The sequence below is a fragment of the Rhinolophus sinicus genome, linkage group LG10 (assembly GCF_036562045.2).
Source record: "Rhinolophus sinicus isolate RSC01 linkage group LG10, ASM3656204v1, whole genome shotgun sequence".
Taxonomy (NCBI): Eukaryota; Metazoa; Chordata; class Mammalia; order Chiroptera; family Rhinolophidae; genus Rhinolophus; species Rhinolophus sinicus.
In genome coordinates, this window is record NC_133759.1 from 111,036,675 (window position 1) to 111,168,632 (window position 131,958).

General features: G+C 55.5%; 2 protein-coding genes across 3 annotated transcripts; one reads left to right on the forward strand and one right to left on the reverse strand.

The window, feature by feature from the left end:
• Positions 1–806: 806 nt before the first annotated feature.
• On the reverse strand, positions 807–32,158 carry DNAAF5 (dynein axonemal assembly factor 5). The gene is made up of 13 exons (XM_074314065.1): positions 31,523–32,158; positions 29,403–29,587; positions 24,736–24,860; positions 24,270–24,388; positions 18,991–19,223; positions 18,145–18,357; positions 14,479–14,622; positions 12,997–13,165; positions 9,743–9,890; positions 6,880–7,030; positions 5,965–6,121; positions 4,632–4,823; positions 807–1,848 (listed from the first exon to the last, which is right to left on the reverse strand). The coding sequence occupies exons 1-13, from the start codon at positions 32,139–32,141 to the stop codon at positions 1,712–1,714; spliced, it is 2,592 nt and encodes an 863-aa protein (XP_074170166.1). The 5' UTR covers positions 32,142–32,158; the 3' UTR covers positions 807–1,711.
• A 7,088-nt stretch (positions 32,159–39,246) lies between these two features.
• Positions 39,247–121,102, forward strand: PRKAR1B (protein kinase cAMP-dependent type I regulatory subunit beta). Of its 2 annotated transcripts, none has more exons than XM_019747486.2 (11): positions 39,247–39,378; positions 40,209–40,405; positions 53,835–54,002; positions 54,585–54,676; positions 84,403–84,464; positions 84,940–84,986; positions 93,770–93,928; positions 99,686–99,746; positions 105,105–105,226; positions 119,314–119,395; positions 119,742–121,102. In XM_019747486.2, the coding sequence occupies exons 2-11, from the start codon at positions 40,229–40,231 to the stop codon at positions 119,912–119,914; spliced, it is 1,143 nt and encodes a 380-aa protein (XP_019603045.1). In that variant the 5' UTR covers positions 39,247–39,378; positions 40,209–40,228; the 3' UTR covers positions 119,915–121,102. The 2 variants fall into 2 exon arrangements, with proteins under 2 accessions (XP_019603045.1, XP_019603046.1); XM_019747487.2 differs by having other exon boundaries at positions 39,333–39,497.
• The last annotated feature ends 10,856 nt before the right edge of the window (positions 121,103–131,958 follow it).

Genomic DNA, 131,958 nt, shown 5'->3' on the forward strand with positions numbered 1-131,958 from the left:
AGGCCTGCGGACACTGTGCCAGGGGCCCCGGTCACCGCCAGGTGGCCTCCGAACGCCGTGCGCTGAGACGCACAGAAGCGGGTGTTTCTATGGCGTGTTTCTATGGTGATCGGCTGGCGGCCGTCGGGTTAGCGTCGTGCTCTCAGCCAAGCTCTGCCATTTATTGTAGGTTCTGGGCACCCTAACAGGTGACCGAGATAGGAGATGGGGCTCAGGGCAGGCATCCCCACACATTAGGGGCGTCACCGTCCCCGGTGGCCGACCACTGGGCCCCTCCAGGTCCGATTCCGTAGCGCGGGGCTGCGGCCTGAGAACACATTTCTAACAGGTTTCCCGCGAATCGGCGGAAGAAACAGGCAGAGGGTGCCGAGGCCAAAGGGCAGCTCGGGGCGGGAGCCTGCGCAGGGCGTAGCTGAGGGCTCCCTCAGGCCCCGCACCCGTCCATCACCGACGCTGGGCTCCGAGGGCAGCCCCGGCGTCAGAGGCTCCCAAGCGGATGCGCCCCCGGGGGCCTGGGCCCACACCTCACCCCTGGCCGGGCCGCGGGCCCCGGCCCACCCCCAGCCTGTCCCAAGGTAAGCCCCAGGCAGGTAGCCTTGCTGCCGCCGGCCCATGTGGTCGGCGGTGGGGGCTCGTGCCACCTGCTGCCCAGAGAGGACACTACTGCCAGCTGGGGGCCGCCCGAAGTGCAGAGGCCAGGACTCTGAGGCTGGGTTCACCATGAGGTGAAATCTAGGGAAAAAACGAGCAGTTTCTAAAAATGGCAATTAATTATCAACTCACATAAAGACAAGCATACAAAATAATTATAATAAATACTTTTAATGAAATTTCGAACACCAAGGCATAAATGTTAATATTTGATTGTTGGAAAATACACACAGCAGCCCCCCTTCTGTTAGCGTGTGTGTATGTTTGGCTTCTGGAAATAATCACCACTGAAAATGAAATCTTTTAGGCACTTGGGTGTAGGAAGTGCTACAGAATAAAATACAATTTTACTTTACTGCTACTTACAAAAGAGCAACGAGAATTGTATCTTATTAAATATTCTATTTCAACACTGTTAGCATTACTGACCTAAAAAAAATACTGTGACCGAATATATCCACATATCATTTTAAGTTCCAGTACATTTTAAATGGGAAAAATTTCACTGATGATAGTTCTTAAGATTTCAAATTCCATTTAGTCTGTTCACTGAGACATTAAGTTTCAGTAGTCAGAATCTAAAGAAAGAATGGCATTTCTTTTTAATCCCTTTGGCTTTAAAAAAAATGGTCGGGAACTTTCTTGGTGGACACTTAAGCCAGACAGACCCACCAATCCATGAACCTAGCAGTGGCCTTAAGAAGAGAGCACGTGAGAGCTGATGTGGCCGCCAGTGTGCACAGCTGACAGTTTTCATTTCAAATTAGCTGTAGCTCTTTGGCGGACCTCTCAAGGAACTGTATTAAAAAACATGAAAATATAGAGCCACTCAGTGAATGTTACTTCATAAACTGCTGAGTTTGAAAAAGGGTCCCAGGAGAAAACTGAGCACTTTTCTTAGGAAATACATTCTTCTCGCTGTCAGTTTTCTGGTAAGTGTCCTAGGCTGCTGACAAGAAGGTGCCCTGCTAGGAGGTTCAAAGGCCACAAATCCCAAGGGAGTGAGGAGGAGGTCTGGTGTCCGTGTCCCCCACGCCAGCTGTAGCCTTGCAGGCTCCAGTCACTGCACAGGCGGCGTGGTCTGTATGTGCTGCAGGAGACGCTCACAGTAGGCAGGTGAGCGATGCTTGTGCATGACAGCCTCCGTCTCTGTCACCAGCAGGTCAGGGAACAGGACACTGCCTTCTTTGAGGACCTCTGTAAAAGAGCAACACCCTTAAGATGACAGAAATAAGTATTAAACCAACACAAGGCTATAGTCACCAGAACAGCATGGTCGTGGCATAAAAGCAGACACATGGATCAATGGAACAGACTGGAGAGCCCAGAAATTAACCCATACCTAGTATATGGTCACTTAACCTAAGACAAAGGAGGCAGGAATATACAATGACGTAAAGACAGTCTATTCAATAAATGGTGCTGGGAAAACCAGACAGATACATGCAAGAAAAATCATACCACTTTCTTATACCACATATAAGAATAAACTCAAAATAGATTAAAGACTTAAATGTAAGACCTGAAACCATAAAACTGGAAAAAAAAAAAAAACAGAGGCAGTAAACGACATCACTTCGCAATATCCATTTGGGTATGTCTCCTCGGGTAAGGGCAACAAACAAAAAACAAATTGGACTACCTCAAATTAAAAAGTTTTTGCTCAGCAAAGGGAAACCATCAACAAAACAAAAATACAACCTACTGAATGGGAGAAGATACTCACAAATGATACATCCAATAAGGGGTTAATGTCCAAAATATATAAGGAACTCACATGCAATGTAACACCAAAAAGAACCAAACAATCTGATTAAAAAAATGGGCAGAATATTAACCAATGTCACCCCAATAAATTTAATTTTTAAGAAATGGGCAGAGGACTTGAACAGACAATTCTCCAAAGAGGACATACAGATGGCCAATAGACATATGAAAAGATGCTCAACGTCATCATCAGAGAAATGCAAATTAAATCCACAATAAGGTGTCACCTCACAGCTGTCACAATGGCCATCATCAATAAATCAACAACTATTGGTGGGGATGTGGAGAAAAGGGAACTCTCGTGCACTTGTTGGTGGGATTGGTGCAGCCACTACGGAAAACAGTACGGAGGTGCCTCAAAAAATTAAAAACAGGACTACCTTATGACCCAGCAATTCCACTCCTGGGTATTTATCAGAACAAATCCAAAACACTAACGAAAAGATACCTGCAGCACGTTCACTGCAGCATTCCTCACAATAGTGAAGACATGGAAGCAACCTGGGTGCCCATCAATAGACGACTGGATAAAGAAGAGGTGGTACATTTATACAATGGAGTATTGCTCGGCCACAAAAAGAATGAAATCTTGCCATTTGTGACAACATGGATGGAGCTAGAGGGTATTGTGCTCAGTGAAATAGGTCAGAGCAAAACAAATACCATATGATCTCATTTATCTGTGGAATATAAAGAACAAAATAAACGACCAAACAAAACAGAACCAGACTCATAAATAACAGAAAACAAACTGATGGTTGCCAGCTGGGTGGGGGGTTAGGGGGCTGGGTGAAAAAGGCGAAGGGATTAGAAGGTACAACTGGCAATTACAAAATAGTCATGGGGATGTAAGCACAGCTTAGAGAATACAGTCAGTGATATTGTGCTAACGAAACATGGTGCCCGGTGGGTACCAGAGTTATGGGGGGGTCACTCTGTAAGTTATATAAAGGTCTAACCACTATGCTGTACACCTGGAACTGATATAACATTGAATGTCAGCTGGGATTGAAAACTAAAAAGTGACACCCACTGGGATTGCTGCCGTGTTGGACCTGGCTTACTATCTGTTTCCTGTTTGTCCCTGTTTCTGTCTCCTCTTCCTTCTTTCTTGATTTCTGGGTTATTTGACTATTTTTAGAATTCCACTCTCATTAAAATCTACTTACTGGCATTTTCATTACACTTTGCATCACTCTCAGTGGTGTCTCCAGGGCTTTCTACAGATACACCATACTTTTCGGTGTCCACTGAGCCCGACCTATAAACACTGTGAGGAAGGGGAGCTCGGCGTGGTGAGCAGGGGACACAGTCATGAGGAGGGGGCGTGGCATGGTGAGGCAGAGCTGCTGCCGAGACAGAAACACCACATCTATTCCAAAGAACAACCAAGTGACAAAGGACTGACCAACTCGGGTATCCAGACTTGGGAACTCGGCCGAACATATTCTCGAAAATGAGTGAAGTGACAGTATTTGTGGCCAGTGATAACATTTAAGCTTTCAAGCAGAAATTACAACCACAGAAAGCTCATTTCTGCCATCATAAGCCTTCCAGCTTCCCAAAGCATTTCTTCCCTTTTCTAAGCTTGATGCTAACAAATGTGACACGTCAACACTCAGAAGAGCTGCACAATTCAATGGTGACACTTTCCGAGTGGCCAGAGCAGGGTGTTACCAAAGCACACATGCAAGTGACACAGTGGCCTCAGAGTCAACCCTCTGAGTGAGTGGCCAGTCCAGTATCGGAGAATCCCCCCTGCTCCGAAATGGCCAGGAAATGCTTCTCTCCACATCCATCTGTGAGGCCCGATTTTTCCATGCACTTCAACCAAAACAACACCTATGACAATCTCGCTGCCTTCTATCAGGCTAGACATACATTAGAGATCTGTAAACGTCTACAACAGTGACACCCTTCTTGCTCATTATTCTGTTTTGGAAAATGTATGTTTGAAAGACACACCTTCTTTATGTTAATACGGAAGGGGCTTCCCGTTTTAAACGCAGAAATCAGTATGTTAAGCCTGCTGCTTTAGTTCTGTTACGGCAAGCATCACGGCTGTACCCCACAAAGGTCACGCCCTCGGGATGTCCCGGGCCTGGGCCCACAGGGTCCCCACCACCCCGCCTGCAGGTCCCATGCGGCTGGCTGTGGGGATGGGGATGGCACTGACACAGGCACACGCGTGTCAGTCAGAGCGTGACACTCACCCAAGACCGCATCCTGGACGGTGCCCTCGGCGTCATCCAGGTACACGAGCAGCTCCCTGTACAGGTACTGAATGTCACTCTGGGATGGAGACTTCCCGGTGTCCTTTGTGATACACTGCAGCCAGGTGACCAAGGCAGAGGCAGCCGCTAGCCTCACAACATTGGAAACGTCATCCAGGCGTTTTAAGAGTTCTGGAAGGAGGGGCAGGACGGCAGTGAGGCAGAAGGGCCAGTGCAGTGCTCCCCAGGTCCCAGGAGCCCACATCCGGTCCCCGCTCTGGCCGAAGGGTGGACGCCGTGGACAGAGTGTAGGAGTGACCAGCCCCGAGCTCCTCCACACCTTCCCGCACCCTCAAGGTGGCCCCATGACGGTCCATTCAAAGCCCGTCATCCACGGGCCTCACGCCGGGCCGCCCCACCCTCCCTGAGAGCAGACAGCACAGGAGGGACGTCTGCTGACCCGGCTCTCCGTGGGCTCTGGGGACAGACCTGAGGCCCGGTGACATGACATGCCACCAGCTGTGTCAGTTCTGTTTCTGTTGAGCCTCCAGAACCAGACCATTCTGCTGCTGAAAACAGAATAATCATCTTCCCCAATGGGTACAAACTCTTATGTTAATGGTAAGACTTTATCAAATGTCGGCTTTTCTCACATAATCTCCAAGAAATCTCTGGCCCCCACAAGTCTTCTGGAGCCTCAGCAGCGCGCGCTGGGCCCCCGAGTGCGGTGGGAGGCGACATCTCCGTTCGCGGCTTGTGCCCCAGCCATGTTGGCATCAGCTCATCCAGGGCACCGAGTTTTAAATTTCAGTAACCACCAGCCACGTCCAGGAGCTCTTAAAACTGTCTTTTAAAATGACTGAGTATCACTCCAGCGCTGGGTAGCTGCTACCCTCCTCCAGGCCGGTTTGCCGTGCATAGGAACCTGTGTTCGCAGTCCGCCCGCACTCGCCGTTCCCCACGGCGGGGGTGAGCACCGGCTTCTGCACGGGACGTTTGGTGCTTGGGCTCCAGAGGCAGTGACACCGGGGGTCCCCAGGCCTGGGCTCACGGTACGCTCACGGGTACACACTCCAGCTGCCCCCTGGCTGCTGGGAACCTAAGCTCCTGCCCTGCTCCTGGGGTCCCCACATCCCCCAATTCTTGTCTGCAAGATCGGTCTTGCTCCTCGTGCTCTGTCGACTACTCAGTGATGCTTTATCTGTCGGTGTCATGTTTGGACTCAGAGTACCAACTTAACCAGAAGTCAAAGTAGCATTTTCTATTTTTTGAATAAAAGAAACACTTTTCAAACAAATATACACATATGCTTTGGAAAAGGAAAATGTCCTACCGGGGTAAATCTTGATGAATTTATCTGGATCAGTCGCACCACCAGAGGTTTTTAAAAATACGCTAATGATTCGGCATGAGGTCAGTCGAGCCGTCTGCGAGTCTTCCTCCAGGGCGGCCAGAACTGCGGGCATCAGTGTCCGCTGCACGTCCTGTACCTGCAATCAGCACAAACGGGGCGTGAGGCACCCTGTGCATATGCTCAGTCAGTGACGACAGACTGGGTTTTGGTACAAACACCATGGAGCCGGGAAGGCTATTCTGAAAACTGTACATAAGAAGTGGACTTGAACCTCGATTTTACAGTCTAGATAATTTAAACAATTTTTGTTTAACGCAGTCAGTTGGATTTTAAGAAGTCCATTACTCACGAAGTGTGACTGAGGCACAAACCCTACACAGCTGCTACTTTACTTACTCGTGTGCCTGTGTCCTGTGTCCAGAAAATCTGGGGGACATTTAACTTAAATCACCATTCGGGGTAGCAGGAGGTGCGGCTCACACAGGAGGTGGGCACCTGGTGAGGTATTTTCACAACGTGAAGGCACAAGCACAGGAACACAACGTTTTAAAACTCTTGTCTCTATTGTTCCCTTAATTTGTTAGCTGGAGAGAGGAATGAAAATAACGCAGGGAGCTCACACCAGTCAAGTTAGTTAGGCTCCTGTGATTAAATTCTTTGTCTTGTAAACAGTAACATTCAATCTGTAAACCTCAGAAACCCCCCAAGATGATCAAAGGAAACTCTCCATCAGACTCGGCTTCCCATCGACTCATCTGGCCAGGCTCTGCCTTTGGGTCCCCAGGCTCCCTTTCCTCTATTTGTTCTAGAAAGTGGCTTTGGGCTTTGAGAGGGGCCGGCAGCCGGGTGCAGCCCATCCTACCCTGCATGGGCCCCGGACGCCGGGCCCCTCACCTGTGTGGCCGACAGGACCTCACTGCTCAGGAGTGCCCAGAGGCAAGACACGGCTGCCGTGCGGATGGCTGCAGCTGTCCTCCCCGCGTGCCACTGCAGATTGGGGGCCAAGATGTCCTTTATCACAGTGTCAAGGTAGCTGTGAAACTGCCTGGAAAGGAAGCATGAGAAAGGTGAGGAGGGCAGACTAGGGAAAAGGCCAAATAGAAAAACAAGCAGAAATGAGACTGGAAGTGGACCCCCAACGAGACAGCCCCCTGCTTCCCTGGGGGAGGTGGCCGCTCCTGCGGGCCTCTCCGGGACCAGCCATGGGTCAATCCTGAGCTCCAGGGAACCCCAGGGGCCCAAGAGTATATTTCTGGCCTCCTTCCCACTGTGCTGAGGAGGGGCTTTCCCTGTCATTCCTCCAGCTCTGAGCACACGTCACCAAGCACCCGTCACAGGAGCAGCAACCAGGCCAGTAGTCACCCCCACAGGTGTGACTTAGAGAGACAGGCCTCACAGGCCCCCCGACACACTCCTGTCCACTTCGGCAACAGCACCACAGGTCTGCCGCCGCTAACTCTCAGCTCAGTGCTCAGCAACCACGTTGATGTGCCATCAAGACAAAAATCTAAACCAAACCAGAACCCCGGCTGTCACATCTCCACTTGCTGGAGGCTTGGTACTGCAGGGTCCCATACTGGGCACCCACTAAATGCTGCCCAGAGACGAGCCTCTGCGTTCCTGCCAAATCCCACCGCACCCAAAGGCATCTGCTCACAGATGAAAACATATTTTCTGGAATGATTAATCCACTGGTTGATTTCCAGCATTACAACAAACGATCCCAAAGGAGGCTGGGGGCGCAGACAGCAGCTGCTTCTCACCGGTTCCGGGGCGCCCTGCAGGTGTGCGGGTGCGGTGTCCAGCAGGGGGCGCCCCAGAGCCCACCTGGAAAGTGCATTCGGTTCAGGATGATTTGCACATCCTCAATTAGGTTCTGGAGGTGCTTTTATTTTCAAGTAAAGAGCTGTTGTTTCCTGCAAAGTGATTTACAAGAGGCCCCTCTGGAAAGAGCCCTGCGTCCTGTGGTCCGAGCCGGCCTTGCGATGCAGGCGGGGGCTGCGTCCTGCATCCAACGCAAGAATGCACTGCCCTCTGAGGCATCAGCATGCGGGAGAGTAAAAGCACTAGATTTTCAAAAAACGAACTGCCGAGCGTGCGGTGCAGGAAGAGGCAGCCCGTGCACAGCTCCTCGGCTGCTAAGATGAGGAAGCAGGCGGTGCTGGCCCTCAGGCTGCAGAGAACAGCCCGCAGGGGCCTTGCTCTGACCTGAGACACGCGGAGGACAAGGGCAGGACAGGAGAGTGTCCCTGCAGAGGGTCAGGCATCCGTCCTCTTATTGGGTCCTCACAGCAGGGTCGGGATCGCAGGTGCTATTGCTCAGAGCTCTCATTCTGGGGTGCTCCGCTGAAGGAACACCCCGTTCATAAAGAGAACCCTCCCCACCTAGGGGGCGGTCCTCCAGAAAGGGCCATCCTCAAACTCAGACCCTCATCGTCCTCGCTGCCTCTTCAGAGCTGCTGGTATATAAACGAGGCATGGGAGCCTTCACAGCGCCTGTGTCCAAGGGGGAAACTCCCAGCGGCGGAAGCCAGGCCCTCCCGCCCACCCTCAGAGCAGGACCCACAAACCACGTGGGTGCCTGAAAATGCCCACCCAGTGGATGGATCCCCTTTCCACTGTTCCTGTCTCAGCAGTCACTGACGTATTTCATATCCTACCGTTTGATAACCCTAAAACTCAGAACCAGGCAGATGCTATTAATATTTTGGTTAATTTTCCCTGTCTGTAAAAACAGCTAATACTTCCACCTAAGTAACTGTAAATCGAACACCTTTCTTCTCCCGATCCTGAGTGCTTTCCAGGAGAAGCCTCCAAGCGCAGGTTCTTTTGGGAACTTGGTCCCAACTCGGACGCTGTGTTGACGGGGTTACTGTCTGCAGGGACACGGCTGAGCCAGACTCGGGGGGGATGGACGGCCTGGACGGCGTTCACAGACGGGAGGATCTGCCTACTGCTGGGCTGATTGCTAGGGCTGACTCAGCATCTGTTCATGTCCCTTCGAAGCCCGGAAGCTTCTGCAGCCTGGCAGGGATTTCCTGCCATGTGTTGTCTGGCTAGAGGCGCAACAGCAGAGGGATCAGCGCAACATTCAGAGACGAGAAGTCTGAACAACCCAATTATTTCCATAGGAGACAGTCACCGCAGGCCAACAACCAAGCAGGACTTCGGATAGACCTGTTCCCTCGGGGGGACAGGTCCCCAGACAGCTCACAGCATCCCACAGAAAGACCAGAGCCACTCAGGCTGGCGGCTGCTGCGGGCGGTGTGTCCCCAGGGCTCTGGACCCTCCGCATTTACCTCAGGTCGCTTGCTCCCTTTTCCTTGACTTTAAAACCATCTAGTCCGAGGCCCTTAGTGTTGGAATGCTACCTAAAAGCACTTTCTACGGCTTTAACGATCAGTGGTAATTCAATCAATTCTGTTAGGTTTGAAAGGTACCAAAAGGCTTTTAAAACTCAGAACAGCTAATATATAAGCCATTAATAGTTAATGTTCCCTAAAACGTTTTCCTTCAGTGGAATTTTAATGGCCACACTAAAGGGACTTTGATTTAGTGTCTCTGCGCAGTGTGCTCACTACCGTGACCCCGCTGTTCACCAGGGGGGAAACGAAGCTGCAGGCAGCAAGGACCACCCCAGTTCTCACCTGAGACCTCCGAGTGGGGACAGTGGGGACGCCCCGCCCCCAGCACAGCGCGGGGGGGAGGGGCGTGGGCGGGGCGAGGTGTGGGCGGGGCGTGGGCGGGCCCACCTACCCTTGGGAGTCCAGGGTCTCCTTGGCTCTCAGCAGCACGCGCGACAGGGCGGAGAAGAGCTTTAGGCGCATCTGCGGGTCTCTGGCCGGCTGCAGGCAGCTGCTGAGGATGGGGACGAGCTGTGGCAGCGCTGTTCCGAGGGCGGGGCCTGGAACACAGAAGCAGCCTGGTTCCTGCTGGGTCCGACTGGGTCCGGCTCCTGTCTTAGCGCCTCCGCAGGGGCTCGCGAGCCCTGGACGCCATGAGCGCACTTAACCCCCCAAATCACTCTGATTATTCAATACGTAAACTTTCTATTTCCTTATCTTTTTCCAAATTCTTAAAAAATTCACAGTCAAGCAATGTGTTAAACCAACGAAAGTCAGTTTTTCAGAATATGTTGTCTAATATTGGCCCTTAAACTTGGCAGCCATGATTCTTTTTCAAACTTGTTACTTGATGAAGGAATGGCCACAATTCTCCCCATGCCGTTAAAGGATTTCAAACACAAATGTTGGTATGCAGCATCTGGAAACTCACTGAATCGTGCCTGGGGTGTAGACAAGAGCTGCGATTCACAATGACCGCCCCCCACCCCCAGGCCCCATGCCAGCAGACAGGAGTTTGCTTTCTGGACCAAGAAAGGTCACTGTGAAACCACACAGTCTGCTGCCTCTGCAATAACTCAGAGAGCAAGCCAAGCAACTTAGATCTTGTTAAAGAGGTGCGGTGTGGAACCTGCGACGGGAGAAAGCACGGCCAGAGGGTGTCAGCTCATCAGCCTGGAGCTGTGTGTGGGTCTGAGGAGGAAGAAACAAAGCAAACCAGAGACACGCCCCCAGGACGGTGAGGCCTCCACAGCAGTCTGTGCCACCCTGCACATCGTCCACTCACGACGCGTGTGCTCAGCTGCCTGCACTTTGGCTGTGCCTCACGTCACCGCAGGCGTGTCCCCATGCTGCTCCAGAGGCTGACACCGTGGTGGCCGAAGGGCATGTTTTCTTCAGAGCATCATCATATAGGAGCTTCCTGTATGGTATTTGGGCCACTTCTGCTACTCAGTTGCGCCCGTGGAGTATTTCTGGCCTCCTGGCTTGCTCCATAATCAGCGTATTTCCTCGGGACGGTTCTCACACAGGCGATTGCTGGAGGCAAGGTCTGAACACGCTGAACTCTAGAAGCACGAACTCAGGCTGCTTCCACAAGAGCCACACTTACAGCTCCGCCAGCACGAGGCTCCCATTCGACACCACCAAGGATGCGTTTAAGTTGGGGGCCTAATTTGATAGATGAAACCGGCATCCCAATTTCAAGTCCACATTTCCCCGTGCACGCTGCACCTGCCCACCCTCATCACCAGCTGGACTAACTCTTCACACAGCCCGGCGCTGCCCAGAGTCGGGGCTCAGCTCGCGCACCCGTCCGGGGCCCTGCTCCCGGCTTACTGGATGTGCCCCCCAGGCTCCCCTCCTTGACCCCTGGCTTCACACGTGGACAGTCCCACCTGCTTCTCTCTTGCGCAGTCCTCCCACCTTCTCAAGATTTAGGAAGTTCTGTTTCTCTATGTTTAAATGTAGAATTAAATGAAAAACGTCATCTTCTTACAGAACTTGTGTAAATAAGGGACTGAAGGATTTTAACTAAGTATTTAATTCCTTTTGTTTGGCTTGTTACAGCCACACATGCTGACTACAGAAAACTTGGGAAATACAGAAAAATAAATAAAGCGGAAAGCAAAAGCCACTCAGAGCACAGCTGGGAACGCTGCTATACTTCCTTTGCAATTTTACAAATATACACACACGCACACCTCATACACACAGATGCACGCACACGCACAGTCATGCGTGCACACGTGCACACATACATGCACAAACCTTGCATACACTTGCACATGCTCACACAGACGTACTCACAGGAAACGTGGTTGGGATTACTGAATTGTAGTTTTAAAACCTGCTTTTTCGCTTCACGTTACCCTGCCAGCATTTTCCTGAGCACGACATGGGCACCATGGGCACCTTCTGAGGTGCCCATCAGCTACACTACCATGGAAGAGATTCTTTTTAAAGCTGCACGGAAACAGATTTTTGGAGACCACGGCAGGGGCGGCACGCTCCTGAACCCTGGCTGTCCTGCTAAGGACGCAAGGCTCGTCTCCCAGGGTGCACTCGCCCAGTGTCCCCATCTGTGACGTGAACACTGGAGCAATTTGATTTGTGAAATTGGGCAACATTTAGTGAAACACGAGAAACTGATACACTAGGCCCCCACCTTTGGGCCCGGGTCACACCCCAGCCTGCCAGCTGTGTGACCCTGGGCTGTCTGCCTCAGTCTCCTCCACCATGAAATGGGGGTGGCAATTCCTCCCACACAGAGTACCTATGAGGACACGAGCGGCTGAGGTTGTAATGCAGCAGAACAGCACCTGCCACGGGTGGTTAGTACTGCTGGAGATTAGCTCTATTTTCTTTTCATATTTAAAAACGTGGTTTTGCAAACAACTGACAGAACAATTTGGTTTTTTTTTCCAGTGGTCACAGCCCGTGGGCCGCGAGATGAACCACTGTTCTCTAGGGACAATGCACAGAAGTCTGTCACAGCAGGGACCCTTCTGGATCCAGAGCAGTCACAGCGTCTCTGCACCCAGAGGTGGCGGGACGCTTGCCACTTCCTTCCAGGGAAACAGGATTGTCATCAATTAGATGAAGACAAACTGACCTGCTCGACACGTTATGCCCACCTGAAGTACAGCATATCTGTAACGAACTGCTATCGTTTCGCTAATGAACACCTAACTAGGATTCTGAGGTGTCATTCCACACCTGAGAGAGCATCACAAGCGACGGTGCTTGTCTCAGGAAAATGCCTGAGTCTGGAGGCTCAGGAGAACCGATGGGGCACAGCATTCCTGCCGCCTCCCACACCAGCAGCTGCTTAGATGTGCTGAGCTCTGCACACACTGACACGTCTGCAGGACACAGGTCACAAAAGGGACCACGAAAAGCCACAGCTTCAAGGTTCGCCCTAAAGAGGTGTGCCGGGCAGACTGGGAGAGCTGCACCAGTCTCCAGCATAACCTCTGCACTTCAGACATGAAGGTTTGTCCCTTAACATGTGTCCTTCAGAGGTGACAGTGACTAGCAGTCACGAGGAAAAGCAAGCTCAGTTCAGCACAGCTCAGCCTGCCAGCACTCTGGTTCACACCGAAAACTCCCAGCTGGGGGTGGCAAAGCCCTGCACCCAGCCGTGCACGAGCCATTTCGGGGGCTCACCTGTGTGGGTGAGCAGCACGTTAAGCTGCAGCAGCTCTGCAGAGTAGACGGTCCAGTCGTGGTGGGAGCCGGCCAGCCACTCCAGGAGAGGGCCCACGTGCTCTCGGTAGAGGTCCTGGCTGTCACCACCATTCTCCTCCACGGCCAGCATGGCCATGGTCTCCTGAACCTGGAAGGTGTGAGTCACAGGCTGGGACAAGCCCGTTCCACAGCTCAGGCCCCCACTGGAGACCCGTCATCATCACCTGAGACCCTGAGAGCCACTCAGGAACGCGACCGGCTGGAATAGCAGGTCAACCACAGGCATTTCCCCAGTGACGGTGATGAGGATGACACGATGGAAACCTGCGAAGTCGTGCCGGGAGCCCGGACTGCAGACACCGGGTTCAGCTCCCATTTCCACTCATGTCATGTCAACGCCGCCTGCACCACAAGCGGTAAAACAGACGAAGTGCCTCCCTCTCCGAGCCCCTCGAGCCCCTGGGTCTGAGGCCTTCCCTGCCCGTCGTCCTCTCGCTCCTGCAGAGCGGGAGCTGGGCTGCCAGCGGGCTCAGTCCGTGAGGGAGAAGGGGAGCAGCTGGCTTCAGGAAACTAAACTGAACAGACGTCAGCGATGTTTGCAGAGCCCCCCTGTGTCCTTCCTCAGCTCAGCACTCGGCCCAGCAGACCTGCGGGTGCAGGTGACAGGAACACTGCGGCGCTGGGGATGGAGGGAGAAGGAACACAAAGCGCCAAGGCCACGGCCGCCCTGCTGCTTCTCCTCGGGGCTGGGACACCAGGCAGGTCCTGGCCATGCAGCTGCCGGGGGCCAGCCTGGCCTGAGGCGCTGTAAGCCAACGGCTGCTGCCAGTAGCCACAAGCCACCGCTAAGACACAAGCCTCTGGGAAGGAGGTTTTTAAAGGGAGAAATAAATGCAGCAGAGTTTAAAGAGGCCCCAAGAAAGGAGGAGGGCGGGAGCCTCCTCAGTGTTGGCGTCGCGGCCCCCGTCCCGCACTCAGCGCCCAGAGACCTGCCTGAGGGCCCTGGAGAGACGCGGAGGGAAACTGAGTCCCAGCTCTGGGAGAAGCGGCAGGACACCTGGGCTGGCGGGGAATGGACGTCAGAGGGCTGTAAGCCTACGTGCAGAGCCCATGGGGCAGTGCAGCTGGCCTGCGATGAAACAGGAACGTTGTGCTGCTCTCCCGCCTGCAGACCTCCGCAGGCACGTCGCGTGTTAGCCACACGCTCTGCACAGGTGTGAGTGAGGACGCCTCGTCCCGTGCCTCCAGGGGGACTCCAAGATGAGTCATCCGCACTGACACACTACACGGCGGTTGGAAGGGACCTAGATGTCCGTGTACCCTGAGGCCAGCTCATGAGAGGCTCATCCCAAATGTCAGCTGCAGTCGGGCAGCCTGAGGCTGGGGGTCAAGGGCAGAGGTTTACAGCAGTGAGCATCGTCACGTGGACGGCAAAGCGGCAGATTGCCCCACCAGGCTCACCTCGTCACCAAGGCCCGTGGCATCCGCGAACGCCAGGATGGTCAGCAACACCTCCATGAGCTGCAGGCTGCACCCTCTGCAGGCGTCACGGCCCACGGCCACGAGAGCCCGCACGCAGAGCAGCAAGTTCTCCCCGTATGCACGCTGGGGACAGAGCGGGGGCACCGTTAGCTGCGCGCTGCGCGTGGGCCGCCGCCCACCTCCCACCCTGCCCGAGGGCTGACAGGAAGCCATGGCCTGCCCCTCGCGAGGTAGCGCCACAGAGCCCACAGCAAATAAACACAGCACCACTGGGGCTTTTTTAGACAATGGGGAACTGAACACAGACTGGAAACTAAGGAATTCATATTCATTTTGTTAACTGCTCGACAGTATTTCAGTTGTTTAAAAAATGTCCTTATGTGTCAGCAACATTAACTAGTAATGTAGACTTTACAAGTGAAATGACTGGGTGTCTGAGGTTTGTTTCACAAAACCCCAGCTCTCCCCGCCCACTGCCCAAAGTTCTGGAAAAAGGTGAAGGAAGGAGGACAAGATGAGAAAACGCAAGAGTCGGTCACTGCTGAGGCAGGAGGATGGGTACGCGGAGGTTCATTCTGCTTTCTCTCTACTTCAGTGCATTTTTTAATGTAGCTACAACACTAAGTTTTAACAAAAATAAGTAAAATTCTATGGTTCAAAAAATGCTTCCTGATAGAGGGGACAAGGTGACAGCTTGATTGGGTGGGTCCAGCCGCTCACATCCCAGCTTCAGCCTCGTCAACTGTAAAACAGAGCCTGGAATGGGCAAGCAGGGGAGGCAGAAGTGACGCTTCTGCTAGTGTTCACTTCAGAACGCCGTGTTTCATAAAGGACGGAACACTGGTCATGAATGTAATTCACAAACGTGATTCGTGAATAAATAAGTATGTGTATATTGGAATGGAAGCTTAAATGTTTACTAACGGGGGTGTGAGTTCAAATAAGTTGGCAATTATTTGGCTACATAACGGATTGGCTCTGGATCCTGAGTGAGTCAGATCTGTAACTCCACGGCTCAGTCACAAGTGACATAAACTTAAACAGCAAACTCACACTGGATCACAGGACAGTTTGGTCCATGCACCTCCAGACCCACCCGTCCTCACGCACTGGAGACCCGTGTGCACGGAGCAACACCTCTGCCTGCAGGAGCTGGACACGCGCCCACCCCAGCGACACAGCCGGGACCACCGGATGCCCTAACGCCTGTGAGAAGCCACAGATTGGTGTTTTATTCGAATCCTGACTCTTCCCAAAGCCCAGTGTCTTTTAGGCCTGGATTGATGGTTTTCTGAAAATATGATTTTCGCTACCTTCTAAATTGACCTAGAATACACATTTAAGGAGCAAGCATTTTTTCAATTAAAATGAAAAGGAATTCAGCTTTTAGACACTGTCGGCTTTTGCTGGGCTGCGCTGTGATGCCCCGGACGGTGGGGTCCGTGCAGAGCCACGTGTCCCGACAAGCATCGCGCTGCTGTGCACACACAGCATTTTCCTCTCGGAGGAAAGCAGGCCTCTGCGTGTATAGGCTTCTCAGCACTTAACCAGAGGGCCTCAGCATCGACCTGCACATGCACAGAACGAAAATGACCCCAGTGGTTTTGCTCCTGAAACCAGGTCAGCTGAGCTGCCTGCGCTGCACTGGGAAAGGGGGACTCGTGTCAGCGACAGCAATGGCACACCCTGCCCTCCCGGTGCTGTTTAGCCACGCAGGAAAAGGTAGCTGTCCTGAGCTACAGTCGCCTGACGACAGTTACTGTTACCAAACATGCACGTCAAAGAGAATCACGTTCCCTCCACTACTCAGTTTCAGTTTGCTCTCAAAACACATTCGTGGCCTGTTCTTACAGCTACTGGAGATGATTATGGGGGACATGTGCCCCTTCCCGAGGATGCACGCATGCAGACACACGCATGTATGCACACATACATGTGCGCGCACACACATGTGCGCACACACATGCACATTCACACATGTGCGCACACATGCGCACTCACACATGCACATGAGCGTGAGCTGCCCTCCCTGCCACAGAAGGGGGCACAGCTGGGAACAGGGACGCCTCTGCCCACACCCTAGGCACTGCACGTTCCAGTGTGTCACGAAAGGAGCACAGTGCATGTTCTGGGTTCCGTCCTGGCTGGTTCCCTGGCCCGGCCCCAGGGATGGAACACATCCAGAAAGTCACTACTGGGCTTTGTTAGAAAGAGGCGTCTTTCTTCAAAAGATCATCAAAACTTTCCTTGGAAAAACTGGGAGATGAGGAGCCAAACACAATATGAACCCAAAGGGTTAAGGGATTCAAGTTTTCTGTAACCTACACTACACGTGAAATTACATTTTCTTGGCTATAAGATGTGTGAAGTATGTATTTGAACACCAATACAAATTCACAAGTTATACCTCCCTAGAAGAAAAATGCTTCTGGATTGCAAATCTGCAGAGAGGGATCAAAATCCTCCTTAGAACCCCTCGGGAGTGAAAATGCAGAATGCACATGAACGTGACCATCGTGTTGCCGACAGTGTGGGGACAAGCTGGAGCGCAGTTAACAACACCCAGGGCACACGAGGCAGCCCACCGACATCCGCTCTCCAAGCTTCGTCCTCGCTCCCCCTCTCTGCTCTAGACACTGCCTGGCAGGTTTAACACGGCTCACAACACGATTGTGAGCGGTGCCCTCCTCACTCGGAAGCCAGAGAAAGGGCCGTGACCAAGGACTAGACAGTGAGGAAGCAGAGCGAGCCCCTCCAGTCCCTTCCAGCCTGGCTTTGTGGCCACAGCAGCCATGGTCATGTACAGAGTTGGAGCGTGCCAGCTTCTCCCGGCGTTGGGGGCGGCACTGCACGCTGACCCCACCTGAGGTGACTCCGGTTTCTCTACAGAGAGATCCGAGAGCCACGTCCAGGGCGGGGTTTACAGGGCTTAAGCCTCTCCCAGCCAAGCAAAAACAAAGTCATTATTTTTTCTCAATTGCAAACAATTATAAATTATTTCAAATGGTTAAGCCTAAGTACCTACATGGTCTCAGCTGCAGACATGACGGATTTATTGCTCAATTTAAAACAAAACAAATTTGGGCCAGCCATGCTCAGATCCCAACAACGGCTCACCAAACCGCCAGGTGTCTTGTTTTACATGCATTATCAGAAAACCAACTGATGGGGCCCAGCTCACGGCACTAGTGGAAGGTGCACATGGCACTGAGTGCTGTGTGGACCCATAGGTGGGGTGGGCGCCAGGCAAGTTCGTCTCAGGGTGGAGGGAGGAGACTGCCACCGTGCCCCCTCTCTTGGCCCAAGATCACCCACAGCAGCGCTGTCCAGCAAGGCTGTCCTCGAGGGACGTGCCCCGTCCTGCACTGGCCACCACGGGAGTGTCGGCCACGCGTGGCCACCAGGCACAGGGAACGTGGTCAGTGTTACTGGAAAAGTGCCTTTAACTTGTATAATGTTACTTTTAGTGGCCGCCGTGCTGGACAGAGCAGAGTGAGACAAGAAGCAAGGTGCTCCAACAACAGGCCCCAGGCCAGGTTTATTAGCAACGGTCACGAGTGCTGCTTCCACAGTGACTGGCCAGGGACTGCCCACCACACCACATGCAGTACTGTCTGCATCCTACCTACTCATTCCCACGCTTACCTTCTCAGCCCCTTGACAGATGTGCGCCTGGGCCAGCTCCGTGGCAATGGCCTTCAGGTGTGGCTGGAGGGCTTCCCTCGGGCAGCCCCGGATGACAGAAGCGAGGACCAGGAGGCCGGGGGCAGAGGGTGACTTCTTCAGCAGGGGCCACATCAACCTCAGGAAGACGTCTGGGCTGACGAATGCCCCAATCAGCTCTGCGGACCTGGCACACTGCGGGAGGAACCACAGACAGCTGGGGCTGCCAATGCCTAGGGTCCGGCTGCCATGACCACCAGGTAGACCTACAGGAATCTCTCTTGGCATCCGTTGCTCAGACACTGGTGCAAAGAGGCCCTGGTGACCCTTGGGACATCCCTGGGAAGGTTCCCGCCATCTAGCTTTCAAGGCAGATGTGAATGGCTGGCAGGAGGGCTGCGTCTTGGCGGGTTTCCCGCCCCACGCTGGTCTGTCTGCTCCCAGCAACCTACACCCCTGCCTGCAGCTCAAATGTGCTGCGCCCCACAAGTGGGGCAGGGGGTCCAGTCAAGGAGGGGCTATGAGTGTATCCATGGGTGGGCCTCAGGGCATCAAGGTGAGGGAAAATGCCAGTCCCCAAACACGCAGTACAGTTCCATTTGCACAGGCCCTCAAGAAGGCAGGTTACAGGGACAGAGCACATCAGCGGTGGTGGGGGCTGGGCGTGGGGTGGGGGCCCGGGGGCAACAGGAACTCTAGAGCTCAGCTGCGGTGGTGGTTCCACGACTGCTTAGGTTTGTCAAAATTCGCAGATCTGTACATCTAAAAGCAGTGGGTTTCACACCGGCAAGTTACGGCTCGATAACCGTGGCTGGAAAGGCTACTCACACTGCTGACCACGGCCCCCTCGTCGTCGGCACAAGCGCGGAGCAGCGTTCTGAGCAGGAGCTCCAGGTGCTGCGTGATGTGGTCCTCTGCGTGTCGTAGCAGCTCCGCCAGCAGCTGCGCAGACTTCACCCTGGTCCCCACCACCCAGTCGGTGATGTCGTGACAGACGGCAGGAAGGATCTTGGACAGGTTTCTGAAGACGAGCTCCCGGCAGCCCAACCCCGGGCGGGTCTCTGCGTTAAAAAGATCAAAAGGAAACGTGAAATTCACAAAACCCCCACGGTCCTTCAGAAAGTAATCTGTTGTACACTCCTATTTAAGGTAAACCCACCAGTTTTATTTTGAGGTCTTAAAAATTCAAACCAACTCTCAGGACAGAAATGAAGACAAACTTGGAAGCATTTCACCGCTTTGCTGGGGTGTGGGCGACGTGCAACAGGGCACACCTCCACGTGCCAAACTCGGCAAGTGCTGACATCTGGACACACCTGCGAGCCGTCACTGCAGTCAGCAGTAGATGCATCCCTCACCCAGTTCCCCATGCCTCTCGTGACGCCCCCAGCCCGCCCCACCCCGCCCAGGCAACCACGGATCTGCTTCGTGTCATGACAGCTCAACAGCATGTTCTAGAATCTTCTGTAGTGGAACTGGACAGTGTATACTTTTTTGTCAGGCTCCTCTTTACTCTGTGAGGTCACTCAGCCCCCTCCATGGGCTGCTGTGCACTCCCACCTGACTGCCCAGCAGCGTCCCGAGGCAGGGAGACAGCAAGTGTGTCCGGACACTGCTGGTGGACGGCCCCTGAGCTCTGTACAGCACTGATGCTGTGGAGAACACACACGTGCAGGGTTGGGTGGGCCTGTTGTCACCTCCTGGAAGGTTCCCAGCAGCGTGGTGGCTGGGTCACAGGGCAGCTGCCCAGTAACATTTAGGAAACTGCCACAAGCTTCAAATGCTTTCTGAAAGGGCCAAACCAGCATGAGAGTTCCCATCCCACTGAGTATGCACCACACACGTGTGCACCACGCCCGAGCATGCACCATGCACGTGTGCACCACGCCCGAGTGCATCACGCCGGAGCGTGTACCACACACAGAGGACAACTGCCTTGGAGCACTTAGAGCACGGCTCTGAGGGCACGAGGGCCCGCTGAGCACCTGCTCGCCTCTTGGTGGCCACACAGCCTCTCAGGTCTTGTGCTTGCTTGGCTGTAATAGGCGACAAGAACGTGACCTCACAGGGTCCAGCACCAATCAGAGACACAGTGTGTAGTGCCTAGCACACTTACGAGCACACTAAGTGCTGACTTCTGCCCCCACCTTGTACCCTGGTGTAGGGGTGTGTGATTCTGCTGTGTGGAGAGAGATGGTTGACCTGTTTTTCTACCTCATTTTTACAGCTACTAAACAATTTACTTCTCGTCCGAAAGTCACTTTCCGAGCAGCTGAGTTGGGGCTTTACTGCAGATCTGCGTGGGCACCCAGGAAGTCAGCCCCAGCGCCCAGAGCTCGCACAGCCCCCACTGCCGTCAGGAGCGGCACAAACCTCAGGTGCAGGGTCAGAGGCCTCCGACGAGTTCGAGGAGGCCTTGGTGGCCATCACTTGGGCTTCTGTATTTGTAAACACACCTCTCCCTGCCTCTTAAATCAGGGAGGTCAGCAGACAACCCTGACAGGCGCGTCAGAAACATGTGGAGCGTGAACTCAGTTTATTTTTGCGGTTAGGCTAAGTGTAATTTAACCTCAGGCAGAAAAACAGACCATCCATTTCTCAACGTATTTATCGGAGTCCCATAGCAGGTCTGCCTGGCACTGTGATTTATAAACCATCACAAACAGGCTGGATAGAGAGGCAGAGGTCCGAGCAGCTATGAGACGCTGACCTTCCTGCAGAAGCGGACACTCCTGAGTGTGTGGTCGAGGGTCAGCCGACACGACGTTAGGGAAAGCCACGGGAGCCACTCGTGCCCAGACCTGAGACCCGGGTCAATGAGGTGTGGTCCTCACTGCTGCCTGGGCACCAGCTGCCTAGCTCCTGGGGCGTCACTCCTGTCGGTCTGAGAGGGAGAACGGCGTCTGTGACAAGTAGACCGGGCGCCACGGCAGCTGCCAGACGGTGTAGGCCCTGCCCTTCCCTCCTGCCGCTAACAGGGTCACACTTCTTCCTCACACTCAGAGCGGGCTCGGCACGGTCACTGTCCACCCAGGGACCCTCGCTCACTTGGCCTCTCCTGCTTCCTCTGCACAATGTAACAGTTCTGACAACTTCTTCTATTCAGGTGTCTTTCCTGATACTGGCCAACACTTGGCTGAAACACAAGCCCGGTTTGGGCTCTCAGGCAGAACATGAAAACACAGAGGGTATTATGGACAGAGCAATTCACAGGACAATGGCATCTGTTCAAAGGGAACCCTCCTGATTTCTAAAATGGGTTTTAACAAAAGCCAACTCTATTCTCTGGTGTTAAAAGGTCTGACAAGCCCTTCACCATTGCAAAGACGTGCTTGCTTTTCACTCAAGCATTACCAAGGAAAACAATTTTAGCTAAAGAATAATTTCAAAGCAGAAGGGACTCCGGAACCTGCTGTCACCACTTGATCCTGCCGCTGGCGGTTGGCGGGGTGGTGGGCAGATACACGTCGAGCAGGAACTGGTGTTTCCACACGAGAAGAGCACTTTGTCCAGGCCAACGACAGGCTTGAGAACGACAAAAGATGCCCTTCCGTTCTTCCCAACATACACCTTGGTTTTAAAAGTGGAGATTTATCCCAGTGTTCTCACAGGAAACTTACACTGTGTTTGCAAAGCTAATGACCAACTGTGTGGTAAGCAGGTTACATTTCTACGCTGCGCACACCTTCCTTTCCTAGGAAGGGAGGGATGGCCTGGAATGAGACCCGGTCCAGGTGCAAGTGCTGCACAGGGCAGGCTGCTGAGCACAGGCTCTATCAGCAGGTGAACCGTTACCTGCTCATCCTGGCTGCTCATACGCTCACGTCTGCGATTCGGCCACACTCGGGCCTCCCACTTCTGAGGTAAGAGGACACACACCCACACATCTGACCCTGCTGAGCCGGCTCTGCTCCTGGCACACCTGCTCCAGGTGCCAGGATATACGCATACACAAGTCTGCCTCTCGAGCGAGATGATGAGAGTAAACATTTTGCTCAGACAGCACGATGTCGGCTAGAATAAGTCCCAGGAAGAAATGAGGCAGGTAGGAAGCAGAGCAGGCATGCAGGAGGGGGCACGGTGCCCGCCAGAGCCGCCAGTACTTCAGCCCAGCTGGAGAGAAGAGTCGCACAACACAGACCTGACAAAGGACTGTGTCCTTTGTACAAAGAAGTCTGGAACCTCCACCACAGCAGAACAAACAACCAACTTAAACTACGGACAGAAGATGTGAACAGACACTGAACTAGAGAACGTGCAGTGGCCTGTGATAAGCCCCGAAAAGATGCTCACAGCACCTGTGCTCGGGGCTCACAGGCTAAACCACTAGTGACCCCATTACACAATGGATCCTGCTACACTGAGGGGGCTACGAATATCCCCGCGTCATGGGCCGAGGGGCAGCTGGAACACTCCTCTACCATGTGTGAGAGGCCAAGTGCAGCCGCCTGGGAAGAGCCGGCAGTCCACGCAGACACACACGGCCCAGCCACCAGCCGGCCCAGCCACCCTGGTCCTCGTGTGGGTCTGAGAAGGTGACAGTCACACAAAACCTGAATGCACGTGCTTCCATCAGCCTTGTCTGAAGTCACCCAAACTGGAAATGACCCAAACGTCCTTTGAGTACTGAGAATCACACAAACTCGGACGTCCGGATGGAATGTGACCCAGCGGCAGAAGAGCCACGGTCACACGGCGTGATGAGAACCAGACAAGAAAGGCGACTGTGCAGCTGGAAAACGCAGAGACCCCAGGAGACTGTGTGGAGTGGCAACCGCAGGGCTGGTGAGGGGAATGGGCACGAAGGCCGTCTGGGGCTGGTGGCACGCTCTAGGTCGCATCTGTGGGGGTCATATGCCTGTGCTCGCTGAAGCTCACAGGGCCCTGCCTTGGAAGGCTGAGTTACTCGTGTCAAGTACCTCACAGCCTGCCCTCAGGGGCTGGAGTGTGCTCTGGGGGAGGGACGTCGCCGGACCCAAGCTGGGCAACTGCTGAGGTCGGGGCACTGGGAGAGTGTGTGGCCAGGAAAATGGACAGTCGGTGGACAGGTTCTGAGGAGACTGACATAAACTGACATATAAAATGTGTTAAAAAGTCTGAAAACTTGGACTTAAAATTCAAATTTTAAAGGAGAAAAAGTGACATTAAGGCAAAATGCTCCAAACCTAGTGAAATCCAGAGCTTATGCCACTGACTGATTGTGAGTCCATTCCCAGCGTATCTGCCCCGACTGAAGCACAAGTTCTGGGCACAGCTGCCTGTCGCCAGGCTGGCCGCCCCTTGCCCACCTCCCTCCCAGGCCTGCATCTCTGCAGCCCCATCGCCCATGCCTTTCATCCCGCCTGCAGCACGGCCTGTAAGTAGGGATGACCCGCCACCTGCATTAACACCGGCGAGGACATAAACGCACAGGACATGGCCACCTGGTTTTCCATGGCCCATGTGACTGCACAGGAGCCACAGGGTGGTGTGGAGACTCTGCCACGAACACAGGCTGGTCTAGAACCGGTAGTGTGACCCCCGCACCTCGTATCTGAGAGCAGTTTACAGAACGGAAACATGAAGGTGTGCGGGCCAAGGGCTCGGCCCTGACTCGGCACTTAGGGACAGAGCATAGGACTGACGCTGCCGGTGGCGCGTCTGGAAGGTCGGAGCTTCTGAGCACCGGAATCAGCCCAGTACAAGGCCTGCGTCTTACCCATGCCCTGTTTTGCTTCTTCAGATGCTCACAAAAGCTATTTTTGTGAAATGACAAAGCGCTGCTCATTTCCAAAATCTCTGCTGGCAGAAGTGGCTCCATGCGTGTTGTACACCAGGGCCACCTGGGGGGCCCCATGGACCTGGACCCCCAAGGAAGCCACATGCCTCTTCACCAGAGCTGGCCCAGGGCAGGAGAGGGCACCATGAGCAATGCCACCCGCAGTGAGGGGAGAGTTAAGGGGACGGTGGGGGGGACGGTGAGGGGACAGTGAGGGGGACGGTGAGGGGACGGTGAGGGGACAGTGAGGGGCTCAGAGCACCGCAGCCGGGTGTGGCACTGCTCTCCCCTTGGGTGGGGTCCTCCTGCCACCCAGCCACCTCACTGCCCTCGGGAAAGCAGCACTCACCTGGCGAGGGGTGGTGGGCGGGACACGGAGACGCGAAGTCCAGTTTGTCCTTGAGGTCCTCCTCATTTTCCTGCTGCCACTGCAGGCCAATCTTCTCCCAGAGGCTGGCAGCCGCGTGCCTGCAGCAGAGTCACAGGTCAGAGGGCCATGGCCTGGTGACCGACTCCATGCATGTGCCCACAGTGTAAGAAAGCAGACTCTCATTTGAAAAGCCAGAGACCATTCATGGCACATGATCTCGCAGAACATGAAGGGCATAGTGCGGCTCCTACAAGAGACCCTGGAGCCCAGGAACGGCCACTGTTGTCATGACAACCTGGGAAGGTCAGGTGGGGACGGCCCCGACGACCAGACAGGGAACCCAGGTTGGCAGCAGAGGCTGGGAGCAGAGGCTCAGCCGCCCACCCCCGACCTGAGACGGGGACAGCACCGCCTGCCTTACCCACCCTGCCCCCACAGCACTCACGCGATCTCCGGCATCTCGTCGTCAAGGCTGCTGAGCAGCAGCGGGATCAGCTTGGGGAAGAAGGAGTACCGGTCCCGCAGGTCCAGCAGCCAGCCCCCCACCACGCACGTCACTGCCTGTCGCACCTGCACACAAAGTGGGTGTCGTGCTACGTGTGGGGCAGTGCTGGCCTGCCACGTGCATGTGGGCATCACGGAGGACAGTGCTGGGCCCACCCAGTGCCATCCATCCGTCCGCGTCTCAGGCCACTGGCAGGTCCATGTCCTCTGGCTCTGGCCTGACCCCCTGCTGGCTTGAGCAGAACCCCGTGCAGCTAAGCCCTGTCCATGGTGCGTTTGCCACGTCTTCCATGTGGGAACCTCCTGGCCAGGCTGGGCGCTGTCTCGCCATGGGTGTTTAAGCAAGCGGCTGGCTAGCAGCTGGGAAACACCAGCTTGCAGGCTGCACCACCAACACCCCTAGTCCTAGAGCCCCAGGGACTCCCCTGGAAGCCAGCGGGGCACACTGAGTTCTGCTGCCGGCCATCTGAAAGGTGACGTGCATGCACAGGGAAGAAACGGGCTTCAAACACATCAAGTGCTCGAGGTCCGGTTCCCCGAGGGCAGAGCCCGCATAAGGATCCAGGCGTCCTACGTGATCCGTGCAGGGCAGCAGCAGGGGCAGGACAGAAGCCACGCAGAGGTGGCAGGAGCTCTGGAGCGCGATGGCACCACAGAGCTGTCCCACCGAGGCAGGAGGCCATTGGCAGTGTGTTAGTCGCTGACTGGGGCTGCCAATGGGAGGCATTTCGGGCGAGGTGGCCCCTCACCACAGCCCTAGCGACAAGCAGCTCAGGCACCCACGTGGGTTCAGGGTGGGCTGCTCAGCCCCGGCTCCAGCAAGGCATAGAAACCAGCAAAGCCCACCCGGCCCTGGGATGTGGGGCCTGAGGCCTGGCTTCCCTGATCTCATTCTCCCATCTAGAAAAGAGAGGGAATTAGAGCTACATGTCCCCAGCTTCTCGAGAGGATAGAAAGCACCTGCACAGAGTGTGACTGGCAGTAGCAGTTCAGCAGCCCTAGGCTCTCGTTCCCCACTCACCCACTTGCCAGTGCTGTGGGAGCAGGGGAGGGACCCCGGACTCCGTGTTACTGTTGCAACTGCCTATATTAACGACTTTATGAGCTACAATGTTAAAAAAATGGGCTGTCAGCAGCCCAGCACCTGTGAAGTCCTAACAAACATCAAAGTGAGCTCAGGACCAGGGCCCCACAACTGAAGTAAAAGTAGAACAGGCCGCAGGATGACTTCACCTTGAACTCACTCTAAGGGACTTTGTGGCCATCCATTCGTTAACGTGCCCCCAAGTCAGTGTGAAAGCTGGCAGGCAACTTGAAGAGCTCGATTTGAAATGCCACCTCAATCAGCCCTGGAAATTATATGGCACAAATCAAACCCCACTGGGAAGAAATGAAGAGAAATGAAAATCATTTTAATAATGGGAGAATGTGTTTTAGAATATTAAAAAACAAAAAAAGAGTTTTGGACTGAAGTTTTGGAGAAGTCTGTCACCAAAAAAACTAAAAACCAAACAAAAACAACAAAAAAAACACCATACAGAATGTTGCCCTTGATGGCACCAAAGAGAAAGCAGTCATCTAGTGACATCGTCACTCTTTTGTGGGAGTGCAAATCCTTATGCTGCTGGGGTCAGACAAGCTGCAAGATTTTCATAGTTAGTTCTTTAGAGAGCTATGGCTGTATTTATACTATTTAGAGAGCTATCGATACAATTACACTATTTGAGAGCTATGGATACAGTTATACTATTTACAGAGCTTTGGATACAGTTATACTATTTAGAGAGCTATTGCTACATTTACACTATTTGACAGCTGTGGATACAGTTATACTATTTACAGAGCCATCCATACACTTGTACTATTTAGACAACTATCGATACAGAGCTGTTGATTTAGCTATACTGTTTATAGACAGCTGTTGATACACAATCATTACACTATTTTGAGGAAAACCACTTCATCTGTGACATAGGGAAGCCACCTCCATCGTCTGTCCTGCCTCTAGCTTAAGGAAACGGAGAAACCACCCAGCAGGGCCGTGGTCTGGCTTTTCTCTGGTGTCCCTTGTGACCCGCACTCACTGGACTTGCTCTCTGCTGCCAGGTCTCTAGTTAATGGACAGAGCGTCTGAGCTGGGCAGTGCTGGTGCTGACCCAGCACCCTGCCCCTTTGTCACTCTTGGCAGGACCGGATTCTGTCCTGCCCCCCACCATGCTGTCACATGCTGACCCCGCCCCAGCTCCAGGACAGGCCACCAGGAGGGAGCCAGTGGTGCACACAGTCAATCCCCATCAGCTGGCCCTACGCAACAGACTGAGGGTCCCTGTCTCTAAATCGGCCCCCACCGGCAGCCTCACTGCAACTCAGGGAGAAGCCGGAGGAGGAAGCCAACACTGGGGCATGTGCTGTGCCATGCCTGGACCTGGTACATGATGTCACATGTAGTGACATCAGGGCTTCTGTCCTGGCCCCATAAAGCCTGGAGTGACACCCTCATCCGGCCACCTTCACACGATTTCCCTCTGGGAAGTCTGCCTCCTGCCGAGAGGCACAGCTCAGCAAGCCCGCCCCTCCCCACCAGTCCCCCTGCTTCCCTCAGGCTGGAAGTGGGACAGCAAGTAGGGCCAGAAAGGTTCTGATCACTTCCACAGTAGGTGGTCAGGACCTTTAACCTTTCTGTGTAATTGGGACACATATGGGACCCTTTCAGTCTGCCTGCGCACTCATGCCAACAGAGCAGAACTGTATTTTGAGTCATGAAGCGGAATGTCACAGCGGGTCAAACACACGACCTGGCCGGAAGCACAGGACCAGGTGCTCCACATCATGATGCCAGGGAAACGCAAATCAAAGCCACGAGCTGCCCGTCACACCCACTATGACGGCTGTAAACAAGCAACAAAAATCTGAGAACAGCAGTGTTGTGAGACTGCAGTGCATTGCTGGGGCATGAGAAATGCAGCGGCTGTGCAGAAGTGCGTGGTGGTCTCAGCACGCTGAATGCCACGGCCGCAGGCCCCAGCCGTCCCACTGCTCGGTGTAGAGCCAAAAGAAGCGAAGCAGAGTTCAGACAGGCCTCTGTCCATCCACAGCCTGAAAGCATATCCACACAGCCAAGAGGTGCCAACAACCCAAGTGCCCACGACGGGTGAGAGATGAACTCTGGGAATACCCACATAACAGGTGTGACCCAGGCTGAAAAGGGAGTGAGGCGTTCGGCACTGACACACGCCACGACCCGGATGAGCCCTGAGGACGCCGTGCTCAGTGAGAAAGGCCACTCACAGCAGATCATATACTGATTCAACTTACATGAAACATACAGAATACACAAACTCAGGGGCAGATTAGAGGTTATCAGAGGCTGGGGGCGGGGAGAGGGAGTTACTGCTTGATGGTTCGTTTCTCTTTGGGAGGATGAAAAGCTTTGGTCGGTGGGGATGACTGCACACCCCTGTAAATGTACTTAATGCCACGGAATGATGCGCTGAAAAGTGGTAAAAACAGCATTTTTTTCCTTTCTAATTTTTTTTGACGTTTTTAGTTAAAACAGCACATTTTATGTTATGAATATTTTACCAAAATTTAAAAAAATTGTCATATATCAAAAATGTCCAATACTTTAAATAGACAAATTGTGTAGTATGGCAACTACAGATTAGCAAAACTTTTTAAAAAACGGAACAAAGTCATTGGGGAGAAACCCAGTGTGCCTGTGGTTGGGAGGCAGGGCAGTGCCACAGAGCAGTCCGGTGTCACCAGGTCCGAGCCTGGAGGCTGACTCTAGCTGGGTGACCCTGAGTGCATCACAGATCTCAGACCTCAGGAAATGGAAGTAGCAGCCGTGAAAACATCTGTGAGGACTAAGTGAGACGGTGTCTGGAAAAGACACCCTGGCACAGGGCTCTGTGCCCAGGGCTGGCATTTCTGCCATCGGGGCCACGCCACCACGCAGGGCGTGCATTACATGGCACGATGTGGAATGGCCCGGGGTGGCCACGGCAGTGGCACTTTGTAACCACTCTGGAAGGCTTCTGCTCCACCTCCTACCGCACGTGACCACAAGGACGTGCTCTCCTCCAGGTTCCCTCCCTCTGGGAGAGAGCCTGCCAGCTGCAGCCAGCCCTCTGCTCCTTGGGACACTTTAGCAGCTGTGGCCTCAGATTCAAGACGCCCTTGGACCTGGCTTCTGCCAACAAAAAAGCCAGTATTCTGATCTCCGTCTGCCTGTCTGTCTGTCTGTCTCTCAGCAGGACCCAAAGCCCGATGGAACGAGTTACCCTGCCACCGTCCTTCTCCTCCCAGGTCTGGTTTGCCAACCACCTTGATGGAGGCGCTCGTTAAGGACGCTTCTACAAACCAGGAGCACACAGCACTGACATTTTCCTCCTCTTTGGAATTAAGGCCTTGGAATTAAGAATGGCAAATGTATTCAGACAACCGAGCTCTTCCCAGTTTCTCAAAGAAGTGAAGCAGGAATGGCTGACAGGCCATGTGGTGTAACGTTAACACCTTAAAGAAGGAGAAGGAAGTGAGTCACGTGTACCCTATCAGCATGCTTGCCTTCAGTCAGGAAAAGGGACTGCCCAGAGGACCTCCCCTTACCTGGGGGACATCGTCAAAGAGCCGCTGAGCAAAGTGAGGAAGCACGTCATCCACTGACTTCCCGCTGCCGAACTGGATCACCGTGCCTGTGGCCTCGATGACAGCCACCCGGACCTTCCAGTGCTGGTGGGAGATGGTCTGCATCAGGGGGCCGATCAGAGACTCCGACTGCATGTGGAAGTGATCTGTGGGACAGGGAAGGCCAGCAGTTACCAGGGCTGCTCCCTCCGTGCCTCTGTCCAGTCCAGCTTCGTGGATGCCCAGGAGGATAGGCCACTGCACTGTGGGCCTTCCCTCCTTCCCCACCAACGCCCCCATGGCACGAGGTTCAGGCCCGCCAAGTGCAGCTTTGCACACCCAGCACCAGGCCAGGTGCAGGAACAGGTGTGCAACCCAAACAGCACCTCTACGACTCAGGCTTGGGGAATCAGAGAGAAAAGGCTGGAAGCTTGAGTGCACCTCAGCTGAAGATGGTAGAGCCTAAAGCTGCTGACAGCTACAATGGGTGCCTGAGAGGGACGCTGACCAAAAGAAAGAAACTGAGCCAGGAGGACACTGTCCAAGTCCCTACATCCAGCTGTGCCCAAAGCCAGACGCCCAGCACTACTGCAGGAAACTGGACAAGCATCGCTTGCTTTAAGCAAAGCCACTGCACTTTCTATTTGTAATGTCCTCCCAGGAAGTCAGAACCAGAGGGTCTTTGGGACGGCCAGGCTGACCTTCTGGTTTTGGACTTGTGGCCTTGGTTCCCTCTGCGTGAGGCCCATCTGTGAGCTCTCTATTTCAGTAATGCTCTGGGCAAGCTCTTGATCCAATGCTGCCCAGTGTGGCGGGGATCCAGAGAGGGCCGCACCCAGGGTGGCGGGGCAGAGGGAGTGTGCTGACATGGGAGGTGCTTCAAGCAGGAGGAACACTCCTTCACTCAACAATCTGGGAGCACCTCCTCCCGGCAGGCACTGTGTTCGGTGCTGGGGGCACAGAGAGACTCTCTTGCCTTCCCAGAATGTACAGGGAGGGAACACACAAAGGCTGGAAAGCAATGAGAAGGAGCCCCTCTGGCTGGTGCCCAGACCAGGGGGAGGCAGTTGAGAGCCAGTGAGAAATGCATTAACAGCTTGTAATTCCCAAGGGCCATCTCCAGCCCATGCCTCTCCCCCAGCTCCACTAGAATTCCGCATTGTCTGAATCCAAAGCAAACATGCCGCAAAACGGAAACCTCGATATTACCTTAGGCCCCACTTCCTCTGTCTCCTGTCCATCCAAACCTCTTCCTCCCTCACCCCCCCTCCGAATTCAACAGGAAATCCTATCAGCTCTACCTTCAAAAGACATGGTCAGTTTTCCCCATCTCTATTAGCAGACTGCCCCACCCAAGTCCAAGCCAACCTTGTCTAAATATGGATTTTGGCCCCCACTGGCTTCCTCATTTCCTCCATTGTCACTGCTATAATCCAAGCACCGGAACGACCTCCTAAAAACCAGACCCTGAGCCTAACAGGCTCCGTCTCCACTGGCTCCCCACTGCACTTAATACGAAATTCAACCGCCTCCACGCAGGCCTCTCTTCCTCCCAGTCACCTTAGCCTCCTTTTTGCTCCTGGGATCTGACAAGCGTATTCCTCAAGGTTTGCTTCCTCCTGACCCCCCTCCGCGGGTCTTCCACTTAAACGTTCCCTCCTCCTAGAAGCCTTCTCAACAGGTCTAAGTAGGTGCTTTCTCTCCCATTTTACACCCTAGCCCGAGGCAGGAAAGACAGGTAAGTGGGGCAAGCTCCGGCGGAAATGGCTACTTAGATAATGAGAAGTCCTCAGCAGATCAGTGTTCTTAAAATAACGGAATGTGGATTAAAGGGACGCGAGAGTAGAAGCGACCTCCCGCCACTGAGGACAGCGGTCCGAGCCAGAGAGAAGATGGGTGGACTCCGAGGGAAACGACAGGCCAGCGGTGTTTCTCAGTGTGTTCCTTTAGCCACCCGGGTCAGTCACCCCGGCGAGGGGCAGCTATCAGGACGCAGCCCATCCCAGACCCACTACAATTGCGGCGGGGGTCTCCAGGAATTTGCATTTTGGGAACCGCCGGATGGAAAAGGGTCCCGAGGGGCCCCCACCCGGGCCGCGCACCTGGCGTGGCGCGCGCCAGGCCCGCGGCGCACTCGCAGCTCTCGCGGCGCACGGCGGCGAAGGGGTCGAGCAGCGTGCAGCGCAGCGCGCGCACCGCGTCGTCCAGGTGGGGCGCGAGCGCGGCGCCGCAGAGCTCCACGGCCAGGCGGAGCAGCTGCACGAGCGCCAGGCGCAGCTCCTCGCAGGCCTCGGGCGGCGGGCGGCGCGCGGGCTCGGGCCAGGCCAGGCGCGCCGAGAGCGCGGGCAGCAGGCGCGGCAGGGCGTCGCGGGGCCGCGCGGCGCGCCGCAGGCCCAGGCCCAGCAGGTGCGCGGCCAGCGCGCGGCAGCCCTCGGCCGGGTCGGCCAGGCAGCGCAGCAGGCGCGGCAGCAGCAGGCGCGCCCAGGGGCCCTGGAAGGCGGCGGCCGCGGCGGCGGGGTCGGCGGCCGGCGCCTCGGGCAGCGCCGCCTCCAGCGCGCCCTGCAGCGCCTCCAGCGCGCGCCGCCGACCCAGCTTGCTGTCGGTCTCCAGCCCGGGCAGCAGGCGGCTCAGGGCGCGGCTCAGCTCCGCCGCCTCCGCCGTCTCGGCCGCCTCGGCGGGGCCCGGGGGCGCCGCGGCCTCCGTCACCACCAGTGCCGCCATCTTCCCCGCGTTGCCCGTCGCCGGGGAGATCTGCGCTTTTACGACGGCAGCGACGCGGATTACGGCCAGTCTTCCGGTTGGATCCGAACGCGAGTTGATTGGCGGCTCCGGGAGCGGACGCGACACGGCCCCGACGGAGGGTGGGGGCGAGGGGCCGCGGCAGCCGCGGGACCTGGGGCGCCGGCGCCGTGCGGGGCGCCGGCCGCTCACCGCAAGCGGCCGCTCCCATCGCACAGATGGCAGGACCGCGGTCGGAGAAGGCGCGCCACCTGCCGGGCTCCAGGCCGGCCCGGCCCGCGGAGAGAACACGGAAGGCGGGGCCGGCGCGCCCCCTGCTCCGCGCGGCTGCACAGCCCCGAGCGTGGGGAGTCCCGCCCCAGAGAGCATTCCGGCCGCCTGCGGCGTATGCCCGCGGGGCCTGGGCGCCCCGTGGTCTCAGGACACGCCGCGTTCGTGACCCCGAGGGAACAGCCCGGGCGCTGGCACGGCGGCGAACAGCCTGCGAGAAGCCGCCCCGGTGAGTGTGTCGGCGCCGGTCTGACCGCCCGCCGCAGCCGGGAAGCCCGCACCTGCCGCCCAGGCAGCTCCTGCTGTGACAGCGCCGTTAACGAGCTTGAAGGAAGCAAAATGCCCTTGCGTTTAAGACCTGAACTTGATTTTGGACGTGACACCCCCCTTTTGGTAGTTGCTGACCTTTGCTTGGTAAAGGGATGTTTTAAGGACCTGCAGGTGGCCTGCGGTGAGCCGCTTGCATTCGTGCCTCCGACAGGCCGGGTCGAGCCGCACGGAGGCACCTGAGATACGATGACACGGAAACCTCTCGCGGCCGCTGCTGTCTCGGCTCTTACCGCCTAGTGACAGGAGGTAGGTGGTAAGTGCATGCTCGCATTAATGCAGAATTACGATGGGTCCGAGGGAATGGGTGGCCAGGAAATTTGACCTAGACTGGGAAAGCTTCCCGGAGGCGGTGATTGGAGAGATGCAGTGTGAAGGTTAAGGGAGAGTTAACCAGGTGAAGGGCGAGGCGCGAGGACAGGTCCCTCCGGTGGGAACGACAACGTGGGCGGGGCCTGTGTGGGCGGGGCCTGTGTGGGCGGGGCCTGTGTGGGCGGGGCCTGTGTGGGCGGGGCCTGTGTGGGCGGGGCCTGTGTGGGCGGGGCCTGTGTGGGCGGGGCCTGTGTGGGCGGGGCCTGGGCTGCGTGGAGCCCTTTAAGATTCCCGTCTTGGGACCCTAACCCCCAGGACCTCGCAGGTGACCTTATTAGAGACAGGACCTTTACAGAGAAAATGGAGGCAAAGTGAGGTCGTTAGGATGGGCCCTAATCCAATAGGACTGCTGTCCTTGTAAGAGGGGAGTTGGGAGACAGACACAGCACCCAGGAGAACACCACGTGAACGGGAGGGTGGCTTCTGCAAGCCCAGGAGAAAGGCTTGGAACGCCTCCTCCCCCCGCAGGGGCACCATCCCTGCCTACACCTTCGTCTCGGACGTCAGGCTTCCAGAACTGAGAGGACATACACTTCTGGGAATTCTAGTAGCCAGAAGTTGTTCTGATGTGGGGAAAGCTCAAGTTTGGGGAGGGTGGATGGAGGGGGGGGGGAGCAAACGGACCTCTCGAGGAGGAGGAAAATGTTTTAACTGTCTAAATCGAGTTTGGAGTTTTGATTGTTCATGGTACCGGGTGCTGACTGTGACTGAGGTGACAGTCGCTCTGTATCTTAACTGCAGAGCTTTGAAGTCTTTGCGTTTGAGCCAGAAGGTGATGGAGCTGTCCAGGTGCACAGCAGGGGCAGAGAGGAACTTCCTCCGTGACTCAATTTCAAAGAGCCGGTGAGATGAGGAGGGAGGGACCCCCAGTTCTAGTTCAGGTCCGTGGTTCCGTGGCCTGGTCTCATGTAGTATAAAGTGTGTTGTTTAAACAAGTGCAATAAACTGATTTTAGCAAATAACACTCCGCTGACTCATTTATTGTTTCATCAAACAAATATTTATGGGACATGTGACATTTCTGGATCTTCTTCGCGGCGCTGGAACACAGTGGTGTCAAAGCACACACAGTTCCTTCTCCTGGAACTGATGGTCTGGTGGGGAGACAGCTGGTCAAGTGACAACGCAAATAGATGCAGTTGTGACGTGAGTGACCCCTGAGCCCTGGCAGGGCAGGCTTCTGGAGAAGAAACCTGAAGTGGGTTCTGAGGAATGAGGTTCTGGGGAGCAGGGAGGGGCAGAGGGAGCGAGGGGCATTGTGGGCCATTGTTGGGCCCTCGGCTGGCTTGGGGCTGTGCCTGGACTCACCTTCTATGAGGCTGTGAAAAGGGGCCCCTGAAGAGGTCTAAGCAGGAGGGAGGCTGGCCGGGAGGCTGCCACTCCTCCACAGGGACAAGAGGTGGCGCTGGCTGGGACTAAAGTACCTATGGGTTGTGGCCGCTGAGTTACTTTGTAGAAAAACTGATAGAACTTGGTAAGGATTCTGGCTGAGCGGGAGGGAAGTGAGTACTTGGGTTGGGGCCTGGCTCGCAGACGGACAGGGGTGCTTCCACAGAGACCACACTGGGAGGCGCCAGCTCGGCAGGAGACGGTCTGGTGAGGCACCCTGGTCTTGGGGTAGGTCCCAGCGATCAAACAGTAACCTTTACCACCCCAGGAGGACTCAGTAACTGTGACAATGGCACTTACTAAATCGATTCCAAGGGTCCCTATGTGGACTGAGGTGGTGGGTGGGCCTCGCTGAAGGCTGGGGCTGGACACGTCTGCTGCCGGTGTTCACGTGTCTGGCCATCGGTGCTGGCTGTCGCTGGGGGCCGCAGCTCCTCTCCATGTGGCCAGTTTGGGCCTCCTCACAGCAAGATGGACGGGTTCTAAAGGCAAGTGTCCCGAGATCAGAAAAAGACGGGCAAGGCAGTGTCACCTTTTTACCTTGCCTGAGGAGGCCTGCGGCATCACTCCACTGTTGTCACAGGCCTGCCAGCGGAAACCAAGGAGCTGGTGAGAAGCGCCGAGCTTGGGAAGGACGTTACTCTGAGCTTGGCTGTGGGTGAGCTGGTTGGGCTCTCCAGACAAGATTGCATGTGGCTGGGGAGGGGTGGAGATGGCCCCAAGGGGGGGTCCATGGCTCGCTCTGACATCTGGTGACCACCCATTTCCAGAGTGGCTCCCCCTCCCTCCACCAGACTGTGTCGCCCCGGCTAGAGACCACCTTACTCTCTGTTGAGAATGCATCACCCTGAGGCATGAATCCACCCCCCCATTTGCTGTCACTTCGGGGTATCTGGAGGGTTGTGGTAGGAACTGGACGTTCCCTTCCCCTTGGCTGTGTTCACATTTTAGCCTCTTGGTCCCAGTAAGTCCACGACTGTCCTTTCAGGTTTCCACACTCTGTCCGGGTTGTGTTCCCCAGGTCTCCCGGTGCGTAGGGATCTGGGCCTTTCAAAACAAACCCCTTTCATTGTGGCTTTAGTGTAGTTTGGGGAGAGTTAAAGTAATGAGTGTTGTGGATTCTCCATCTTTTCTTGGAAGATTTTAGAAACATAAAGAAAAGTAACTAATTTTAGAATAGGTCATACGTGAGTATAGTACAAGATTCACAGGTGCCCAAGGACACAGGAAGTAGCAAGCTCCCTCTCTCCCTCTGCCTCAGACTGCAGTCCCCTCCCAGAGGCAGCCTCTGTCACGAGTGTCTTCAGGATCCTTCCAGGGAGTGTGCCTGAATGAGCACAGGTCCTTTCACCCCTTAAATGGTCACACACAGTGCAGTTTCATAGCATGTTTTTCTTTCACTTAAAGATACCTTGGAGATCATTTAATGTTAGTTCACACAGCTGCTCTGTCCTTTTTGACAGCTGTATCTATTCCACTATCTGGATGTGTCCTAATATATTCCATCAGACCATGTTGATGGATATTTAGTTTCATTTCATGCATTTTTGTGCACTTGGAAAAGTATACAGATATATTTGCCCCTGTGCAGAAAAATGCATGAGTAAGGATAGTCACTGCAGTGCTGATAAGTTTTATCAAATTACCAGTAAATTCAGCAAAGTGGAACTGCTAGAATAAACGGTGTGTGTGTTTCAGTGTCTGGTCTCCATAAGGCCGTGTCATTTCACACCCCCACCAACAAGGCACGAGCGCCCCGGTTTCCCACACCCTTGCCAAAACAATATTAGCAGACTGAGATTTTTGCTAACCTGATAGGCAAAAAATAGTATCTGTGTAGTTTTAATTTGCGTTGTTCTTAGTTTTAGTTTGCATTGTTCTTATTTGAAGGAAGTTAGCCCTTTGTAGTGTATGTTATATTTCGTCTGTCTTTTGAATGTATTTTTTAACACAAAAGTTTCATTTTTATGTAGTTGAATATATTAATTTTTACATTTATGGCTCCTGTATTTTGTATTATGCTTAGAAAGGTGACCTCTGCCCTAAGATTATAAAATACTTTCCCAACTTTTCTTCTGTTAGTTTTATAATTTCAATTTTTATGTTTAAATCTTTGATTCACCTGAAACTTAATCTGTATAAAAAGCGTGAATAGGGGTGACAACTTAATTGTTTTCCTGGTTGGCTTTTTAGTTCTCTCCAAACTATAGAATTACTATTTTCCCCTCTGATACACACTGCTACCTCTGTCACAAACAAAATTCCTGCAAATATTTGGGTTTATTTTTGGACTCTGTTCTGATCCCTTAATATTTATTCATTCGTATGCCAGATTCATAGTATTTGTTTCTTTTATCCTTCAATGCACGTTCACATATGGCGTTGCTCGATACTGCATGCTGCCTCCTGTGTCAGTCAGCTCAGGCCGCTGTGATAATTACACAGGCAGGTGACTTACAAACGACAGACGTTTATGTCTCACAGTCTGGAGGCTGGAAGTCCAAGATCAAGGCACCAGCACATCTGGTGTCTGGTGAGCCCCCCACCCCTACCCAGTTCATAGCTGGCACCTCCTCACTGTGTCACCACATGGCAGAAGGGACAAGGAGCTCCCTGGGGTCTCTTTTATAAGGACACTAATTGCACTCATGAGGGCCCCACCCCATGACCTCGTCACTCCAAAGCCACACACCCCAACACCGTTACATGGGGTCAGGATTTCACATGGGAATCGGGGGGGACACACACATTCAGCTGGGCCTCTTCTTAATTCACGTGATTTATTTTCAACTGCTGCCTAACGAGTTACCACAGACATAGTGGTTTAATATCACACACACTGGCTGTCTCCCCGTGTCTGTGGGTCGGGACCAGGCGGGCTCAGCAGGCTCCTCGGGGGCCACACTCAAGGCCAGGCTGGGCCTCACCTGAGCTGGGCTGGGAGCATCTGCTTCCACGCACACGTGAGCTCCCTGATTTCTGCTGGCTGCTGCCAGGAGGCACATATGAGAGAGGCCAAGGGACCTGGTTTCTGGTGGGCTAGTGCACGCAGCCGACCGCCAGCCCCCTGAACCTGGGAGCTCCTTGACTTGCAAGGACACTCTGCCAGGGGGTTCTGCCAGGGTGAATCATCTGCCACAATGAGGGTGTGTGTATGGGGGGGGGGTGTCTTGGGATCTGAAGACTGTCCTCAGAGGGTCACCTCATCCCAGGAACAGTGTGTGGGGGAGGTCCCGGCAGGAGACCTCCAGAGCCCCCCAGAAGGTGCTGAGAGCAAAAGCCAGCCGTGGAGTGGCTATCCCCAAAGTCTGTCAGGTGAAACTGGGCCCTTTTCTGTTTTCTGTTGGTTCCCCAAGCCAACCTGGAGGGGCCAGAAGTAATGGGGGGGGGGGAGGCGACAGGGGAGGGGCGGGAGGAGGGAGGAGGAGGAGGAAATAGAGAGCTGGTCTGCAGCGTTTCTGGGCAGGCCTGAGCTTAGAGACAACCAAAGGTTTACATTGGTGGTGGGATGAAGTTTTGATTCAGATGAGACTGGACTGTAATTCCCAAAATGTCTCTCTTCAAGTACGTGTGACCAGCACAGGTGTGAGTATGCCTGAGGGGAGAGGGGTTCCAGAGGCACGTTGAGCACAGCGTTGGGGAAACAAGAAAGGAGCTCCACCTGGTTTGCACACCTGAGTGTGGCCTGTTCCTTCCTGTTCCTGCCGGCAGGAAAAAGCATGTTGGGCAAGGCCAGCCAACCTGTGGTGTACCTCTGTAGACAGGTGACCAGGGACAGGTGAAAAGGGGACAGGTGAGTGGACAGGTAAGCAGGGAACCAGTGAGTATGGACAGATAAGAAGGGGATAGGTGAGCAGGGACAGGAGCAGCTGTCTTCCGCTCAAGGCCTAGGCTCTCTGCCCTCCTCTTGGTATTTAGACCACTCGGGAACATGGGGACCCGCAACTGACTGACACGAAGTTCTGCCACCACCCTGGCAGGACGGGGACAAAACATGACGTTGGGCAACAGGAATATAAGAACAATTTCCTTTTCTGGGCTCATGGATTAGGAAGTCACCAAGTGGCTCTGTAGGCCTGATTTCCTGGACACCTGTGGGTAGTGGAAAGCATTTAGAATGACCTTGTGGTTTCCCGCTGGGGCATCTGGGTGAAGCTGGTTCCCTTAACCAGGAAAAGGAAATCAGTTCGCCTGTCCCTGGAGTGGCCTGGGCCCACCTGGCCATGACTTCCGGCCCTGAGTTGGAGACAGACTCTGGAGGCTGGGTGCTGTGTACACCTGTAGATGTGACACCCCGGGTGTGAGCCGCGGGAGGCCCTGGCTATCACTTCCAGTCCCCATGGGCTGCAATCAGCCAGGGTGGCCATCACAGGGTCTCCAGTGGAGGGAGATGAAGAGGCGAAGGGAGTGGGGGGCAGGAGCAGGGGTGGTGGTCCTGGCCTGGCTGCGCACGGTCTGTGGGTCTGTCTGCCCAACACTAGGTCTGTCTAGGCTTGTAGTGCAGCCCCTGAGTGCCAAGAGGGGAATGAGGGGATGGGGGGTCAGAGAGGAGGCCCAAAAGGGGGGCGGGGAGAGTGGGAGGAGGAAACCGGAGAGGCTAGGGGTGAGGGGAAACCTGCGGGAGAGGGGAGAGGTCGGTCCTGGGGGAGATGGGGCAGCCGGGGTGTGGGAGGCAGACACGGTGGGGACGGGAGGTGGGAGTGTGGGCGGAGGGGAGGCTGGTGCTGGAGGAAACCAGCGCGCGAGCAAGGGCGGGCGGAGGGCGGCGCAGCTGCAGTGCGGGGACCGCTCAACGTCCCCGCGTCCTCACGTCCCCGCGTCCCCGCGCAGCCGCCTCTGGCCTCAGACGCTGAGCATCTAGGTACGCGGGCTGAGGTGGGGTCTTCGCCGCAACCCCGGTCCTGCCCGGAGGCCCTAGGAAATGTGGGCCTTGGGGAGCCCCCGCCCCGGTGGATGGACCTGGGCCCGCGGCGCGTCGTGGTTCGTACGCTGAGGCCCGGGGCGCCGGCCTGCAGCGGGGGTGTGGGCGGGCCTGGGAGGGGTGCGGAGGTCCCAGCGCGGGCGGGAGACCCACGGAGGGGGTGCAGGCCTGGGTCTGGGTGGCTGGGCGCGGGGCGCGGGGCGGCCGGTTCCCGGCCCGTCATTGTGACTTAGTCCAAAGCGCGGGGCTGAGAACGCGCAGCCCTGCCATTGTTCTCTCGGCTCCTTCCTTCCAGAAGGCCCCTCAGCTGGGTTCACTTCGTTTCCTTTCCCTTCTTTTTCTAAGAAGCTGCAACCCTCTCCGCCCCCTGCGACAGGACCCCTCCGTCTCCCTGGTCTCTGGAGAGCTCAGGGCCAGCGAGTGTGGAATCTATTTATCTTTCGCACACTTGTCCTTAGAGGGGAGGGAGGACGCAGGTGAGCGCACACAGGGGGTGCTGGGCGCGGAGGCCGCCGGCCCTGCCCTGGGGTTTCTCGGAGCCCAGGGATTTTCCCGGCGGCGCACGGCTCCATGGAGGTCAGGCTGCTGCGGTGCCTGCGACACTCAGCAGGACAAGTGCAACAGAAAGCTGGGCCCGTGGTCATGTCACAGGGTCCCTGGGTCTGGGCACAGCCGGGAGCCTCACGCGCTCGCTCGGTGGATGCGCGTTCGGACAGCCGCCCCACAGGCAGCAGCCCCGGCTGAGGCCTGCGCCCTGTGTCCTTCCTCAGGAAGCGGGGAGCCGGTCAGCATGGCCGCGCCGGCCTCCCACCAGCTGGAGGAGGACGAGAGCCTGAAGGGATGTGAGCTGTACGTGCAGAAGCACGGCGTCCAGCAGCTGCTCAAGGACTGTATCGTTCGCCTCTGCATCGCCAAGCCCGAGCGCCCCATGAGGTTCCTGCGGGAACACTTTGAAAAGCTGGAGAAGGTCAGTGGCCCCGCCCTGATTCTCCCGCAGGTGCCCGGCCTCAGGCTCCCAGTTAAACCTCTTCCTGGCTTGCGGCTCTCAGAAGGTTGTCGTGTGTCCGGTGGCTCTTCCCAGAGCCTGCGCAGGACCCGGCTGACCTAGCCAGGTGCCGTCAGGGCCACCACCCCCCATGAAATCCCCTTCTTCCCGGAGCTTGTCGGTCTTCAGAGGTCTCTGGGAAGGCTCCTCAGATTTAGCTTGTGGGACTCACTGATGGTGTTTACCTCAAGGGGCAGAGGTGGGCAGCGGGGCCAGTGGTAGATGCCATTGGCATTTGGGTGAAAGAAAATAACTGAAGCAGACGTGCTGTGGGGCATTCGAGTTTGGACTCCGTGCTCACCTGTGTCCCTGGGACAGACGTGGCAAGAAAATGCCCCTCAGGTGTGTCATGTGGGGGAAGCACAGGCCTGCCCCTCCACCGTGGGTGACACCTCTCAGCCCCCTGGTGGATTCACCTTGGGAAGCGGGGGCTGGGACACAGCCCCTCATCATCCACCTGTCCAAGGAGCTCCTCACTTCCTCACTCTGCTCGCTGCCCTGAACTGTCCTGGAGCCACCAAGGTTCCCTCTCTCAGCCCTTTGGTCCCAACTTAGCTGTGCCTGTCCCAGTCTCTCATGGGGACTGAGTGGAAGCCAGTTCAGCCTCAGGCTGTTTTTAAGCCCCTCTGAGCCCTCCTGCCTGCCCAGCCTGTCCAGGGGTGTTCTCCTTTTGATGGGGCCCCCTGCAGTCACAGAGCCCTAACCAATGGCAGGGACGTATTTCTTCCCTGGAACGCAATCCATTCAAAGACATTTTAAAGTCATGTGTGCATTTTAAAGAACGTTTGGAAAGTTCAGATGTAGAAAGAAGTAGAACTCTTCTGTGGTCCCATTTTCCCCTCGCGCATGGTGTTTTCCCGAAACAATCATGAGCGTGTTGCAGATGCAGTTTATGTTTTGTATTTCTTGTGTGTGCTTCACAGACACCGTCGCCTTTACGTGACCACAGTATGTGCTGTTGAGATGTATCCAAGTTCTCTCACCCTTTCCCTCACGACTGGACAGTTGAGTTTTTTAAGTTTTTCTATACGTAGTTCTGTTGGTTTAGTGTGGCTTTTCAGAATCCGAGTTACTGAAATTCCAAATGCAGTCACTGGTCAAAGTGACCTGGCTGGTGAGCCATTAGCTGTCCCAAGCAGCGGCTTCACACCCTCCCATGCCAGCTGTGGCTGTTTTAATTTAAAAAGCTGGTTCCGCTGATAGATAAAAATGGTCATGTGGCCTTAATCCACTTTCCTCTGGTTCCTTTTGAGGTCACTTTAGGGGAGCAGCTCTTGTGTGGGGGTCCCAACCCCCGAGCACCTGCGGGGGGTGGGGCGGGCTGGGCAGTCACTAGTTCCAGCCTCTGGATGAGGAAGATGGAGACAGGTGACATTCTTGTCCTTCTCGAGCCATAACTTGGTTAGAACCGGAGCCACTTAGTTTGGCTTGTTCACCAGTGATTCCCCAGTCGGGGGCCTGGTCTCAGTGACCTGTTGGCCCACTTGCAGGAGGTGGGGGTGGTCGAGTGAGCCCAGAGTGAGGTCCTCACCTCCGCCCCTGCCGGGACATTTGTAGTGGCTGGAGACATTTTGGTTGTTACATTGGCAGGGAGGGGGATGCTGCTGTCATCTAGGGGTGATGGAGCCAGAGCCACACAGGCAGTGGGGGCCATTTGCTTTGGGGAGGTTCTGGGTCTCACCAGTGGACTGGACGTGGGGGTGAGCAGAGAGGCTGGAGCAGACTTCTGGGGTTTGGGCTGAGCCCTCAGATCAATGAGGGAGCCACTTACCAAGAAGGGGACAGTGGGAAGACGCAGGGTTGGGTGGAAAAAATGTAAGAGTTCTGCTTTGGACACGTAGCTTTGAATCACCAAGGAGGCTGTGAGTTTGGAGCTTGGGGGACAGGCTGGGGCGAGGACAGAGGTTTGGGAAGTTGGTGGGAGGTGGTTTATCACCTGCCTTTGACAGGTCAGAACTGAGGTCCAGGAGAGGTGGGTGACCTGTGCACAGTCGGGTGAGGAGGAAGGCCTAGGTTCCAATCTTGGTTCTAAACTGAGCATGTTCCTTTTATTTAACAAAAAGGGAATTATATGAGTCCTTATTTTCTAAATTGTGGTCACTGAGGCATTAGTTGTTTGCTGGGACTGTGGTAACAGGATCACCAACCGGGCGCTTGGGCAGCAGGACTTCATCATCTCAGGTCTGGAGGCTGACATCCTAGATCATGGTGTCACAGGACTCGCTCCTCCTGGGGGCTCAGACGGAGGGTCTGCCCCAGGCGAGGGGCTCCCCTCACTGCTCGTGGGTGCTGGCAATCCTGGGCATTCCTGGGCTTTTGGACGCATCACCCATCTCTGCTTTCATCACACGGCCTTCTCCCTTTCCATAAGCACACAGCCAACCTGATGACCTCATTTTAAATTGAGTACTTCTGTATAGACCCCATCTCCAAATACAGTCTCATGCTGCGGTGCTGGGGGTCAGGACCCCAACAGGCCTTTTATGGGGGACATAGTTCAACCCAAACAGCTGCCTCCTTAGGTGAGGGTAGGGGTAGTGCTTATGCCTACACTGACAGCGGCTGTCCCATCGCTAATGGAAATACCTCAGGTGGTGCAATTCCATTTTTGTCAAAGGTAATGCAGCCATCACGCATCTGTACACAAAGGGACTGACAATCGTGGTGTCACAGGGCGAGATGACAGCTTACTTCTGTTTCTTTTTTCTGTGATAGGTCTCGCGTGATTTTGTGAATTCTCTGAGATGGCATGCATGCTTCTATGGGTGGGTACATTTTATGGGGAGAAAGTCCTCAGTGGGTGGCTTGTACCCGCTACGCTTGCCTGACCAGGGAGCTGCTGGGGCGCCTTTGTAATACGGGACCTGGATGTGTGCTTTCCTTTGGGAGGTTGGAGCAGGCTCTCGGCCCAGTGGGCGGGCAGTGGGCAGAAGCCTATGCCACAGGCGGGAAGCGCCTTTGGAGGCCTCGGAGGCTGCAGCTGGCAGCGCAGACCTGCGGGGCGGGCCCAGCTCTTGGGTGCTCAGGCCTCGCTGAGTTCTCCATCTGGGGCCATTTCAGAAGCTGTTCTGAGGTGGAGACGGGGGTGGGGCGGGATCCCTGGTCCTCAGGCCAGCACTGCACAGGGTGGGGGCTGCTGCAGGAGGTCGTGGAGTGCGAGCGGACACCCTCTCGCCGTGAATTTAAATCCCCGCAGGAGAAGATCACTCCTGAAAATACAGCATTGCCCTTCCCCGTGTTCCAACCCTGTGTTTCTCTGAGGACTTTTGTTGCTTTGCGATATACACACACATATGTATGCATGCAGATAATTTTAGTGTATGTGCATTTTTTGATTTTTCTTAGCATTTTTCATTGTGGGAAAAGATGCATAACATAAAATTTATCACTTTCACCATTTTTTTTTTTTTTTTTAAAGATTTTATTGGGGAAGGGGAACAGGATTTTATTGGGGAACAGTGTGTACTTCCAGGACTTTTTTTTCCAAGTCAAGTTGTCCTTTCAGTCTTAGTTGTGGAGGGTGCCGTTCAGCTTCAATTGTTGTCCTTTCAGTCTTAGTTGTGGAGGGCACAGCTCAGCTCCAGGTCCAGTTGCCATTGCTAGTTGCAGGGGGCGCAGCCCACCATCCCTTGTGGGATTCGAGGAATTTAACTGGCAACCTTGTGGTTGAGAGCCCACTGGCCCATGTGGGAATTGAACCAGCAGCCTTCGGAGTTAGGAGCACGGAGCTCCAACCGCCTGAGCCACCGGGCCGGCCCCATTTTCACCATTTTTAAGTGTCCATTTCATGGCATTAAGTGCATTCATATTGCTGTGTATCCTTTTAGTGGCATTTTTATGGCATCTGTGGCCATAAAATATTCTATAACAGGACATGTCATAGTTTTCACTTTCTCTCCATTGCTTTGATGGCTTTCAGTCCCCTCCCCCTCCCTCACAAAACACCTTTATGGCAAGGAAATTATTTGAAAGAAAAAGGAGGATCCATGCAGGTGTGTCGGGCTGGACAGAGGGGTCAGAGTGTGTGTGCATTAAGTCCCTTGAACCACACCCCCAGTTCCCTCCCAAAGCAGCAAGTGGGTCCCTGGCTGTCTCAGCTGGGTGGCTCCCACCGTTCCCCCAATCCTCACCATCCGTGGCTTCTGGGACGGTGGTTTCTGTGCTACTCTGTGGATGCATGTCGCTTGGTACCTAATCGTCCAGCGGGGTTTTTTTTTTTTCTATTGGGGTGACAATTGTTAGTAAAGTTACATAGATTTCAGGTGTACAATTCTGTATTACATCATCTATAAATCCCATTGTGTGTTTACCACCCAGAGTCAGTTCTCCTTCCATCACCATATATTTGACCAGTGGGGTTTTCTGCCCTTTGCTGGCATGGTGCCTTCTCCCGAATGTTGGTTCAGTGCTGGGTTCCCCCGTCCATTGGTCAAACAGTCTGATGATCCAGCCTAGCTCTGCCATCTTTAAGAAAATTAACAAATTCTATTGTTTCACTTTGGGATTAAGGGGTCTTAGCCAGGAAGGAGAACTAGGCTGGCTCTTCTGAGAGCCTTTTCTGGAAGTAAATTCTGTTGCACTCAGATAACCGTTCCTGAAGGCCCTGGGTCTAATCTAGGCTCATGAGACTGGCGATTCCATCTCGGTGTTCAGCACGTGTTTCCTGGTGACCAGCACGGCACATGCCGTTTGGAGGCAGACAGAGGCATAATTTGGGTGGATTGGTTCACTGAACTCCCGAGGGTCTTGGAGGGCAAATTCAATGGAAGCGTGCCATCCATGCCACCACCTCTTACAGAATGGCTGGGCCTCCGGTCCAAGGTGGCCTCCGGGAACACCAAGGGGGGAGTGATGGTAGGCGGTGTCGTGCCCCATGTACATAGAGGGACATACAAAACATCAGGGTTGGTTTGTCTGTAACTGAAAAAGTGACATGTGCAAATGGCAAGCAGCTCGGACTATTAAAAGGCACAGAGTGAAAATGACACCTGTCGGTCACCCCGCCGCCCTCCACCCCAGAGCTATCTCTGTGCTTGTTCTTTGAGATTCTTCAGACTTGTATGTACCTGCGATGTGGACATGGCTTCTCTCTGACCTACTGTGAAAGCTGCCCCGAATTTCGATTTTTTCCTTTTGCTGACACTGGAAACAACCAATTGGGGTGCTCCGTGTCGGCACACTTTTAAAAATTTATCTTTGAATTTAAATAGAGTAGAATTCACTATCTTTGGTGTATAACTCATGTCTGTTGACAGAGGTATCCAGCTGTGTAGCTGTCACCACAGTCAGTACAGAAGAGTTTCATCACCCCCCTCTCCCCCTCCCTGCTGGTGAGACCTTTCCCCACCTTTAACCCCCGGCAACCCTGATGTGTCTTCCCCACTGTAGTTCTGCATGTTCCCAAATGTGCTGTATGTGGAGTCCTCCAGTATGTGGCTCTGTGTGACGCGCTGGAGGCATGGTTCTGTGGTGTGTGCCAGCTTTGGGTTTTTGCTGGCAGCACTCATCACGTAGCGGACCAGTTTGTTCATTCTTCACCCCACTCAGAGACATGTGGATCGTTTCCAGTTTGGGGGAATTACAAACAAAGCTGCTATAAACATTCATCTGATAGATTTTGTGTGAATGTAGATTTTTATTTCACTTGAGTGAATACCCAGTAGCGGGGTTACCGGGTCATATGGCAAGCATGTTTCACTTTCCAAGAAATTGCCAGGCTATTTTCCAGAGTGTCTGTACCATCTTGCATCCAACTAGCAACAGTTCTTGCCCTCTATATTGTCAGCACGTGATAGTCTCAGCTTTCAAAAATTCTAGCCATTCTAATAGGTATGTATAGTCATGCACTGCATAGTGACATTTTTGGCCAATGACAGGCCACGTACGTGACGATGGTCCCATTATAAGATTATAATGGAGCTGAAAACTTCCTACGGCCTGGTGGTGTGGCAGCCATCGTGACATCCCAGGACAGTGCATGACTGCCCAGTGCGTGGTGACGCTGCTCCCAGCGTGTCCGGCCCACGGCAGCGTCCAGCCATGGCCTTGGCCGCACTTCCCTCACTCACCCACAGCACCTTCTGCTCCTGCAGGCTCCACGCACGGACAATGCCCTGTACAGGCGGGTCTTTAAAACATCTGTTAGACTCTAGCTTTTCTGTGTTTACACGTGTGCAGACACCCAAATACTGGCCGTGCTGTTACAATTGCCTACCATACTCAGTGCAGTGACGTGCTGTGCGGGCTGGTGGCCCAGGAGCAGTGGGCTGGCTGCACCACCTGGCCGAGGAGTGTGTGTGCCTCTGGGATGTCCGCACAGTGACGCATTTCTCAGAACGTACCTGTCATAAGCGGTGCAGGTGGTTCTGGGTTGCGTTTCCCAACGACTGGCGGGCTGGGACATCTTGTCCTACGCTTGTTTGCCACGGGTGTGTCTTCTTTGCTGAAGGGTCTGTTCATGTCTCCTGTCCATTTTCGATAGGTTTTTTTCTTACTGCTGAGTGAGGAAATTCTGTATACATTCAACCTGTACCCTCATGTACATGGATACAAGTTCTTTGTCAGGTATGTGATTTGTAAGCATCTTCCAGTCTGGAGTTGTCTTTTCATTCTCTTAACAGTGTTTTTCACAGAGCAACAGTTTTTACTTTCAAAGTCCAACCTATCAGCATCTTGTAATGGATTGTGCTTAAAAATTCCCCAGTGAGTGTGCGTGACCTTTGTCGTCACCGAACTGGCCGTACGTATGTGGGTCTGTTCCTGGGCTTGCTAGTCTGCCCATGGGCGTCTCCTGGTGATACCATGCAGACTGGGTAACTGTGTCCTTCAGTAAGTGTCAGTCAGGCTGTGTCTTCCAACTTGCTTCTTTTTAAAAATTGTTCTGTCTGCTCCTGTTCCTTTGCCTTTCCAGGTATACTTTACAATGATCCTGGTGACACTGACAAAAAATCCTCTTGGCATTTTGATCCTCTTGGGGTTACATTGAATAGATAAATCAATCTGGGGAGAAAAGATATCTTAACAATGTTGGGTCTCCCAGTACACAAACTCAGAATAGCTCTCCATTTATTTAGGTCTTCGATTTCTTTTGTCAATGAGAGAAAAACTATTGTTTTCAATTTATAGATCCTTCACATGTTTTATTAATTTATTCTTATTTCATTTTTTATTCTATTTTAAGTGGTACTGTGTTTTTAAAATTAATAGTCTTTTGTTTTTAGAGCAGTTTTAGGTTTACAGAAAAATTGAGCATAAAGTACAGACAATTCCTCTCCTCCCACACAGTTTTCCTGTTATTAACATTTTGCATCAGTTTGCTGCAGTTGTAACAACTGATGGCACATTTCTATTAACTAAAGGCTGTGGTTTACATCAGGGGTCAGTCTTTGTGTCATGTAGTTCTGTGGGTTTGGACAAATACACAGTGTCACATACTTGTCATTACAGTATCATATAAGTAGTTCTCCTGCCCTAGAAATCCCCTGTGCTCCATCTGTTCGTCCCTCTCCTCGCTCCCCCGGAACCCCTGGCAGCCACTGATCTTATTGGCTGTGTAATTTTGCCTTTTCCAGAACGCCAGAGAGTTGGAATCACACAGTATGAAGCCTTTCATATTGGTTTCTTTCACTTACTGATATGTGTTTAAAGTTCTTTCGTGTCTTTTCATGGCTGACAGCTCATTTCTCTTTATCACAGTTTGCTTATCCATCACCCACTGAAGACACCTCAGTAATTTCCAAGTTTTGGCAGTTACGAAGAAAGCTGCTGTAAACATCCGTGAGCAGGTTTTGTGTGGACATGTGATTTCAGCTCCTTCGGGCAAATTATGATTGAGCCTGACTGCTGGGTCGTATGATAAGAATGTGTTTAGTTTTGGAAGAAACCGCCAGACTGTCACCCAAAGTGGCTGTGCCATTTGTGTCCCCACCAGCAGTGACTGAGAGTCCCTGCTGCCACACGTCCTGCCAGCACTTGGTGACGTCACTGTGCTGGGGTGAGGCCGAGCTGGCAGGCGTGAGGAGGTGTTGTCATTTCAGTTTGCATCTCCCTGGTGACGTGCCGTTGGGGCACCTTCTCAGGTGCTTACTGCCATCTGTGTGTCTTCCTTCCTGAGGGGTCTGTTCAGATCTTTTGTCCAGTTGTAAGTTTGGTGGTTTGTCTTCTTATTGCTGGGTTTTAAGAGTTTTAGTACATTTTGCACACAAGTCCTTTATTGGATGTGTATCTTGCAAACATCCTCTCCAGTCAGTGGCTTGTCATTTCATTGTCTTAACTATATATAATTTTGAATCTTGCTTTTTGTTTTTTAACCAAATTTTACACTATTATGTTTATGATGAGTAAATGTTATTAAAAACGTGATTTAATAGTGCCAAGTGTTCAATTACGTAGATGTTTGTAATTTAAGTTAAGCAATTTCTTATTCTTGGTAGTTGGAAAAATTCTTTTTTAAACACTGCAGAGAACATTCTGATGTAGGTATCTTTTGACACCTCTCATTGGTCCCTTAAGGTGTATTTTAGGAAATAGAGTACAGGGCTCAGAAGTGTCCACTGTAATGCTAGTTCTCCAAAAGGTTTCATTCATTTATTCATTCATTCCTTCAACAAATATTTATTGAACACCTACTACATGCCAGGCGCTGTCCCAGGTGCTGGGGCAGAGTGAAGAGCACCTGGGAGGTGGGTGTTCCAGCCACACTACCTGGGGCACGTGTGGCACCCAGGTACCCAACTGCATGAGACAGTGGGGCTGTAACTGTTAGGAGCCCCAGTCTGGGACCCTGTGGGGAGGGGATGCCATGTCCGTCTCCTGTCATTACTGCACTCAGTGTTCTTTTATGGTCCCTTCAGAGCGTGATTAGGCAACATGTGACATCCCGGAAAAGTGAGTGGAAATCAGAGTTTTAGAATTTTAGAATCAAGTGTGTACACAGTGGGACATGTTGTTTAAGGGACCCTAGGAAGGGTTGAAATCTTTTTCTCACTCAATAACCATATTCTTTGACTACAGTCCAGTAGTTACAAATCATTAATTAAAAAAATAAACAAAATGGAAAAAAGAGCGTGGGAGCCAGCCCCTTCTCCCCCTGTATATTTGAAGCCAATAGTGAGCGTTCGCACTATTTGTCAGCTAAAGACTGTCATAGTGAAAAATCACAAAATGTTTAGAATTGAGTAACAATAAAAGCATTACACGTCAAAACCTCTGGGATGCAGCAAGTTGGCAGTTAGAGGGGAATTGATAGCTTCACTAGAAAACAAGATTAGAAATTAATGAGCTGTGTGTCTTAGTTTCCCAGGGTGTTATAGCAAGTTACCACATATTGGGTGGCCCAAAACAACAGAAATGTATTGCCGTGCAATTCTGGAGGCTGGAAACCAAGGTCCGGGCCTTGTCAGGGGTTCCCCTCTGGGGTTGTGATGGGGCCTCGTCATGTGGGTGTGGCCACATTTCCCAGTTGTAAGGACACCAGTCATTGCATCAGCCCCCCACCCCCAAATCCAGGCAACGTCCCCTTAACTTGACTCTCTCTGCAAAGGTCCTACTTCCAGTAAGACCACACCCTGAGGTTCCCAATGGACACAAATCTTCCAGGGACCCTGTGCAGTCCACTGCAGCGTGACACCTGAAAACTCACAAATAGAGGAATAAAGCAGGGAAAACAAAAACAAGGGGAAATAAAGATAAAAGCAAAAGTTCATGAAACGAAAATGAAATAGTCGCAGACAGCAGACTCCAAGGCTGAGTCTCTGAAGGGATGAGTGAAACAGACAAGCACAGCTGCGTGAAGGAGACGATACAAATCGTGCTCTGCCACGGTTGGGGTGGGGGTCAGGGAAAAGGGTGCATTTCTGAGCAGGGTCCTGGGGAAGGGGCGAGGGGTAAACTCACAGCTGCTCATGTGAGTGTCCCCTGGGTTCAGCTCTTCTCATCTGGGTCATCTCAGAGGACACCTCCTCCAGAAGGCCCTCCTTGACTTCTTCCCAGGGATGGTCTGGGAGCCCCCTGAGCTTGCACAGCCCCTTTATCTGTGGTGCTCCCCCCATTATCTGGCCATGACTGTCACATGTCTCTTTCCTGTTAGACTGAAATCCCCTTCACGGTGGACTATGCCTCTTTCTCTGTTGCATTCTCTGTATGAGGCCTGGTATACAGAAAGTGCTGCATAAATGGCTAAAGCTCTGTTTCTGTCCTCGCCCTGCTGCTGAATGGCTGTGTGCCCTGGACGTGTCCTATGCCTTCCATGGCCTTGCAGACGGGGATGCCTCCCCCAGGCCTGCCTTCCTCTCAGAGATGCTACGAGGGGGTGCGGGTGGGGGGCTGTGGTTCCTGGCTGTGGCTGGCACCCAGAGCCTGGCTCTGAGGAGGGCACGACGGACCCGATCTGAGCCCTGGGCTTTCTCTGTGGTCGGCTGAGGTGCAAGGGGTCAGCCCCGCTTCTCGTTGACCCTGCGGCCCCTGCAGCACTGAGCTCTGCCCCCAGTAGCTGTGAGTGGCTGAGTGTGGTTTGTGGTCATGACGGTTTATACAGTGTGGGGACACAGGGATCAAACCCCTGTTTTGACTATGTTCATTCATTCATTCATTCATTATTTTCAACCAGTGCTTGTAGCACCGCATCTTGCAATGGGGGAGGGGCACAGCCAAGTGGGTTGTTCACACGTCATTTTAAAGCAATGTGATGTGAACAAAATGCTCTGCAGGTGGAGGGAGGAAGTGGGAGGGGACAGGGGGACTTCTTCCTGGAGGTGATCTTGAAATGGGCCTTGAAGTGTGTGTAGGAGTTCACCAGGGATGGGTTTGGGCGATGGGCAGTGGGTGCTGGACACCCTGCATTCTTCTCTCCACGCTCTCCCTTGGCTCTGGCCACCCTCGCCTCAGGGGACAGCTTTGTGAGACTGTTTGCAGCTGAGCGTCCAGAAGGGATTTCGTGTCTCTGTCCCAGACCTCTGACTCCAGTTCCCTGTGGGCTACTCCCAAGTTCAGTCTCACTGTTCTGTCAAAGTCGGTGTGTCCACAACCCAACTCACGTTGACCATATCAAAGAGAAAGAAGCCAGAAAACAAAATGGTGGGGATGCCGAGGGGTGGAACCCTCAGTGTTGCTGCTGGGGCCCCCCGTCCAACAGCCCCTCCAGTGCTCAAGCCGCAGTTCCAGTCCTGTGTACGGAGACAGAGAGTTGAAAACAGGTGTAGGTCACATACCTGTAACCCCAGCTTCACAGCAGCACCAGTCACATCAGCCAGAAGATAGAAATGGCGCGTGTCCGCTGTGACGCAACGCTTTTCAAGGTGAAGGTCTTTGCACGTCTGCCCTGGTAGCTTTCCTCTCCAGAGTCCCACTACCTGTTTGTCATCTGCCTTGTCTGTATTCATAACATAGTTTTTTCAAAAACCACAATTTTGTCTCTTACGGTTTGTCTATAGATTCATTCTAAGAACTAAAAATCAATAGGTGTATTTGAAAATGCCTTTCTCACGGCCACAAACATGAATGAGAGTTTGGCTGGAGCTGGACAGTAAGCGTCCATCAGGCCGGGGAGGGCTTTGTGTACAGTCCTCCAGCGTCCAGGGCTCCTGCTGAGGACTCTAATGGTCAGTCCCTGGCATCCCTGCGGAAGCTTTAGGGATATTTGTATCCCTGGAATTCAGTGTAAAATTCCCTCATTCATAAGACCGAACATTCTGTGGGTCCCGTCAACCAGGAGAATATTGCTCTTCAATCTGGGGAAATTTCTTTTTATTCTTGATGATTTTTTTCTCTTTTGTTTTATCTTCTGGAACTCCTGTTAATTAGATATTGAACCTTCCAGATTATTTCAGCATTTCTTTATTTTTCTTACAAGTCTTTGTCTTTGTCTTTGTCTTTCTTTCCTTTCTGGGATATTTGCACAATTTATGTTTCTGTGTTATATGTTACTTATGTAACATGTCGTGTTACATTTAAAACAATTTGTACTTTATACACACGTATAATATAAATTATGTTTACGTTAATTCAATGCAAACTATATGTGTGTGTTTAGCAGCTTTCTTTGTAAAAGAAACTACATTTTCTTAATAGCCTGTTAGTGTTTAATGGATGAACTGTCTTCACATCTCTCTGAGCACAGTCTATACATAATTTCTTTGAAGTTGTCTTCTTGTTGCTGAATTCATTTTGTTTCCTCCAGGGTCATTTTTCCCATTTGTGTTTATCCTGGTCTGCACTTTCATACCAAACATTTTCCTCAATGTCAAGTAATCTTTGTCTGTTTACATCTAAGAATTAGTCAGTAGTCTTATTTAGATCCTAATTAGAATTTAAAAAAAACAAACAAGCTTAAAAATGGAGACAATGAGGGGACTTTCAACTGGATGTTTGATGATGTGAAGGAATAAATATTTGTTTTAGGATGATAATGGGTATTGGTGGCTTACGTCCTTTTAGAAGTTATCTTTTAGAGACACAAGATGAATTGCACAGACTGAGGTTTGCTTCAGCCCCAATGTGTGTCTGTCTCTGTTCCTTCACTTCATCTTTCTGCTGGGTGACTCCTGGGTGAGCGTGGATTGAGTTCAGTTTGTTGCACTGGCAGTGAGGGGTGACCGGCGGTGTTTGGGGAAGTGGCCCTTGGTGGATGAGGGGACGGATGCCACGTCCTATGCGTGTGGGGAGACAGGTGAGGGTATGTTGGCCAAGTGACCACACTCCACCTTGGAGTAGCCCAGCAGGTTTGCTCTGGGGACCGGGGGCGTGGGGCCTGGCGGTCAGTGAGGGCCTACTTGTCACTGTGTGTCTCTGTACTCTGGATCTTGTGCTCTCTGCATGTGGACACAGCTTTTAAAAAGCAGTAATGAAGAGAGAGGGAATAGACAGAAGCGTGTGTTTCCCTTATGCATCCGCCTGGTGTGTCCGGTGCGTCTCCGTGAGCCCGTGGGGACCGGGCTGAGCAGAGCCCACACCCCCTGCCTCCTGGGGCCGGCAGGCTGGGGACCTGTGGGGACCCCTGCAGTCTGCACCCGGAAGTGCTGCTCAGAGCGAGAGCGAACCGAAACCCGTGGGGGCCAGGGCTGTGTGGCCGGCAGTGTCCAATGGGGGCAGTGGGCTTGGACTTGCCCTTGGAGTCCAGGGAAGCAGGACCATGGCGGAGGCTGGAGGGGTGGGTGCGGTTGGCCACCGCGGGCCCTGGAGGGCGCTAGAGGGACGAGGGTCGCCAGGGCCACGGGGAAGAGCTTGGCCCAGGATGAGCTTGGGGCCCCCCTGCCGGTCCGGTCGGGCGGGATCCCTGGGGCCTCGCCTGCGTGGTCGGCTGTGGGGCTTCGCCGAGGCGGCCACTCACCTCACTCCTGTCACCTGTCACCCACAGGAGGAGCACAGGCAGATCTTGGCGCAGAAGTCAGCTTCCCAGTCTGACTCGCACGATGAGGACGCATCCCCGACGCTGCCCAACCCGGTGGTGAAAGCCCGCCGGCGCCGCGGGGGCGTGAGCGCGGAGGTGTACACGGAGGAGGACGCCGTGTCCTACGTCAGGAAGGTGGGCGGCGCCGGCTGCGCAGCCCTGGCGCGGCCCCGGTCACTGTCCCCGTGCCAGGGGCCCAGCGCAGGGTCGGACCGCGGTCAGGGGCTGCGGGGGGAGGAGCCGGGGTCCAGCCGTGTGGGGCCGGTCCTCGCCTTCCCAACCCCGAGGCCGGAGCCACCCAGGCCGCCCGCCGGGCCTTCTCCCCCAGTTTGACCGCGCATCCTTCCTCCCTCAGTGGACGGGCGCTCTGCCCTGCCTCGCCCTCCCCAAACCCAGCACCCCAGCCCAATCATGACACGATCCCCACACAAACCTAAATAGGGGGACAGTCTGCAAAATAACCAACCAGCACTCCTCAAACGTGTCTAGGTCATCAGAGGAAGAGAGGTCCCAGACCAGAGGGCCCGGAGGAGGAGGGAAGTGGCAGCAGAAGTGACTGGATGGGACCTGGGGACAGAGCAAGGCCGTTAGGGCCACTAAGGAAATGTGCGTGCAGTGGGGTGGGGTCACTAGTGCCGCCTGCACAGGCCAGCTCCTGTCCCAGCCCCTCCTCTGCCCACCCGCCCACAAGTCTGGCTTTCATTGGCTTCCCCACAGGTCATTCCCAAGGACTACAAGACCATGACTGCGCTGGCCAAAGCCATCTCCAGGAACGTGCTGTTTGCTCATCTGGATGACAACGAGAGAAGGTAGGAGCCAGGAGGGGGTGGCGCAGGACGGAGGCCCCATGTGGCAGCCTCCTCCATCCAGAGCACAGGGGGCCTGTGTTCTAGCACCTTCCGTATGCAGGGGTCTGCCTTGTCTGCACTGAGCTCTCTGCTGTGTGGGGAGATGGGGCTGGAATGCTTGTTCCAACACTCCCAGCTATCCTGCTGCCCCCAGGAGCTCTGAGTGTCCTGGGGAAGGGTGACTGAGCCCAGCCGTGACAGTTGCATGGATTAGAAGGGCCTCAGGGTGGATATGGGTGAAGGTTCTTCCTGGAAGAGGGGCCTGTGAGCTGTGAAGGGGCACATAAGCCATGCTTGGGGCTTGTGATCACATAAATAATTGGGAAATTGGAAATTTTTGGTAAGACAAAAAACAAAAATGTGCCCTATTATGTGACTCCTAGAGATAACCATTGGGAAGGTTTTTGGGCAAACTCTTTAAGAGCTTATTTCATGCACATGTCCTAACTCTGTATTGTCACGCAATGGAATCACATTGTATAGTGTTGTCTCGCTTACAAGGATGTGGTCATTTCTCTGTCGGCAATGATATTTTATGGTTTCTTGTTCCCACTTCTATAGAGGCACTGGTTTTCTTGGGGTTTGGGGTGTTTTTTTTTAATGAAAAACAGCATTTTGATAACATGAGCAACCATGTCTGCCCCTCTTTGAGTACCTGTTTCTTTCTTTAAAATAAATTCTCTGCATGGATCAAGGGGCGTATAACGTTTTAAAAATTCTCCTTTCATTTTTGGCAAATTATAATTCTTTATTTGATTAACTGAGCACATTTTGAAACAGTCCTATGCGCGGTCCAAGTGACGTACAGATACATGTAAGCAGAGGAGGGAGTCTGTTATTTTCATCTCTTGGTCATTGTAACTTGAGTCTCTTGCGCGTACATGTAGGGCCATCATTTCATGTATAACTTTTGGAGGAACCGCCAGTCTCGGCTTCTCTTTTGGCCCCACTGAACTTTGAGCCTCCCTTCTCTGTGGAGCCCAGGTGTCCTCTCCCAGGGGCCCCTCGGTGGCAGTCGTGTTTAAGGCAAACGCCTTTCTAGCCCCAAGCACTAGCAGGCTCAGTAAAGCACTTGGTTTAGAGCCAGCCTGGCTGAGTGCGAGCTGAACGAAATCAATCTGCAGGCACCCCGCTGAGTGCATCCAGGAAGTCTGTGCTCGGGTCATGTGCCCTCGGCCCCAACTTTCCAGAGCCACATGGCTCCCTCTGCCTTTTCTGGATCCGAGAGCCAGGTGAACAAGAAGTGGAGGAAGCAGATGGTTGGGTTAAAAATTCCTCTTTGCAAGGTTGGCTTGGAAAGAAAGCTTCTACACAGGGTGTGTGTGTCTATGCTTCAGGTCTTTTGTTTTGCACATAGGAAAACTTACTTTCTACCTCGAATCCCTGACCAGCTCCTTTTTCTGTCCATGGCTTATAAAGAAACAAGCTGATGCTTTAGCAAACAGGTTCCAGAGGGAGTGGACAGGGGAGAATTGTCTCTCAACCTTTCACATGATGTTTCCCGTGTGGCCTCCAAATAGTTCTCTTTTTCCAATTTGCTGGAAGCTGGGCTTAGCAGCTTTGTCTCGGCTCAGCTGCGGTTTGGCGAGTGTAGCACAATTCTTTCCAAGTTTGCAGGGCGTCTGGCACACCTTGATGTAGAGGCTGCCTGCTGCTGCCTCCGCTTCCCCACCAGGGTATTCCTTTGCAAATAAATCCACTTATGGGGCGAGTGGATTTCTGCTTCATGACCCCTCTTGCTAAATTCACGTCTTAGACAAATAGCCCTGTTGTCACAGGTTGGGGTGGTTTTGCCCTTGTCAATTTATGACAGTATCTTTGCTTCAGGGTATTTTTAGTTTGTGTGGAGATACTGAAGCGTGGAAAGAAGGTGAAGATTATGCTTAAAACCTTTTTGTTAACAGAAGATAATGCAACATAGCTGTGAGAGCCACTGACCCTCCAAACAGCTATGCTTTCCCTTCTAGGACAGCTGCATTTCTAGGTGGCATTTGTTGAAGCCTTTCTCCAGGCCCGTGTAGATAGTGTGGAGCCTCAGTTTCCCCCTCTGTAAATAAAAAGGGTTGTCCCTTTGCTCAAGATCATACCACTTGTCATAACAGAACCAGGGTTCCAACACAAGTCTCTGGGCTCCAGGCTCCCCTGCTCACCCCATGATGACAGGCCATTTGCACCTACGAGAGGAAGGAAGATGGGAGAGTGGGTAATCCAGGCATTGTCATGGGTTGTCTGGGGTCCCTGGGGTCCTGGGCAAGCTGGGACTGCAGGGAGCTGGCTCTGGCTACCTGGGTCTTGGGAGTGAGAAATAGGACCAGGACAACTCTGAACACAGAGCATCTGGCTAAAGCAGCCTGAAACACACACATGCACACACTCAATACACATGCACACTCATACACATACATCACACTTATGCCACAGAACTTAAGGTGTGTTAAAATGTATTTTGGAAGAAGCCAGTTGTATGATGTAATGTACAAGTTGTGTTATGACATTCTCTGGGTCTCAGTTTCCTCAAGTATCGAATGAGAATAATAAAACCTATTTTGAGGGTTGCTGTAAGGATAGAATGCAGAAATGTCGATGGGTATGTCATCACCACCATCGCTATCACCATCATCACCACCGTCATCACCATAATCACCATCACCATCAACATCACCACCACCATCAACATCACCACCACCACCATCACCATCATCACCACCACCATCATCACCACCATCATCACCACCACCACCATCACCACCACCACCATCATCATCTTCATCATCTTCACCATCATCATCACCACCATCACCACCATCACCATCACCACCATCACCATCACCACCATCACCATCATCACCACCATCATCATCACCACCATCACCATCACCACCATCACCATCACCATCACCACCACCATCACCACCACCATCACCATAATCACCACCACCATCATCATCATCACCATCATCTTCACCATCATCACCACCACCACCATCACCACCACCATCACCGTCATCACCATCATCACCACCACCACCACCACCACCATCACCACCACCATCATCATCACCACCATCACCATCATCACCATCATCATCTTCACCATCATCACCACCATCATCACCACCATCATCCCCACCATCACCACCACCATTATCACCATCACCATCTTTTCCTCCTCCTCATCTCACCATTATAGTCACGATTATCATCTTTCTGGTGGCCCTTTGACTGTGTGGAGTGGGACTAAGTCAGTGGGCTTCTCTTTTGCTGCTGCTTTGCCCCTCTGATGCTGGTCCAGACCTCCACATGGACCCAACTGCCCAGCCTCAGTACTTAGTCTGAGGAAGGGGCTGGTGTGGGCCTGAGACCACTGTACAATGTCGTTTATTGCTTCATCCTGGGACTGAGGGAGGTAAACGGGCTGCCCTGGGCTCAAGACATGGCAGAAAGGACACTGAGAGGCCAGCTTGTCCCCCTGCCTCAATGTACAGAAGAGGGTTTCTAGGCTCAGTGAGGAGAGGCCCTTTGCCCCTTGTTGTATACCAGGCAGCACATGTCCCAGCTGCAGCTGGAGTGGGGTTTCCTTATACCTGGGCTGGCCCCTTCCCAGCCCCTCTGTAGAGTGGAGTTGCTCCAGGTGAGTGGCCGAGAGGTAGCAGGTGCAGTCTCCTTGCTTGGTCAGCTACTGTGAGCAAAGGCACATCCTGTGTCCTTCTAGGGGGCACTGGGGGTAGTTCCTTTCCGGTCAGGGCTCGAACGGCCTCCGAAGTGGCCCACAGGGTACTCTAGAGCCCTGGTAAAAGCCATGAATCCTGGTCTGGCCCCGATGGTGCGCCCCAGGCCTGGAACAGGGAGATGGGAGCCCTTCCCAGCGGCCCCGACCTAGGTGCTTGGGAGGGAGCATTGTAGCCTCCCCTACCCCCACCCCCCCTCCCCGCCGGGAACTGAGAAGCATGGTCATTAGCAGGCAGCATGTGATGCAGGCCGTCCAGGCAGTGGCACTATGCGCTGGGCCCTCTGCTGGGGCCTCATTACTGGAGACACCAGACAGGCCGTCGGGCATTTCACCCTGGGGCTGCCTTCCCTGCAGGGTTCCTGCTCTCTGCAGCTCTAATTAAAACAGGCCTGTGGCTGGAGCAGCCGCTGGCCCGCAGCTGTCTCCTGTTATCTGTCACTCCCTCTTCCTCCCACCCGCGTGTCTTTGCAGTCTGTTTCTCCACAAATTGGCTCCGGTCCCCAGGTGATGGGAAAAACACGTCTGTCTGCTGAATTCACAGGCAGCCTGTGGGCTGCTCTGTGCTTCCTCCAGCCTGGCCCCTGCCCTGGGCCCTGCTGCTTCCCTTTCAGGCAGCACTAAAAAACAAAATTAGCATTTTGGAAAGTGCAGAGCCTCATCCGAGGAGATACTTAATGGCTTCAACATGCGGGGAATTTCATTTTGCACAAAGTCAGGCTCCCTGGGCAGAGAGCTCGCGGTCAGCAAATCATGGGCCTCGTGAACCCAGAAGGACTTAGACGCTGTGTTAGGTGGGAGGCTGTGGTTGTGTCACGTGTGTATCATGCGCTGTGTTCTGAGCCAGCGCCAGCCTCACACATCATCTATTAGGATGGTGCCATTGGGCAGATGGGACGTGGGGTCACAGAGAGGCTGCCTGAGGCCACCAGCTAGGATGAGGCCACACTGGTCTAACCTGCCTACCCACTGTGGTGGCACAGCCCAGGGAAAGGCCGCACCTTTTGAAGAGAATAATAATTTCCCACGTGCCCAGAATTTTCCAGTGAATAAAAAGTCCTGTGGTTCTAGAAGGAAGACTTGTGGCAAGTTTGGTTCTCTAAAGGGTCTTTGTTTGGGGCAGCCAGGACGTGTGTGACCCAGGCGCACGAGACCAGCCGGGCCCCCTGACCGCATAGGACGACTGGGCGCCCGCTGTGGCTCTTACCTGTGGTCACAGTGTTTGACAGTTTGAAAGATGCGGTGCTGTGCAGTGTCAGGGTGCCGCACACCCCACCGTCCCCGTTTGCTTCCACCTAATCGCTTCCTGTCACCTGACAAGCCCCTGCAGACAGGTGATTTGAGATGCCTGAAGGCTCCCTGCCTCCAGCACCTGTTATGTGGACTGGACACTGAGGCCCAGAGAAGGTGTGGACGGCCCAGCTGCCCTGTTGCTTCCAGGTAGGACGTGGGCCCATTTTTTCAGAAGGAGCTGATCTGTTGTACCTGCCCCCACAGTGATGGTGAGGCCTCAGGAAGGAGGGTTGCCTTGTCTTGCAGACCCTATCGGCACCTCGAGTCCTGACTTGGCTCCATTCTTGAACCCTGGTCACTAAAACTAGCTGAGTTGCATGCCAGGTGGGGTATGAGGCCTTCCCGGTGACAGCTGGAGGCCGGGGGAGGCTGCAGGAAGAGGTCGCGGGAAGGGGAGGTGGCCTGGGAGGAGGGTTATGATCACCCAGACTTCTCCCCGTCTCCATGGCCCGTACAGCATCTCTTCAGGCATAGGGGAAACTGAGGCTCAGAGAAGGCAGGTGACTGGCCCAAGGTCACACAGTTGCCTCGCGGCTCCCAGCGTGAGGAAGCTGGTAATGTCTCAGGGAGTCCCAGGAGCCCCCATTCTGCAGCAGGGCCACTCAGCAGAGAGCTTGGGTCTCCCCTGACCCTCCCAGTAACCTGATATGATGAGGTCATCCCATGTTCCAGGAGAGGGCTAGAGTTACTGCCCCTGGTCCCACAGAATGTGCTCCTGGGAGCAGTGTGCTGTGCGTGTCTGTGTAGCGTTCAGGACCCTGGGACACAGCCCTCCCCTCCTCTCCTGCTCGAGAGCCCTTCCCAGTGGGGACCAATACTTAGCAAGTGAACTGCCCTGTCCTGGGACATGGGTGGTTCCCTGGGTGTCTGTGAGGTGCTGTGGGATCCCAGAGGAGGAAGGGACCGCCTCTCCATCTGGTCCGGAACCAGCCCTCTGAGCCAGAACTTCCAGGACAGGCAGCAGAGGGGCAGCATTGGAGCTGAGGGACCAGCATAGACAAAGGACACCGGTGGGAGTGTGCGTGGACGCCCGCTGGTGCGCTGGCTTTGGGCTGGGGCCCCAAGCTCATTGGGAAGCCGGAGAAGCCAGAAGAAGCCACGGTGTCTCCCCGGGGTAGACGGTTTCTGGTGCGTTCTTCCTGGCATGGTCTCCTGTCTGTGCCCAGAGCCCGGACTTACTCCTTCACAGCAGGCTGTGCACTTGGATCAGAGCGGCTGGAATCACCTTTGAAAGGTGTGTCGGAAGGTGGCCCTGCACTCGCTGGCCCAGCTCCTCCCTCCCAGGTCGGGTTCCCAGGTCGGGTTCCCAGGTCATGGCAGCCACAGGCTCCAGGCTTAGAAGGACCCTGCTCTCAATTTCCGTTTTGCTTCCCCAAACCGCTAATATTTGAACCAGGGGCCCACGTGACGTTTGTGCCGGGCCCTACAAACCATGTGGCCTGTCCTGCTGACCGTGTGTAGTGGCTTCTTCCAGGGACGGGAGCTCGAGCTGCTGCCCACTGGTTACCGGTCTTCCCTGTGTCTCTGCAGACGCCCCCTTATCCTCACGCATTGTTTTCTTTAGTTGACGTGCTATCGTTCATTGATTTGCAGGAGTCATTTGTAAATTTAAAATTAGGCGTTGATGATTAAATGAACAGCACATACGTATTCCCAGTTCGTTATTAGTCTTTTGACTTTGTTGATAAAATTCTTTGTCACAGGGAAGTTTAAACTTGGGGGGTTTTTCCTATAATTTTTTTCAATGTAGTAGAACACATATATAACATAAAATTTACCATTTTAATCATTTCAAGTGTCCAGTTCATTGGCATTAAGTACATCCACGTTGTTGTGCAGCTGCCCCACCGTCATCTCCAGAACTTTCCATCTTCCCAAATGGACACTCTCCCCTCCCCTCCCCACCCTCCTACTCTCTGTCTCTGTGAATGTGACCCCTAGGTCCTCATGTCAGTGGGATCACACAGTGTGTCCTTTGTGACTGGCTGGTTTCATCAGCACAGTGTCCTCAGGGTCCATCCACACTGCAGCAGGTGTCAGTGTCCTTCCTTTTAAGGCTGAATACGTCCCATTGAATGGATGGACCACATTTTGTTTATCCACTCATCTGTCAGTGGACAGGTTTTAATTTTTGTGTTGGCAGATGTTTTAGTCCTTTGTGGCTCTTCTCAGGAAGGTCTTCTAAGAAAGTAAGTAAATACACCCATTATCTTTTCTACAACCTTCCCAGTTTGTTTCTTTTTCCTTTCTTTTAATGATTAAATCCTTGATTTATCAGGAATTGTATTTTGGTTTAAGGACATGTAAATCTAGCTTGATTTCTTTTCCAAACAGCCAGTTGTGCCAGCACGCCTCACTAAATGGAACAATCTCTTTGCCCGCTGGTGTGCTGTGTCCTTTAAAAAATGAAGCTCCTGAGCGTTTGGGGGTCTATTTCTGTGCATTGAACACTTTCAGGAAAGTGAGGGCTGCTGTGGCAGGATTGTTTCTGAAGGAGAACCAGGCCTGGAGACTCGGGGTGGCGGGGCAGTGGCCCTTCTCTGTGTGAGAACTGCCGCTGGTCTGGGGTTCAGGTGGGGATGCTGGAGCTTTGGAGGATGTGGGGGACCCTGAGGATGTGGGGGCATCAGGAAGGTGCACTCAGGTGTCCATCTTGGGGCACCCCCTGGGATGGCAGAGGGAGCACAGACGTGGGGGGTTCAGGTTGGAGCTGCTGATGGGGGGGCCTCGGGCAGATGTCTCGGATGTGTGTGTATGTGGTGTCTCTTACTACCAGAGAACTTTTTTCTCCTGGTGTCATGAAAAGCATTTTGGTGATTATTTGTTAGGTAAAAATGACAGCCAGTTACTTTTGTGTGTGTCGGTTTTATAATTCACCAATCAGCAGTTAGTTCTCATCCACATTAACTGTGTGTAGGTTTTTGCAAGTGGTGGCAGGTACGCAGGTAACCGACGCGTAGAGCTTATTTGGTGAGTCTTCGTCCCCATGACGCTTCCTGGACAGCCGCACCGGCTGAGCTGTGGGACAGTCCTTACTCCTCTGGCCCTGACAGCTGTGTTGAGTCTGGCGTCCACGCGCACATCTGGGGTTCCCATCTCCTTCAAATTCCCACGTCTCTGAGTGCCCGCGGGGTACGTTTCTGGAAGCCCATCCATGGATGCGCTTTGAATGTTGGTGTGTTCTCTGGTCGCTGCCTCGTTGAGGGCAGAACAGCCCTGCTGATTCTCACCTCCCTGCTTTGTGAGAGCCATCCTGCCAGTGGCCCAAGGTGGAAAGCCAGCCAGGTACTATTTTGAAAACTCTTCTATTGTGGAGAACTCTAAGCGTCTCCAGCCGCCCGGCATCAGCAGTGCCCATCCCTGTTCACGGTGCTTCCTCTCTCTGCCCCCAGGCCCCAGCCTGGGCTATTTGGGCAAACGCAGACACCAGGTAATTTTATCCGTAAACGTTTCGGTGTAAAACTCGCATCTAATCAATCCCGGGCTCAGCCTCGTCCTCGTCCTCACCACAGTTGACATGCAGGGTTGAGATGGGCCAGCTGCTGTCTGTGGGCTGGTTCGAGCATGGGTCCTGCTGGCCGGGAGCGCAGCCCTCTGGGCCCTTGCGTGGTGCTCGCTCTGGGTGAGGCGGTCCAGACGTGAAAAGCAGGGATGCTCCCAACCTCCACAGTCCGTGGTTTTCTCATGGTTCCCACCCGTCACTGCTGAAGACCCACCCCTCTGTCCCTGGGCTGCATATCTTGAGGTGACAGCTGGTTCATGCTTGTCCTTCAGAAAAAGCAACAGTTGCTGAGTTGAGAAACAAAAACTTGGACTCGGGACAGCTGCAGCGGCGGGGGAGACACACCACATTTGTCAGCTGCTAAACCTGGACTTTCAGGCCTCTTTAACCCTTTGGCACCACTGGGCTCCTCCTCCCCTCCCCTCCCCCCGTAACTTATTACTCACGTTTTATGGTTAGAAAACACTTTTCTTGCTTTTTGACTGTAGACACTGAGTCCTCTGATTTGATGGAGGCTAAATCTGGGCTGTCGGGCAGACATGAGCACGAGTCCGTCCAGCCTTCCTTCGTCCATCCCTCGCTCCACACGGTCACTCAACACTGGTGTGCATCTGTGCCAGGCCCCAGAGGGTGGGCGGCAGCATGAGGCCACTGCTCATCTTCCAAGGGGAAGTGCCTCTCGTTGGGACGGTGCAGGTGGCTTCAGCGAGCTTCCATGCTGTCAAAATCAGGTCCTGGCAGCTCAAAGGCATGTGAGCCGGTCCCTGCTGCAGTAAGAACCAAGCGGTCTCCCCGAGCAGAACTTTCTCCCAGCAGGCAGTCTCATGCGCTCTCACGTACAGCCCCCAAGGCCTCTGTGAGCTGGGTCATCATTACCCCCCGTGCACAGAGGAGGGAAACAGGCTTCCAGGCTGCAGGCTTGGCTGCACACATCATCCTGGGCTGGGTGCTGTGTGGAGACTGGAGGGGACTTGGCTCCTGCTGGAGAATCTCCCAGATTCCAAGCCTGGGAGAGTCTCAGCACCGAAGTGGAAGGAACGGAAGGCAGGCCTGGCTGGTCAGTTAGCCCCTGACCTCTGAGCTTCCTGGCCCAGACAGGTGGTGAAGCTGGAGGCTGTTTGCTGTTAGGAGGAGGCTGATGAGGCCTGTGCCCAGGCGCTGGGATGCTGGGTGAGCAGGTGGGAGTGGCACCGGCTGGGGTGGGATGACCTTGGACTTGGGCTGGCCTTGCTGTCTGCTGGCAACGTGACCTTGGCAAATGACCTCTGTCAGCTTCAGGATGTTCCTTCTGCCCTTGAAGGCAGGAGCTCACTCACCACCTGCTGAATCATTCAACAGGAGTCCTGCCATTTCAGGGCAAGAAGCTGTGCAGTCTGGGGGGAGGTTGTGCAGGAAATGCACCAGGAATGCAGCTGGGAGAGGGTCTCTGCTGGACAGAGCAGCGTCCAGGGCCTCCTGGGGGAGGGGGTGTTTCCACCTGAGACCTGGAAGTGGTGAAGAGCAGGGAAGCACATTTCTGGCAGAAGAACCAGCAAGTGTCACAGCCTTACGCCCAGCAGGAACCTGAATGGTGGGAAGTGACCAGGTGGGAGGATCAGGCTCGAGGGAGAGGGCGCCTCTCGGGGGAGAGGGTGGCAGCACGTCCGGTCAGGGCTGCGAGCCCCCGGAGCCACTTGGACAAGGTCAGGTGCCAGGTCTCAGCTTCCGATGTTGCGCGGTCAGTACTGACCTGCTGGAGGCCAAAATGTCCACAGTCCGGCGGGCCTTTCCTGTCCTCCTGCTCCAAACCCACCTCCCCTGGCCTGGGGGTGTGGCTTCATGTACAGAAGCCTCTGTCCCCAAACGTGGGGACAACCCGACACTGCTTTTCAGTAAGGCACTGAGGTTGGTACACACGTAGAACTCTCAATGATGGATTTCCAAGTGGTTTCACCTTTTCAGTTTAATAATTTATCAAAACTTAATGTATTTACTTTTAGGCAGCTGTGTGCCAATAATTTAAAAAAACTTAATCTTGAAGAAAAATTTTAATATATATTCATAGGAAACACTTCCAAAAGTTCAATATATCTTTTACCGAGAAGCGGGGTATGGTGATCAACAAAACACTTTTCAGCATAAACGCGTTTACATTAGGGCAGCTTCTAAGAAAATGGAGTAGCTGTGCCCGCGTAAGACGCAAAGGGACAGGCAAGTGTTCCAGCTGAGGTGTGTATATTCCACGACATCTAGTCAGAGCTGGTGACAGCCAGTCATGCGCTGTCCTCGCCCTCCGGGGCCGGCAGGAGGCGGGTGTATGTGAGGACTGGCTCCCGGGTCACAGAGGCTGAGGAGCCCATGATATGCTGTGTGGGCGGGAGGCCCGGAGCCCCAGGGGTGGGTTGGTTGGGCCTGAAAATCCGAGGCAGGAGATGGTCGTCCAGCACCAGGGCGCAAGTCCCTTCCTCCGCCGTGTGTTCTGATCGGCCCTCAGGGGACGGGGTGGTGCCAGCCAAGCGGGAGGGCGGGAGGGCGCACTGTGCTCTTCAGTGCAGCAGTTCAGACGCTCACCTCTTCCAGGAACAGCTTCACAGACACTCCAGAAGTCATGTGTGACCAGCTGTCTGGGCACCCCCTGGCCAAGTCAGTGGACACACAAAATTGACCATCACACTGTGGACTCACATCTCCTTGGCCAGACTTACAGGAGCGATGTGGCAGTTCAAGCATCAGTGTTTGCAGTGGGCCACAAGTCACTCGCCACCGCTGTGCAAACGCTTAATGGAACACGTCCGATGCTAACTTAGACGGAGCAGGGGGGTGCACGGTTAAGGACATAGCACGTGGTGATCTTAGACTGAGGACGCAGGTCACAGACCTGTCCTCACGGACTATGGACCTGATGTACGCACAGTGGGGGCCTGTGGTCTGGAGGCTGCAGGTGGGGACAGGTGGGGGGCCCGAGGCAGCAGGGGCTCCAGAGAGGCCGGACTGGCGGGGCAGTGGGCACCCTTGCATGACACTGCCAGCTTGGGTGAGACAGCCGTAAAACCAACTCCAGGCTCAAGGTGATGGTGGCCTGGAGGGGGAGGTAGGGGAATGGCTTCTGGCCACATACGTCTGAGTGGCTGCTGGACACCGCAGACAGGTGACAGGTGTCTGGTGGGTGGCCCTTCAGCTCCCTGCTGCGGTTTGCCCTTGTCCTGATAGCCCCTCACTTCTGTGCCCCTTTGGCCTCTTCCTCTCGGGGGAGCCTGGCCGCCTGGGGGCTCAGAGTCGCCTGTGCCAGGCCACCCCAGTTCTGCCTCACCACTCCTATGTGGTGGTGAGCTCAGCTAATGGACCTTTTGGATTTGAACCTTCTTCCTGTTATGATTGGGCTGATGGCCAATTTAAGCATTTAAATCTTGGTTTTAATTTAGTTTGTTTAACATGGCTTATTCTTAATTACCTGTGCTATAACGGCCCCACGGTCGGCTGCTAAGCCTCTCAGAGCAGTTTCCTCATAATGCAGTTCACGTGGCTCGTTGTGAGGGCAGGGTCTGGCCTGGGATGAACAGGGCCGTTTCCAAGTGATGCTTTCATGGAAACAAGGCTTAATTGTGTGGAAGTAATGGTGGTTCCGCGGACAACTGTACGGAAAAGCGCTTCTGCTCTCCTTTCCACCATTTTATAGCCGTCATTAGCTGGAACCCAGAAGGAGGAGGAAACAGTTGCTTTGTGTCGTTTCTGCCCCGTCGTCGCAGCACTCGGCACGTGGAACTGCAGAACCAGAAAAGTTCATGAATTTCGGCTTCTCCAGTTTTGGAGTTTATGCTCCATCATGCAGTGTGGGGACAGAGTCCCAGAGAGCAGTTTCCAGGCTCTCGGCCTCATGTGGAAAGGTGCTGGCTCGGGTAGTAGATGGCCATCAGCTGTGACCAGTTAGCCATTGGCCACTAATATAACTGCCGGGGCTACGCTGGGGGGTTGTTTGTTGGTTGGCAGAGAAGTGGACTATGGACTGCGGATCATGTGGATCCTACTTCCTGTGTCTCACCGGCCGCCAGCGAGACTGGGGAGCAGGAAGACCCCTTGATGGGGTAGTGGCGGATGTTTGCTCCCTGTGTCTCGACCAGCCGCCATTGAGAATATAGTGGTATGACTCCCCTATCTATGGCTCTGTTGTTCCTTTTCGGCCTCACCATGTCCTGCATTCTTGTGTGGGGAGCGGGAGCTGAGACCCCGCATGACACCCAGAAGCACTGAAATTGTCCTCTTATGGAAACAGGATGAGGTGGAGGTTTCAGGGTCTCCGCTCCACTCCAGCCAGGCTCCCAGGTCCCCCCACCGCGCCCACAGAGTTGGGAGTTGGCTGGCCTGTTCTGCTCTTCGCAGCCGTGTGATGATGGGCAGAGGTCGTTCCTGATCCCAGTGTCCTGTCGCCACGTGGGGACCACATGATGACCTCAGTGTGGTCTGTTGTGGGGTTAAAGGTGAGGGGTTAAAAGTAATAGCGTACCGTATCCACAGTAGCAGTGTTGTTACCATGTAGACACTTGGAAGGTACTTTCTGGTGTTTTGTGCATTAAAGGGAGTTGTATTGTGCTTCCCATTAACCATCTGTGCATCTGTTAGCAGTGCCTCCCAGGTGCGGGGTCACGATGTGTGTTGGGCAGCATCCGAGGCCTCGCGTTTCCTGAGATGAATTAGGCAATTCCGACATTAGGGCTGACTAGATAGAGCTTTCTTCTAAGGAGTCTGCAGAAAGGCTCTTACACGTGGATGCCAGATGGCCAAGAAGCAGCCACGCGCACTCACCCATGTGTCCTCTCCGTGCTCTCGGACGTGTGTTCTCTTGCTCGATCCCAAAAGTTACGTCGTCTGGATAGAAGAGCACAAAACTTTTATGTGTGTGCACACACGCAAAGCTGGGAGAATAAATACATAGAGCAAGCAGCCATGCAGCCATAATCCCATCAGTAACCGAGCTTTGCCCACCCCCAGGAGCCCCCCATGTGCCTCTGGTGATCACAGCACCCTCTGTTCTGACCTGTGTCATCACCGTTTCCTTGCTTTCCTTTACAGCTTGGCGTGTGTGCATCTCTAAACAGGACAGTTTGGTTTTCTTTGCTGCTGTGTGGTTTTGAACTTTATTCATATAAATGGAATGATATGCATACCTTTCTGCATCTTGGATCTTTGTCTGACACGTGGGTGAGATGTACCAAAGCTGGAAGTACTTGTAACTGTTCCCTTCGGTTTTATCGCTAGAGAGGCCCTTTATCTTCCTCATAAAGTTTATATTCAGCTTGTTCAGTTCCCCAAAGTAGTTTTTTAGGAGATCGACTTGAATTGCGTTGAATTTCTACATTTATTTGGTGGAGAATTGACATCTTTCCAATACTGAGTCTCATAACCCATGAACATGGTATGTGTCTCCTTTTATTCAGGACCCTTAAAAAGGTTTTTTGATAAAGTTTTGTAGTATTTTCCATAAAGGTCAAAAAAAGTCTTTTGATTTATTCTTAAGTAATTCAAATTTTTGGTGTTACTGTAAATGGTATTTTTTAAATTTTTCTATTTCTAATAGCCTGTCATAGGATATAAAAATGCAGTGGGTTTTAATAAAATTATTTTATAGTCAGCAAAAACTTTAATACTCATAATTTGTCTTTAGATTCTTTTTGTTCTATCTGTACATAATCATGTCATCTGAAGATGACATCAATGTTCTTACTTTGGTCTTGATGCTGTTATTTCTTTTTCTTGTTTTATTGCTTTGTCTGTGACCTCTAGTGCAGTGTTGAAAACAGGTGGTCACGGAAGATTGCCTTGTCTCATCCCCAATTCCAGAGACAGCATTTGATTTTTCCCCATTAAGTATGTTTCATTAATTTCTTTTAGATACCCTTTATCAAGTAATTGGGGTTCCTTTTTGTTTTAGTTATTAGTTTTTAATTGAGAATGATGTTGAATTTCATCAGATGCTTTTTCTGCTTCAATTGATATAACCATGAGATTTTCTCCTGTAATCTGTTAATGTGATAGATTTGTACTCATTAATTTCCCAGTGTTAAATCAACTTTGGGCTAAACCTCACTTATTTGACTGCATTCATTATATAAAGTATTTATACATATTGGACAGTAAACTTTTACTGCTTTTGGTGCTTATTTTTCCCAACCCCCATTCTTTTGCTCTTTTTGATAACTTTTACTATACTTCTGCTACAAATGCTTATTATTATTACATACTTAAACCGATTCTTATTGTAGCTGGTTATAAACTTTCAGCTGGAGCAAAATATGCGACCATTCCACTTCCTCATTGGATCGGATTTTTATGTACTTACGTGTTTTTCCCACATGGAGTAAGGACATATTCTTTCTCACGCTTAACCTCATACTGTCATAAAAAGGCAGTGCGTGTGTGCGCGCGCGTTATAACATTGACACGCCCTCATCACGTGCCAGGCACTTTGCAAGGAACTTCATGTATTTACCATTTAATCTCACAGTGACAACAGGAGGCCAATGTTAACCATCCTGTGCTGCAAATAAGGAAACTGAGTCCCGGAGTGGTGAGGTGACTTGCTCAAGGCACATGGCTACGAAGAGAAAGCTGAGATTTCAGTCCTGTTCTGAGGACTCCAGAGGCTGCAGTAGCAGACAGGGACATCCTAGGTGATGGCCGTGCCCAGCTGAGCCTAATGCTGGGGGGTTTGGGGCGCTGGGGATCAGGGGTGAGCAGGCTCCGAGGGTGTGTCTGAGTCCAGACACCAGGGCTGCATCTGCCACAGACTGACTGGGAGGGTTTGGGCATCTCCCTTCTCCCTCAGGTGCTGGACCACACAGGTGTTCTCTGGGGGGACCCAAATGCCCTTGGGTCACGTGGTGTGTGTTGTTAAGCAAGAGTGTCCAGGCCTCCCACAAAACCGGTGGCCCTGCTGACCTGGCCGGTGGATGGGAGTTGATGGGGGTTCTTGAACCTGGTGAATTTGAAGTAAATGCTTGGATTTGCACTTTGCTGGGGTGGGGGGCCCTGCTGGATCTGAGGGGTCTGTTGGCTCAGAAGCGTAAGCCTCCTGTTTAAGGTCATCCTGGAAATGGCACAGTGATACCGGCCACTCACTAGCTCAGAATCGGCGTCTGAGCTGCAGGCCAAGTCCAGCTTGTCCCCGGGACCTCATCCTGTCCCTTTTGGGCCTGCGGCTGAGCAGCACACGTAGCCCCCCTGCACTGGTCAGACCCACTGACCAAGGCCGACAGCGGCGGGGTGAGGGGCCGGGCTGCCCTCTTGGGGGAAGCGCTGCCATGGCCTGTGCACCTGGGGTGCTGGATGGTCCTGGGCCAGCAGTGGGGCCCCAAAGTGGGGCTGGTGGGAGGGCCGTGAGCCGGCAGCCACCAGCAGGGCCACCCGTTGTCATTCGGCTCGAGTGGCAGCCTCATTTAGCCATCGCTGTGGGAGGCACTTTTGTGGCCCTTTGCTATTCACGGAGCCTCTAGCACTGCAGGTGCTGTTCCCGGGCCTGGTTCCAGCATCACCGAAGCACGTGGACGGCCGGTGCGTCAGCGCCCCCCCAGCCTCTTCAGGAGGTGGCATGTCGGCCTCCACTTGCAGAGGGAGCAGACCAGGGGGGTGGGCAGCTCGGCTGAGGCCGTGCAGCCTGTGGGCCGCAGAGCTGGGCTGACCGCAGGCTGTCCTGGTTCCAGGGTCCACACGCTTCCCCACAGCTGTTCGGACTCACCCTGCATTCTGACCCGCTGCCCCCCACCACGTCCTCTGGGAGGGAGGACCTGCCATCTGCCCCCTTTTGTGTGGAGCCCATGACTGGCTCGGAGCTCAGCAAGGGGACATGGGGCCTTATGCGTGCCTGCCCCCACGCCTGCCCACGTCCTCCCGTGCTGGTCCCGGCTGTTGGAGCTGCTGCAGGCGAGGGAATCCGGCAGGGTGGTGCTCACTCTGGCCAGACGGAGAGAGACCGAGACACAGAGAGACAGAGACAAAGGGAGACAGCGCAGCCGCTGCCCCCTCCGCCCCCCGAGCTGCCCTGTCCAGTAACTCAGAGCTGACGGAATGTTCCAAATCGGTGCTGTCCATCGGTGTAGCCACTGGCTCGGAGGTGCCGCCACCTGGTGTCACTGTGCTCCAGCTGTTGGAGGACGGAGTTGGCAGGGATGAGGGACGGCTGTGGGTGGGGAGGGAGGGCACCCGGGGTCAGCCCTCCTCGCCAGGGCTGGCAGCAGGCCCCACCCCCTCGGAGGCACATGTGCTACCTGACAGGCACTGTGCCGATGCTCCTGCAGCCCCCTGTGACCTTGCTCTGTCAGTGGCTCCATTTCACAGATGGGGAAGCTGAGGCTCAGTGATTGGCCCGCTGATAAGTGATGGAGCCGTGACTTGGACCATCTTCTTGGCGGCAGAGCCATGAGCCTCATGCCTCAGTGTGCTGAGCTCCAGAAAACGGAGGGCCCATCTCTGTCCTTGTCCCTTCTCTCCCCCTGCTGCTGTCACGAGGGAGAAGTGTGTTCCTGTGAAGCTGTCCTCAGGATCAAGTCCCAGGCTCAGGATGTGTCTGCTGCCTGCAAGGGCTCAGCTTCTGTGCTGGTGGGAGCGCCCTGTCCCAGCCTGGGGGCCACCTGCCTGGGCTGCCCTCGTCCTGTGGCCAGCGGGGCCGGACCTCTGCATGGAGCCCACTTAGGAGAAGTGGCCACAGTGCCAGGGCCCAGCCCGCCATGCATCCTCCCTCCGACCAGAAAGTGCCGTGGAGTATGAAGCAGGGAGCGTGGGCCGTGACAGGACCCCAGGCCCAGGCAGACGCCCCACGCCCACCTCGGCTCTGGTCGTGGTTTTCCCTGGTCGCCCTTCCTCCTCCAGGCCCCCTGACCTCAGACGATCCTGCTCCAGCCCTCCGCAGTTACTACCTGATTCATGCCTTGGACCGGGGCTGCCTCCTCGGGATGGCACCTGCGTCCTGACGGGAGCCTAGTCGTGTCTGTCGTTTTCTTTGCTTTCTGGTGTTTTCAGGGTGTTGCAGGCTCGTCCTGTTTATTTTCTGCCCCAGACCTGAAATCAGCCTTTTCTCCTGGTTCTTTTTGGTGGGAAACGATTGGAGGCCATAGTCTGAGCACCTGGGTGCTCAGTGCTGCTGGGTTTGTCTCTGTTTCTAGGCTTTTCCTGTGGACAGAACTAGGAATTGTTTTTTTTCAGATAAATTACTTCATTGATTCTTCCAGTTCAAGTTAAGGGCTGCTGGGTTGGATCTGTCTGTCTGTCTGTCTGTCTCTCTCTCTCTCTCGTAACCTGATTAATTTTGTACCCTTCTTACATGTTGAAAATGCCAGCTGTGCAGGACAGCAGAGAGTTCTGTGCCTCCCCACCCCACACCCTACCTTACAATAGCCACAGTGTCACTGCCACCTGCCACCAACAGTGTGATCACTGAAAAGCATTTGAGATTCCTCCAGCTCACTTCGTCCTGAGGTATGACTGTTTTGGGAGGTTATGCTATCAGTTGCAGACGTGCTTAGTGCACTTGTTCTTTTTTCCTTTTGATTGTGAATGTTACTTTTTAAATCTCAATTTTGTCTCTGTGTTCTGTGGCGACTGACATGGTGCAGACCCGTCTGCACGAGGCGTGTGTGCAGGACTTGTTTTCCTCAACCTGCGGCCACACACAGCCCAGGCCTCCGCCTGGGGGTGACCATGTCGCCATCGGATCCGTCTGTTCAGCTGAGCAGACACGCAGTAGGTGTCCACGTCCCCTCCCCTTCTGAGAGCCTCTTCCACACTGCACACTGCTCTACCCGCTTTTTCCGCTTGTGTCCCAGCAGCGATGACTGAGCAGTTCTCGGAAGCACAGGAGGATTTGGGTAGCCTGCTGGGTTTGGGGGCGTCCAGAGCCGGCGAGCGGGGGAGGAGAGGGTGAGCCCCGTACCTCCTCTGGGCAGTGGCCACCACTCTGTGAAGAGGAGGGAGCTGCAGTCCCAGAGCCGTGGGCCCTTTGGTGGCGTGCTCACGCCCAGTGTCCAGTGGTGTGTCCGTTGGTGCTTTAACTTAAGGCCATGACAGTGAAGGAGGCAGGAGCCCTAGTCCCCCAGGACAGCCTTGTGAAAGCTGTGGTTTTCACTCAGGATTACGGTCCAGAGCAAATCAGTAATGACAAAACCAGATGCATCTGAGTTCCCGTTTCCTCCTGTGCAGGAGCCACGGCCCCCCAGTGTCATCAGTGGAGACCACCCACCAGGTTCCCGCCCTCGAGTGCTAGCTAACTGGGCGTACCCTGCCAGGACCCCCACAGCTCGTGGGGCCCCCGCCCTCAGCTGGTGGAGCCCCCACCCCCACAGTTTGTTCCCACCTTTGCGCAGGAAGACCCCCTGGGGCTGGCACTGTGGCTCACTTGTTGGGAGTGGGGGGTGCCCTCACCTGGCCGGGCTGTCACGCCCTGCCCCCCCGCACCTCTATCCACACTGCCAGGGCCTGTGTCTGGCCCTTTGAAGCAGCTGGGAGCCGTTGATCCCTTTAGCAGCTGTCGAAAGAGGGCACAGGGGTCCCCAGAGCCCTGGGTGGAGCGTCTCCAGCGCTGCCTGCCCATGCACTGGAGCAGTCTACTGGCTGGTGAGGACGCACCCGTCTTGTGATCGCTCTGGGGCCCATGGGTTTAAAATGAGCCTTTTACTGAGAAAACATTCCGCCTAGAAGATGGGAGAGAGGAAGGCGGCCATGGCTGGAGCACCTCCAGGACCACCTGTCCCTGCTCCTGACACAGATGTGGCCAGCACAGAGGGGCCTGGGGGGGGGTGGTCACGTGCTGTCAGATTAAACACTTGTGATAAAAGAGAGGCTGTGACAAGGGGTGGCCAGGGCTTCCCAGGTAGCACATCCCTCTGGAGTTAGCTCTGCTCCAGCCCTTCCCTAAGGAGTCAGGGAGGGTACGGGGGGGGGCGGGGGGGGGCGCACCAACACTACAAACGAGTGTGGGGACCACGGAGCCCTGACTGGTGGTAATGGGGAGAGGAATTTCGGAGGACTTCTTGGAGATGGTGAGGACAGGCATGTTCAATGGGGAGATGGACGTGGCACTGTGCGACCTGTGTGCTGCTCAGGCGAGGACACCCCATTTTGTGCCCAAGGAATCGAGGACTAGGGAATGGACGTGCTTGCCGCCGTCTCCAGCTGGCCGGTGGGGAGGCCGGGCTGCCCCAGGCCTGAGCCTCAGGCAGGTCTGCAGCAGGCGGGCCTTCTCTGGGCCTCAGCCCCTGCCCCACACAGGCGCAGCCCAGCCTCAGAACTGGCCACCCCGTCCTGGCTGCCAGACCGCCTTCCAGGCAGCAGTGTCTCTTCTTCCTCCAAGAACGAAGTCCTTGAAGAAAGATCCAGAATTCGGGTGTCGGGAGAGGCCCTTGGAGGTGACCCCGCAGCCTGCCTCTGCTGAGCCCAGGCAGTGGGGGGCCGTCCCACTTGCAGGCTTTTCCCCTGGGCTGCCAGGAGCCATCCCAGCCCGTCAGTTCAGTGCGGGGGTTGTGATGACGTTCCCAGCCCAGCACTCACTCACAGCGTGGGACGCGGAGGCCTAACCGGGTGCTCCTGGTTCCTCTCCTCTGTCTGGTTGACCGTCTGTAAAAGCCATTCGCTGCTGCTGAGGTCTGCTGGGGTCTGCTGGTTGCCTGGCTGGGCCCAGGAAGCCACGTCACTGCAGATGGCTGTCCACAGGGTGGCAGTGGTCCCTTGCGCACAGTCTTTGCCAGGTGGCTAGGAAGGAGGTGGTTTTCTCACCGTCTGACCAGGGTGGGGCGGCATAGCTGGCACAGCTTCAGCCCTTGTGTGTGTGTTGAGTGAATGAGTGACAGCCAGAGGAGGCTGGCTGTTTGGTGTCCACCCTGTTGTGCTGTTGGCTCTTGGCTCCTGGAGCCTCTGTGCCCACTTGGAGGGTGTTGGTGCCCCACCCTGGGGCTGCCCCAGGTAGTGAGATGATCGTCCTTGCCTGCCCGAGTCGGAACCGTGTGGCATGTTGGGTCGATGTGGGCTCTGCAGCCTGATCGCCAGGGTTCCGTCCTGGTTCTGCTGCCCACTGAGGGAAAGCACCCGGGCTGCTTCCGAGTTTGGGCGATTGGGAATGAGGCTGCTTTGCATCCGTGAGCGGGTTTTGTGTGGACGTACATTTTCAGCTCCTTTGGGTAAATTACAATTGAGCGTGACTGCTGGGTCGTATGATAAGAGTGTGTTTAGTTTTGTAAGAAACCGCCAGACTGTCACCCAAAGTGGCTGCGCCATTTGCACGTCCTGCCAGCACTTGGTGACGTCACTGTGCTGGGGTGAGGCCGGGCTGGCAGGCGTGAGGAGGTGTTGTCATTTCAGTTTGCATCTCCCTGGTGACGTGCCGTTGGGGCACCTTCTCACATGCTTACTGCCTCTGTGTGTCTTCCTTCCTGAGGGGTCTGTTCAGATCTTTTGCCCAGTTATAAGTTCGGTGGTTTATCTTATTTTCTCATGGCTGGGTTTTAAGAGTTCATGTATATTTTGGATATAAGTTCTATATCATATATGTGTTTGCAAATGTTTTCCCCCAGTGTGTGCCTTGTCTTATTATCTTGACAGTGAGTTTCACAGAGAACTCTTTGATGGTAATGAAGTCCAGCATATCAGTGTTTTCTTTCGTGTACTTTTCTGTTGGTGTTGTAGCTGAGAAGTCCTGATCAAACCTTGGGTCACCCGCATTTTCTCCCGTCTTACCTTCTAGAACTTTTATTGCATTTTGCACTTGGGTCTAGGATCCGTTCTGAGCTCATTGCTGTGAAGGGAGTAGGTCTGTCTGGACTCGTCCTGTAGCACGTGGATGTCGGTCGTCCAGCACCGTTTGCTGAGGAGACCGTCTCTGCTCCACGGTGTCGCCCGTGCTCCTTTGTCAAAGAGCAGGCGCCTGTGTTAGTGGGTCAGTCTCTGGGCTCTGGGCTCCGTCCCTTTGATCTGCTGTCTCCTCTGCCGCCAGCACCTGACTCGCCGTCCTGACTCCTGTAGCTGTGGCGAGTCCTGAAGTCGTGGCACCCGTCCTCCCACGTCGTCCTCCTCCTTCAGAATCGTGTTGGCCGTTCGGGCTCTCTTGCCCCCATAGAGGTTTTAGAATCAGTGTGTCGATAGCCACACGATACGTGTTGGGGGTTTGACAGATCACACTCAATCTGTGCTTAGGTGGGAAAGCACGAACATCTTGACAATACAAGCCTTCTGTCCACGAACATGGGGCACCTCACCGTTTATTTAGTTCTTTGATCTTGTTCATCAGAGTTTTGTTGTTTGCTTCATATGGATTTTGTGCTCATTTTGTTTAACGTAAGAGCTGTTGTGTTTTTAACTTCAAACTCCACTCGTTTGGTCTGGGCACTGGAAAGCCGCTGGCTGTCATGTGTCCCTGTGTATCTTCACCTGGAGATGGGCGACTGTTACACATAGTAGGTCTTGTTGTTGTTTCCAACTCCTTGGGACTTTTGCACAATGTCATCTGCAAACAAAGACTATTTTATTTTTTATTTTTCAATCTGTACACATTTTATTTATTTATTTACTTATTTATTTATTTATTTACTTTTTGTCTCACTGCATAGCAAGGACTTCCGGAACAGATTGAAAGAAGAGTGGTGAGGGGAATATATTTTATTTGTTCCCAGCCTTAGGGGGAAATCATGTATTTTTTCACCACTAAGTAGTATGTTAACTGTAGTTTTTTGGAGATTTTCTTGATTATCAAGTTGAGGAAGGTTTCCTCTATTCCTGTTTTCCTGAGGAGAATTTTCTTTGTATCATGAATGGGTGTTAGATGTTTTCAAATGTGTTTTTCTACATCTGATATGATCATGTGGTTTTTCTTCTTTATCGTGTTATGGGATGGATTACGTTGATTTTTGAATGTTGAATTACCTTTGCATACCTACAATAAATCGTGGTTGTGCTGTTTAATTTTGTTTATACATTGTTGGGTTTGATTTGCTAATATTTTGTTCAGGATTTTTACATCTATGTTTGTGAGATAGTGGTCTGTAATTTTCCTTTCTTGTAATGTCTTTGTTCAGTTAGAATGAGTTAGAATGTGTTCCTCTGCTTCTGTTTTCTGGAAAAGATTGTAGAGCATTGGTATAATTTCTTCTTTAAACATTTGGTAGAATTCGTGTGAACCCACCTAGGCCTGCTGCTTTCTATTTTGGAAGATTATTAATTATTGATTCCATTTATTTAATAGATTAAATTATCTCTTTCGCCTTGTGTAAGTTTTAGTAGATCGTGTCTTTCAAAAAACTGGTCCCTTTTATCTCAGTTATTAAATCTGTGGGCATACAGCTGTTTATGGTGTTTCTTTATTATCCTTTCAGTGTCACAGGATTTGTAGTGATGTCCCCCTTTCATTTCTGACATTAGTTATTTGTGTTCTCTTTTTTTCCCCTGGTTAGCGTGTTCTTAAAGAGTCAGCTTTGGTTTCATTGATTTTCTGTATTAATTTCCTACTTTAAATTCCATTGTCTTCTGTTTGTAATTTTTATTATATCTTTCCCTCTGCTTACTTTGGATTTGATGTGTGCTTGTTTTTCTGGTTTCCAAAGGTGGAAGCTTAGGTTACTGATGTTACGTCTTTTTCCTTTACTAATATATGCATGCAGTGCTATGAATTTCCATCTAAGTATTGTTTTGCTGCAGCCCACAAATTTGGTAAGTTGTATTTTCATTTTCATTTAGATCAAAATATTTTCAGTGTCTCTTGAGCCTTCTTTGACTTGTGTTATTTAGAAGTGTGTGGCTTAATCTGCCAATCTTTGGGGATTTTCAAGCTAACTTTCTGTTATTGATTTCTAGTTAATCGTGCTCTGAGAGCAGACATTGCATGATTTCTAGTCTTTTAAATTTGTTCAGGTGTGTTTTATGGCCCAGGATATGGTCTGTCCTGGTAAATCTTTCATGTGAGCTTGAGAAGAATGTGTGTCCTGCTACGGGATGAAGTGGTCTTTAGATGCCACTGTGCGCTTGTGCGCTGCCTGCCGGATCTGTCAGCCCTGCCCGAGGGGGTGGGCTCTCCAGCGTAACTTGCACTGGTTTACGCCTCCTCGCGAGTCTGAGAGGTGGCCCCCTGAGGGCTCTTGATTCACAGACCTGTGATGAGCATCATCCGGTGCCTCAGGTGTGTCAGCACCGTCTGTGCCGCCTTGTGCCCCAGCCTGTACTTTAATTAACCGGCCCCAACCAGCAGGCATCTCCCGGCTGTGGCCGCATCTCATGTGGTTGACCTTGTTCTATGATGCACGTGCCAGGGGAATAAAAGCCAAGCAACCCTCCCAGTTCAAAGGGCAGGCTCGTTTTTGAGGGAAAAGTTCGCTTTCACTTCCCCCTGCCAGTGCCAGCCTCCCCTCGGGGAGGATTCTCACTCTGCAGCTCGGCCTGGCCCGGGCGTCCAGGACTCGGGCGGGCGCCAGCCAGAGTGTGACGGTGACCCCAGGTGGCAGCCCCTCCCCCGCCCACTCCCCAGATGCACAGGTGCAGCGGGGCCTCCCCCCCCCCCCCGGAACCCAGGCATCTGGGTGCCTCTGTCCCTGGTGCCCGCATTCCAGGTTGAGACGCCGCTGCAGACGAGATGGCACCAGGTCCCCAGGCACAGGCTGCCCAGGGTCTATAAACATTGTGCTTGATGCTCCAGAAAGGAGTAGGCAGCCTCGCTTCCAGCACAGAAAACGGCTCCTCCTGAGTTATCTCTGTTTAGAGAGAATTATTTGGAAACTCACAGCCAGTAGAGAAACACAGCAAGTTTCCACCCAAACAGTGGAAAAGCCCAAACACAAACTGGGGACACTATGTCTGGGTGCCGGGCTGGTGGCGGTCGGAGCCCCTCTGTCATTTGGGCTGCGACAGGCAGCACAAAACAGGATATCGCGCTGCCCACCCGAATGAGGCATCGCCCCCGGGTCCGGGTCTGCCGCCTCCTCTGAGCAGCACTGACCTGCAGGAGCAAAGCAGCCACCAAGGGAAGCGCTCCCTCCCGGTCGCGACCTGCCAGGGTCGTCTCTGAGGGACAGTGGGTGACCGGCGTTCTTCGTCCCTTTAACTCAGAAAAACTCGCCAGTTTCTGCGTTCAGTAAGGTCTTTTTAAAAACACTCATAATTCCTCTGTCCCTTGTCAACACACACATTCACTCTGCAGACCTGTGCTGGTGCTTGTCACACGCTGCCATGCCATCCAGCAGGGAGTGGAAGACGGCAGCCTGGCTCGGACACCCTCCCATGCTACTGAAAGTTTGACATTTTTCAAAATAAGACGTTTAAAGAAATAAAGATAGGGAAATGCTACAAGTGCTGAGCAGTTGCTGTCTTCGTCACTGGAGGCTGTCCTGTGGTCAGTGCCATGGGCCCGTCTGCAAATAACAAGAACCCCTTGCCCACTGGTGGGGGAGCAGGTTCCAAAATGCAGACCTGCGATTGTTGGGGTTGGGGAGAGTGGGAGGCTCTGTGTGGGCTTGTGGTGCATCCCCAGCCTTGGTAAGGGGTCAGGTGCAGCCCTCCCTGTCCTCTGCCCCACTCACAGTGGCCTCGCTCTGGGAACTGGCTGAACCTGTTTCTTCTGCAGGTTTCTTTGCAGGGTGGGCGTTGGGGGCTGTTTCCCTGTCAGGCCACCTCTGGCTGAAGTTCTGAAATACGTTAGAAACATAAACAAATAAGAAACATGAAAAAGTCATAACTGTACTGAGTCAGACCAGAGGCTTGGAGCGGTCCTTTCGGTGTCACTCTCAGGGGACCCCCAGAGATGTTTGAGCATCTTAACGGGCCTGGGAGAAGGGGCTCTGAGCTGCCATGTGCGTGGGGCTTGCAAACAACTGTGGTTGCCCCTGGTGGCCCCTGATGGTGAGGGCTCAGTGTTGCTACGTGCTCACAGGCGTCACTCTCTCGATTCATCTCACCAGGCCCTTGGCTTACCGTGCCCACTTACCTTCTTGGAGACTCAGCCACCTGGGTCCCTCCAGGCAGGTTCAGAAGTAGCCTGGGTCCCTGGGTGTGTGTCACAGAGGTGACCCCACCTGTGTGATGAAGTCCCACATTTGCATCTGTCGGCCCTGGACAGTGAGCCCCTTGGGCGGGGCTACAGCACAGGCTGGGATCCGGCGGGCGACATGAGCAGCATGCAGAGAAGTGCTCCCACCAGGCGGGCAGTGGGCTGCAGCCTCACTTGGGGGAACGCAGCCCCACGTTGCTAGAGCTTCCATGTTTTTCCAAAGAAAAGCCCCAAATGTGGATTTTTATAACTCCATTTTTAACTGTTGCTGACTTTAAAAATGGTGCTAACAGTGGCACATGAAGAAACAGAAAACCTGAGGAGATTAATAAGCACTAAGAGAATGAAACGTGACCGAGGGCCTTCCCAGGGCCCCGTGGCTTTGCGGGTGAGTTCTGTCGCACGTCAGCAAACCGCCTGGCCTTACTTTTACAAGCCACTCCAGGAGCCTGAAAGCAGGACAGAGTGCACGTGTCACTGTGAGCCTCATGTGCACTTGGGGACCACACAGCTCAGCCTGGCGCGCCCGACTGCCTGCTGCGTGCGCACAGATTAGGACGCCGGGCCCCTCCCTCGGGCTGGAGACCAAATAGGAACATGAACATGACGTATTTAGCATAACGTAACTGCCCTTAACTGCTTGTGTCCCCACAAAATTCATGTGTTGAGGCTCTAACTCCCAGAGTGATGGTCCTGGGACGTGGGGCTTTTGGGATGAGGTTAGAGTTGAGTGAGATCATGAGGGTGGGGCCCCCACGATGGGATCAGTGTCCTGAGAAGCAGATGATGAGACACAGCTCACTCTCCTCTCTCTGCACCATGTGAGGACACTGCGAGAAGGTGGCCTCTGCCGGCCACGCAGAGAGCCCCGCCCCAGACTCCAGACTGAGAAGTAAGTGCCTGTGGTTTAAGTCACACCTTCTGAGGTGTTTGTCACAGCAGCCGAAGGCAGTGTCGCAGGACAGTGTCTCCCGACTTCTGCGTGGACGTTCCCACACAGCACAAACCATAAGGGAAAAAGATCCCGTTCAGTGAGCCACGTCTCATTCAGGGCCTCATGGAAAAGTTACCGACAGATGGCTGACTGCAGGGTGGTATTCACAGTAACTAAAACCAACACGCAGCCACGGTCTGAAACCCATGAGGACCTAAACTCAGCGCAGAAAAGATTGAAGCCCCATGAGGAGATGGGCGAAGGGCGGGAGGGTGGACAGCACTTTACTGAAGAGGACACAGGCCTGCAGACTAGCTGAGCTGCCTCTTGGGTCCCAGAAATGTCTGCCTCCTGGTGATGAAGAGACTCTGAGCTGACGTCTTGGGTGAGAGCCGTTGCCAGGTTTGGCCTCCGGGCCGTCCCTGACCCGCTCACTGCGAGTGCGTCCCGAGAGCAGGACCTCGCCCAGACACACCTACTCTTAGCCTGGTCCTCGCTCAGGCCCCACGAGGGGGCCGCCTGCCCTGCTGTGCGCCCCACAGAGCTCTGACTGCAGGCATGACGCTCACCTCTGCCTGGTTGCTGGCCTTGGGCACCGTCCCCAGCGTCTCTGGTGTCCTGTCTGGAAATGGAGCTGACTGCAGCTCTGCGCTCAGGGGTGAGGCTTGGAGGAGCAGTGCCCGCCCTCTGCACCCCGGGATTCATGGCTGCAGCATCTCCACGTTTCTGTTCCTTACAGACCCCGAGCACTGGGGCTGCTTGCTGTGTCCCCAGAATCCAGCATAAGTGCTGAGCAGTGCCTGTGGGGGTGAGGGCCACACGTGGGACTGAGCTGTGCAGCCACTGCAGAAGAGCCGCTCAGAGGTCATTTCCAGATGAGACTAGAAAACTGTTTTTCTTTTCACGGGCAGAGGCATGCCCTTCAGTGCTAAGAGGGAGGAGGGGGTTTTTTGTTTGAGAGGATGGAGAAGGAGGGGCCTCTCACTGAGGGACGGGCCAGCTGGCCTGAGCCGCTGACTGGGACACGTGTGGCCCTCCTGGACACAGTCTGGCTCGGGCCTTGGGTGGCCATGGGCCGAGGGCTGAGGAGCTCGCCGGACTTCCTGGTGAATGGGGCTCCAGCCTCGCTGTCGGAGTGGGGGTTCTTTCCCTTTACCTGTTCCTACGGGCCGTGCAAGCACACCTGGGGGGTACCTGTGTGGTCAGTGGGGAGACCCAGTGAGGGTCATGAGAGGCGCTGGGCCAGGGCTCAGGCCGGGCACACACCCCTGGGCGTGCCGACGGGGCTGCCTGGACCCATGCCAACGCTAAACCCCCAGTTTTGGGACTGAAATCTCCCAGCCCAGGTGCAATGTGAGCCCCACATGATGGAGGCAGTCACACACCACCCTCTTCTTAGGGAGCGCTGGCGTCATCCTGGCCCGTTTGTGACTGCAGAAGCGAGGGGTCTGCTTCATTGTTTATGGCATTTTGGGAATTATTTTACCGTTATGAGTTAACTTTTTTTTTTTTTTTTTTTTCCTGAATTGATTCCTTACTTTATTCACAAAAGGCAAATGAGGCAGAAACCACTTAGGTCTAGAGGTGGTCAATTGTTCCCAATTCTCACCAGGACAAACAAAAACATTCTTGTAAATAAAAAGAATTTTTTTCCAAATAACTCCCCTAAGCCTAAGAATTTGTTGTTGTTTATTTATTTATTTATTTTTTTAGTTTCAGGTGTACAATGTACTAGTTAGACATATACACCCTTTATAAAGTGGTAACTCACCCGCCAAGCCCACCCCTCTGACATCTTATATGGCGGTTACAACGATACCACCGACTATCTTCCTTACGTTGTATTCCACGTCCCGTGACTATATATTCCTATATATTTAGAGTTAATGGTTTTTAAAATATGAGGGAGGAATTGCCAAATCATTTCTTAAAGACCTGCGCATTTTAAGAGCCCTGACGTTGTGGTTTTGAAGAAATGCAGTTTAGGAAACAATGGCCAGGCGTGTCTGCAGATGCTTCCCCTGGGATGCTGTGGCCGAGAAACACAGCCCCGGCCAGGGGACAGCTGCCAGGGCTGGGTGGCGAGGCAGCTGGTCCAGGCCCCTCACCACCTGGGTCAGAAGGGGGCCTGGCAGGGACTCCCAGAAACCTCCCCGAAGGCCCTACCCCCCCTCCCCCAGGGTGCTGTGCTCCTTGAGAGAGAAATGTTTCTTAAATAGAGAGAAGACAGCTACTATTTTAAGAATGACTTATTTATGTTTTTTGGGCCCTGGAAACAGGGGCACAGGGCTGTTTGATTCTGAGTTTGGTTTGCTTCCTAGAGGCTCAGAGTGACCAGAGGCTTCAAAGAACCCCCCTTTTACACTTGATCTTAGCCAAAAGGCCAAGAAGCGATAGGGAACCCCCCTTTAACTAGCCGGGCGGGATGGGAGCAGGCCACCCTGAACTTGGGGCACATTTCCTACCTGCTGCCAGCTGCATGCTTCTCTCTCTTTTCGGGAACTATGTCCCCCTGAGTGGGCGCAGCCTCCGAGGTGTCATTGCATTTTGGGATCAAGACTCTGACCCCTGACACTGTGTCCTGGCTGCAGTCCCGCCACGAAGAAGGGTCCTGGACATGCACACACCTTTCCCATGTGCCAGCTCAGGGGCGAATCTCCTCCTCACTCCCCTTCGCATCCTGTATGGAGGGTCCATTTCACAACTAAATTTAGGAAATGACATAACTGGGCTGCCCAATATGCCAGTCTCACCAAGCTGTGTGGCTCGTGGAGTGAGCAGGTCACACTCTGGTTTCTGACGCAGAGGCTGCTACCTCGAATGTCATTTCTGCCTCTAGGGTCTCAAGGCACCTTTGATAGAAAGTGTTTCCCTGGGGCGGGTGTTATGGGGGCAGGAGACGCCATGAGGAGTGACAGCATATCCAGCAGAATTACAGGTGCTGGTATGAGAAGTGCCCACAGGCTCTCATCACGTTATTATCTAAGTGAAGTCCAAGTCAGTGTGTGTGCGATTCCTGTCCCGGCAGAGCAGCGGCTGGCAATGCCATGTGCCCAGGGCTGGGTGCCCTCGTCTGGGCAGCAGGCTTAGGAGGGGCTTTTATTTCCTCCTTCTAACTTCCGGGGATGTGCTCGTCCCCGGTGAGCATGACTTGCTTTAAACAGGGCTGAGTCCCATGGGAGGTGAGGGAGGGGGCCCGTCTCCGGGGCCACTGCAGCGCCCACACTCGCTGTGTCTTCTTTTCCAGTGACATATTCGATGCCATGTTCCCCGTCACTCACATCGCTGGGGAGACTGTTATACAGCAAGGTACGTTCCTCATGTCCTTCTCTGAGCCAAAACGGTGGGGAACAGCTGGGCTGTTTGCTTAAAAGATTATTAATAGGAGACTCTCGTTGTCTGTCTTTGGGAAAAGTCACTAATGAAACTTAAGAACAGTCCGCTTCACAAGTAAATACCAGTTGATGACCTGTGTTGAACACTGGAAATGTGCTGTGAGAGGGCGGTGAGGGGCAGCCATCCCCCAAAACGTGGGCAACCGCGCGTGAGGAAGGGTTGTGTTGCTTAGCGGGATGGCCTCCTCCCCCCACCGTGTGTGCGTCCACCCTCGTGTGCACCTGAAACATAAACAGTTTCTATTTAAAGAATGTTAAAAAGGAGACGAGACCCAGTATTGCTTGACAGTGGTTTATACAGCAATGTTGCGAAGATTGTTTCCAAGAAAAACACAAGTGCTGCAACTGTATCCTCACATTACACACATTGTGCCCTTCTTTTGTTGCAGGGGACGAAGGAGATAACTTCTATGTAATCGATCAGGGAGAAGTAGATGTAAGTATCTCTCAACTGGTTTTGGAAAAGAGCATCTCGGTGGGTTGGGCCGCGTCCGGTTTTGAAGCTCAGGCCTAGAAAAGCTTTTTGAGTGGTGCATTTCTAATCTTTTCACCCAGAAAGGTGCTACTTTTCATTTAAAAGATAACGTGAAACACGGAAGCACGGTCTAAAGTAGGTGCTTGCTGGCGGGGGTCCGCAGGCGGCTGGGACCGTCCCTTGACCAGGCTGCCCCGCTTGCTCAGCCACATTGGCTGGTAGCACTTTTTAAAGCAGGTGGGGTTCAGTGCTTACAGACCCCAAGGTACTGGCTTGACTGGAGCGATGGTGGCCTTCTGTCCAGCATTCTTGGGTGCCCGGCCATCACCGATGGCCTCATAGGCTGTCACTTTCTTCTGTTTCCACTCCGCCTTGCTCTGTTTATTCATTCAAACCTGTCTCAAGGGTTAGGGACCCACACTTCTGCGGAACTGCACCTCCTTCCATCACCTGCCACCTGGGTCGCTGCCCCCCCCACCAGCCTGGCTGTGGGCATCCCCTCGGCTCGCAGGCCACTGTCCACACCCACAGTGTGCCAGGTTCTGGCGTGAGCCCTCCAGTGGGTTTCTCATGGAATCAGGCACAGCCCTGCAGTGTGATTGCAAGGAAGGGCCTGGGTGCCACGGCCATCTCTCAGCTCTGGGCCCCTGGCACTGCAGCCGCTGCCGGGAACCCCAGCCCTTGGCTCATGGCAACTCCTGCTTCTCCCAGCCCCCTTACACTTGTTTCCTCGGCTTGGGGTGTCGGCACGTGCATTTGAGCTCGTGGTTTCTCTGAATGCTTCCTTCCAGGACTCAGCTCTGTTTCTGGTCTGCACTTTCATGTGACTGTTTGTTTAAGGCCAGTCCCCATGCTAACTGGAAGCCCCCGAGGGCAGGGACTGAGCCTGCCCCAGCATTTTGGTGTCCACTGTGCTGGCATGCAGTCAGATCATATCTGCAAGTCCCCACACTGTGCTGCGTCCCATGCTGGCCCCCCATTCACCCCTGGGCCTGAGACACCACCATGAGGAACAGGGCACGTGGTGGTGGCCTCCACGCCCCCCTCCTCCATCACAGACCAGGCCCCTCGAGGTGGGGCCTCCCCTGGCTCCCACTGCTGTCTGACGAGGCCGCCCCAGCCGGGCTGCCCCAGCCAAGTTATTTCAGGGTTTGGCCTCCGGTTCAGTTGAGCTATTCTGGGGGGCACAGCCTCATTCATCTCGCCAGCAGCCTGTCTGCATCTCCCATCTCTGGGTTCTGGGAACCGGGAAGGCGGCTCCCAGCTTCCGGAGCAGGTGGCACAGGAAATGACTCACCGCTGAGATCTCAAAGCGAGGTCACACGCAGCGTTCTAGGGCCCACCGTTGCTCAGATGGACAGTCAGGAATTCTGTCCGTCCTGAGCTCATCCCTGAACCAGGCGTCTAGGGCAGACCTTTGTGTCTGGGGCAGGGCTGGCCTTCTGTCTCCCACCAAAGAAGGAAAATGAGGCTGGAGCCAAAGGCCCCAGAGGAAGTGTGTGGAGGAGGGAACCCTAGAGGGCGGGTGCTGTTCTGACCTGGGCTCAAGCTGCCAGCCCACACAGTCAGCTCCTGCTGGCTTCACTTTGGGTTAAAAAAACACCAGCCCAGGAAGCAGAGAAGACAGACACGGATGCCGCCTCATCCCAGCTGGGCCTCGTCCTTGGCTCTGGCCGCTGGTTTCAGAGATGCCGAGGGGCAGAGCCAGCCCATGGAGGTGTCTGGGGGGCTCGTTCCTGGTTCAGACCCAGTCCTGGCACCTGGCCCAGCTCTCACTGTTCAGCTTCTCTCCACCTTGCTCTCTGCCTATCACGAGTCTCCAAACTCTCGCTCTGATCCTGTCCCCTTCCTTTAGTTCTTGCACACGTGTTTGTTGAGTATTTGCTATGGGCTGGGCCCTTGCACAGCCCTCAGAATACCCAGAAGGGGGGCTGAGCCCCTGCCCTGGGGTGCAGGCAGCGGGGACATGGCCAATAAGTGGGAAGTTCACAAATGAGTGTCTTGCCTCCAGGCCTTTACCCTCCCCACTCTTACTCCTGCTGCGCCTCCTTCAACACCCTGCCAAGGCCAGGCTCCCCCATCAGGCAGTGCCACCCCCACGCCCCTCTCCTGCTGCCTTGCTGACCACGCGGGGCAGGCCCGTCCCCACACTGCAGGAGCCACAGCAGGGTCTTAGCTGCTGCTGCTCCTCCCCCTGGAACGTGCTTCCATTCCCAGTGTTCACCGAAGTCACAGGAATCTTCCAGTTAAATTCCACAGGCTTGTATCTCAGAGTTTGGGGCAGACGTGAGAGTGGATACAACCCCGGGGAGTTCAGAAGCCCACACTCTAAACCCCAAGTGAGCAGATGGGGGGATGCAAATGCTTTGCCCAAAATTCTTTGCCTTTTCTTTCAAGGAGTCTGAGGGCCCCACATCAGGGTCTCATGAGATGTCCCCCCAGCCCGTGTGGGAAGACAGCACAAGGGCCCAACACCTGAGAGCCTTTGGGCCTGAGAGCGCAGGCCTGCTCACCTACGGCTGGTACCTGCACGCGGCTCTCAGCCGAGCCTCAGTGTGTCTGTGCCCTCATAGGAAATTAGTGCGGCGCTCAGATGGGGTGACATGAGCTCACAGTGCCGAGCGTGGGGCCGGGGTGGAGGGCTCTGTGGATGCAGTGAATCGGCCCCTTGCCCCCCCTCGTTCACTGTTACCACCTCCTGTCTGCTCCCCACGCCCTCCTCAGCAGACCCCACACCTAGCTCTTCCTCTCCTGCACATGCACCATGGAGACACCCTTTCCAATGCACGCAGGAAGCCCCACGCGTCACGGCTGCAGATGAGGGTGGCTGCCCCCTCTGCATGCGGCCCGAGGGGCATGAGAGGTGGGGCATCCGCCCCATCCCTGTTGGCCCACAGTGGACCACTGGTGCCCGAGGGAAGAGTCCCATGAGTTGGCCTGGAGCTGAGGTACGGGCGTTGTGGTTCTGGGCCCCCCGCTGCTCCGCGTTGCCTGAGGTGAGGGGCAGGTTCAAGCCTGTCAGCCAGCAACCCCCCCCACCCCCCAATACATACTGTCTTGTGATGCCCCAAGTGTTGTAACCGGCTTCTCTCCAGATGGGGTGGGGGGGGCACATGGAGGCAGTTTTGTGAAGGGAAAAAGACCACCTTTTCATAAACGGGAGTTCCCCAAATACATTGTCTTGGCAGGTCCAGGGCCCCCAGCCCCAGCCTCCGCAGTTCAGGTGCAAAGACACCTTTAAGGCGCTCGCTGGATCCCAGCCCATCAGAGCCAGGCTGTCTGTGCACCATGGGCAGACCCCCACTTCTTGGCTGCAGTCTCGAATTTGGGACAGTCAGGCCCCCGATGGGACGAGACAGTGACTTGTGGGGCCATCCCACGATGCCCGCTGAGGCCGCACACCTTTATCAACCTCATCAGCTTTTCCAGGCAGGGCCGTGGTTGTGAGGGAGCCGATTGGGGGAACAGTCCTGTGATGTGGGGGGCAGCCGAGTACAGGCAAACATGCAGGGCGGGCAGTGTGGGTGAGGCCACATTTAAAGGAATCAAAAGGTGCTCAGTCAGGAATCTGGAATGAGCAAGTGGCACGTTGGCTCCTGGGGTGAGTTATGGGGATGTATTTTACAATAATTACTGTTATTACTGCTCCCGGCTGTGAAATTGCAGCAGCTTCTCTGACCCGTGCTGCATTTTGTTTGCTCGTTTCTGTAAACTGCCTTCCAGGGGGCAGGGGAATGTCCTGGCCGCACCACAGGCAGCCAGCACTCCAGCACTGTGAGGTCTGAGGGTGGCAATGCAGCTGGAGTCACCCAGTCTCCTGAGGCCTGGGAGCAGAGGGGAGACCCCGCCCTCTGCACTCCTGCCCCCAGTGCCTGAAGCCCCCCAGGCAGGTTCCCCTCCAAGGACCCCACCCTGGCCTTTTGCAGGGTGGGGTTTGAGGTGGGCATCCCAACAACCCCCTCCCTTCTGCAGGATGGATGCTGCCCTCTGACCAGTGGCTCCCTAGAGGGACAGCCAGGTGACCAAATGCCAAAAGCACCAGGTTCAGTTTAAATTATGGTTTTCCAGTGAGACAGCGAAAGTGCCTGCCACAGTATATGTGTTGCCAAGAGCTATAATCCATTTTTCTAAGTATAAAAATATCTTCCAATTTGTTTTATTCGTGGAACATAGCGTTTCTACTTACAAGGACACTCGGCAGCCTGCTCCACCGGCTCAGGAAGTAGTTCCTTTGAGGCCCCGTCCCTGCCTCATCCTTTTAGGCCTTTGTTATTTTAGGACCCTCCTTTGTGTGTGGGGGGGTCCACCCCACCCCAGGCTCCTGCCCCCACGGAGATGTCTGGGAGGAGGGCCTTAGAGCCTCCAGAGGTGGGAGTGAGCTGGGACAGGCCATGTGGCTCCATGGGTCAGTCAGCTGGTATTCAGCATTTGCCGGGTGTTCTGTTTTTCCCCCATTGGCAAAATACACATGACATGAAACTTACTATGTTAACCATTTCTAAGTGCCCAGTTCAGTGGCATTAAGTATATTCACATAGTTGTGCAGCTGTCACTGTCATCATCTCCAAAACTTTCCATCTTCCCAAATGGACACTCTCCCCTCCCCTCCCCCGCCCTCCTACTCTCTGTCTCTGTGAACGTGACCCCTAGGTCCTCATGTCAGTGGGATCACACAGTGTGTCCTTTGTGACTGGCTGGTTTCATCAGCAGTGTCCTCAGGGTCCATCCACGCTGTAGCAGGCGTCAGTGTCCTTCCTTTTAAGGCTCAGCAGTGTCCCCTGTGTGATGTTCCCCACTGTGTTTGGCCGTCACCTGTTGATGGGCCTCTGGCATCTCCGGTGGCCATGAACATGGGGCGCAGACATCTCCTTCCTGCTTTCAGGATATTCTCTGTTCATTAGTCGCTCAGTTAATTGAGCACCGTGTGGCCGTGACCCAGAACTCACTGTCAAGTTTTGTACAGCATCTTGGCGCTTTCTGGCCCCGCCTTTCCCATAGACTGAGATCAGGGTCCTGATGAAATCCTGCCTTGTGTGGCCTCAGTGTGCAGTGGGGTTCCCGGGGGTGGGCCAGGAGGAGGACACTGAGCTTGATGGATTTGGGGTTCTGCTTGGAAGTCTAGCTGGCTATCTGCTACTCAAGAAGGGGACAGCACCCATGTGGCCTGGGTACCCGACAGGAGCTTTGGGAGGGGTGTCTGCTAGGGATGGCACCTCAGGCAGAAACCAAACAAATCAACCCCCTGGGGTTTGGGCTAAAGGCCTTTGAGGGGTTCACACAGGAGGAGTAGGAGAGAGGGAGCAGGTGGGCACGGCCAGGTGGCACGGCCAGTGGGCACGGCCAGGTGGGCACGGCCAGGTGGCACGGCCAGGTGGCACGGCCAGGTGGGCACAGCCAAGTGGCATGGCCAGTGGGCACGGCCAGGTGGGCACGGCCAGGTGGCACGGCCAGGTGGGCACAGGCAGGTGGCACAGCCAGGTGGGCCACATGCATAGCTCGGTTCTGCATGTGAAGTCCCATGTTGACAGAAACCCAGTGCTGCCTGTTATCCAATTTGTGGGATTTTATTAGCAGGTTCCTGTGCCTTCAGTCCCTCATTGTCTCCACCTCCATCCTAAGTCCAGTCGGACCTTGTCCAGTCTGAGCCTAGGACAGAATCACCTGTTAAAACTCTGGTCACTGGGCCCCATCCTCGGGGTCCGACACCCACAGGTTTTCAGGTGTCGCTGGCCCAGACGGCAGTTGGAGGCCGGCTACCCCAGGCTGCTCTCCACACACTGCCCCCGAGCAGGCCTCACAGACGTAAACCAGTGATGTCGCCCCACTGGATCTGCCATGGCTTCCTATGGCTTCTGGGAGAATATGAAAGTCCGTCCATTCTCCGCAACCCCTGCCCCACCGGCATCTCTCTCTGTCTGGGTCTTGCTGCATCCAGGACTTGGTCCTGTCTCAGGGCCTTTGCACGTCCTGCCCTTCTGCCTGAAACTCTTTTCCCAGACCTTTGCATGGCTATCTGTTTTGTGGCCCTCTGAATCCTCTGCCCCATTCTCCTTGAGGCTCCTGGCGTGTCTATGATGAGAATGCATTGTGTGATGATTTGCCTGCAGCCTGTCTCCCGCTGCTCAGTACATCCCGTGAGTTGTAACCCGCCTGCCTCCCACTGCTGAGCCCGAGCAGTCAGGATGCTGGGGTGCTCAGCACACACTGGGGGTGCTGCAAGAATGGATGAACTAATGGATGAATGAATGAAAGAATGCAGAACGTCTGGGTGAGAGAAACCAGTCACTGCTGGTATCCTAAATGTAGCCGAGCAGGGCCTTCCACCATTTTTCTTTCAAAAGAAGAAGAAAAAACAAAAAAAAATGAAACAAAGCAAGAAGTAGCCCCTTTGCGTGCCAGCTGGGGTGGGGCCCAGCACTGCGCCAGCCCTGGTGACAGAGGCCAGTGTCCCCAGAAGGATGGCCCTTTGTGCTCTGTGGGGCCCGTCCTCGGCTCGCACAATGGTTTCCTCTGACGCCTTGGAGGGAGCTTTGGAGGCCTTGGGCTTCTGGGGAAGAAGGGGTCCCAGCAGCCCCCAGGTCTATGCTCTCTGGGCCCAGGGCCCCTCCATCCCACGCTGCAGCACCAGCTGCCCTGCCCTCTTGTTGGAGATGTATCCTAGGAAAGTTGGGGGTGCAGCCACCACAGGTTGGCTCTGAGACACCTCTGTCCCCTGGGTCCCTGTGGCCATTAGCGGCTGATGGGTGGTCCTGGCCCCACCTGGCAGCCATTCGAGGCAGTGGCTTCCTTGGTCCCCTAAAATGCAAGGGGGACAGGCCAGCCAATCCTCCCCAGACATTATGTCAAGCAAAGCTCCCCCAACCTCAGACTCATGGTCCCTTGAGCCCCTTGTCACGAGGCCTCCATGGGTGCTGGCGGGAGGGCTGTTTGGTACAATCCTTAGAAAACTGTGTTTAGAAAACCTATGTGTACCCAGCGAAGCAGCAAATGCCACCCTTAGGCATTTCCCCATGAGAGATGCGGGCAGATAAGCCCCATGCAGAGTGTTCATGGCAGCATTCTGTGTCACAGCCTAAAACCAGAACAGCCCATCAGGCATGGGCCAGACCATTGTGAGATGGAGTGGACTGGACACAGCAGCCCACAGACGCTCTGAGCAGTGGAGGGTGTGCTGTGTGGTTCCGTTCAATGCACGCGGTACCTTGGGACCTGCCCCTGGCAGGGACACCAGGAGTCCCCAGGACCTGGAAGCCTTCATCTGAGTGGCAGAAAAACTCACCGAGCTGCACAGTCAGGAGTCACGTTAACGTTTGCAAGTTATAGCTCCACAGCCAGGATTTGACACAAACGTAAGAGTTGGAGGGCCAGCTGAGACGGCAGCCGCTGTGCCAGCCAGTGGGGCCTGGTTACTGTGGCTGATGACGAGTCATCACTGCCCCCTCCCCAAGAGCTCTGAACCCCCTTTGAGAAAATGAGGCAGAGGTTCTGGATGTTGTCTGCCATCCCTTCACCCCTAAAATCCCAATGGCTGGCTCTGCAGTGTCCTTCTGTCCACAACAAAGCGAGGATGCAGCCCCTGCCTCGGGGGCAGACAGGACAGTGTCTTCTCACTTCTTCAGGGCCTTGTTGTGTGGACGCTGGCATTTCTTCTCCCGTGTACCCAGCTGTCTGGCTCCCCTCCACGGTCGGGCCAGGTGGGGGTGACCGGTGAGGCTGGGAGCAGGGCTTGGGGCTCTGCGCTCAGCGGGGCTGGAGTGTGGCGGGCTCCCCAGCCGGCGAGGCCTTAAGGGTGGGCCTCGCACAGTCTGCCTCTGCACAGTCGCCTCCACTTCCCTGGAGCTTCCTGGGACCAGTTCTCCCACCTTCTGGTGCAGATGATGGAGTGGTCCCCTGTGTGGTGTTTCCTCAGACAGGCAGCTCTGTGCCACCGTTGTCACCAAGACAACGAGTCATTGATTTCAACAGGAGTGAAATCATGGCTGCGTCCATGGTCATCGCAGCCCGTTCTCTCCCACAGGCACAGTTTGCCAATGGGAGCTATTCTTCAAGCTCATTGACACCCGGCGGGAACAAAGCCAGCTGTGTGGGTCTGTTGTAACTGAATCTTCGTAACTAACAGGCTCCACCATTCTTGCAGGACAGGGACCTGCGTGGTCCATGCACAGCGGCTGCACTGCAGGCCGTCGTCCACGCGGCTGAAAGGGACCTTGTCCAGGCCATCCATCCATTGACTGCGGGCCCAGGGAACTTGAGTGCTGTCCGTTTGGGGACAGGCCCTGAGGGGACACATGCGGCCCGGCGCCTTGGGCATGGAGCAGACGTGCTGGGGGTGGGGGGCTGCTGGGGGAGCGCCCAGTGGCAGGGGAGGGACAGGCAGCTGATGGGGACAGAGGCCAAGGTGCAGACATGCCCCATGGCGTCCTCCAGTCTGACTCGTGGGTGCAGTCAGGGAAACTGAGGTCCCAAGAGGCCAACCTGAAGTCCATAAGGAGCAGGGTGGAAGACCTGCCTGGCCAGTGGCGGACCCCGCTTTTCTGCAGACCAGGCCAGGCGGCATGTCCATCCCCATTGGCCTGACAACAGGTCCTTCTGCCTCTGGACTGAGATATGGACTGTCCCGCCCAGCTGGGCCTGAGCAGGGGAGCCGGGGCCCTAGGCGGCGGCAGTGTTGTCCCCACCCCACAGACCCCTTCTGGTGTCACCCCACACGTCCCCAATGACGTTTCTCATTCTGTTCCCTGAAGGTGTATGTGAACGGAGAGTGGGTGACCAGCATCAGTGAGGGTGGCAGCTTTGGGGAGCTCGCACTCATCTACGGCACCCCCCGGGCGGCCACCGTGAAAGCCAAGACTGACCTCAAGCTCTGGGGCATCGACCGTGACAGCTACCGCCGTATTCTCATGGTGAGTGTGCCCTGGCATGGGGCTTCACTGGCCCGGGACCGATACCACCTGCCTGGTGGGCAGGGCCTTTGCCATGGTGGGAAGTGCTGGAGGGATTCTGGGAGGCTTCCTGAAGGGCAGTCGGCAGCTGGGGAAGCTGCTTTTCCTTCCTTCCCTCTCCTAGCTGTGGGGAGTGCGACACGATGTCTGGAGCTCCAGCTGCCATCCTGGACCATGAGGTTACTTTGAGCATGAATGCCATTCACATGAATCTGGTTGTGACAATTCCTGGGGGACAAATGAAGCCGAGGAGTAGTAAAGGTGTCGAGAGCCGGGGAGGGGCTGTGTGTTACCGAGCAGGCACAGCCCCCCCCCCCCCATGACAAGGTAGCATTTGAGCTCAGGCTCTGCAGCAGGGAGCCAGCAGCCAGCAGCTGTCCAGAAGCGTGTTTGGGCAGCGGGAGCAGCAGAGGTCCTGGGTACAAGCTTGGAGTACTTGTGGATCTCGGGGAGGCCGGCGTGGGTAGGGGCAGGGTCCTGTGCCAGGAAGGCTGCACCCTGTGGGCCAGGAGACCTCGGCAGTCTGAGCAGAGGGTGCCTGAGCCAACTTGGACCCACTTCCTCTGGGCCGCTGGGGGAGGGCAGACCGCAGACTCAAGGATATGGCAGCCACGCTGATGGGGCCACAGGCCTCCAGTCCCTTCTCTCCACCCCTGGGCACGGGCTGCTGGGTGCCGAGTGCCCCGTCCTCTGGGATGTCATGCCCTTTGGCCACCTGCGTTCACCCTGGTCACCGTGGGCCAGCCTATCTGCTGAGCTTGCCACGTGGTCCAGACTCGGCAGCTGGGCGTGTTGCTGAGGGCAGCCCCCTGGGCGAGCTCTGCTGACAGTGTTTGCTCAGTGACAGCTCCTGAGGAGCCTGGGATCCCAGGAGTCCCCACCCACCCGGAGGGAGGTGACTAAGGTGAACGCATTGCCAGGGACCTGTGACCTCTCCCCACTGGTCCTCCCAGGGCCTGGATGTGTCAGCTTGCTGCCATGTACCCTGTGGGGCTTGGTTGTCTCCCCGGAGGCCAGCTGTGCTTCAGGGGGTGGGGAGGCCACCGGAAACTCGGGGAACCATGTGGGACCAGCCCTGTGAGCTCCGTCCCATCTGTGGGCCTGGAGGAGGAGTCCTGCCCCTTGTGGCCCATCCTGGGAGCTTCCCAACGGGAATGAGGGGCTGGGGTCTGCCAGGGCTGCCAGGGTCCCATGGGAGTGATCGGTCCGTCATGATGCAGGGAGAGGTCAGCACAGTTTTGGGACGGTTATGTCATCTGGTTCCACACGAGAAGAGTTCCTAGTCCACGCACTTGGCAAGTGTCACTGAGTGCCCACCGTGGACACCAGGAATGTCCCTGCCCCCCCAGGGGGTGCCTGTGGTAATGATGTTCTCTCTTTTCTTTGTCTTGAACCTGCAGCCCTGTACTGTCCGTCTTTGCATGTGGGCGGGGCCGCCTGAGGTACCTTCCTGGGAGCACCCACACGTCCTGTCTCCTCTGGACACATCCGGCCCGTGTTGCATGAGCCGTTGTTTCTCCCCATCCACGCTGAGCCTTTCTTGGCTGTGGGATTTTTGTGGCTGGAATCTTATATTTATGGAAGTTCCCAAACCACTGCGGCAGCTGGCACTTCCTTGGTGCTAATTCTGGGTCCCTGTGCCCTAAGAATAGCCGACTGTGCTTGGAGGTCACAGGGCCTGGCGGCCCCCGCTTGGCAGGGCATGTCTCGCAGGACATTCCCACTTGTGCATGAGGCTGTGACTCGGGCAGTTGGATGTCACGGATGAGTGAATTGCCACACGTCCACTTAGCATGAAACTGGAACATGCTGTGGGGACGTGGGGATTGGGGAGGGGAGGCCACTGGCATCTCCAGGGACAGGGCCACCCCTGAGATGGTAGCTCAGACTCTGCATGGGACTGTGGGAGTCCCCACCTGCCTGATCCGGAAGGTCCCCCAGAATGTCCCTTCCCTTCCCAGCACTTCTCCCTGTGGCACAAAGGGAAGGACGGAGTCGGCATGGCCCACCCACCTGCCAGTCACAGGACTGGCCCCGCCCCCTTCAGGCCCCAGTGGAGCTTTGCTCAGGGCACCCGCCAATATCCCCTCCTTTCTTTGAAGCTTCAGGACCCTCTGTTCACCTGAATCTTATGTGGGACCCAGGTGTTTGGAATGAATGAGTGGGCTCGTGGTAGAGGCCAGGTGGGGTGTCCAGATCCCCACCTACCTGGCATGGCCTGAGGCCTTTGGGACCTGGGTCCTGAGCCACAGTGCCCAGACCCCACCCGCCTGTGGGCTCCCCATCTGGGAACCACCCCTCGTCTCTTTCACCCCAGCAGCTGCTGTTAATTCTGCTTCGGGGTACATGTCAGGGGCGCCCTGCACCTCCCCTCTTTTGATCTGAGTGAAGATGGAGGGTGGTCGTGGGTGTGCCCAGCTGCCCCTCTGGGGGAGAGACGATGCTGAGCACATTCTCAGACGGTGTGGGCATCGATTCTGGATTGGGAACGTCCTGCTGTAGCCCTGACCCCACCGCTCAGCAGCCCAGTGGGTAGGAGCAGCCTCTCTGAGCCTCCACACTCCTTGTAAGTGGAGACCTGGCGGAGCAGGCAAAGGAGCTGGCCCGTGAGGTGCCATTTCTAGCAGCATTGGGAAGGCCCTTTTCACCTCTTCACAGGCGCAGGGCCCATAGTGAGTGCCTATTGGCAGAGATGTCTAACCCCACGTGACAACGGGCAAGTTGTTCTGAGGCTAATACCCCCTGCCTCTCAATAGGAAGCGGACAAGGAACCTTCCAGACTGAGGTGGACATGGCGTGGGCAGAGCAGGGGTGGGAAGTCAGGAGGGGGGAGGAGCCCAGATCAAAGACTCAGAGAACATGGTGCCAGACCGATCACCTCCTGGTGGAGAAAACAAGGCCCAGAGAGGGTGGGACTGGTTAGCAGTGTGGGTGTTACGGGCAGTCTGGGGTTGGAATTAGTGTGTGCTGACCCACCCTCAGTCCTCCATTGTGCTTGGTAAGGAGTACACCACTACTATCACCATCATCACCATCACCATCGTCACCATCACCATCATCACCATCATCACCATCACCACCATCACCACCACCACCACCACCACCACCACCATCATCACCACCACCACCATCATCACCATCACCATCATCACCACCATCACCATCACCACCATCACCACCATCACCATCACCATCACCACCACCATCACCACCATCACCACCACCACCATCACCACCATCATCACCATCACCATCATCACCACCATCACCATCACCACCATCACCATCACCACCACCACCACCACCACCATCATCACCACCACCACCACCATCACCACCATCACCATCATCACCATCATCACCATCACCATCATCACCACCATCACCATCACCACCATCACCATCATCACCATCACCATCACCACCACCATCACCATCACCACCATCATCACCATCACCATCACCACCACCACCACCATCACCATCACCATCATCACCATCACCATCACCACCATCACCATCATCACCATCACCACCACCACCATCATCACCACCACCATCACCACCATCATCACCACCACCATCACCACCATCACCACCACCACCATCACCACCATCACCATCACCACCATCATCACCATCACCATCACCACCATCATCACCATCACCACCACCACCACCATCACCATCACCATCATCACCACCATCACCATCACCACCATCACCACCACCTCTTCACCTCAATCAGCAACATACAGAACACTTGTTGAGATTCTCTGTCCTTACAGTGGACCAATAAGGCTGTGATGTTCATAGTCTCCATTTCACTGAGGCTCAAAGGTGTAGGTGTCACACCAGAACCCACACTTGTGCAGGTTGGTGAGAGCCCTTCTCTCTCAGGCAGGCAGCCTGCATGTACTCTGTACTGAGGCCCTGGAAGATGTGGGGGGGGCACCCTAAGGCTCATGCCCACTGTGGGTGTCGGGCTCGAGCCATCCCCTCTGGGCCCGGTCTTCCCTCCTGTGACGATTGGCTCAGCCTGTGTCTCTCAATGTTGAAGGAGACTCGGGGGGCAAGTGGGGAGGCTGTGGTACCAGACACGTGCGTCAGCTGCGCCATCCTGGAGCCCAGAACAGACAACCGTGGAAAAACCCTTTGTCCTGGGGACTAACATTCCTTCCCCCACTTCATTGCTATTGCATTTTTGTCATAGTTTTCTGGGGACAGGCAGTTAGTGCCACATGCTTCTTGTCTGGCTTTTTCTCCTTGCGCCCTTTCCCGGTTTTCTCTTGCTTCCTCTGCCTTCTCCCACCCCTCCAGCAGGGGGGGCCAGACCGAGGGGTCTCCTGGCCCCACAAGCTGTGTGTCACCCATCCCAGCAAAGAGGGCTGGGACGCACCCAGCTGCTTGTCTGTCCCTCCCCGCCCCAGAGGCAGCTACCGCCGTCCCCTATTTTCCCATGTGAGAAAGTTGCCTTAAACAGGCCCTTTTTAAGGAGACGCCAGCAGACTTTCTAATCTGTTGAATCTGCTTTCGGGATTTAGAGCCACAGCACCAAGTGTGTGCCTGATAGTGAGTGGCGCTGAGAGGCGGGGGCCTGGAAGAGGGGTCCGGGAGACAGACAGGGACAGGTGGGTGCCCACTTCCCTACTTGGAGGGGCGTAACTTGGATGTGTTCCTCGAAGGCGCTCCCTTCTCTGTTTTCTCCTCCTCGGCTGGCCAGTGCTGTGAGAACTGGCCAAGGAAACAGACCTGAGGGTGAGTGCAGGGCCGAGCGGGGTGCTGGGTAAGTGCCAGAAATAGTCTGCTTGTGACTCTGCGGTCCGTCCGGCGATGCTTCAAGTAGCGTCCCTGAGAGGAAGGTGCAGGGACACCCTCGGGCGCTGGGCCCGTCTGTGCGTCAGGAGCCCTGCTGCCCACGTTCCCTTCTGTCTCCCCGACTCGTCCTCCACAATTGCGCAGTTGCACAAGAGCCTGGCTGTGGGGACAGACCTGTGCAAATGGGTGCAGTGCTCAGCCTTTGTGAGAGGGGCCTGGACGGTGCTGGGAGGAGCCGTCACCACAGTCACAGTGTCCTTTGCAGTGCAGCTTTGAAAGTCACCACTGTCACGCCTTAGCATGCTCTTGGCTAGCTGGTCAGCCCTGTTCCACACAGAACGTGACTGCGAAGAGGTGGGATCATGGGGGCCGTCACAGAGGCTGGCTGCCACACTGAGGGTAGCAAATACTCAAAACAACAGTGGCTTAAACCACATGCTTAATTTCTCACGTTCCAAAACTCAGGAAGGTCCATGTACGGGGTACGTTCTCTGCTCCACGGGACCAGAGAACCAGCTTCTGTCATCTTGTTGCACCTTCCATTCACAAGGGCCCAGGACGGCTGCTGGAGTTCTAGCCGTGACCTCCATGTCCCAGGAAGGAATGAGGGGACCTAGTCCCCTTAAGGTCACTGGAGGGAACATGGTCAGTCCTGCAAGAGCCAGAGGGGCATCTAGGGGTACATGTGTCCTCACAGTGTCCTGCCTGGGGGACGGGTGCTGGGCTTCCAAAATGGTGGCAGCTCCTCAACCCTTGGTCATCCAAGGGGCTCCAAGGATGTAGAGTGCTCGAAAGGTCTCCTTTGGAGAGTTCAGAGTCCCTTGGGGCAGCTGGAACTGTCGGGAGGCTTCAGGTGAAGACCCACCTAGTCTGTCCTCTGTCCCCCTTTCTCCCGAACAGGGCAGCACACTGAGGAAACGCAAGATGTATGAGGAATTCCTCAGCAAGGTCTCCATCCTGGGTAGGTGGCTCCCCGCCCCGCATGGTGTGTCCATCCTGTCTGAGCACCTGCCATTGGCCCAGCCACCTCCACACATGTGGCCGGCACGTTCTGTGTTCTTGGTGGGGTGCAAGCGTGGGCCACATGCAAGATTCACCCACACATGCATGCTCATAGACAGTACATGTATGTGCATGCGTGTACATGTATGCGTGCACACATGCAACTGCTGTGTGTCAGGACCGAGCTGTCTGTGCCCCTTCCCTCGGCCCCAGTCACTTCGCGGCTCAGTGTCTGCCTTCCATGCGTCCCTCCCACCACCGTCAGTGTCATTATCTCCAGCTCTTCGTCTAAGCCTGTCAGTTTTGAGCTGAAAGTCATTTTTTGTTATAGTGAAAGTGGCCAGCTGTGTTGAGCTTCTTTCCCCGGCTGGTTTCAGTTTCTTCCCAAGAATGGTTTCTCGGATGCCGTCCCCACCCTTTCTCATCCTGGGGTCCGATAAACACATGGGCTATGCTTCCGTGGATTTTCAGGAATGTCAGCAAAGTTCTGTCCACGTGTTTAAACAGCTTACAGTTGCGGTCACATGGTGATGAGCGTGTGCGGGGCCCACCTGTCACGCCAGGTAGCGATAGCTCCCTGTCTGCATCCAGCACTCGGCACGAGGCAGGTTGGGCCCAGGGACTGAGCTTTAACTCATTTTAATCGATTTAAATAAATAGATACCTGTGGCAGGAGCTCCTGTTTTGGACAGGGCAGCTCTAGACCCTGGAAAGGACTCATGTGGGAAAGTGAGTAACAGCTGAGTGTCACAGCTACTGGAACCACTGGAAGTGACCATCCAGCAGACATTCCTGCAGTAACATTTGCAGCCTTGAGTGCCCTAGGCTAGACTTCTGGGTAAAGATGGTGAGCAAGTGGAAGGTAAGGGAGTGAGGCAGAAAAAGGGACAGACAGAAATCCCTGGGGTGGGTGCCGGGGGGCGGGGCCAGGGCCTGGGCTGCCGATTGGGCAGCCGTGCGACTCCCAAAGCTGCTCCCAGGGTGGCATGCCCTTGCCTGCAAGCAGTGAGCTTGCATGGACAGTGCAGTTTGTCAGCACCGCAGCAGCTGGGCTCTGCCTGTCCCCATTCCCCACGGAGACATGGGCAGGGCTCACTGCCGCCCTTCAAACTGAAAACCAGAAGGGAGGAGGTCTGCCCCCAAACCCCATGTTAGGCTTGGACAAGCTGGAAAGAAATGTTATGGCCACGGGTGCAAGAACTACCAGCAGAAAAGAACCCAGCCAGGAAGGAGGCATGTCCACGGAAACAGAAAACAAATCCCAGTGTAGAATTTATTAAGAACAGAAAAGTACAGCACCGGAAACGTTGTAACAACTGTGCGTGGTGCCTGGCGTGTGCTGGGCTGATCGGGCCTCACCACGTAAATTACATCAGCGTGGAACCACTGCACTGCACCCCTGAAACTAATATGAAATAATATTGAATGTCAACTGTAACTGAAAAAAATAATTTTTAAAAAACGAGGTAACTATATGTTAAATAAGACATAATCTTCAAAATGTATCATATTTTTAAAAAGCAAGATAAACATTAAAAAAAGAACACAAAGTCAATACAACAGGAGAATAGAGGGCAGAAGATAAAATGACGATTGTGAAATTAGAAGGGACACGGAAGAGCCAAAGCGAAGGTCAAGATTAGGGCAAATAAGGCTTGAATCTTGGCGCTGAGTTAGGGATCGTAGCAGCAGAGCAGACACAGCTCATGTTCCGCGTTCTACACTTTGGGGAGAGTTTCTTATAAGGGTGTAAAGGTCCGTGGACAGGGTGTTCATTTCAGCAGTTTTCACAGTAGTGCCCAAGGGGGAACGACGCAGCCTGCCGCTTCCAGAAGGGAGACGTGCCTTGCATGCTTGTGACAGGTTTTGTTGGGCCACCAAAGTGAGCGCACCATAGCTCCACGCATCCGGTCTCAGGGATGGAAGACCGCACGTGTTGCTGGTCAGCGTGTGCAGAATTTTGGCGACCCGATGTAGTGTTTGTGAAGCTGTCACATTGCAAAGGTGTAAGACCTTTTCACATCAATTTTTTCCAAGTTAAAAAACAACAACAAATGATAGGACTAGACTGCAAATGGAATTAGTGACATGGAGGAAGAGTGCGAAGCACCCACGGGAAGCAGGGGACGTGACACGGAAGTAGCCAGAGGAGAGATGGCAGCGGGTGGCCAGGCCTCCCGTGGAGGACAGTCACAGACCCAGGGAGGACGCAGTTGCGGTGGGACATCCTTCCCGACGAGGGCCGGGCCTGAGAATGGGCCCCTCCTGCTCCCACAGGGCTGCTGAGGCAGAGCGAGTGCCCTGGTCGAGCTTCACAGAGAAACTAGACTTCAGGCCTCCAGGGAGAAGGGTCGTTGGGCAGCCTGAGCCCGGAGAGCAGTGGCCAAGGGCGCTCAGGGAGGACGGCCCGGGCCCCACGCAGCACCGGCCACAGCCAGCCTTCCTGGTTTCCAGTTCAGAGGAGCAGCGCTCGACAGGGAGTCGGCTCAGGAATTTCACAAGAAATCTGGGATAGAGGCTGGACACCTGGTGACAGGCAGCCGCTCCAGCATGTGCCACACGGACCAGCAGAGCTGTGGTGACACAGACACGGCAGGAGGGAGGCGGAGCCAACTGTGCCTCGTGTCCACAGGGTCAACTTTACCCAAAATTCAGTGTCAGTGGCCCATTCTTTACTCCCTTTGACCCCAAAGCGGCATTCTGTACAGTTCAATGTCCATAAAGCCCAGTGACCAAGTCAATGTCTTTTTCACAATCTTTTTTAGAGGAATCTTTCTTAAGACTATCTTGTGGTGAAAAAACATTCACCAAAAATTCAATTTCACTTCGTTTATTTTTTCTTCTATTAAAGTCAAGCAAAATAAAATACGAGGCTTTCTATTGAAAACAGCTTGTCTGGGACCCCCTCCGAATAAGGTATTTCTGCTTATCTTCTCATCGCTGTCTGTTAGGACCTGTGACTGGATGGCATGTACAGGACGTCGGCCATGCTACTTCTGGGCTATTTAGTGCCTTCCAAACTCTTTACACTTTGCTGTATTTCTTGAGTTCTTTGTAATGAGTATGAGCAAGTTTACCAAAGACAATAGAGTAGGTATTAAGACAAAGTAAATGAAAGAACGGAATCACCCCATCTGTCCAAAGCAACCTCGCAAGGGGCCTGCGCCTGAGGACTGCCCAGGTCCACCCTGACCCTGCATGGCCACACCGGGCGCTCGGTCCCTGGGGCGCTCACCCTCGTGTGGACCCTTCCAGAAGCTGGCGCCTCACCTTAGGTGTGTGTGTGGCCATGTGTCAGTGCCTCAGCCCCTTCCTGGGAGCCCACGTCCTTGCTGAAACCCTTCTCTGAAATGATGAGAGAAGGCCACGATTTTCTTATTGTAGTGAAAGCACACAGAACATTTACCTTTAAAATTCAGGGGCATTTAGTCCAGTCATTGCTGTGCCCCCATCACCACTGTCCGGTTCCAGAAGTTTCTCATCAGCCCGCATGGAGACCACATCCCTGTTAGCAGCCACCCCTCCCCCCTAGCACCCACAGTCTACTGCCTGCCTCCGTGGAATTGCCTGTTCTGGACGTGGCACAAAAATGGAATCACACACTGTGGCATTTTGCGTCTGGCTTCTCTCTGGTGGTTCTCCACATATTTGGCAAAACAAATAGTTGGCACATCTTGGATTTGTCCCCAAGATTTTTTAGGGGCCAAGGGGGGGGATATTTTAGCTGCATGAAAAATCCCAAACCCGGGGCCGTTGCAGCCCAGCACGCCATTCCCTTTGAACTGTAGTGGGGCGGGGTGCCCCAGCTCCAGTGCCGCCAGGTACCCATTGGGCACCTTCCCACATGTCTACTCGCTCACTCACCCCCTCCCACTGGCACTTACAACCTCTGGTCGGCCTCCCATCTGCAGACTTTGAGTAACACGATTGCCACCAGTGCCCCTGTCTTCTCCATGGTCGTCGGGAGGAAGGACGAGACTCCAGTCCCTTTGCTGCTCAGTCACCATTAGCTTCACAAAATCCTCCAGAAGTGGCCGGCGCTGGCATGGGTAGGCAGCAGGCTTTCTCGTGGCCGCCTGCCCTTAGCCCCCGGGGAACGTGGACACAGGACCACACCGTGCCCCTGAGATTCCAGCTTCTCACCAACATGCTGGGCTGGGCCGCTGCTGTGGGTGAGTGCCAGGGCAGCTGTGAGCTGTGGGACTGTGCTTGCTCCAGTTCCCATGGAGCTGGTGACCCTCCCCACCTATGCTCCCACACCTAGCCCTGGGGGTCACCTGCATGGCTGTGTCCTACCTGGAGCTGCCATCTGTGAGCTGCTTGGGGACAACTGCCCACATCTGTTCTGCGTGCCTGCCACAGCATGTGTGAGACCCCTCAGAGCTTTTTCCCATAAAGGGCAGCCCTCCGGCATCCAGAATTTTCCAGCACAGAGATTCTGAGTGCACTGAAAATGCCCCGAGCGTGTCTGTGCCTCAGGAGTTGTCTCAGGGCCAACAAACAACCGCGACTTTCAGTTTCTCCTGACACTTCTCCCCACACACGTGTGTTGTTGGCTCGCTAAGCTGCGACGTATCTTGGCTTTCAGACATTACAGGCTTCAAATATAACCAAAAACCTGCTGATCAGGTATGTGGAGACGAACTTCCAAGCTGCAATGACTTGTAAAACTATGTGCCTCTTATTGCCCTGTAAGGACACCGTGAACAAAGGCTGCCAGTCTGCACCAACTGCCTCAGACACAAACTGTAACTTCACACAAGTTGCCTGCGTGTGTCAAGTCACACAGGTGTTGTGGAAGCGCGGGCCTATGCGGGAGGGATCGCCCCGCGTTCTGAATCACTGAGCCGTGTCTGTCCACTGCAGACTTTTCTAGAAAGCTGCTGAAGCAAGTGTGCTTGGAGCAGCTTCTCCGTCCCTCCATGGAAGCGCCCACCCCTCTGCGCACCCGCCCCACCCTGAGGCTACTCGCAAGCTTGGCCTTTGCCACGTGTAGCATTGGCAGGAGTTTTAAAGCGAGAACCCCCAGCTCCTAACCAAGACCTAGAATCAAGGCTTTGCTTTATATTTTTAGCAACTGACCTACATCAGTAGCATCTGATAACTGTAAGCCAGGAGAGTTTCTTTTGCCAGAAAGTAGTTAGTCGGGCCCTGAGCGTCCGGCCCTCCCAGCACAGAGCCCTGCTTTCTGCTCTGCTCTCTTCTGTCATTGTCACCGCCACAGGGCGGGCAGGGTTGGCATTTCCTGAGATGACCATCCGGGGGGACGTGCGCTGGCCGTGTGCTCACTCTGTGCGGTCCTCCTGTCCCCTTCCAGAGTCCCTGGAGAAGTGGGAGCGCCTGACGGTGGCCGACGCCCTGGAGACCGTCCAGTTTGAAGATGGAGAGAAGATAGTCGTTCAGGGGCAGCCTGGGGACGATTTCTTCATCATCACAGAGGTCAGTCCTGCTCACTCACCCTGACGGGCGCTGCCTGGGGATGAAGCGCCCTCCTGCCCCCCAGCTGTCTTACGGGCTCCTGAGGAACCTGGTGGTCCGCGTCCCCCACACCAGCCTCAGCCGGGCGTGCAGGCCGGCCTCGCACTTCGCCTAGTGTGTCCTGAGAACGGGCCCGTGTGGCTCTGGTCAGTGGTGGCGCCCACGCACAGCCTGGGCGTGACCTGCAGCTGGGGTTTCACAGAGTCAGTGTCGGGGGAGGTGCAGAATTCAGGGCGTGTGGAACTTGCTGTGTTATCACTTACAATTGCACGTGAACCTGCAATGATCTCAGAATAAAAGTTTAATTTTAAAATATGGCGCCAGCTTTCTCAAGTGGCCACGCATGAGTCCCTTTTCCCATCCTTGAGGGCTGGTGACAGCTGGCTCTGAGGCCGCAATTGGTGGCGGCCACACCCAGCCTGTCAGTGATCTGGGTGAACAGCTGTTGTGGCCAGTGTGTCCCTCAACCCAGGGCTGTGCCCCGCCCAGGTCCCCAGAGAGAAAGCCCCGAGCAGGGGTCCAGGAGTGAGCGAGTGGCCTCTGGCTGTGAGGCCTCCTGATTGCGCCATGCCCAGAGCACATGGCTCGTTTGGCATATTTCCTGCTTCTCTGGTCCTCAAGGGCGGGAAGAGTCGCTTGTCCGGCACGGTGGGCTTTGCTATCGGAGCCGGGGGCCTCCAGCGCTGCAGACCGGTGGCCCCTTGTACTGTTCTTGCAGCCAGGTGCCTGTCCTTGCCACTGCCTCGCTAGAGAGAATGCATAGCTGTGCTCTCTCCATAAAACATGAGCGGGACAGATAAAATCCGCGGATATGAAATGTAGATGTCATTTGTGACTTCAGTCTGGGCTCCTGACGACACCCTGCCCGGAGGGTGTGGTCAGACCTCACCTTTCCACGGGGAGCATGACAGCAGGAGGGGATGAATGGCTGCGGGGGCACCTGGGGCCCTGGGGAGGGTCCTGACGGCAACCGGAGCTGCAGGGCCTGCATATGGTCACCTCCTGTGCCTCCCAGCGCTGAGCCTGGGACAGACAATCACAGGGTGAGTGCACGTAAACGAATGAGAGGGTGGGCACACGCGTGAGCAGTGATGGACGCATTCCCACCAGGCTTCCCAGAGGCTGTGTTCCCCTTTGCGAAGGGCTTTCCCCCTTCCCCAAGGAAGAGCCCCTCAGGCACTGTTGTCAGAGTGGGAGACTCATTTAGCAGCAGTGTTTCTTACGAAGGAAGAAGAAGGTGGAATAAAGCCGCAACAAGTTGCGATTCTGGTCAGTGTAGACCAGGTGCCCACCCAGCATTTTCAGACCCAAATGTGGCTGCGACCTCAGAACCAGACTCCAGAGACCTGCCCAGACCCGTTCTCCTACCTGCTGGTGACGTAAAGGTGACAACTGCCTCAGGGCATGTCCGGGCTTTGGCCCACTGAGCTTTGAGGGGACGGTGGCCTATATGCTTGCATGCTGCTAAGGCACTGTGGGACGAGAGGCGGGTGACGTCTCCTGCTGTGCAGACGGTGGTGGCCGCACTGACCCTGTGGGCTGACCAGGGGACCCTTGGCCACAGGCTCCACATTACTCTGCTGACTTCGATGTCCTGCCCTCCAGGTGCCGCATAACCATCTCTGACTTGTCCCTTGTCTGCCACCATGAAAGTCACTTTGGACAAGACACTCTCTCTGGGTGTCTGTAAGCCTGGCATTTTCCAGTTGAAAATAGTTTGTGCTCAGATGGTGGGAGGTTTCCTCAGCCATCCTGCCCCCAAATGGGCTGGATGGAAGGTGGCTGCAGTCTCCTCCCAGAATCTGGGCTTCAGTTCTCGCCTGGGCAAGAGGACGCGGCAGCCACGACAAGGGACATCCAGGCTGGGTCACCGCCTCTCGGACCCCGTCCTCCTTGGAGCCCAGCGACCATGCTCTGAGATGCTCCCAGGATGTGGCCCATCTCCAGCGGCACCGAGCTCCCAGTTCCGTGTTGAACATCCAGCCCCAGCCACCAGCCACCTACAGCCACAGACAGACCCCAGGTGAGAGCCACCAGCTGAAGCAACCAACCCAAGGCCTGGGACCGAGCCACAGCTGTCCTGGGATTGCTCACCGGCTCTCAGCACTGACATGGCTCCCCCGCCCCTGGCACAAGGTGGATGGCAGCCCCGGTGCTCCGCTGGGAGGGGGCAGACCCTCTGCTGCCCAGGTTCTCCGTCCTCTTGGCACCTACTCGCACAGCCTGGCCCAGAGGCAAGCTTGTATTGGCCTGCACAGCGGTTTTTTTAAGTATTTGAATAAATTGCCAATATTTGAAAATCAGGGTACTCCACATACAAATCTGGATCTCTCACCTCTCTTGAGACATGCGGTGTCTGGCCACTTGGACTGACACGGCCCCCGGGGTGACAGTGCTGCCCGCTCGCCGGGGTCCCCACCCGCCCCTGTGCCTCGTGGGGCCGGCTTTGAGCTGCAGCCTCAGCACTGATGGTCTTGAAGCCGAGGGCACAGGCGGCCGGCCAGTGCAGATGATTGTGCATTGTGCAGTGCAGCCCACGGTCTCCTCCCGCTGGGTCCAAGGTCACGGCAGAAGAATCGTAAGAATGTGTGTGAGAGGCACAGGTCGGCAGGGTCCTCACAGAAAGCACCGCAAAAGAGAAGGACATTGCCAAGGTCACTTACGTAAGCAGCCGCGATGGCGGGACCCGGCGTTTCTGAGCTGAGGATGTGGCAGGTGTTGTCTGAGCCCCGACGTCCATGTAAGCTGACCACCCGCCTGTGAGGGAGGCCCGGTCAGCGCTGCTCCGTCTCCAGGGAGAGCAGCCAGGAGGGCTGTTCCTTTGCCCAAGGACACAGCCACCAAGTGCCGGGGCCAGGAGTCAGCCCCGCGTCTCGCTCCTGCATCCCAGCGGCTCTGGGTGTGCTGGGCGTTCACCTGTGTGTGTGTCGTGCTTGCACATGTATGTGTGCACACGTGTGCGTGTGTGTACTTCATGCCTGCCATTCTAGAGCAGCACAAACGGGGTGAGCGATGCTTCCTGAGTTTCACACGCCTTCCCCTCTGGCTGACACCATATTGTGTGTCCAGCTGGCTTGGGGACCTGGCGTCGCTACTGCTCATCCGGTCAGTCCGTTAAAGCCGTCCTCGCGGTCGTCATCGAGGGTGTACCTGGCACCACGGCCGTGTGTGGTTTCTTTTTACTCATTGTTTTTCCTGTTCAGCGACAGTTGACATACAGTATTGTATCAGTGTAGGTGACAGCATAGTGACTACAGGTTTGTATGTGTAGGCAGTAGTTCCCTGAACGTTGAGGTGCCCGGGCCACATGGTCCTGAAGGCCACTTTTTTGGGTTTCGAGCCACTGAGCCTTGAGGGTGCACTGGCTCCATGAAGAGGGGGCCTGGGCCGGGCCGTGACCGCCTGTTCTCCGGGAGCCCTGCTGCCGCCATCCTCACAAGCCGATTGCTGACAGCAGCCTGGGCAGCGACTCGGTGACGTGAGCAACACTAGCTTCTGGACAGACTCGGCTCTTTGGCAGGCGTGTCCACCCCCACGCCCGTGACCGATGCGTACGGGGTGTGGGGCGGCCGGTCCACGTCCAGGCTCTGGGTGGGTGCAGTTAACTTCACAGCACTGTCCAGTGTGTCTGACGCATTCTCCTCGGCAACTGGCATTGTTCCCCTTTTCCTCTGTGACCAACCAAATTTGATGAGTACAGGGGCCACTCTCAGAACCGCAATGCAGCCTCAAGCCTCAGCTTCCCATGTGGCCGGGCGCGGCCCACTGGCCACCTGTGAAACAGACTCGCAAGGCCAGGCCTGTTCTCTCGGTGCTGCCTGACGCCGGCGGCTGTGAGGCTGTGGCCTGGGCTGGAGACATGACCCGCAAAGCTGCCCACCGCCTGGGGCCGCTGCCGCCCGGTGTGTCAGAATGACAAGCAGGAGGGGTTAGTGTCACCGTGTATGTTTTAAGGCTGGCACACCCCGTCCGGGGCCAACGTGGGTTCCATACTTCTGACCTCAGTGCCAACCTGATGCCCCGTATGTCAGTACATGGGGAGGAGTGGTGACGCCTTACGCCCAGAGACTGCAGAAAGCGTGCGGCACGAGGGCCACTCTGGTTTAAGGTTTCTTTTAAAAAGCCAACTGTGCCCCTGTACGTTTTAATACCCGATTCACCCCGAGCACTTGGGATGCTCGTGAATTCAGCTGTCCCGGGTTACCTGCTGTGAGAGTTAAGTTTACGGGTCAACATGGCCAGCCCACGGCACCGGGTGTGTTATCAAACGCCGACCCGGGTGTGTCTGTGCAGGAGTTTCCCAGCTGTTTTAGACTTTGAGTGAATTTCCCTCTCCACGGTGTGGGTGGGCCTTGCACAAGCAGTAAAAGGCTTTCCTCAACAGAAGGACGACTGAGGTTCCCCCCTGGGAAGAGGGGTTCTGCCTGCAGACGGCCTTGGGACTGAGTCCCGTCCACTCTGCCCCCCTGCCCCCCCCCGCAGGTTTTGGACTTGCAGCCCCTGTTGTGGGGGCCGTTCCCTAACCCCCCTCCACACACCTACCCATTGCTTCTGCTTCTCTGGAGAATCCTGACTGATACACCCTCCTCCTGATGCTTCCGGAATAGTCAGGCTGCCATGCAGGTGGGTGTGTGGGGCCCTGCCGCGGGATAGCGCTGTACCGCCCAGGGCATAGTCAGCTCTCCGGGTCTGGGCACTGGGCTCGGGGCTGCATGTGCCGGCGCCTCCGTGACGACACAGGCTCGGGCCTGCCTTTTCTCTTTTCCTCGAGGCCACGAGTGGAGAAGACAGTTGGGCCTTCGGGACCAGGCCGTCCTCTGCTCCCGCGGGGATGGGCCGAGTGTCCCTGTGTGTTTTGGTGGTGCTCATCACGTCGCTTCTCCCCCACGCGATCTCTCGAGCACACGGTGTGGTGATCTTTGCCATGGCCGGCCAGACGTACTTCTGCTTGAGGCCTCATTTCGGGGAGTGAGACTGTGGAGCTCCGCCTTCGCCTCTTTCTCACTGCACCCACCTTTTACAGGGGTCTCCCTCTGTCCCCTCTGCTTTCCCTTGGTGGGCGTCAGCGGGAGCCCGCTCATGCCCTGTGCGACTCTGCTGGCAGATGTGGTGGTTCTGGGTGGTGGTGTCCCAATCCCCCAGTGTGGAGCAGCCTGGCGGGGGCAGCCCCTGCCCCCGGGGACCCCTGCACACAGGGAGAGGGCATTTGGGGACAGAATGTGTCGAGGACGCACCAGCTCCTGTGAGGCATGCAGCATGCCCGTCTGTTCAGAGCCCATCAGAACGGATGTCAGGACCACACTGTCCAGGAAACCTTGGGAGGAGGGATGGGCAGCTGGGTGGGGGGGACGCAGGTCTGCGTCTCAGTCCCCTCTGCTGCGCTCCTCCGTGTGGCCTGTGTGGCCCCATTTCTGTGCCCACCAGAAACCTCCACGCAGCCTGGGGACAGCTGGGCCCTGCGAGCTGGTTCCCACAGAATCTGGAGAGTAAGGTTCCAGCTGGGAGGTGTCACCATGGAAACGCTAATTGGGTTTATCTCCTCTCAACAAGGATGTGAGTGTCCACAACAACACATTTCGGACCCGCCTTTGGCCCGGGAACTGTCCCTCTCATCACAGGCCTGCTGCTTCCCCCTCAGCCTTCAGAAGTGGGGGGTTCACAATGCACCATTGTTACCATCATCTCAGCAACTTTTAGGCAGGAGAACACCCGGCCCCCAGGCACGTGTCCCCCCTTTGCTCAGAGTCATTTGGGACTCAGCACCTGCCATGGCCCCACTGTGCACTACTGTTGGGTGGGGAGCGATGGCAGCCATGGGTGGTTTGCTGTTTATTTGCAGAGGATGGAAATTGTCTGATCGACTTTCCAGAGACTCACCTGGGTCTCACGTGGGGAAGGGGCCAGGCCAAAGCAGAAAGGCAGGGCCCCCGATGTGGACCCAGGAGGGAGCAGAGACTGTCCTGACCGATGGGAAAGATGTGAGTGGGCAGGTGGGGCTGAGCACTGATGGACGGATGGAAGTTTTCCAGGTGGAGGTAGGAGGGCAGGGCACCCAGGTGTGGTGGGAGCCGTGCAGACCTGGGCGGGAGGGCAGCCGGCTGCACCCCAGCACCCTGGGCCTTGGGACAGGCAGTGTGGAAGTTTGCTCCACAATGACGTTAGTTTGCGTTGTGACCCATACGGCAGGTGCATGTTGCCCAGCTGGCACCAGCGTCTCCCGTGAGCTAAATGGGCTGCACGCACTGCCCCCTGTGGAGCCTCCTGGAGGCCTGAGGGTTTGCGCCTGTCCTCAGGCCGCATGGCCCTGCCAGGAGGTGCCGAGCTGCTCAGCATGTGCAAGGCTCAGGCCTGGTGCTGGACTGTGCCCGGTGGTTACTGTGGGGTTTGCGTGGTTGGTGCCAGGCCTTCCAGTGCAGGAGTGCATGGAGCACAGTTTGCTGGCCGTGGGTCAGCGCTGAAGGACGACAGTCTCGATCCAGCAAAAAAGCACTCATTTCCGTCTGGGCCAAGCTGGGAGAAGCGCTTTTCCAGACTGCCTGGCTGGGCCAGGAGCCACCCTGCGTCAGCCGTCTCCTGGCCAGAGCCCCCTGAGCTGGTAGGGTGGCCATGGCTCAGGGGGCCCTGTCCGGGGGACACAGCAGGGTCCCCCAGGAGTTCTTTTTTTTTAAGACTTTATTTTTTAGGGCCATTTCGGGTTCACAGTAAAATTGAGGGGAAGGTGCAGAGGTGCCCTATGTCCCCCCACCCCACATGCACAGCCTCCCCACCGTCACCATCCCCACCAGATGGGACATGGTCACAGCTCATGAAGCTGCAGTGACAATCATCACCCAGAGTTGCCAGGTGACATTAGGGTCACTCATGATGTTGCACATTCCGTGGGGTAAACAGATGTGTGTGACATGTGTCCACATTATGTCACACGGTGGGGACCCTGCCCTAAGCACCCTCTGTGCTCCCCGTATTCACCCCTCCCTCCTCCAGGCTTTGGCAACTCCTGATCTTGTACTGTCCCTGCAGTTCTGCCCTTTCCAGGACGTCACAGAGTTGGAATCACACAGCATGTGGCCTTCTCAGAGGGGCGTCTTTCACTTAGTAACATGCATGTAAGGTTCCCCGTGTCTTTTCATGGCTGACACCTCATTTCTTTTAATCACTGAATAATATTCCATTGTCTGAATGGACCAGTTTGCTTATCCATCACCCACTGAAGACACCTCAGTAGTTTCCAAGTTTTGGCAGTTACGAAGAAAGCTGCTGCAAACATCCGTGAGCGGGTTTTGTGTGGACCTGTGTTTTCAGCTCCTTCGGGTAAATTCCAGGGAACAAGACTGCTGGGTCTCAGAGGGTCTGAGCTCACTAACGCCTGCTGTCTGCTTGCTGCCTGGGTGCCCCCCGCACCTCTGGAGAGGCCACTTGCTCCTAACTTCCCAGGCTGTGTCCAGGGCGGTTCTGATGTCCACTGAGGGTCACAGGAGATTCAGGGGCTCCGGGCTCTTAGCTGTCTTTCTTCTCGTCAAAGGACGGCCTTGTCGTCTGGGGACTGGGAGGCCAGCCCCTCTGAGACCTCTGCTATAGGCCCCCAGGCCTGTGCACGCCTGGCCACCCTTTCTGTGGGCTGGATGTGGGCAGATGAGGAGGACAGCTCTGAGTGCAGCTGAGTTGGGCGCTGCTGGGCTCTGCAGTGACCTCATTGCAGGGTCACTGACCCCCACACATGGTGTCTCATGTTGCCTTTTCGATGAAGCGCATTCGTGGGACTCGGATTCCTCGGCTTCTGTTCCCCCAGAACCTTCCGTGGATGAGTCCCCAAGGTGGCAGGACCCAGTGGCTGGTGCCCACCGCCGGCCCGGAGCTCAGGGCTTCTGTGTTTTGAGATGAGAGCCTTACATTTTTTTTTTAATTATGCAAGTAAAATGTCATTTGCTGGGGTAAGATCACTGACATGGGAGTCTCTCCAGTAAAGGGTAGAGCTACCCGCTCTGTCCCCAACACTCTGGATCCCTCTGATGGCTTATTTCTGACTTTTTTTTAATTAATGAAAGAAGCATAAAAGTGTAACACATTCCCCCGAAGTATGAAAGACACTGCCCCCAGCCCACAGAGGCCAAAGGAGGCCTGTGTTCCCATTTTCACTGAGTCCGAGTCCTGCTTCTGGTGGTGCAGGTGGCACAGACACACAGATACGGGACCCTGCTGGACCTGAGGCCCTGCTGTCGCCCCACAATTCCTGGCACCACAGGGCATGCCAAGGCCATTGTCACAAGGACGGATGTTTGGCCAGGAAATCCTAACAGATGCACTGTTCTGGACGAACCAATTTACAGGGATGTCAGCACGCCCACCCCACCACCAGCCAGGACCAAGGCCAACCCCCGGCGTCATTGGCCTCTGTGGGACTGACAGATGTGCCCCTCGGGTGGTATCGGTCCACAGCTGTGGTGCCCCTCCCTGGGGTTGGCTGCTAGGGGGGCTCAGGGAAAGGCTCCTGGTAGGGGGCTTGCAATGAGGTCACTGCGCCATCAGCACTTCAGGACAGAGGCAGGAGAGGTGTGGGGGTGTCGCGGGGCCTTGCCCTGGACAGAGGGGAGCCCCAAGCATGACCCCTGAGGGCAGCCTGCCCTGTGAGACTGCAAGGACGGGCAGAGGGCCAGTTGGGGTTGCAATAGCCAGGCCCTTTTAAAAACAATTTCTATGTTTTTAATTAGAAATTTAATGTTTTTAATTAGATATTTAATGGTGAAACATACATAGCAATGTCTTTAACCATTTTAAGTGGACGGTTCAGTGGCGTGAAGCACGTCCACAGGAGCTGTACATCCGTCACCACTATCTGTCCCCGTAACTCTTTCCATCTTCCCAAACTGAGACTCTGTCCCCAGGAAACATTCATTCTCCTCCCTTCCCCCACCCCCTGGCACCACCATCTACTTCCTGTTTCTATGAATCTGACTTTGTATAAGGGGAATCACACAGTGTGTGTCCTTTGTGACTGGCTGGTTTCATCAGCACAGCGTCCTCAGGGCCATGCACACTGAAGCAGGTGTCAGAATCTTCTTCCTTTTCAAGGCTGAGTAATATCCCACTGGAATACTATCTGTGTTGTGTTTATCCACACAAGCCCCTTTTTGATCTGCTAATAACGTCGGTGACAACAACCATGAACACGTCTGAGCATCACCCTGTGTCACCGTTTCCATACTGAGCCCATTTGACCCTGAGCCCCTGAGGCGGTGACCATTATCCTCCCAGTTGACTAATGAGAAAATGCACCCAGAAGAAGCGCCCCAGAATCCAGAGGACACCAGCCCCTCGGTCGTCTCCCCACGGACAGTGTCCCAGCAGTGCCATGCCTGTCATGTCACCTGAATGTGGCCAGAACCTGGGCGGTCAGGACAAGTGGTGTTTTATTTGACAGTGGGGAAACTGAGGCTGGGAGAAGCGAGGGTCCGTGTCCACAGCCGCTCGGCAGAGCCCGGGCTGAGGTCCCACCTGGCAGTGCCCACGATGCCCAGGCAGCATGGTGATGCCAGACCCAGGAACCCTGTCCACCTGCCGTGTGCTGCAGACACTTCAGAACTGCCCTTGACGGCCAGACCAATTTTATACAGCAATCCAGGCGAGATAAAACTCAATCAATTTGCCAGCTGTGGGTTTCTTTCACCTCTCGCTGAGATACTGCAGTCAGGGCAGTGCCTTTGACCTGTCTAAGCAAGGGACTTGCCCCGAGCAGAAGGAGGGGACGCCCGAGAAAGTGGATGCCCTGCATGGCCTTGGGCCTGGTCAGTGGGAGTGACATGCCCAGCTCTGCAGGAGCAGCCTTGTCCTGGGGCCCCCAGGGCGGGGGCAGCAGCCTTGTTCTGGGGGCCCCAGGGGGAGCAGCTGGCATAGCTACACCTGCAGTCATCGTCCTCCTTTGGGTCTGAGGGACAAATCAGAAGCAAGACCAGGATTGGTGTTGGCTTCCCAGCTTCCAGAACAGTCTGCTGGGGGAGACACACACCTGACCCCCGTGGAGCCCCCAGGCCCTGCTCCCCCATCTCACCCAGAGGGGAGCCTGTCCCTGCCCACAGCAGTCCCTGGTATGTCCCTGCGGTGAGCCCTGTCTGGTCCCAGAGAGAGCCTGCACAGTCGCTGGGTTTGCAAGGGCAACCCCATGCAGCAGGGCCTCTGCCGCCTGGCATCCCAGTGCCACCTGTTCCCGTCCTCCGGGCCCTGGCGCCAGAGCCATGCCACTTGTGTTGTTTTCCCACGGAAGCCGCAGTTTGAATCCTCGCCAAGGCCCGACCTCATGGATGGTCCATTAAACGCTGGCACGAAAACAGCCTCAGGCTGCTCACCAACCAAGTGTGTTTTTGCAGTCGTTCTGAGGACAGTTTGTGGCCCAGAGCATGTGACCGATGTGCACAGCAGCCGTGGTGAGGACGGTGCAGCCCCCAAAGCAAACAAACAAGGGGCAGCTCCACTGGGCCCCAAACATGGAGCCACCCTGGAGCCGGTTGCAGAAGTGCCACGTCTGGGACAGAGTGAGCTGGGGGAGGGGCTTCCACGTAGAGGAGGTGCTTTTGTCACAGCGACTGAGTCTCAAAATGCAGCTCATTTATTCAGAAGAAGTCACAGTTACCTGGGAGGTGTTTGTATGCACAGGCTGTTTAATCCTATATGTGTGCGCGTGTGGTGTGCATGTGTGTACGTGCGTGTAGAGTGTGCTTCTGCTTCAATACAGAAAGACACTGGCAAACGATGTGTTCACGTAAGACGTAAAGGCGAAGTGGGTACAGGCTTAGCTTTGCAGGTTCTGAGAGGTGTCTCGGGTGGGACTTTCTCATGAGCACTGCAGCCCTGGGAACCACCATTTCATGTCCCATCGCTCTGCAAGCTGACTCAGGTATCTGTGTCCTCATGACAATCTGTCACGTCTGACGTGCGCATGACTATTTCTGAAGCCAGGGGCCATGACCTCAGCCAGCACTGTCGGGTGGGTGGGTGTCGCACCCATTTTGCAGCTCAGGACGCGGAAGCTCGGGTGGGAGTGCAGGAGTCTGGCTCAGCTCAGGAGACCGTGGGGAGGTGCCGTCCAGACTGCGGACAGGCCCCCCCTCGTCTGTGTCACTGTCAGGTGTTCCGTCCTGTCACAAGGACGCCTCTGATCGGAGCTGGTGCATCCTCAGCACCTTTCCAGCACCTGCTTCCTTGGGTTTATCTTCTCAGTTGCCTTTTAATTTATGGAAAGTTATACTTGTTTTCACTTTCGGCTGTGACATTAAGTTGCTTTTAAAATGTACTTACTTAATAAGTTCTTCCTCTTCTAAACCTTCATTTAATGGGATCAGAGTGCATGCTCGTTTGTGTGGCCTGTCACCCCAGGGCCAGTCTTGGCTCAGGGTCCAGCCTTTCTGCCCTGTGATGTCCTGCCCTGCCCTGTGGGTGTGTGTGGGCCGTTTCCAGCCTGGGCTGTGATGAGTGGCACGCCGCTCAGGGATGCCGACTCTCGTGCCCAGCGGGGGTCGTCCGAGGCCGCTGCACCTGCCAGGGCTGTGCCAGGCGCGGGGGACCAGCCACTGCCCTCAGCTCCTATTGGAACTGACTGTGTCCGTTGCCCACCAGGCTGTTGACTCCAGGCCGGCAGCCGGTGTCCGCCTGGCTCTCCACTGTCATGCCAGCCCTGGGCAGCGCGCAGCACTGGCGAGTAAGGGAAGCCTGGCCTACGCAGATGTGTGAAAAGCCCTGGTGAGGCCGGCGGCACTCGTCTGTGGACAGTGAGTGACCCAGTCAGGGACCCCTCTGCCCAAGGCCTCCCTCAGGCTCAGTGCCAGGCTAGGGCCGTGCCAAGGAACGAAGGTCCCAGAGACCCCACCCCTGTGCGCCCTCCCCACATGCCCTGGATTGCTTGCTTCTCATCAAAGTCACACTTCCCCATTTGAGAAAACGAGACAGTCGATTTTCGTTTTTGATTTTGTAGAAAAAAATTTAAAAACCTGAAGTCGGCAAGAAAACGGGTTGCTTCTAATCCTGCCAGTAGCAACCTTCTTCTCATGACCCGCAGGCCACTTCTGTGGGTAATGACCTGCTTTATTTTTAGAGTTGGGTTAGAATCAGTAAGTGAGAAATTGGAGGGATATGGTGTGGAGTTTCAACAAGTGTATTTTTCCAGCCGCCAGAATTCCAGCTCACAGTCAGTCCCCTGAGGACGTCTGTGCTGTCTCCACGGCCGTCTGGGACACGCAGCGTGCACAGGAGGCGCATTTCCACGACTGGGGGTGGTTTTGCCATCCTGGAAATTCGGGGCACGTGGTGGTCACGCCTGCTGCCTGTGCGATGGCGACTCGGCTCTGCCATCAGCTCGGCGTCATGCTGATGGCCAGCAGGCAGAGTGGTCTTGTCGGGGGTGGAGCGTCGGCGGGCAGCCCAAGGCCCAGGAACAAGGAGCCCCCCAGCAGTGCGGCTGAGAGAGGGCCACTTGATGAGTGGTGGGCCTGGCTCTGTCCCACACGTCACACGACTGGGCTGCCGGCCTCGGTAGCCTTTAGGCACCACTGGTCAGGTTTCCCATTGTTTGGGGCTCAAGTGTCTGGCCACACGTTTCAGCCAGGGGCTCTGCCGAATGAGTGTATGAAGCAGGGAGCTCGGGGCTTCTGCCAGAGGACAGCATGCCAGTGTCAAGTGGAAAGTCCTCTGCAATGGGAAGAAAGGCATGTAAATTATATGCGTCATCAATAAAAAGGTGGAAGCTAGGAGGTCAGTGGTCGGGGCATCACGCCTGTCCCTGCGGCTCTCGTTTCCAGAGGGCCTGGTCTCTCCTGGGGAAAGCGCGGCTGGGTGACCGTGAGTCCTCCTCTGTGACCAGGACCCTGCTCCTCTCTGGGACTCAGGGAGGGACATGTGCCCTCCAGCCTGAGGGAGCACGCCCTGTCTGCCCAACGGTGACACTCAGCTTGGAGGAGCCCTTACTGTTTACACGTCCTGCTCCATCCATCAGAGACTCCACAAACACCCTGGATGGCCAGAGCGGGCCAGCTGGGGGAACCCAAGGGGGGCACCAACGGGGTCTCCTGACCTGCGTCTCCCAGACCGTGGCGCGGTGGGCATTACACATTAACCCGACTCGGTGAGCTGAGCCCACCCTGAAGCTAGATCACGCTTGCTGGTGCCAAAAGGGCAGCGGGAGGCTGAGTGGCTGAGGCCCTGGGTGCCTGGGGGGCAGGTGGAGCCGGTTTCACAGCAGCGCCCCCCAACCCCAGGCCTCCATGTCCTCAGCTGTGAAGTGGACTCAGCAGCCGGAAAAGGCGGGATGCACAGAGCTGTGACCCATCTGAGAGGCACTTGCGACTAGCCGCATGGGGCCTCAGCTGCTGAGTGCCGACGGCCGATGGCTGACACCAGGGAGGTATGGCTGTTATAAGGCCTCGCTCTTAATCTGCACGTCAGCTGAGGTGACAGAAAGGGCCCTGCTAGGGCGATGCACAGTCTCGGGCCCCCAAGCAAGGGACTTGCCCCAGTTACACAAGAAGCAAGGGGGCCTGCGGTTGGAGCCCCCTGGAAACCAATGTCCTCGCCCCCGGACGTGCATGCCCCAGGCTGTCCGGCTGCCATCCTGCCACCGAGAGTGGGGACTTCTGTGTCACGCATTCCAGGCGCTGCCTTGTCCCCACAGCCTGCAGTTAATCATTGATTCGGGCAAGGTCTGCAGATGCCCCCCTGTTGGGGTTGGGAGGGGCCACATCGCTTGGGGTGTGTGCCCCTGAGACCCACTCTCCGCTCTCCAGTGCTGGACGTGCTCCCCGCCCTTGAGAGCGCGCCAAGGTCGGCTGGGAGCAGCTGGATTCTCCCTGCTGCCACCCACCGGCATGTGAGCTTCCACCGAGGACCACAGAGCTGGGAGGATGCTGGGCTCCGTGACCCCATGCCCTCCATCCACAAGGAGAAAAATGGGGATTCAGTTTTAGGGGGGGCACGTGGAAGGGAGCCGGCAGGAGGGGCATTCGGGCAGCGCCCCCTCACGGGGAGCCCCTCGTGGGTGACCTCACGTGTCCCCTTGGCATCTGCAGGGCACGGCCTCCGTCCTCCAGCGCCGGTCCCCCAACGAGGAGTACGTGGAGGTCGGGCGCCTTGGGCCCTCCGACTACTTCGGTGAGTGAGGGCCCCTCCGCATGCGGCGGGCCAGCTTTCTGGGCTCCCTGCAGGGGCCTGAGGAAGGGGCAGCCGAGCCTGAGCCCTGGGTCCTGGCCTGCGGCTGCCCCAACCAGGGCAGGACCTCCCTGCTGCACCCGGGTCACAGACAGGATGCTAAATTCGAATGTCATTTTGACAAGGAGTGGCGTTCATGTGAATGTCCCCAACGTGTCACACTTATACCAAATGTCTGCTCGTTCATTGGAATCATGGTTGAGTGTCCTGGGGTTTGGCTGCTTTTCCCTAAATCTGGCCGCCCTGCCCCCAGGCCAGGCCCCTGACGGCCACTCTGTCTCACCCCCAGGGGAGATCGCGCTGCTGCTGAACCGGCCCCGGGCAGCCACTGTGGTGGCCCGGGGGCCCCTCAAGTGTGTCAAGCTGGACCGGCCCCGCTTCGAGCGCGTGCTGGGCCCCTGCTCCGAGATCCTGAAGAGGAACATCCAACGGTACAACAGTTTCATCTCCCTGACCGTCTGAGCTGCCAGCCCCGCCGCCGCCCCGCCCCGTGTGCTGGCTGCTCCTGTGTCTCTGAGGCCGTGGAGTGGGATCTGGTGTCCCAGCAGGGGGGGGGGCTGCCCCTCCCTCTTCACATTTGGAATAAAATAGTCACATGTGCATTTCAACACAAAGGGGCAAAGGGAGGCCCAGGAGGCCCTGCTCACCCCTCCCCACCCCCCTTCCCTGCTTCCCTCTGTCCCCTTGGGCTCCTTTCAGGGCCCTGCTCCCTCTGCCCAAGTCTTCTGGGGGACAACAGCGTTTGCCAACCCCCACGGCTGAGGGGCCAGACTAGGGGAGTCCAGGTGGCCCTGTCCGTGGGCTGGCTGGGTCCTGCTGGAGCTGAGGGAAGGTTGAGGGCCACACACTCTGTCACCTCCTCTCTGGAGGCCGGCCAGGCAGCGGCCCAGACCCAGGGCTCTGGGATGTCAGGTCCCCAGGTCTGGAGTCTAACGTGGGGCGGGGGTGTGCAAGGGGGTGTCCCACAGGCCCTCCCTCACACGGCCCTGTGGAAGGTGCCAGGCTTGGCAGAGCTTCTGGGTGACAAGCCGATCGTGGCCTCAGAGAGGGGCAAGTCCCTAGTCAGGCCCTGACTCCAGCTTCAGGTGACCCTGCATGGCTTACAGTCCCTGTCAGGTGGTCGGGGACACTGGCCAGTTTGCCCGACAGATTCCCCCCATCACTCTCACTGGGCCGAGACGCCCAGGACAGGAAGGGGGTGCCGTGTGAGGCTGGAGCGTCCCGAGACCCCGTGAGTGCTGTTCTCTCAGGGTCGGGTGACCCAATTCTGGGAGGCCCGGTGAGGGAGGGCATAGAGGAGGGATTCTGTCAGACATGCGCTGGCACCAGAGTCCCCTGTGTGTCACCCTCCGGCACACATGTCTCCCTTGAGCAGGCGGCCTGCGCCCCATACACCCAAGTCGTCTGTCAGTTGCATCTTGTCCAAGTACCTTCAATCCAATGACCGGTGTGCTTGGGCCACATGGTAGCTTCCGGTGACCTGAAATCGTGCCCTTGACCCGAGCTGGCACCTGCCTGGGTTGCTGCCTGGGCAGGGGCCCCCTGCAGCCTGTGGATGCTTCTGTGACGTGTACCCCCCCTCCCACTTATCGTGATGATCTCCGTGCTGCATGTGCCATTAAACGGGCAATGAAGTGCCTCCCCAGTGGGCGTTGTGGTCTGAGAGCGTTCATGGAAGGTTTTTCTCTTGTGTTTTTGTTGTGGTAAAATATTCATGACGTAAAACTTACCATTTCCACCATTTTTAAGTGTCCATTTCAGGGTCATTAGGCATTCACACTGCCATCGCCACCATCGTCCCAAACTGAAACTCTGTCCCCGTTAAACTCTAACTTCCCCCCTCCCCAGCCCCTGCACTGGCGGTCTGTGCAGAAACTCATTTACTAATAGGTTTTGTTTAACTCAGTCCAAAATACTCCCGTTTCAACAGGTTATCAATACAGAAATGGTTAATGAGAGATGTTACGCTTTTCTGGTACTGAGTCATAGAAATCATGCCTTTCATGTCACGTGACTTTGTCATATGCAAATCACGGGCTCATCTCAATGTGCACATGTCAGGCACTCAGTGACACGTGGCTGGTGGCCACCCAGGTGACAGTGTGGCTCTGCTTTGTGTGGACCTCAGCACAGCACCTCCTGGGCCTGGAAGGGCTGCTCCTTGGCCATCTCTGTGCCTGAGGTGGTGAGCACAGCAGACACGGGAGGGACCCCGAGGGGATCTGGGAGCCGCCCAGCGGGCACCTGGTGTGTGTTGAACTGAGGGAGTGACGGGAACAAGGGCTGAGGGCCAACAGTTCCCCGGGAGAGAGCACGGGGCAAGTGTCAAGTGACGGGCTCCAGGGACGCAGCACTGGGACTGGAGCCGAGAGTCTCTCCTTTGTCTTGCTGCAAACTGACCACCCAGTCTCTGTGGCTTAAATCAACACACTTGTGGTCTCACAGTTTCTGGGAGTCAGGATCCGGGCAGCTCAGCTGGCAGGTGCCCACTCGGGTCCCTGGTGAGGCTGCGTCATCTGAAGGCCCAACTGGGGCCGCAGGCTCCACTTCCTGCTGGCGCCGTGGCTGTTGGCGGGAGGCCTCAGTTCCCGGCCCCCGGGCGTCTCCTGGGGCTCCATCACCCCAGGCGTCTGGCTTCCCCCCAGTGGGAGACATTGCAGTGACCTGATGACCTCGTCCAGAATCTGCACAGTCTCTTGCCATGTTCTTTTCATTAGAAGCAGGTCGCTAAGTCCAGCCCACACTTGGGAAGGGATCTGAGCCGTGTCCTCTGAAGGGAGGAGGTCAGTGAATTGGGACAGCCCCCGAGGCTGGTCGTCTTGCTGCTGGATCAGACTGCCTCCTGCCAGGGCTCCTGAGCTGCCTCTGCCGTCCCAGTGCATCCGATGCCGTGACACGGTGGACAGTAACCGTCGCAGGTGACGGGGGGTGAGTTCAGCTATGAGGTCCCCTTTCACAGATGAGAAGCTAGAGGCTGAAGGCAATGGCTGCTGCTGCCTGCTGTCCACCATCCAGGCCCCCTCACCCTCAGCGGCTGGCCGGAGCCCTGGCAGGGCTGTGCCCACCCCTTCCCGCTGTCCCCAGTGGCTAGATCCTGGCATGGGTGTGGGACCAAACTGGACCACAGAAGAAGCAACCCTGCAGGCACATTTCAGACTCTGCCCTCTAGACTTTGAGCCAGAGTTTGTGGCATTTTGTTACAGTGGCCACAGGAAACTTGTACAGAGGCCCCACTGGCATCTGAAGCCATATCTGCCCATCTCGATGCCAGTTTCGACCACCTCCCTGTGCTGCTTGGAACTCAGGGCTTCCTTTCCTGGGAGCCCTGGGGGCTCCTGGGTGCAGGCAGGGCACCCTCCTTGGAGGGAGGGCTCTGGTCCCTACTGCCTGCCCGGCTGGGGCTGGCGGGACTGTGGCTGCCTGCTGCCCGCTGGGGGAGGCCGTGGTCTGGAGCAGCACCCTCCCCAGCTGGGCACCAGGCAGGCACAGACCCGGTCTTGTGGGGCTGGTGAAAGCGTCTTTCTTGTGTGTGCCTGAGACTACAAGCTGGGTGATTGTTACCGCCCCATTATGGCCCCCAGGGTGGTGCCAGGGGCACTGTGTGGGACGCACGCCTGGAAGCCCCATTCCTCTCAGTGGCTCTGGGGGGCCTGGCGTGGACACCCCCATCCCGAGAGCTTCTGGGAAGTGTGGGGGTGTGGCCGGGGCAGCCTCATTCACTGAGCCCCAGGAGGGCTGGGGGGCTGCTCACTCACCTGTGGGCCTCAATAAATATTTGAATAGATGATGTGAATGAACTGGGGGTTGGAGGGAAATTTGGGGAAATTCAGGCGCCATCTTCCACAGATCAAAACAAAGGGAAACTGACCAAAGGCTCACACCTCTTACAAAACTGAACTCAGAACAGCGTACGGTTAAATTATTCTTAGACTTGACTCAAAGTATAATCCATAAAAGGACAACTGGGTAATTTGGAATTCCTGATAATTAAAATGTTTGCCTAGCAAAGGACAAAGAAGAAGATGAAAACTGGGGGAAATACTGTCAAACCATGTGTCCCACAAAGACTCACATCTACCACAGGCAAAGAATTCTCAAAACTCAACACAGCAAACGACCACATGAGGACCAGGCAGGCCCGGTGCTGAGAGGACGCAGAGGTGGCAAAGCAGCGTGTGCCAACACGGGCAAACCCTCAGCTGGAGCCGTGGGGCAGACGCGAGTCACCCCCAGGGAGATGCCAGCGCACCTATCAGAGTGGCTGAGCTAAATGAAAAACAGTGACAACACCCAGTGCTGGCGAGGATGCAACGTAATGGGACACTCCCACGGGCTGGCAGGAGTGCAGAACAGCAGAGGCGGGAAAAGAGGGTTTATTTAAAAAAGAAAACTGAATTAAACACACAGCCATCATCTGACAGCCACCACAACCAGACACTTGTCCCAAGATACGCTCACACGAAACATGTACGTGAGAGTTCTGGCCGCTTCACCCAGGGAGCCCCAAGCTGGAGACGACCCAGACATCCTTCAGTGGGAGAAGCAGCAAGCGTGGCCCCCCACGCCCAGGACGCTGCTCGGCCGGGAAAAGGGACCAGCTATTGATGTGCGGCAGCCTGGTGACCTCCAGGGGAGTGTGCTGGGCGAGAAGCCACCCCACAAGGTTGCACGCTGTGTGATTTTGTGCACAGAACATCCTTGAAAGGACAAGTCCCAGAAAGGCGCGGGCTGTGTGGAGGCACTGGCTGCCAGAAGACCGTCCCGGGCCCTGGCCTTGGTGGGTGACACACTCCTGACTTGATCAGGGTCAGGGTCCGATCACACGTCCACTAGAGCTTTGTGAGGTATTCCGTGGAGGGAACTGGGCAAAGGGCACCGGTCTGTTTTCCTTAAAAGGGAAGGAAAGCAGACAGGCTGGTGTCTAGGGGGGCAGGCCAGGCGGGTGGCCTGGGGGCACTGGGGGCCCAGCCCCAAAGAGTTAGAGGCCACCCTGCTGGGGACAGCGGCCTGCATGCCAGGTCGTTCATCCATTCATCCTTTGACCGTTACTATGCCCTTTCACGCCCTTCCTGGCAGGGGAGGTAGTCTGGCGCCCTCAGGGAGACCACAGCCTGAGGGCTGGGACTGTGGCCAGAGGATTGGGAGGTGAGTGCTGGTCTGAGTCCAGGACCAGCAGGTGGCCATTGGACCCTCTCTCTGTGGCCCTTGCAGGCTCAGTGATTTCCTGAGACCACACCATGTTTCAACTGTGCATCTCTCTGAGCCCCAGCCCCCCATTGTAAAGTGGGGGTGACAGCTCTCCAAGCTGTGCAGTGACCTGGCCATGGGAGCTCAGTGGTCCTGGCCACAAACGGTGCCCACACGCCCTGCTGGGCCAGCTGGGCCTGCAGTGGACAGTGCTGGCCTCAGCTCGCCCTGCCAAGGTGGCTGAATCAGCGGTGACTCACTCTGAGGTCGGGCATTTCCCTCCCAGCCCCCAGCTGCCAGGCTGGGCAGACAGGCCCCCGCATGGGCCTGGGGACGGTGACACCGTGTCTGGGACACCCTCAGCAGTGGCCTGTCGGTGTGGGCTGAATGGGGGCCTGGGCCCTGCCATCCAAAGCCTTCCCATGATGCTGCAGGACACAGGGGCTCTGGTGCCTGAGCCCCAGCTCCCGGCGGCCCCCAGGTCTGCCCTGGCCTCGTCCCACCCCCTCCAGGGAGCGTTTCCTGATGCCCCTACCGTGCAGACCTCGCTCCTCTCTTGGACCTCTCCTGTCTCCTGGGATGTGAGCAGGCAGTTGGTGATTCAGTTCTCTGCCCAGCCCCACCTGCAGTGGGCAGAGCAGCTCTGAGGGCAGAAGGCTTTATCCTAGTCTCTCAATCTGGACCTGGAGACCCTAGACCCAGGGCATGCTGGGGGGGCCACCAGGGCCCTCAGAATCTTTTCATGGGAATTATTGAACAAAACGTGGACAGTGGACTTTTAAATCCATGTGTAGGCCTTTCATGCAGCCACGTACAGTTGCCTGGGCCTGTCTCCACTGCTCCCAGCAGGGTCTGCTCTAGCATGTTGGTTCTGCCTCCAGAACAGAGCCCATGTCACTCCACTGGAGACCTCGTCTCCCACCTCCTTGGTCAGACATTCCTTTCCTTCTCAGGTGCAGAAATCAGGCTGGTGTATTTCAGGAATGCAGTGGACCACCCCTGACCCCCTGTGCCGTGGCCATGTCGGGGCCGGCCCTGGGGTGCTGGCCAAGGTGCAGAATGCAAAGTGTAACGACCTCACGTCGGGGTCTGTTTCTCATGAACTCAGTGGCATCGGCAAACTCCTACTCTGCTCTGGGCCCCAACTGTCTCGTCTAAGGAATGGGAATAATAACACCTCGGGGACTGGAAGTGCCGGAGCAGCTGGGGTGGCGTGGGGTCTGGGGCAGGCCTGCAGCTGTTGTCCAGGTGCACTGACCATGTCAGCTGGCCCTCCACCGCCCCAGACCCGCGAAGCACGGAACCTGTGTGTTCACTGCCTTTGGCTGGAGGTGCTGCAGGACGGCCCCGTAACTACCCCTGCCCGGACGTTCCTGTCCCTGTCCCTGCCCTTCCAGGCCCCTGCAGTGCCTCCTCTTGAAATGCCATCTGGTGGTGTGTCCCCCTCCCTCTAAGGTCACATTAGGCCAACCATCTCTCTGAGGCTGGCCTCTGAGGGGACCCACACCAGGGCACCCCCATGCTGCTTAGGGGCCCCCATTTTGTGGAGGTGACACACATGTCCTTGGTCCAGGCCACTTGCCCTTGGTGTGGTTTGCAATTGCTTGTAATGTCACCACAAAACCTAGAGCATAACCCACCAGTTACAGACCCTGCCGGTGAGGACGGGGTGGGCCCAGCAAGCTGGCTGGTCTCCCCTCCGCGGTGTCTGGGCCTCGGCTGGGAGGACTTGAGTGACTAGGGGACTCAACAGCTGAAGCTTCTTTGTCCCTTGTCCTGGCCCTGTGCCCGCAGGACGGCTCCCACACAGCAGACTTCCCAGGTGGTGCCAGGGCTTCAGGACTGAGTCTTCCCGCCAACCAGGGCCAAGCCGCCAGCTTTCAGGACCCAGTCTCAGAAGTCATGTGGCTTCACTGCCACTGGCCTCTATGTAGTCCTGCCTGTACTCAGGAGGACACACCCTCTCCTCTGGGTGGGAAAAATAGCAAAGAATTCGCAGACATGGTTTAAAAGCGCAAGTGCCCTCAGTTTCCAGGAACATGGTCCTGGCCCTATGGGCTTTGCTCAGGGATCAGCAGCGCACAGGACACCGAGCTTCTGTCTCTCACGGTCCTTGGGATGGAGAACCCACCTATGGTCATGGGTCGTGCTGCGGCTGCAGGCCAGCTCTCCAGGGCATGCCAGGACATGTCTCCCCCAACACAGGGACCCTGGTGGCCTGTGCACAGCTGTTCCCCCAGCCCCACGCACACAGGAGAGACCCAAACATTTGTTGAATGAATGTGTGATTGACTCTAAAGCCAGAAAAAAACTGGTAGGGACAGCTTGGATCAGAATGAGTTGAACTGTTGAGTCCAGGAGCCCCAGGCAACTTAGCTGGGCCAGGGAAACACAGTGGGAGACGGGCCGTTGCCAGAGCACAGCAGGGACACCAGTGTGGAGCCTAGAACCCCGCCAGGGCCCCCCAGGCTCACATAACTCCTCCAAGCCACCTGAGTCAGAAGAAAGCTTTGGTTCTGTTGGTTTTGGTCAGTCCATCGCTGCTCCCTCCCAAACACACCCTGGCGGCACATTTGACATGCATTGAACGTCCAGACTCCTGGAAACACGAGGTCACTTTCTCTATAGATTGAATGAACCAGGACCAGAACTATGTCGATATCCTGGTATAAATTATCCACGTCACCTGGCGTCCTGTCACGCCAGTGCTGCTCCACAAGTGGCCATCGGGAGCGGTGAGGGCGGCCGGGACAATGTTAACGGTTACTGGCCTAGAGGATGTGAGGAAGGCGGACCCAGGGTGTCCCCTGCCTGAAGCTGTGGACACCCCATGGGGACTGGGCTTTGGATGCTCTGACCTGGGGACAGCAGGCCTGAGGGCCGACTGGGCGGTGGGGTCAGTGGGCCGTGGCCAGACCCAGCCACCCCCTCTGAGCCGGAGAACGGCTTTGCCCAAGGTCACTCCCTCTCCCAGCTGTGGGCATCGCTCCCAGACCAGCTGTCCCAGCTCACTGTGCCTGCCACCCCCACACCTTCCACTCCAGGACTGGCGGCCTCAGCTTCCTTCTGGTCACCTCCTCAGCCAGCCCCGACGTGCAGGCCCCTGTCCTCGGTCACCAACCTCCCACGAGCGCCCCTTCCCTCTTCACTCCTTAGGGTCCAGCCCCAGACTGGCCCAGCCCTTCCGAGCCCCACCCACCTGCCCACCTGCCTCACACCTGCCTCACACGTGCCTCCCTCCTCCTGGGCCTCCCTCCTCCTGCCCTCCTGAGCATCCCTGACCCTCACCTCCCTGAGCCCATGCTTGTTTTCCTCTGCTGCTCCCCTGGTCCTCCCCTGCACCCCACCCGTGACCCCAGGGGCCCTGTCTTACTCCCCACCCTGCCTGAGACTGGCACACAGTGGCCACCCAGAGATGTGGTGGCATGCGAAGGACCAGTGGAGGTACCTCAGGCCTGAGTCCAGGATGGCCGCATGGGAGGGGATCCGTGCGCCTCTGTGGAGCAGCCCAGCCTCAAGCTTCTGCTCCAGGACTCAGAGGACGGAATTGTGGGAGGCCAGGAAGCTTCCAGAATGGAATGCGGCCCCGCCTGTGGGTATGGAAATCTTGCTGTCTGTCAGGTGTTTGGTGCTCAAGAAATAGGGTGATAACTGCTGGAGCTCTAAAGGGTCCTTGGGGTGCTGGGGACAGGGAAGGGATCTCTACTCTGGTCCTGGCCGAGGATGGCTTGGACCTGGACAGGATGGCTTCTGCTCCAGACCTCACACTATCCCTGTGACCAGAGGGGCACGCAGAGTCCAAGGGTGGGGACCCTGTGTCCAGGACCCCTCATTTCAGCAGAGGAGCAGGAGGGGTTCTGGTCACTAACGCTGGGGCCCCAGGCACTTGGGGGGCTCAATGTCTGCTTCTGTGATGGCCCGTCAGACCCTGCCTCACAGGGAGCCACCAGGGGGGAGGCTGGGGCCTTGGTGGCTTTGTTTGCTGCTCACTCGCCCAGCAAACCCTCAGTGCCTGGCCTGGCTGAGGGGGCTCCGGGTTGGCCCCTCCCCACCCCTACTGTCCTGCTCCCGGCCCGGCTGGCACTGGGACTCAGTGACAACTCAGAGGGGCTTGCCCCGTGGGACACAGTGCTGGACAGCCCCTGAGTGTAGAGGTGGAGTGTGCCTGACCCACGTGGGTGACCTCAGGCCCTGTCACTCGGGACGCACCCGTAGCCCTGGGCCCATTTTCCAGACGACTCACTGGAGCCCAGAGAAGGGAAGTGACTGCTCAGGGCAGGCTCTCAGGCCAAGGAGGCCTCACAGTAGTCAGGCCTGGGCCAGGGTGTGGGGTCCTCTGCGGGGCTCCCTCCTAGTCCCGCTCAGGTTGGTCTTCTCTGCCCAGAAGCTGGGTTGGGACCAGGGCCTGCCCCTGCCACCCTGGCCTTTCACTGGTCATAAAAACTCCTGTTTGTGGGCTGGGCCACTACCCCAGGAGAGCTGGCCGTGTTTGTCCTCAGAGGACATCACCATGCAGAGCTGACGGCAGGCGGAGGGCATGGGAGGCAGCGCAGTGCAGTGGACAGTGGGCTCGCAGTGGCGCTGGCTGGGCCACGTCCTGGCTGCATGAGTTTGGATAATGGTTCGACCTCTCAGGTGGCCGCAACCTCCCCTGCCATCCCCATGCTGGGTTAGGAGGCCTGGCACAGTTGGCCAGCCCTCAGCTGGGCCTCCACAGCCCCCACGCACCCCGCTGCCCAGGAGAGACCTGTCACTGAGGCCACTCACCTGTCTATTACCACACTGGGCCTGGCTTCGGCATGTTGTGCTGAACATGCTCACTGGCTATTCATGCAGTCCCCACACATAGTCCGCATGGGGTTGGGGCCTCAGTGGCAAAGGGGCTGAGGGGCCTGTGCTCCCGAGCCCGTCTGCTACGGCAGCGAGTTCCAGAGCCCCGGCTCTGACAGGGGGGTGGATGACTGCGTGTCTTGGCCAAGCAGCCGGGGACGGGCCTGAGGCAGGAAGGACTGGAGGGACTGCAGGAGAGGGAATCCTGTGGGCCCCTCGCCAAGGCTGCAGCCGAGTGGGTGCCCACTCCTGCTGGGAGGGGCCTTCCTGGAGCAATGCAGATGGAGGCCGAGGGCACGGCCCTCAGGTGGGCCCTCACATGTGTGAGGCCTGTGGGAGGGGTGCAGGGCTGTGCTCTGAGGGGCCGTAGGGCTGACTTCCAGGGAAATGCAGCCCCCAGCTGTCCCACGGGCACAGACGCTGCTCCTGTGGGGCTCTGACCCCCTCCAGGTGGATTTCGGGGGCAGCGGCTGAGCTGAGGCTGGTGAGGGATGTGGGGACAAGGGCGGCCTGGAGAAGCAGGCTTGGGGAGGGCAGGGCTGCACAGGGTGAGGGCACTGCCTCCTGTGGACTCTGTCCCCTCTCAACACGTGTGGGCCACGCCCTGTCCAGCCCCCGTTGGCGCCACAGTTAAGGGAAGGGGGACAGCTAGAGGCTTGGAGAGGGCACAAGGTGAGCAGGCAGCAGCACCCTGGAGCCCACACAATGCTGCTCCCAGCCCCCTCCCCCCAGGAGGCCACCAGGAAAGCATGAGGCCCTGCGCAGTCACTTCCTAAGTTGGAACCCTATGAAGAGAAAGCACTTGCGATGCAGAGGAGATGGGGTTCTCTGTCCACCAGGGGCCCCTGACCAAGAGTGGGAGCCACGAGCTTGCCTTTCCCCTCAGGCCGAGCCTATGGGGGCGTCCTTGAGGAAGACCTCCTTTGGCTAGAAGGTGCTTCATCCCTCCCCACCCCAGCCCACTGAGTGACAGGGAGTCCTGCAGACCCCAGGCCATTCTCTGGAGGCCGGTGGCTGAGGTGGCACAGCTGGGTCAGGAAGTGATGGGTAGGCATTGGGGGGAGGGGCATGAAGGAGGGGGAGGGGCATGAAGGAGGGGGTGGGGCAGGGGAGCGGGGAGCGGCAGGATGAGGACAGAGGTGGGGGAGGAGAGGGGGAAGAAGAGGGAAGAGAAGGACTTGGGGGAGAAGGGAGGAGGGGGAGGGGACACACAGGAATTGAAAGTGCATTCCAGACGGATGACACATCTCTGGCCCGCAGGGCGGGGGAGCAGGCTGAGCTGCCCTTCTCTGGAAGGTCCCTGGGATCAGCTCCCCTGAGAGGGAGGGGAGGGTGGGGCCAGGCTGGAAGGAAAATTCCTGGCCTGGGGAGCCCCACTGCTGGCTGCATCCTTCAAGGCTCTGCTCAAATGCCGCCTCCTCCTTGAAGCCTTCTCAGATTCCTCCTTGGCACCTGGACCAAGGAGTGCACATTCCCGTCGGACATGGCCAGCCTGGGAACTCGAGGCAGGGTCCAGCAGGACCTCTGGGTCCTGACCCATGGCTGCGCAGCACACACGGCTGCGTTCAGGAGTGCTACTGAAGGCCTTCTCTGGGTTGTCCACTCTTGCTGGCTGGCCTCAAGGCCCTCAGGAGGAATGGCAATGGCGTCCCCTGGGCTGGGACCTCTGAGTGGGGTTCTACCAGGCTTTGACGCGTGGGATTGGACAGGCGCTGATCTCTGTGTGCTCACCAGGCTCCAAGCACCGTTCTGGACACTTCCGGGACTTACCATTTACGCCTCCATCACCCTGGGGGTTCCACTGTCACCCACTTCTCAGCTGAGGCTCAGTGGGAACAGGACACCTGTGGGTCGCTTGGTGGTGAGGCCGGGACCAGTATGCCCAGCCTTCGGCAGGTGGATTTGCACTCCGCCCTCGGCTGGCAGGCGGCAGGCCTGGGTGTGAGGAGCCCCCTCAGACCCAGAGCTGGCCATGGGTGGGCGGGGGTCCTGGGAGCTGTGTGGCTGGGTGTTGGGGGGAACCTTCAGGAAAGCGATAAACAGGCCCCTTCCCACATCCACCACCAGAAGGGACGTGTCCCCTTCCCTAAGCAAGTCCCTGCCCAGGCCCCTGGTCACTGCTTCCTGCTCTCTAGAGGACTCAGGCCAATCCTTGGAGGCCGGGTGGTTTACAGGCTGGGACTTACTTACCCTGAGAGGCGGAGGGGACGTGTGCCAAGCCTCTCCGTGTGCCCACCGGAGTGCCTCAGTGCCTGAGCTCACTTAACCCTCAAGGGCAAAGACCCTTAAGTCAAGGACGTAGCCCCCCCTGCTTCCGGTTGTCCCCTCCACAGGGAGCAGAGCCGGTCTGGGTCACCAGTAGGCTACTGTGGAGATGATGGAGGAGACTTCCGAGGACAGGCCATGGAGGACACTGGCTGTGGGGGCAGCCACGCACCACCTTGTAAGGACATGCAAGCAGCTGTGAGTGTGGCCCAGCGGCCCCCAGC

What these genes read in the sequence shown, in the direction of transcription:
- DNAAF5 (XM_074314065.1), bottom strand. Translation starts at nt 32,141, where the DNA reads ATGGCGGCACTGGTGGTGACGGAGGCCGCGGCGCCCCCGGGCCCCGCC. An exon ending in CCTGGCGCGCGCCACGCCAG is followed by an intron (nt 29,588 to 31,522) that starts GTGCGCGGCCCG and finishes CCTGTCCCACAG; the next exon opens with ATCACTTCCACATGCAGTCG. An exon ending in CGTGCTGCTCACCCACACAG is followed by an intron (nt 9,891 to 12,996) that starts GTGAGCCCCCGA and finishes TCTGTGTTCCAG; the next exon opens with GCCCCGCCCTCGGAACAGCG.
- PRKAR1B (XM_019747486.2), top strand. Translation starts at nt 40,229, where the DNA reads ATGGCCGCGCCGGCCTCCCACCAGCTGGAGGAGGACGAGAGCCTGAAG. An exon ending in CTGGATGACAACGAGAGAAG is followed by an intron (nt 54,677 to 84,402) that starts GTAGGAGCCAGG and finishes CTTCTTTTCCAG; the next exon opens with TGACATATTCGATGCCATGT. An exon ending in CAGCAAGGTCTCCATCCTGG is followed by an intron (nt 99,747 to 105,104) that starts GTAGGTGGCTCC and finishes GTCCCCTTCCAG; the next exon opens with AGTCCCTGGAGAAGTGGGAG.